Raw genomic sequence first — 144,179 nt, 5'->3', positions numbered from 1 at the left:
TTTGATATGCTAAAACTGACAAGTTAAAATGAAACTGTAAATTTTAATATAGTGAGCAAGTGAACGGAGCGAGTTTCAGTCAGTTTGTGTTTTATATCAATAGAATCCTTTCGGAAGCATTGTTTGTTGGAAACTTCCAGGTATAATGGACTCAATGCCAAAGGTCAGAAGGATTTCTTACAGATAAAAAATGCATGTATTTACCAAAACATGAATGTATTGCTGCATACATTTGATCTTTGCTTCTATTTGGCTTCTGGAGAATTAGGTGAAGATGGATGCAAATGCTTTAATTAGATTATTCTTTTAGTTGGTAAAGGAGAAGAAAAAGTGTATCATACCTCTTCGCTGTGTTGGAGCCATTTTCGTTGGCAGTGTTCTAATGGAGGAGCTTTGGTGAAGTCCATAAGTTGCACAATCTTGTGGGAGCCATTAAATTATTGACAGATATTTTAGAACTTCAAGGATGTTTTCTGGCCATGGGAATGAATAGTTGAAGGATGTATCTTCCTGGTATAATTACGGATATATTTGGCCAAAAAACTTGTAATTAAACTTCGGTTCTTCGGTGCACCTAAGCGCCAATACCCTAAAACCGAGGAACCAAAGTCTAACTGAACTAAAGAATCGAAGAACCGAATCATTTTTGTTTGTTCTTTTTTCGGTATTTATGCTCATCCCTACTCACTAGGCATATGTGCACGCTCAAGCACGTATAATTGACATTCACTTTGAACTTTATGCAAATAACTTAGTGTTCGTGCAAGTAGAATACAAGCTAAAAGAAACAGGAAAATTCAACAAAAGATTATACGACTAGATTTTCACGATCAGGAGACCCTTATACATGCAGCATGTGATTTTGTATGCTGGATACTTAGTAGTCAATCAACATGCCAACAAGTCAAAAGGGGGTCTGGCTGCTTTGAGGGAGGTCGTACTGGCTGCCTGGCTATTCTAAAAAAGGGCAATATCCCAATTGTTGTCAAGTCTGATATTTTAAAGGTAGTTTCTCTAATTTGATTATTTCAAGTACACTAGAGCAGTAGCCAAATACATTGTCCAAGTACTGGTTTTAGCCCCAATTTGCTTGTGATTGAGGTGTAGTAGTAGTGTGGCCTAGTGGTTAATGAAGTGGGGGTGGCGGGGGAAAGGGGAGAGAACCATGAGGTATTCTCATTCGGTGGGCAAAGTTACCCAAAACTTGTGGGGTGGGAGAGATACAGTGAAACCTCTCTATAAGGTGTTTTTTTTCCAGATATATTTAGAGAACATATAATATACCATAACATGAAAGCAGGTTTTAAAGAAAACTCAGCCATTATAGTGAAATGTTATAAAGGATGGTTTTATAGAGAGGTCTGACTGTGAGGGTCGATCGTATTAGTCAGTGCAAGTGAAATTTTGTATGGAAAAGCTATTATTCCGTAGAGTGAATCTTTTATATGTCTTTGACCCGGAAATATTTCACTTTGTGGGAATCCACTGGGTATGTTTTTGTTGACCTGGAAATATTATATTCACTATTTGGAATTGATGTAGCACAATGTTTAGAGGAACTCTCTAATGTGCTAAATAAAGTAAACCACACAATTTGTTGAAGGAACAACTTCAATGTGTTGTAAGATAACGCTTTAAAGACAATCCGAATTCACGGATAACAAGAGCTTAATCCAATACCCTTAAAATACAAGATCTAATCCAAAATCTTAAAAGAAAACACAAAGTTTCATTAATAGAAGAGTGAGTTGAACTAAAAACTACATAGTTAGAGGTCATTGCGTCTATTTATAGGCTTCAAAAGCCTTTGTACAACTCATACACAACTCATTGACAACTAATTTTCTTAATAGCAAAGTATTCTAGAATTACTATATAAAAGATAAACTTGACAACTAGTAGCAAAATTCAAATTGACTTTTTCTTTTTAGCAAAATTGATTTTTGATTCATGAAGGTTCTGGACTAGGTTTAGAATTTTAATGTTCCTCATCAGGAATTGGATCTATGAAGACCCTTGAATCGACTTCATAAGCCAGAGGTTACTAAGCACTCTTTATCACATAACTGGAGGTGCTTGCATTTATAATATAATGGAACGAGTCAGACGACTATGATGCTGCAAACTGTAATTAAACTTGGGTTCTAAATTCATCACAATCTAACAAAGTTCGATTAAAATGAAAGTAAAATGTCCCAAAGCAACTGCAAACGATGCAGAGAAAGGAAAACCGAAAGTATGTTTGATGGTTTCAGTGGTAACGATATGCAATAATACGTCGGGTACAATAGTTTTTCTTTTAATTTCTTTGGCTCAATTTAGCCTGCTGTAGCACCCGCAGAGTGAAGCAATATTTCCACAGGATAAATATATTACATTACTACTTCAACCATTATCACTTGCATCCAGAAAAGAAGAGTAAAAGGATGTGGAGAAAGGAACTGGAAAAGTTCCAATTGAATAAATTGTGTGAAATGGATTTTACTTGAACTGAGGGTCTTTTGGCAACAATCTCTATCTCCCAATCTAGGGGTAAGGTTTGCTTACGCACTGACCTACTCTTCAGGACCCACGCGTGGGATTACACATTTACAATGGGTATGCTGTTGTTGTTGATTTTAGAGAGAGAGAGAGAGAGCCCTTCTTTTCCCTAGAAGGAAAGAAAATCAACAATCAACCATACTAGGAGATTGTTACTTCACCAACACCGAACTTGGATGAAGATGCAGGAGGGTGGGTAGTGGGTATGAACCCAAATTCAGGGTTAGTTGTGAACATGTGAATAGAAGGAAAGAATTCCTAATGATATCTTGGTTGGGAGGTTCAAGACGAGGGTGTATTTACCGAAGCCAATAGCATCTTGGGTTGCGGAGACAGGGGTGTGATATCTGGCTTGAAAGTTTTAGTGATGGGGGGTTCCATGTTTCTATTTCGCTTTGGGTGTGAACTGGAATGAGTATTGTTATCTGTTGCTTCATTTGATTTGAATTTTGCTTCAATGACTTTTCTCTTCAGCTGAGGGTTTAGCAGAGATATCTTGCTATCATATTTTGCTTCAATGACTTTTCCTTGCTTCATAAAGGTAGGGGTAAGGTCTCCGTACATTTCTACCCTCCCAAATTCCACTGTCAAATTACATTGGGTTTGTTGTTGTTGGTCAAGGAAGATTGACTACTCCATCCATTAAGGTATTAGGTTGTATGATCAGATTCTTTCACAAACTGCTTCTCACCAAAAGTGCTTTTTTGAAAAGCATTTTTCAAAATTAGCTGATTTTAGAAGTTTGACTAAACGTGCAAATAGTTAAGGTATCCAGAAATTGACGAGCCAAATATTGCTATCGTTATAAAATATATTGAAATTAGGTAGGGGGTTAGCATGGCAAGTAAAAAAAAACTTAGGTCAGAATCCGTTATATAATTGATACATATATTGACCATGCACATATAATAAACTTTTAACTTCAGAATCCATAAATTTCACATCTTAAATTCTCTTCTAAATTAGCTTAGCCTCTATTGGTGGGAATCTTCTTTTGGTTCCTAGACGACTAGCCCATTTCTATGACCGGCGCTTCAAATAAGATTTATTTTACTAAAAATTACAAAAATACACAATTTATATTTTTAATATTATAAAAAATCCCAGCTCCCTAAATATTACAAAAATCTCAACATATACACAGAATGCTATGTATATGTCAGTTATGTTATGTATATTAATAGGGAGAGAGAGTAAAGTAATTAAAAAAGTGGAAAAAAGTGTAATTACTTTCAAAAGGGTTGGTATTTATGTTATTTATACTTTTTTTAATCTCAAAACCTCAAACTCTAAGACTTCTATTAAAGAGTTAAGGAATCTCGACCATCCTATTATAATTTATGTTGATACAACAACAATGAAAACATACCCAGTGAAATCTCACAAAGCGAGATTTGGAGATGGTAGAGTATACACAGACATTACCTCTACATCGTGGAGATAGAAAGACTGTTTTCGAAAAGCCTTCGACTCTAGTGAAGCATGATAATTCACATTGTGTTATGAAATGGATGGCCAAGTGATATCCTTTGTCCATAAGGAAGGGTTAATGTTTGGAAAAATTTCATAAAAGAACAACTTAAGTTACAAACCTACTAAAAATCCCTTCACTTTAAAAATATTATAAATATCCCAATATTTACTACTTTTACCTTGTGTTAGGGGTGTACATCGATCGGTTCAGTTCGGTTTATCGGTTTTCGATTTTTAAATATGTAAAACTAATAACCAACCAATAAGATATTTTCTTATCGGTTTTGGTTTATCGGTTTTTGGTCCTTAACGGTTCGGTTTTCGGTTTAACTAATAAGAAAATACTTATAAAATAGAAATAGTAACAACTAACATAAAAAAATGAAATCTTAATTACCGCCAAAACCTACGCAATGCATTTTATTTTACAAGAATCTTCAAACTTGAACTGAATGCTAGTTAGGAAAAAAATTGAATCCTAATTGTTGGAAGCTATAAATGCTTCAAGCTTTTTCTTACGATAATAGCCGAATTTTATATTGTGCCTTTGTTGCCCTGAATAGGTTAATATTTTGTGAATCACTGAATTATGAATTAGTAGTGCATATAATCTATATACATACACATATCTATATCTATATCTATATATATATAGAGAGAGAGATAAAGGGAGAGAGAGATTTAAATATATAACATAAATAGGGATAAAACAATAACTTAGTGTATCCTTATTGGGTTATCGGTCTAACCGATAACCCATTAAGCTAAAATCGATACCGAACCGTTTACCCAATAAATTTTTTTATAAAATCAATAAAAAACCGTTAACCCGATAACCCAATACCAATAACCTAATAACAATTTTATCGGTTCGGTTTATCGGTCGGTTCGATTTTTGCACAGCCCTACCTTGTGTAGTTAAAAGTTAAGATACATGTTAAAAACTCCCTTTACCAGTTACTACCTTGTGTAGTTAAAAGTTGAGATACATGTTAAAAACTCCCTTTACCAGTTACAATTTTACCAAATCAAGCAACGGTTTCCTCCTCATTCAACGCCTTCTTTTGTGTTGTGGTTTCAATCCCTTTTTTGCTCGAATTCAACTTTTGAATTAAGGTAAAATTTTTCCCTAAAATCATATTCAATATCTTATTATCATATCATACGATTTTTTTTCAAAAAGCAATAATTTGATACCTTTTTCTACAAAGTGCTATTTCGGTGACATTGTTTAATTAAGTTTTTGATTGTCAATTTTTTCAGTCTATATTGTTTGAATTAAAATAATGAATAGTGATTCGGGACCATCTTTTAGTCTTGGAATCTCTCAATTAGACAATATCAAACATGCGAAAAAGTCTAAGAAAAGAGAAGTGCATGTTTCTACAACTGGTGAGAAGGTTTCTTTGTAGTCAATCCCTTCTCTTTGTCCATAACCCTTTTCTACAAGTCTGGCTTTAAATCTTTCCACTTCACCTGAATCCTTATACTTCACCTTATATATCCACCTGCAACCAATGGATTTTTTACCTTTAGGCAAGGGAACAACCTCCCAAGTGTGGTTGGAATTTAAAGCCTCTATTCCAGTCTTTATTGCATCTATCCATCTAGGATCTTTGCAGGCCTCAGAGTTGCTTGTAGGGTTAGTAACAGATGAGGTTTTCACCACAAAACTCTTATAGGACTGAGATAGTTTATCATATGATACATGATTACCAAGAGCATGACATACCTTCTTTGTACTCTTAGAGACAATTATTCATCCATATTGGTGACTTCCTTTCTCTAGTTGATTTCCTTTGATTTTAAGCTGCAGATGGTTGAGTTGCAGGCTGTGTAGTATTAGGAACCCTTTGTAGTTGATGTTCTTGCTGAGTAACCTCTTGATCTTTGCTTGATCTTCTTTGATATACCTTGGTTATGGTCTGTCTAGTAGTAGGTATATAGGACTGTAGGTGTTCTTGCTGGTTCACAATGTTCAGAACCTCTTGAGATGAGACATTTATAGGAGCCTGCAAGGGTGCCATAACATCACTTGCTGCTGAATATTGATCTTCTAATGGAAACACATGATAGGGAATCTGATCATCAGCTGCTTCAAGCTTGAAAGGAAACACATCTTCCCTGAAAGACACATCCCTGCTAACAAAGAAAACATTAGTAGATATGTCATATAAGACATATACCTTCTTAGTACTAGAATATCCCATCAGCATAGCTGCTCTTGATCTTGGCATGAGCTTGTCAGACTCATTTAGAACCTTAGCATAATAGAGACAACCTATTATTCTTAGGTTCTCACAAGATGGTTTAGTACCATATAATTTCTCATATGGAGTATAATAATCAATACTTGAACTAGGTAACCTGTTTATGAGATACACAGCAGCTAAAACACAATATCCCCAAAACTTAACAGGTATTGTTGCTTGAAACCTCAATGCTCTTGTGACTTCTAGGATGTGTCTGTGCTTTCTTTCAGCCACACCAGTCTGTTAAGGTGAATAAGAACATAAGGTATGATGTACAATACCTTTGGTTGCAAATAAACTACTGCATAATGAGTTCACAAACTCAGTTCCATTGTCAGTTCTAATTACTTTCACAGTTTTGCCAAACTGTGTCTTAACATATTCAAGAAATTATTGTATCTGCAGATACACATCTGACTTGTGTTTCAATAAGAACAACCAAGTTAACCTTGAATAATCATCAACCACTGTTAATAAGAATTTATTACCATTCATAGTAGGAATTCTATAAGGTCCCCATAGATCCATATGTATTAGATCAAAACAACATGCAGACTGAGTATTACTTGTAGGAAAAGGAAGTCTGGTTTGCTTGGCACAAGGACAGATAGTACATTTCTTTACTCTATTTTCTACTACATGAAATTTAGTATGTAGCAACTTTAGAAGTATATTAGAGGAGGCATGTCCTAATCTTCTATGCCACAGATCAACCTCATCTTGGGCTTTACTTTCATCAGCTTTAGTAGAGGCTTTTGTTGCTACTGTAACCTTCCTTTCTTGAGTATTCACTAAGAGATACAGACCTCCATCAATCTTAACAATCCTCCTCACCTTTCCAGTACAAAGATCCTGGAAAACACAAAAATCAGGAAAGAAGTTCACTGAACATTTCCATTCCTTGGTCAGTTGTGATACTGAAAGCAAGCTGCATGTAAACTGAGGAATATGATACACATTTGTTATACTATTTTCAGAAGACACATAACTAGATCCCACATATGTAAATTCAGTCAGATCACCATTAGGTAAATGCACCCTTCTTGGCTTATCTAGTTTTATTATGGACTCATTCACTAGTAGGTTTAACTTTCCAACCATGTGATTTGTGGCACCAGTGTCAATTATCCAATTTCTTGACTCATATGAAGCTAGAAGTACACTAATAGCTGCATTTGCAACATTTGTTGTCTCAGTAGAAGTGCTAGCACCACTATTTTTGTTGATCATCTTCAGGATTTGATCATATTGTTCCTTAGTAAAGGCTGCTGTTCCCATCTGACCTAGTTGATCCAACTGCATTTCAGACTCTTCTTGATGGCATCCATCATTGAACCAGTTACTTTGGACAGACCTTGAATGTGAACCTTGCCTTGTAGTCATTTCTGTAGTATCTTGAGAATCACTAGTCACATTGTATGCCGCATTAGCTCCTTCGAACCTGAACCTCTTTTTGAACTTGTGATCTTGAGGATATCCAACTAACTTCTAACAATTTTCCTTAGTATGACCTTTTAGCTTACAGAAGTCACATTGTAAATTGTAGTTCTTCTTGAATTTCTGTGTCCCATTTATTGTAAACATGGCTAAGTCAAGACTTCTATCAATGCCTGCAGGACCAGATCCTAGCACACCTGTATTAGTAGCTATAGATTTTTGGCTTTCATCACTCATTATCATGGCATATGCCTGATTGACAGTAGGCAGAGGAGCCATAAGTAGTATCTGACTTCTAGCCTGTGTATATCTTTCATTTAGTCCCATGAGGAACTGAAACAACTTCAGTTTTTGTAGATGTAGAACAAACTCCTTGGACTTTTCACAATCACAACCAGGAGCAGGCACAAGTGCCTCAAATTCTTCCCATAGATCCTTCAGTTTTAAGAAATAGTAGGACACAAAAGCTGTTCCTTAAGATAGTGTTGCAATTTCCTTGTGCCGATTGAAAGTTCTAGCACCATCTACTTTGTTGAATCTTACAAGCAACTCATTCCGCACAACACTTGCAACTGATGCATACATGATTCCACCTAATAACTCTTTAGACATAGAGTTCATAATCCATGATAATACAATAGCATTTACTCTTTCCCAGTGGTTTCCCAGATCATAAGAAAACTTTTCTTTTGTGCAAGAACCATCAACAAGTCCTAATTTATTCCTTCATAACAGAGCTACACGCATAGACCTAAACCAGATAGAGAAATTTTCCACACCTGTCAATTGGAAGGAGATGATCTGTGTTCCACTAACATCTGAGGGACTGAGAAAGAGAGGATGATTGTAATCCATTGCAGTAACTGCTCTTGCACTGTTGGTTGATCCACCACCCATTTCGACACCATTTTTTATTACTTGTACCTTCAAATCTTAACTCAAGAAATCCTTCAGGAACTTGAAAAAAATCTGAATCTGTGATGGAGCACTTTCTTCAATCTTCAGAATTGACTAAGGTAGCTAGTTTTGATCTAGCCAATCTGGCTCTGATACCATGTAATTATACAAGATAGCAATAAGCTTCTTGTTAATTTATCAAAGAAGGAAGTATAGAGTTTGATAGTGTTTGTAGAAGAAAGGAAGGAAGAAACTGAGATAGGAAGAAGATGAGAGAGAAGAGTAACTGCCTGTATTCATTGTACTTCAATGTGTATAGTCATATACATTTATAGGCTAGAGATTAGGCTAACTAACTAACTAACTAACTAACTAACTAGCCGTTAGCACTAGTGTAACTAACTAAAAACAGTTATAACAGAAAAATAACTAGTCTATTATTGCTTCTTCTAGAATCTTCCACACTTGAGACCTCTTTCTTTTGTATTCAAAATAATCAATGAAATTAATAGGAAAATACTAGGCATAATACATAATATGACCCTAAACTTGACACCAAATTATAACTTTGACCTTAAACTTTGATAGTGCATAAATAGGACCTTTAACTATTCAAAACCTAAACAAATATGACCTCCGAGTTTGCAACCTCCATGCGTGAGTTTCACTCGCGCCTATGTGGAAAGCTCATCCAATCACACGGTGCCACGTCGTTAAAAGGGCTGACTTGGAGGGAGGTCATATTTGTGCAGTTTTGAATAGTTAAAGGTCATATTTGTGCACTATCAAAGTTTTGCTTTTTGTGTTAAAACGGTGTCGTTTTTATTATTATTATTATTAGTACTAAAAATTACACAAATATACAACTTATGTTTCCAATATTACAAAAAATCTCAACTCCCAAAACATATTACAAAAATCACAACATATATACAGAATGCTATGTATATGTCCTCCGTATCAATCAATCAACTTTTCATCAAAATTACTGATTTTGGGAGTTGGCTGTATAATCCTCTGTATCCATTCTTCTATATCCAAACATCATTCAAATGTTGATCAATTTGATTTTTTGGGGCATTTACAACAACGACAAAAAAATCTTGTTTAAAGGGGCCGAAGCACAAGGATATATAGTACCCTTCCTGCAAGAGACTATTTATTTCCATGGCTTACAAAAATGAAATAAACATACTTGCATATCTAGAGGTTGTCGCAACTCAATAGTAGATGATGCAATCATCAAAGATTTGTCCTTTTGAAACTTCGTCTCTATAACTCACTAGATTGGGATCAAGGGGTATTAGTTGTAATTACCAGAAAGTATCCAGTTCAAATACAGGATATCGAACTAGAAGTTTTCGCAACTCAATCATAGATGACGGAATCATCAAAAGATTTGATTTTTTCGAACTCTATCTCTAACTCACTAGATTGGGATCAAGGGGTATTAGTTGTTATTAGAAAAATGATGATAAATGTATTCGCATATCAAATTTGAGAACATCAAGAGCGTTGATAGCAAGATAAGTAGTCACATGCTATTCCCCCAATTAAGTTACCTCAACTCATGTTTAACGAATCACTCTCTTTTGGGTTCTAGAAAAACCCCACTTTGTTGTTTTTCTTCTGGAGAATCTCCTAACAGTTCCAAAGTAACTAAAAAGTGCTTCTTTAACTAGAAAGAATCCGGTTCAGATATAGAATACCTATCCAAATATTTCCCCAACGCAATCATAAATGTCAGAATCATCGAAGATTTGAGCTTTTTGAACTCTATCTGTTATTGGGTTCAAGAGGTATTAGTTGTTATTAGAGAAATGATGATAAATGTACCTGCATATTAACTTTGATTACCAAATGCAGCTGCCCCAGCATATGAAGCCTAAGCTTGTGCAGGAGGATTGGTTGAAGTTCTGTCTCGATATGAAGTTCTGTTCTGCCCCAGATTCTCGGCTGCAGAAACAGAATCAGCCATGATTTTTTTTACATTTCAAATTGTATTGACACCATTTCTAAATAATGAATGAACATAAACATCAATTCAAGTGACTTTCATGATCATTTCTTTGAGAATTTCCATGTGCCCCCTCCAAGCTTTTCTTGTCAAACAACAAATGGAGGCTAAAAGCAATAAAATGGTGTAAAGTACACATCTCCAAACAATGCAAAATTTAAGTCCTAACTTCATTTTTAATTTCTACTAAATATCTATAAATGATTTGTTTTTTCTCCCACTAATCTCATAAGTTATATTTTTTTTTCTCTTGTGTTTGTCTTAGCTCCTGGTTCGTAATGAATTTCCAAATTTTTATTGGTAGAGTATCAATTTGTTTTAATGCTAAAACTATGGATTTTTTTGGACTTATTCACAACATCTTGAAACTTAGTGTATCCAATCACTCAAATTGAATTTTACAGTTTCAGGATACATAGAATTAAAGAGTTGCAAACATTAGGGTACTTTCTCTGACAAAAAAAAAAAAAAGAATACATTAGGATACTTCCCGTAATATTGCACATAATCTATAAATAGTATATCTTATACTGTTGTCCGAAACATAACAAGTGCAGTTCAATTAATTATAAACACCTTTAATTGTCCATACAATACACACATCTATAAATATAACATGAAATATATAGCACACTCACTTGACATTAAAATTAAGCATATGCTATTTAAAGGAAAAAGTGCATAAATTACCTCTTACTCTTAGAATCAAAGTCATGCTCCTTTTTTCCATGATGAGCAATCCTCACTTTTAAAAACATGGGAAATAAAAAAACTGTAACCATTACATTCTAATTGAATGAATCACAAATATTCGATACGTCATGTATTACAGAATTAAAATTCATTAAAAACGTCACGGTGAAAAAATTTTAAAAAAATAGAAAAATTAGGACAGAGACCACAATCAAAATACATATATTCAATTTTATAATCGGATTGTAATGTAGGAAAACTATTAGAATTCTCTTAGTTTATTTGAAACTATCACAACCAGCAAAGAGGACTTTCATTACACCCAAATCTACACCCAATAATGTGTTAAATTAAAAATATTGACATTGTATCACAAGAATATGTGATAATGTAACAAAACCTACAAGAAATGCCGAGAACACCTGATAGTTCATAGCATAAAAGAATAGAAAACAGGGAAAAAACCACCATCAAGATCCACGAGAAAATTGAAGGAAAGGTGCCATTTAAGTCTTTAATGAAGGATTGGTGGCATTTACCAATTTAAAAGTTCAAACATAATTAAGAAACTTGATTAGGTTAATTGTGGACTTGATTAATATTTTCAAAACTTTCTAATTTTTTCAAAAATACAAATCAACCTGCACACCTCTTCTCTCCAAATCAACAGTCTCTCCCCCCTCTCTCAACAGTTTCTCCCAACCAATAGTTCTGCAAATTTCTCCCTTCAATCCCCGGCAACTTCAACCTCCAACGACAAATAGTTGGGCTTCGAGTTACTTTTTGACTTTCAACCGTCAATCGACGTGACAGCCTTGCTCTCCGGGCACAACAACTTTGCGTTCTTCATTGTCCCTTTTCTTTTTCACAGGTAAAAAATTATGGTCTTTTAGTTTTTTTTTTTAAAAAAACAGAACATCAGTCAACTTCTCTTCTAGTATTAGTTAACAATTTCAATATTTGTTGCTTTAATTTTAAATGTGGTCTGAATAAAACCCTAATTTCTGATATTTCTTCTCTTCTCTTTTCCGAGTGAAATATGGTTTTTTCTTGTTTGTTGCATTTTTTGAAGTTATGTTTGTACAAACAAAACAATGATGTTGGTATTTTTGGTATTGCGTCCGTTGCTGGGTTGATTTGTTCTTGTTCTTGGTAAAAATAGTAATATTGCTATTGTTCTGTTGAACAAAATCATGCTATTATTTTTTTTGCAACAGATTTAGCATATGATGCAATAAATTAACCATTTGATGCAATAGATTAACCATCCGATATAACAAATTAACTTTTTGATGCAACAGATTAACCATCTGATGCAACAGATTAACTATATGATGTAACAAATTAACCTTTTGATATAATAGATTAACCATCTGAAGCAAGAGATTAACCTTTTGATGCAATAGATTAACCATCTGACGCAAGAGATTAACTTTCTAATGCCATACATTAACTATCTGATGCAACAGATTTACCATCTGACGCAACAGATTTACCATCTGATGCAATGGATTAACCATCTAATGCAATTAATTTACTATCTGATGCAATCAATTAACCATCTGATGCAACAAATTTACCATCAAACGCAACAGAGAAACCAATTGATTAAAAATTTGGTGCAATAGATTTACCATCGAATGCAACAGAGGAATTAACCAATTAAAAATTTGATGGAACAGATTAACTATTTGATGAAACAGATTAACCATCTGATGCAACAGATTTACCATCAAATGCAAAAAGTAGAAACAACCTTTTAAAAATATGATGGAACAGATTATAAATCTGATGCATTAGATTTACTATCGAATGCAATAGCAAAACCAACCAATTAAAAATTTGATGCAACAGATTATAAATCTGATGTATCAGATTAAAAATCTGATGCAACAAATTAATCTTCTGATGCAATAGATTAATCAATCATCTGATGCAATGAAGGAACCATCAAATTAAAAATCTAATGCAACTGATTAATCATCTGATGCATCAGATGAATCTTTTGATGGTTAAAATCCTATCAACTATTCTAACAAGACATGTCCAAGACTTGATTTTTCTAACTGATCATTCATCTATTATAATAGACGATCCTTCTATTAGAAGAAATCTAAACAATATTAATCATTGATTACAGTTCCAATAGATCACTTATATGTTGCAATAGATATGTGATCTGTTACACAAACCAGTCATCTATTTCAACAGATAAGTGATCTATTTTCATTGTTGCAGTAGATTACTCATTCATTGCAATATGTTTAGTTATATGTTGCAACAAATAACCTACCTAGTGCAACATATGTGTGATCTGTTTGAACTGTTATTTTACTATTGTACATGTTAGATATACTGTTATCCCTTTTTAACGACATATTAATTAATTATAATCTATTTTATGTTCTTGTTATTTTTAGATTATATGGCTCCCAAAAGAAAAGAAATTGAATCAAGTCTAAGTAAAGGAACAAGTGAAGAAGCTAGGCTACATCCACCACTCTATGAGCTTGCTTTACAAGTGTTATCTCAATCAAGAGAAGAAGATGATGAACATGGGGAGGAGGAACGTTTCAAAAGAAATGATTCAAATGCTAATAATCTTTCCACTAAAGAGTTGGTCAAAACCTTCAGCATTGATAATTATCTCGTGAGAATGCAATGCGATGGTGCCACATATTTAATAGGTGATTTCATGGTTAAGTAAGCCATGAGAAAATCTTTCCATGCCTTCAGAAAAATACTTTGAGAACAAAAATTAGATGCTTATTTCAGAGATAACTGCTTTGGGTAATGTCTTGATTCGTCGGAAGACAATAGTGCTCATTTCCAAATAAAAATGTATATGATCTTCTCAAGCGTAGGTTTATGTATTAAACAAAAGATAAGATGGATGAGGTATAGATAAATTACTGTAGCATGCCTGTTTGTTTTGGTTGGAAGGAGTTTGCCATAGTTACTGGACTATAATGTTATCCTCCTTCTTCTTCTCAAGTTATGCTTATTTTAACACAAAAAAAGCACCCCACAATGACCCGTTGTCCCTTGTTGTTCCAAGCTTCAAAAATAAAAAATTGATAGAAGCGTTGAAAGGTAAAAAAACTTTCAAAGAAGCACAAGAAATCATTGTGCTTGGTTTGGTTTGTACATAATATTCTATGGGCGAGAGACGTTAACAACAACATACCACTTGGTTTAATAAAGCTCTCCAAGGATCTTGAGACATTTAACAGCTATCCTTGGATTTATAAAAGTTTCAAAATGACTGTCAAATATTTGTTGACTCTATTAACGCCAAAGACAGTCAACTTATATGGCTTTCCATGGGCTTTCATAGTAAATATTTCTTTTATTATGATATGATTTATTTTTTTATTCAATAATACTTTTGATTTATTGGCGTTATTTTATAGGCTTGGTTGTATGAAGTCATTCCTTATTTGAGACAACAAGTGTACTACTAGGAAGAAGTTTCCTGTCCAAGAATCTTGAGATGGTTGTCGGCCAAAATTGATAAAAATGTAAAATTTCTTGATCTCTTCAACCCCTGAAGGATGCAGTAAGTCTAATTATAATTAAGTTTTATTTTAATTAATGATATTTTTAATGACCTAATCATCATTCTAATATATGTATTGATTTATGTTAGATTGTGCATCCGCCGCTTGTTTCGACTAATCGAGAGTTGAAGATGCCATTTTTCTTACTTTATAGTCTCTGCAAACTTTATCGGACCCTAAGGTCATCGACAGAATAAAAATGAAATTTTTTAGAGCAACAACCATCACAAGAAAAATAATTTTGGAGAGTGGGCTTGTTGTTATTGATGACGTTAGTGGTGATAGAGCTGTTGGTGGTGGTAGTGGTGCTGCCGTTAGGGCTAATGGTGCTCCTCTTATAGTTTTTAAAACAACCTATTATGAGTATGATCATACTGGTAATATAGATTTTGCCTCTCCTCGCGAATTTTCTAGATGCAAAAGTCAAGTATGCATGACGAAACATGATGTAGTGATTAATGCTATTAATGCATTAACTATTTTTGTAAAGGAATTGACATCTAAGAGGGGTGTAATTCCATCGAAGAGGATTTCATATTCATCCACTCTATTAGAGATTAAGGATAAGTGGAGAAGGAAAGTAGTTTCTAAGGCAATATCAATCATCTAAAAAAGAAAAATTACAACTTCTCTATCTGTGTGTTGCACTATTGATCAATGTACAAGGGCCACAGGAGAGCAAAATGAGTTGAAGAAGGTGAATATATATCATTTATTCCAACTAACAAACAGACACATATCTGTTTCAACAGATGATACATCTGTTAAAAATTATCAAACAAATATATACATCTGTTGCAACAGTTGACTAACATATTGCATCAGATACAGTATCTGTTGCAACATATGTCTCATCTATTTTAGAAAATCAAATATCTCTACATACCATTTTTATTTGTACCAACAAATGACCTATCTGCTGCAACAGATGGATCATCTGTTGGGACAAATTAAATCAAGAATTCTTACTGTTTTAGTTTTTTCAAACAGATGAGTCATATGTTGCAACGGATGGTTAATCAATTGGAGATTATCATACAGGTCTTCCTCATGTTATAATTTGTCCCAACAGATGATCCATTTGTTGCAATAAAAATATAATCTATTTGGGATAATATAAAATAGAAGGAAGACCTGTTTGATTTGCTAAAACAGATGAGTTATCCTTTTTTATTTTTTTGTATCTTTGTGATTAGCATTGACCAATTCTTTCTTTCCAGGTGGATGTAACAGTAGAAGCTATTGTTGAATAAAATTGTCAATACGCTACTCATTTTATGGAAATACGAAGAAGCAAAAGTGCAAAAACTGTCGGCAAGCGACATTAAAGATCCACGATGACCAAAGCCAAATTCCATAGAACCGGATGTAGAACAATTTGTCCATATTGACTAGATATTATAGCTTGAGTCTGTCAAAGTAGTAACCTCACTCCTCCTTAGGAATTGTTAGCATCAAAACTTAAATTGTTGATTTATTTGTTGAGATCTGTGACTATAACAATTTTTTTACATTTAATTTATTTATTGATTTATTTCATGTAATTTCTGAAGGCTTCGATTTATTTTATATTGTCTATGAATTTTATTTTATCCTTAGATTTGAAATTATTAATTGAAATGAAATACTAGATTCAAATATTATAATAGATAAGGTATATGTTGCAAAAGACGACATATATGATGGAAATTATTAAATAGATTTAGACATATGTTGCAACATATAGGTCATCTATTGAAAATTATCAAACAGGTCTTCCCACTGTTGCAAAAGATAGACTTAGAAAGAAACATTGACACAATGCAATAGATGACCAACCTATTGCAACAGATAAACTATCTGTTAGAACAAGTAGAATATCTGTTACAACAGATAGATAATCTGTTGCATTTTAAGAAATTCAGTTTTCATTAGACATAAAAAATTGTCACTATATGTAAAGTGAAGTGACTTGAAATAAAAAAAGGCGAAACCCATCGACAAGCACCTAAAGTTGTAGCGATCTTTCACTTTGGAACCCCAAGTAGATACTGTTCATTTTAAACACCTAAAATAGGCATCAAATTTGTTAGTTTGACACTTTTTGCTCTGTTGGCAGCTTGCGTATAATTCACGCAGCCCAGGCTCGTTGAACCCCTATTTTTGCTGACTTGTCCCCCATTGTCTTATATATTCATCTTCTTTCTAAAAATTAACCCTAAATTCTCAAATCTTCTTCTTCATCATTTTTTACTCCATCCAAATTCTTCAAATTATTTGTATTTTGATTTTTTTCATCTTTTTCTCATTTTTTCCAATTGAGCTTGACAATGTCGAGCTCATCTTCCACTTTTTTTGTGATAAAATTTTTTGATATTGTAAGTGTGGACATGAAGCTCTATTGAAGACTTCTTGAACTCACCAAATTTTAGGTCGTAGATTTTTTACTTGTAAGATTTCAAAGGTATTATTTTTTTATTTAATTAGTTGATTAAATATTGACTTGTAATTATTTTGTAATTGTGGTCTTGTTTTTATAGAAATTAGGTGGATGTGATTACTTTAATTGGTATGAAGAATGACACCCTTCACAAACAAATCGTGTAATCTGGGGTTTGTTGAAGAAAGTTAAGGCTTTTGAAGAAAAACAAAATCATGCAAGAAGATACTATATTGTTGGGTTATTGCTACTGGTTTGGTATTGTTGGGCACATAGATATTCAAGCCTAATTGCTGAAATTTTCATGGTGGTGTATTTGCTACTGGTTTGATTGAAAAATACCAAACAGATTTAGGCATATGTTGCAACATGTAGGTCATCTGTTGGAAATATCAAACAGGTCTTCCCACTGCTGCAACAGATAATACTTAGATAGAAACATCGACATAACCCAATAGATGACCAACCTATTGCAATAGATAAAATACCTGTCAGAACAGATATATCTTTTATAACAGATAGACAATCTATTGCATTATAAAAAATTTAACTTTTATCAGATAAAAAAGTATTGCCACTATATGTAAAGTGAAGTGACTTGAAATAAAAAATATTATTTCACAGGCTCTTTTTTATACACAGGCTCAAGCGTCCAGTTAGTACCCCATAAAAACAGACCTCTTGCATATTTGCCACAATGTTGTCGTATAGAAAGGTCGTTGTCTCGACCATTTTTGTGTCGGTCAGCAAACGTTTGATGTATGCAAGTGCGTATGACCCGCATACGACAACAGTTTTATATTTTGGAAGGTCGATGTCCTTGTTTTGACCTTTAAAATCCCACGTTTACTTTATCAATACTTCAGTTGGCAAATGATCCATCATTTTACTCTGCCTCAACAAGTTGGGGAACAACTCCAATAGTGGCTTCATGTGGGTAAAAAAATTGGCCTTGTCGAAGGAAGGTAAGTTACAGTTATAAACCTTGATCTTTCCCTCCCCGAGCAGTATCTCAACAACCAGATAATGTATGAAGTCCACGTTCATAACTTTAAAAATCCTCTTCTCCTTGGTCTATCTCTTGCTGTGTGGATATGGCCTCTCATCTCTAATATATTTAATCATTTCTTTATCTCATTGGAACCTAAAAACTAACAAATCAAATCCTGGGCCATTGAAAGTTGACGCATGCTTACTGAGATCTTTGTATCTATCCTTGAAATTCTTGTAGAAGTTGAGGTCCATTATCCTATCGACAACATCATAAGCTTTCGGGTACGCTAATTGCCTGCCTCTCATGAGGTAAGAAGTCAATTTTTAAATAAGATAGTAATGGTAAAGAAGCAAAACACATAGTGGAAAGATGCAACAGATGGTCCACTATTGTAGAGGGTTCTTTGAATCTGTTAACAGATTACCCATCTAACGTAAATTACGCAATAGATGGGTAATATATAACAACATAAACACCACTAGTTGCACTAGAAAATCCAGTTGTTGCAATAGATAACACATCTGCTGTGTAGCTTCTTCTTTATGGTGTAGATTAGAAGGCTTGGTTAGATAAAGTAAACTTACCTTGTCCATGTACCGCGTATGCATATTTGTCATACTCATACTTGGGTGAAAAAGGTATGAATGGGGTAATCTTGTGCGCCGTTCTTGGCATTCTTGGCCCATCACAGATCCCTCTTCTCTTTGGCACCAAGTTCTGCGTATATGTCCACCTTCATCAATAGCCCCTAAACTTCAACAATTTTTGGAGAGGGAGGAGTTGCAATTTTTTTCAATTTTTGATTGGAGTGTACTTGGCTAATTGCTCTTTTCTTCCTCCTAACCACCACTGTAGGAGTGTATGGCTCCCTCACCTTCTTGGATGGTATAAAATCCCTCTTGGATTTCAATTCCTCGATAGCTTTAGCGATAACCTATACTTTTTCAAAGATTTTATCCTGGCTATCCTTTCACTCTTCACATTTGCAATGAGAAGATGAGGGTGAAAAGGGGTGAGAGAGACCACTGTAAGGGTGAAAGGGACCTGTGTAAAGGTGAGAGAGATATGTGAAAGCGGTGTTTTCAAATATATTTATTTTTTCTTAATCATCAACATGCTCATCATCACGACTGGCAGCAGCATCAATATGCCTGCCACCAATATCAATAACTCCACCAGCAACTTCCCCATAAGAAGCACCCGAGATCTGTTACAATAGGTTGGTCATGAAGAGCCTCATATTAGGCTGACCTGGCCTAATTGCTCTTCTTATGGATATTGCTCTAGCCAATTCCTTATTTATTAACTCTATCGTTGGGTCTACTATTGTATCAACAAGACCTAGAGTAATAAAAGAAGTCATCCCCAACTCCTCCTCAGTAGACACGATCCATGGATGCACAACCTATAAAAAAATAGATATATTTAAATCATATAATAATTTGCAGTCAGTTAGGTTATATGTTAACATAGACAACTTATGCGATAGATGATCTTTCTATCATAATAGCTAATCTATCTATCGTAACAGATTAACAATATGTTGCATCAGATAGCCATTTTTGCATAATTTACAGTAGATGGGTAATCTGTTGAGTTGGGTTCAGATAATCAAAGCAACAAATGGGTAATTTTTTTATAAAATATGAATCATCTGTCACAACAGATTACTCATCTACTGCACCAGTTACAACAGACGGGTAATCTGTTGCAACAGATGACTCTCATGTTGCAAAAGATGGCACATCTATTTCAATATCTTTCTTTGATTCAAATTATTTTACTTGAAAGAAGACGTACTGCATTATCCAGAGGGTTAAAGAGATCAGCCTCCTTAATTCTTGTGTTGCTCTTTGCAGCTAACCACCTAAGGATCCTTAGATGAGAAACCTCATCCGAATAATCCTTGACCTGCTTTCGAAGGGGAGGAATGACTTCAAATACCCAAGCCTAAAATATGTAAACAGGAAGTAAGAAAAAAAGTTATAATATTTATTCAATATAATTTAATGGATGAATAAACAAATAGTGGTTAAATTTACCATGAAAGCCCAAGGAAAGCCATATAATGTGATCATCTTTGGGGATACCTTTTTCAAGTAAATATTTGACAGTCATATTATAGCTGTCATATCCAAGGAATAATTTTCGAATTTCTTGAAATCCTCAGCAAGCACCAACAAATTATCTTCTATGACTTTGTTGACGTCACTTGCCAATATAATGGAATAGGCAAACCAAACTAAGCATAATCGTTCTATGTACTGCTTTGGTATGGTTTTATCCTTGATATCTTCTATCAAATCTTTTGCTTTGTAGCTATGTCCCTTAATATCGAACAACCCATCTATTTTTTCCTTACGTTTGTTGGTTTTGGTGGGTGGTCGCTTGGAAAATTCCTCCACTCTACTTGATGGTGGTGGTTTGGTTATCTTGCTTACCTTGAACCTTTTGCAGGGTGTTTCCTTGATGAGAGGTTCTTCTGGACGATCGCAACTCAAGCCTATCCCTATGGCAAACTCTTTCAAGCCAAAATAAATCGGCATGCCATAGTAGTTGATCCAGATTTCATCCATCTTTTTACCCCCGCTCCCCCTTCAAATCTTTATTATCCCCCAAGTACTTAATCTTGCGCTTGAGAAGACCATATACCATGCTCATTTTAAAATGAGCAGTGTGGTCCTCAGGCATCTCAAGAAAGCATCCAAAGTAGCTCTTCTTAAAAAGTCCGTCTATATTTTCATTCTTCATGATATTCCTAAAATCACAAATAGTTTCTGCAACTAAAATTTGAGTACAAAATCACCAGTTAGTTCTGCAGGATCATCTATCGACATCAGAACTTGAAACCTATCAATGCTAATAATTTTGACATCCTCATGCTGGGATTTCGATATTAACTCATGCCTCATTGGTGATGTATTATCATCATGTTCATCATCATCCTCTTTCTCACTTTCTTCTTCTTCTTCTTCCTTTTTTTGTTTATATACTTATTCCTCCTCCTCACTTCCATTTTCCTCATCACCATCTACTGACCCTTGTCCACCTCCCTCAATATCATTTTCATATCTTTCCTCATCTTCACTTTTTTCTAACTGAGATTGTTCAGGAAGCTCTCTTGAATCCCTCTGTACTTTAGCCTTTTTTGTTAGGTGGTCAGAAGTTGATCCACTTTTACTTTAACTTCTTTGGGAAACATGTTTTACCTACAAATAATAGAAAAAAATACATTACAATTGATGTATGCATAAATTTTAAAAAATATATTACAGACACTACCACCAACCACCACAAATACCACCAATACTGATACCACCAAAACCACCAACCAATGTCACCACCACCACCACCAATAGCCACTACAAACACCACTAGTGTCACCATGATGACCACCAATACCACCACCAACAACCACAAATGCCAACAATGCCACCAGCAATGCCACCACCACCACCACGAAACCACTAATACCATGACCACCACCAATGCCACCTATACCAACACCACCACAAAAAACCACCAATAATACCACAAAACCATCCAATAATACCACAAAAATCAATGGAATACTGCGATAAAAATTAGGATTTTCTCGGGTTCTTCCTATGATTTTACCATCAAAACTCAAAATTGTTAACCCATTTTTTGAAGATAATACAACTAAAAGTCCTCTTTTTCATCAGTAACTAAAAAGCCCTAATTTTTAGAAAAGAAATGTAGAACTCTTTTCGAACTATGTTACCTACGAAGACAGAGAAAATGATAGATACAAGAAAGAATAAATTCAAAAATAACAACTATATGGTTGGAAATGGGAAGAAAATCAATATGTTGTAAAGGGTAGAGCAATATGTTGAGTAGTATTGCCTATATTATTAAGAGAGAAAGAAAAAAGCGAGAACTCGAGATTTGAAATGATGAAATATTTTTTCCACAAATGGATGATTTGTATTTTGGTAAAGAATGACAAGTTTTGAAAATGTTAATTTGGTCCGAATTGATCTTAATTATTTTTAAAATTTTTATAACATATAATTTTTAACCATCTCATCATAATAATGTGTATTTAGTTCAATTGGAACACTGATGAATTTCAGGTATTAGCTTAATAATAAGTTACTAAGAATCATTTCAACTCAAAGTGGTCAATCAACGAGTCAGGTTGGGAGGAACGCAATACCAACATCATGCAATTGCAAAGACTCAACTGAAGTTGTAGTTGACCCTATGAACTCATCTTGAGTTCTAGCTAAATAAATTTAGGTATTATCTTAATAATAAGTTACTAAGGATCATTTCAACTCAGAGTGATCGATCAATGACTCAGGTTGGGAGGAACGCAATACCAATATCATGTAATCTTGAAGATTCAATTGAAGTTGTAGTTGACCCTATAAACTCATTCCTAGTTCTAAATAAATCAATTTAGGAATTAACTTAATAATAAGTTAATAAGAATCATTTCAACTCAGAGTGATTGATTGACGACTCAGGTCAAGAGGAATGCAATACCAACATCATGCAATTAAAAAGACTCAATTGAAGTTGTAGTTGACCCTATGAACTCATCCCTAGTTCTATATAAATCAATTTAAGTATTAGATTGATAATAAGTTACTAAGAATCATTTCAACTCAGAGTGATCGATCGACGACTCAGGTTGGGATGAATGCAATACCAACATCATGCAATCGCAAAGACTCAATTGAAGTTGTAGTTAATGTAGTTAACCCTATGAGCTTATCCCTAGTTATATATAAATAAATTTAGGTATTAGATAAATAATAAGTTACTAAGAATCGTTTCAACTCAGAGTGATCGATCGACGATCCAGTTCGAAAGAAACTCAATACCAACATCATGCAATTCTAGAGACTCAATTGAAGTTGTAGTTGACCATATGAACTCATCCCTAGTTCTATCTAAATTAATTTAGGTATTAGATTAAAAATAAGTTACTAAGAATCATTTCAACTCAGAGTGATCGATCGACGACTCAGGTCAGGAGGAACGCAATACCAGTATCATGCAATTACAAAGACTCAATTGAAGTTATAATTGACCCTATAAACTCATCCCTAGTAATAACTAAATCAATTTAGGTATTAGATTAATAATAAGTTACTAAGAATTATTTCAACTCAGAGTGATCGATCAATGACTCAGGTCGGGTGGAAATCACTACCAACATCATGCAATATAGTAGACCCTATCAACTCATCCCTAGTTATAGCTAAATCAATTGAAGTTGTAGTTAAACATATGAACTCAATTGAAATTGTATAAAAATAAATGTTCAACCTGTGCAACAGATGACTTATTTGTTATAATTTATCAAACATATTATTGAATATGTTGCAAAAGATTGCCTATCTATTGTAAATTATCTAATGGACATTGACATCTATTGCGACAGATGACTGAACCATTGGAAATTTTCAAACAAAAATTGTCATATGTTTCAACAAGAAATCTCCTGCCCAAGATAAACATATAAAATACTAAGGCGGTAAAAAATATTACTTGTATAACTCAAAAATATCCTTCTTGAATAGTCTTATCTTATCTTTTCAATGTCACCATCTCCTCGTACCCCTTAAAGTTATTAATGGATATTTAAAACCCATCTCTAGAATTCTCTCTCCTTCAGCCATAAATTAACTTAGCTTATCTCTCATCTTTCTTTCAGAATTCTCTTTCTTTCCTCTTTAGGGTAATCACGATCGTCTTCTTTTTTCCTCATTTTTCTACCCTCTTTCGCATGAGGATCCTTTTAAATCTCAACTGATCAATATCTTTTCTCGACTGAAATGGGTGTTCTGATCCCTTTGGATTTTTGACATTGTAGGTATGGTCTATTTCTCTTTCCTTATCATCTTCTTGTTTGTATGTTATTTAAATTAGATATTTACATTTGTTGTTTTTATTGATTTATCCATTGCCGGTATCTTATTTATTGAGAAAATTAAAGAAAAGTTGACTTTTAAGTCTTGAATGAATGAACCGTTATTTTTGTTAAAATATGTAAAAAAAAGTTATCTGTTGGGAGAACTTAAAAAGCCTTGTTGTCAGTATCATTGTTTTATGTCTTTTGTTTGTTACTTTGTTGGTGGTGCTGTTGTTGGGGGTATTGGTGTTGTTGGGACATGTGGTGTTTGTGTTGTTGATGGTGTTGGGACATATGGTGCTTTTTATTTTTTGTTGATGTTGTTAGTGGTGTTGCAATAGTTTCCTCAACTGTTGCAACTGATGAATTAGTTTTTGGAACAAACGAAACAATTGTTGAAAGAAATCAAACTAGTAGTAAGGTTGGTTTGATATATTCCAACAGATGACATATCTGTGGCAATATTTCAGACATCTATTGCCATAGATGCATCTTCTGTTACAACAGATGACCCATTTATTGAACAAATGGGAAATCTATTGCACCAGATAGGTCATCTATTGCAACACATTGTAATGTGTTATATTCATTTAATTTTATGTTACCCTTTTGTAATGTTCTTTTTCCTATTCTCTTATTTGACATCAAATGTTTTTCTCTTATTTGTAGATAAAAGAAAGTGAAAGTGGATCAACCTTTGTCCGACCATCATTAAAGGCTAGAGTAAAGATAGGTTTGGAGAAATAAGTTGCTTGCAGATGGAACCACTTCATGTGTGGGAGGTATGTATTACTGATCAACCTATCGTGAAATCACATATCTAGTATAGTGATTTTATAAATATTGGCTCTTTACCTATTAGGCGTTAATACATTCAAAAAAGATATGGCATTTTACAATTAAAATTATTAGGTTTGAACTGGTAAGGCTGAGGGACCAAATAGGTGGTGTTGATACCCTGTTATGTTTTAATGAAGATTTTGCTAATGTTTATGTGTCAAGTTTGGAGAATAGTTCAAGTTTTTGGTAGTAGTGTAAAAATTCAAATAGTGATTGGACTAATTTCATGGGTTTAATGGACTTTTGAAAGACCTCTGAAGCCTCACACTGGTGCAAACAAGAATGAAAAACCAATAGAATATTTTCTAGTCCAAATTTATATGAATGGGTTGCTCGAGGAGACTATTATACAATAGAAGGTGCTTGAGAGAATGCCTGTATGGGAAGAGGAAGGTAGAGAAAACCATATATCAACTCAGACCTTATTAAAGAAGAGAAACACAGGGTAGGAAGAAACGTGTAGCGAATTTGGCTGATGAAATTGACATGAAAAATAAAAAAATTGAATGAGTTGCAAATGTGAAAGTGTATCCAAAAATGAAAACCCATCAGTCTATTTTCAAAATAAAATGCTGAAGTGGATTGGAGTTGTGCACTTTGTTAGGGGACTGGAACTAGCTAGTGTGGCCTTAATAAAGACCCACAAAATGCAGGACTAGAACTCTAAGGTTCCAGCTTTTCGAGCACCGAGGGTGGTAAGATTATCGGCCAGGAACATAATCTGAACCAACAACTTCTGAAGTAAAAATAAGGGATCAAGCTAAGGTAGCGATTTCTGAAGTTAAAGTTGCATCCCATGCCTCCTGTTTATGGTTCTGGTCTGGTCAAAGGCTGTGGAAACAACAAGGCATGAGATTTCTGCCTAACTTCAGACCTTTTTGTTTCTACTGCCATTGACCAGATGAAAATCACAAACAGAAGGCATGGGATGCAAGTTAGACTTCAAAAATTGACATCTTAGCTTCCCTTATTTTTGCTTCTAGAGTTGTTGGTTTAGGTTTCATTCTTGACTGAAAATCTTACCAATCCTATGTGCTCGCCAAGATGCTTCCTTAGAGTTCTGGTCCTGCATTTTATGGGTCTTCATTGAGGCCACACTCGTTAGTCATATTCCCTAGCAAAGTGTCCAACTCCAGTCCTCTTTAACATTTTTCTTTTTCAAGAACGACTGAAGGATTTTAATATTTGGATACACTTCCACATTTGAAGCTTATTCAGTTTTTTCATCTTTTAAGCCAATTTCATTGGCCAGATTGGCCAGAAGTTCCTTACTTGCTACCCTGTGTTTCCTCTTAAACAAGGTCTGAGATGATATATGGCCTTCTCCACCTCCCCTTTCCCACACAAGTATTCTCCTAAGCACTTATGTTATATAATAATCTCCTCGAGCAACCCATCCATATAAATTTGGACTAGGGGAGTTTCTATTAGTTTTCCATTTTTCTTTGCTGCAGTGCAAGGCTTTGGAGGCCTTTCAAAAGTCTATTGCTCCTTTAAAATTGGTCCAATCACTATTTTAATGTCTACAATGCCATCAAATATTGATCTCTTATCAGAACTTGATGCATAAACATGAGTAAACCCGTCATTAAATTGTAATAAGGTATCAACACCACTTTCTTGGAACTCTTCGGCCTTATCAGTTCGCACATATCAAACTAAACTGTAAAATATAGGAATCTTATCTGAAGGATCAATATCTAATCGTTAAAAAACTGCATTCACAAAATCATTGTACTTAATGTATGTCTGTCACAAAAGCCTGATCAGTAATACATAACTCTCACGCGCATGAAAGTGGATCCATTCATCTGCATGCACCTTATTCTTCCTACCCCATCAATGTCGAATATTGTTTATTCTTCATTTTCCATCATTAACTAGTGTACAAGACTATTGAGGCTCAGAGGGTAACCATCTTTAATGTAAGAGGACTATATGCCCATCTTCGCTCTATTGCAGCTTGTAGGCATATTACTCATTATTTTTCTGTTGCTGAAATAATTATGCTTCTATCCGTATGCCTATGAAAGAATGAATATTTCATAGGCTGTATCTACATATTAAGCGAAATTTTCCTAGACATGACACAAACTATGTTTTTCCTCCCATAATATAACATAATGATGGAAAAAGCAATTGTAATTGCAAATATTATATCTACTGTATCAACAATGTAATTACATTAATTATTGAGAGTTAAAGTAATGTGAATAATGATCGGAAGATAGAAACTAAAAAGAAAAAACTAATGCCCTGGACGACTTCACTACAAGCTTCTGTGGTCATCAATTTGACCTCCTGAATCGTGATATGTAAAGGTTGAAGCAGCCTTCTTCATGATAATTGATATTATAATAGATTTCAAATAGAGGTAGGATACAACATGTTAAAGTTAAAAATAATATATATATTTTTAATATATACCATATAGTTTCTCCTAGGGTATATCCACTTTAAAAACTTTCATTAGTAGAATATTAATTTTAAAACATCTAAAACATTGAAAGTTAATAAATTTTTCTTATTCTAATACTTTTATATTTATTTCTATATTTTTTAAATTTTCTTAAAATCAAACATAGTTGATTTAGAATTCTTAAACTAATTAAAAAAACATTTAGTTGTTAAGAAATATTTTATCATAAATATATTTAATTGATTTTTAAGTCTTAAATATTAGAAAAATAGAAAAAAGATGATTTTATCCAAAGTAAAGACTTTTAATGAAGATTTTAATTTTCATGAGTATTACGTAAATAATATGTTGGACTTATGAAGAATTAATTGATCAAAAAGTAATTTGTAATATAAAAAAAATGTTAAATCTACTGCAGAATAAAATTAGAAAAATGATAGAGAAGTATATAAGGGTAGACAATGAAATTATTTGAATGACTGTGAAATTAAAAACGAAATTTTACCTAAAAAAAGAGAAATTAAAAACGAAATTATCAATATAATCTTGACTCAAAACTACCAACCATTATAAACATCAAATATTAAAGCGAATTCACAATGAAATGCCAATATAAATTAGAGACTATATTAATACAATCACTGATAATTAGAAAGCAAAACAAGAATTTGACTCCATTATTAGTGATCATACCTCAATGTGTAGCCGTTCCTATTCTCGAAATCTCAATACAACAACCAACATCGGCACTTACAAGTATCATCGAACTTGTTTTTATTTTAAAATTGAATAATGATTCAACTATAATATTAATGAATAATATTCGACAATATTGTTAAAACAATTTAAGTAAAGAAAAAGGAAAAAACGGGCTAAATTTTTTATTTTTCTTACCACTTTATTAGATCACAACATGTTTATTTTCTTCAATTTTTCGATCATAAATTTCCAACTAAAAGAAAAACACCAAAAGAAAAATACAAGAAATTATCAAAAGGGAAGAATTAATTGTCAATTATTAATTATACATAATTCATATATAATCATAATCATTAAAGCCATTAACTAAAAGAAATAAAGAAAGACAGAGAAATATTACAATAATTAATAGGAAAAAAGACAACTTGAATCAATACCAAACAAAGAACAAAAAGTAGAAGTAAAGGTATGTTTGTCGTAAATTTTGATCTAAAATGTTATTTAAATAAAATTCAATTTTTTTTTTTTTTAATATAAGTAAAATTCTAATTGATTTTAAAATATTAAATATATATTTTATTTTTTTTACCTAGATCAAATAGCTAAACATAAGAAAATTATAAATAAAATTAATTGTGGACAAAACTGTACCCAAAGTGGATACGTATGTAAAGGAAAACAAAATAACAATAAAACTTTGACTTTAAAAATTTAATAACATATGTAGGTAATTAAAATATAAATAAAATTGTTCGTCAAAAAGTACACATTTTTTTAAGAGAATACGTATGTTGTCTATTAAACGATTGATTTTTTCCATTCAAACAGTAATCCAAAAGAACCCTAAATTTAGTTACATAATTTAAATAAGGAAAGGTATAATAATTATATTTTAATAAATTTTTTAGTTTTAAAAATTATTAGAAAAAAATTAAAAAGAAAATTTTGTCTATTGCCAAATGTTTTAATGGAGGGCAAAAAGTTCCAATAACTTTTTGAAGGGTCTTTACACTTTTAATATATTATAAATATAAATTATATATTATATATTATAGATTATAGATATAGATATAGATTATAGATATAAGAGAGAATGTGATATTTTGGTAGTCCTCACCTGAAACATTTTTGTCAATTTTATCCCTAATTTAAGATTTAATTACTCTATAATTTTTCATCCATTTTGGTAAATTTGAACAATTATATGGGTTTTCAAATGTTACAAAGGTGATGAGTCATGGAAAATGATAGTGTCACCATAAAAAAAAATATACAATCATATTCAAAATTGATATAACAATTCATTGTCTTTTTATTTTGTGGAAATATTTATTAATTTTATTTCAAATTATCATTTTTCCTAACAAATTATCATTTACAAGTAAAAAAAGTATCTTGATATTTTCTTTCTAAGCACAAGTTTAATTATTAAACCAAAAATTGTATTTTATATATGCTAAAAATGTTTGAAAAGTTAATTTTAAGAAAATACAACTTAGCTCTCCAAATATTAATGATATTGAGTAATGAAAAATAAGAGTAATTTTTTTCAAATTTGGTTTTCTTTAACAAGAAATGGGATAATCAATACTTCATATAATTTATGACAAAATAATTAATTTACCATGAAATATTAAAGTTTCATACACGTTTAAGAAATATTAATATAAATTTCTTAACATGTATTTTAGGAAAAAGAAGCTATTAAAGTTAAAAAAAAATAGTAACTTTTCAATTTCTTTCATATGATTTAATACAAAAGAACATCTACAAAAGTATTTTTTGAATCAAATCTTTTAATTATTTAAATTAAATTCTATCTTTATTTATAAGTCAATTTTATTGATGTTATCATATAATAATTTGCAGTATTAAATATTTATCATATTATTTCGAATGCTAGAATTTATTTATTTTTTATAGTAAATACGTTAATTAATAGAAGTTTAGTTGAGAAAAAATTAATAAAAATTAGGTTAGGCAATATGATTTGAATTGAAAAAAAATATATGAAATTAATCCAATATAAGGTAAAACTCGATTTGAATCATTAAAGACTTTAATATCCAAAACTACAAGTAAAATAAACAGTATTAGTGCATGCATGTGTTTGAAACTTGAAAAGGATTGATACTATAGCACGCGATCTAGAGAGAGAACGACCCATCTCTCTCAAAAAAAAATACCCAATGACTAAACTGAGCATGACATCATCCTCCACTAACGAAATTACCCAATCCCCACCAGCACCATCGAAACCACCGGATATAGCGACTTTCCAAATGGCAATTGACCAGTCGGAGAAACTATCCTACTGTGACATAGTCAAGGAAAAACTTCTCACAAACTCCCTCTTACACTACTACTACTCTTCCTGAGGAATCCCAAATCACTCCAGATCTAGGCGATGAGTCGATTCCCCTAACTAGTGAAGACAAGCAACGATTATACGCTCCTTGCCATTTCTCGATTATTATTAAAGCTTTTGGCAAAAAATTTAACCACCAATATCTTAGAACAAAACTATCGGAGCTCTGGAAAATGCAAGCTAATCTCGTCCTCGATGTAGATTTCTTCACCATCAAATTTGACTCAGAGAAACACAAAAAAATAGCCCTCCATGGAAGGCCATGGTTCATAGGCGGAGCTTTCATTTCTGTCCAAATCTGGGAGCCCAACTTTGCTCCCTCTAAGTCCAAAATGCTGTCCACTACCATTTGGATAAGACTTCTACAACTCCCAAAAAAAATTCTACAACGGTCAAATACTAGAGAAAATAGGCAAGAAGATTGGAAAACTTCTCAATGTAGATTCATGCACATCGGCCACCTTTAGGGGCCGATATGCTAGAATCTGCATACAAATACCATTAGAAACTCTAGTTAAATCCTTTGTCGCCATTGGGACTCTACGAAGGTAAGGAAATTTTATGCAAAGCTTGTGAGAGACTAGGGCATATAGCTTCCAAATGTCACTACAGTTTACACAAAGCCTCGAATGCTGATTCAATGCCTAAAGAAGACACACCGAAAGAAGATTTTGGTGACTGGAAAACCGTCTCATTCGCTAGAAGGAAGAAGAATGGGACGCGTAATCAACAGGTACACCACATAGATATTGATGAAAATTCATAGCCTATCAAGTTAAAACTCTTTGATGCTGCGATTGGTAAGTACCTCAAAACCAAAAAATTCCATTAATTTTTTGCTGGAGCCTCCACTAGTGTCGCTATAAATGAAAAAGGTAAAGAAATGAAAGAAACCCTATTGGGAAAATCTCCTACTGGGTTGGAACATAAAGCCCCCTATTCGGGTAACCGTCACACAATGGCCCCAAGGGGCCTAACTCGAGGAAAAAACTATCCTCTGATGGGCCAACTTCACAGGTGCCCAATTATAATGCCTGGAAACCCCTCACTAACATAGGTATTGCTTCTAAACCCCTAAAAAATAAGGCCCAATCCCAAAAAATAACTCTAAATCCCAAACCTTAATGAGCTCTAATTCTGAAGGTCCAAAACAAACCTTATCTGGACCCCAAAGACCAAACCCCTAAAGTCAAAGGGTGTGGACTTGTATTCTGGTGATGCCAATTACGTCAGTTATCCTCGAGCCTCTCAACTAGACTTTTCCTATGAGAATAGTCAAGTGCATTTGCTAGCTCCCTCTGATATACATTGTATGTCTCTCTAGAATGAAATGACTTCCACTCTTCCATCTGCTTCCTTCATTGAGCCAAATAAGGGAGAAAATGAAACATCAACCTACAAAATCCATCATAATCTCCTCAGAACCACTCCCATCAGATCACATCCCAACATCCATCCTATAAATGGGTCTTTAAAACCTGAAAGTTTCCTTAAACTTAGAGATAGAGGTCTTGAAAACTACTATCTTGATTTAAAACCCTCACTATCTAGCTCAGGTGGTGAGGGAGTGCCTATATCTAGGTCTCCTAAACTTTGGTCAGAACATATGGAAACTAACCATAATGAGGATCATCCACCAGAATCCCCTAGAGATCCTAACGCTGGAGAAAGTTACACAGGAAGTGAACCAATCATCCTTGACTCTACCTTTCTTCCCAGAGTGGAACCGTAATCTCCTAGAAATGGGACCTTAACAATAATTCCCCCCCAATTCCATGTTCAAGAAAATGGTAGAAAAATCCTGAACAATGCACCTCTGAAGGAATCCAACTGGGAAATAGAGGAAATTCTAGCATCCCTAAGGATTCTAATCATAAAGGCGGTCACCCTAGAAAAACCCATATCTCTAAAGTTTAAAAAACTAGTAAGCGAAATGGTTATAACATACTTTTAAATGACCTTACCAGAGCCAAGGGAAGAGAATCTATTCTCTTGCTCAATGAAACCCCTCAACAAGAAGAGGAAAGAACTATATACTCCAAGATCTTCCAAAACTCCAACAAAAGGAAAGAACTTTGGAAGGAAACACCAAACCAGACATACCATCCAATGATGAACTTCATCATATGGATTACCATGGGAGAAAATAATTTTGAGTTTAGGAGGCACTGTATCTCCATGATAAGTCTTCCAGCCTTCTAGCCCTTCTTGAAACTAGAATGATGGACCATAAACATCTTGTTGATAATCTTTAATTCGACCACTATCTGCACTTCCCAACCACTGGAAACTCTAGAGGCATGGTTATGATATGGAAGCAGGACAATCTAGACATCACTGAAATCTATATCATGACTCAAGAAATCCATGTCACAATTAAGGTACTATCCTTTCCCCCCAACTGGTTCTTAAGAACTATTTATGCTAGTAATAATTTATAAGATTGGAAGAACCTCTGGTCAAATATCATAGACTTTATTGACTTTATCAGTAACTCTAATCAGGAATACTGGTATCGGTGGAGATTTTAATGAAATCTTAAGGGGTTATGAAAAATATAGGGGAAACGACATTAATAATCACAAAGCCTCCATTTCTGGAATTGCATCAATAAATGCAATCTAATTTACCGTGGGTTTAAGGGTAGAAAATATAACTAGACCAACAAAAGGTACAGGAATAGGAATGCTCTTATCCTAGAGAGATTAGACAGATTCTTGGCCTCAGACTCTTGGATCAAACTTTTCCCCGAGGCTATTGTTTTTCATTTTCCTAGAGAGATTAGACTTTGGGAATGCATACCTTGGGAGGTGTGTGTGTGTAGTTAGGAATTAGAGTTTATAATTACTAGTTGTTGAGTCAAAGGAATTAGATTTTATAATTCCTAGTTGTTGAGTTAGAGGGATTAGAGTTTATAATTCCTATTTGTTGGTTACATGAGTTTTGTAATCAGTCGTTGTTGAGGCTTAGAGTTATTTAGTGAAGTTGGGCTTAAATCCTGTAGAGGTACAGGTCATGGTTTTTTACACGTTTTTGAGCTGGGTGTTTTCCACGTAAGAATCATTGTGTTCTTTACTTTATGATTACTTCTTCCTTGGAACGCGTCAGTGGAACATGTCAGGCAACCCGTTCCATCGATAAGCAACAGTTAGGCAAAAATATGATAGACAGTAGGGCACAAATTCTTAACAAGTGGTATCTGAGATAGGTTGTCTTAAAAAGGGCTAGCACCTAAGACAAAGATCAATATGATGAATTCCGCACCACCTACTGGTCACAGTGAAGGTCAATCCACTATTAGACCTCCACTCTTTAATGGTTCTCACTGCATTTGGTAGAAAGCTAGGATGGAAATATTCATTCAAGAGGAAGACTACGATTTATGGGACAGGATCACTGATGGTCCTATTATTCCAATGAATTTAGAAGATGGTGAACAGGTCAAGAAGGTAAGAAGTAAGTTTATCGCTGATGCCTTAGTGACATTAAAGAAAAATACTAAGGCTAAGAACATCTTAGTCTGTGGACTAGGACCTGCTGAATACAATAGAGTGTCAACTTGTACCACTTCTAAGAAAATTTGGGATGCACTGGTCAATGCACATGAGGGTACCTCTTAGGTAAGAAAATTGAAGATTGCTCTTCTTTTTAATGAATACGAAGCTTTTAAGATGAAGGAGAATGAAACCTTGCATGAAATAATGACAAGGCTTACTGCCTTAACAAATGAGTTGACTTCTTTGGGAAAAGTTATCACTATTGAAGAACAAGTTGAAAAGGTATTGAGAGTGCTACCAAAATCAAAATGGAATGTTAAAGTGACTGCTATTAGGGAGGCAAATAAGGATCTCACAGGCATGACACTAGATAAACTAGTAGGGAATCTGAGAACTTATGAATGGAAATTAGTGGAACTAAAGAGCCAGCATCCCTTAAGGATACCTTAGCTCTGAAGGCATCTGAACGTGATGAAGAAATTGAACTTAATGAAAAACAAGTTGCCTTTATAGCTAAGAACTTTAAGAAATGCTTCAAAAAAAAAAGAAGGGAACAGGTAGCAAGAAATGGTCTAATGACAATCCAAATGGATGCTACAAGTATGGTAAGACTGATCATCAGATCATGGTTTGTCCTATCTGGGAAATAAAATGGAGAAAGGAAAATGCTGAAAAGGAATTGAAAGAAAAAATAGAAAAGAGGAAAGAATATACAATGGTAGCAGCATAGGGATCTGACTCAGATAATGATGATGTTGATGAAACAACACTCATGGCTCTTAGAGATTCATACTTGGAGGAAGAAGATGGTGCTTCTGAGGTAAGTATACTTGAACTTAAAGAAAAGTTGCATTTGTTTTCTAAACCAAAACTTATTTCCTTAATGAGTGTTCGAATTGATGATTTCCAAGAATTAACTTCTGATAGGGATGAGTTATTCAACAATCTTGCAAGTCTCAAGTTTGATTTTATTGATCTAGAAACTTATAAGAACATTATTGAAAAGGAAAACTGCACTCTTAAGGAACAGGTTAGTAGACTTGATTCATCAAACCCGACCCTCAAATCTAAAATCTTAAAACTGACTCTTTTTGAAAATGGGAAAAAAGAAAAATGGTCAAAAGTGAGGAACAAGAAAAAATTGAGTCAGAATTGACTAAGATTAAACATGAATACTTTTATGAAAAAGAAAGTTTAGTCAATTGAGTCAAGAAGTTTCTAAATTGAAACTTGATCTTGAAAGAGCTAATAGATGGACATATTATTCAAGAATTGTTCATAAGTTAGGTTAAAGAACTCATAATGAAAAGGCTGGATTGGGATTTTATAAAAGTTCTAATGCTATTAAAGATCTGTGTTATATTTGGTGTAACCAGGGGCATCTAACCACTGAATGTCCAGTTGTAGCAAAAAGCATATTAAGAAGTATAAGCCTAGCAAAAAAATCTAATTCCATGTTTGCACAAGCTAACAAAAAGGTCAAATCTGGTCTGAGAAACAGGTTACATAACCTATTGCCTCGATGGGCTAGAAGAAACCTCATACATCCCTTTTCTCATAAGAAAGAACTCAAGCTTGTCTGGGTGCCTAAAGTTAACCCCTAATTTGTTTTGCAGGTGAGAGTTAAAGGAGGCAAGCAAAAGTTTTACATGGATAAAGCTTGCTCAAGGCATAAGACTAGAAGAAAATAAAGTTTCTTTCTCTCACCATATTTAATGGGGGTATGGATCATTTGAAAGATGGCCAGATTTTTAGTGCTCGTGTAAGAGGGAAGAAAAGGAGATTTTGTAAAAAAATGAAAAAAGAGTATGACTGTGAAACTGATGAGCATGCACGGGAACATGTTGTACCACCTGGTTCAACTGTTGTACAAACTAAGAGCATATTGACAGGGGGAACAACAAATCAAGAAATTGATGCATCAATAACACCAACATATGCTGATGATAATTTTGTTGGTAATATAAAAGAATTGGTGTTGTCACAAGAATATTCAGATATCTCATTGCAATCAATGGCTTGAGACTATGGTACTCAAATGAAAGTAATTTCACTCTTGAGGGCTAAAAAAATGATGACTATGTAGGTTTCTTAATTGACTGGAGAAGTACCAAAGGTACTAAGTAGAGAGAATTTTGAAAGAAATAGGTTAGACTTGGGGATGATTAAAATTGCATGAACTCCTTTCAATGATTGACTAGAATAATTATTTTTCTTCTTTATCTTATTAGCTAAAAAAGTTATTCTATTCAGTCTTGCATATTTAGTTGTGTGTCCCAATTCTAGATTTTTTACTTTTCTAACCTAATTTTGTATTAGATTGTGCAAAAAAATAGGTACAAGCAAACAATTGTGATCACAAAGTTCTTCTTCTCAAGTATGTTCTACACTGACATAAGCATAGGCTGTCTAAGTTAAAATAGTTGAGCACACCTGTTTAATTCCATACACTTCATCCTCTCATTGTCTAATAAAGCTAATGAATTGGTTGACCAAACTTTCTTTGATTCTCTCCAAATGGGTGTGCACAAATGTGTTAATCCTACACCAGAAAATACTTCTTCTTTCTCAACAAAAATATCAGTTGTGTACCATGGATTTGCCAAGATTGATCATCAATCACATGCAGCATATGTTTTTGAAGAATGAAATGGGACATGCTTTCCCTTTTTGTTCCTAATTAGTTACTTTTTAGGACTTCTCAGTCCTAGTTCAGGTTTGACTAGATGTTCTTGAACAGATGAATCATGTTGCTCTACCTATTTCAATAAAAAGGGCTAACACTCATATGAAAAAAATAAAAATAAAAATCTGAACTAGAAGCTGCACAAGACAGTTATGAAGTGGAATAAGAGGTCCTTAAGCCTAGGATCATGATTCTGAAACTAGACCTTGATTGATAGAGGGATGAAAATATTGAATTCATTCGTCAATTGACACAATTAATATCACCTGTTCCACCTTCCTCACCAGTTCCTAACTATTTGTATGTTTAGCCATGTCCCACTTTTATACCATATTTTTTAATGCTCAATTATTTTGCTTTCTTAAGTACTAGCTTAGGTTTAATATGGAAAATGCTCTGGCAGTTTAATGGAATGGTTATATTTTCTTAATTGACTCATAGTTTTTCTCTCTTTAATACATTACTATGTTGGCTAAAGTCTTTGTCTGATTGTTTTGGTGATAGCCCCAGTGGCCATGAATAACATAACAAATTACTTTGGCTGGAATATTATTGTATTAAAATGGTTTTTTGATGATGCCAAAATGGGGAAGATAAGAGGGTTGTGCAATTTTTATAACCCATTGACTAACTTGTTTCATTCTAGTGTTTTATTCTTTAGTGCCTACAGGTGAAGATGTTTGAATGCACAAAGACAAGAGGTTTGTCATTATCAAAAAGGGAGAATTTGTTAGGTATGATGTAGTTTTAATGATTGACAATCTGACAACGTGATATGAAAGATGCCAGTCAACCTGTTTCACAGACACACTGTCTCATGTAGCTAAAACTTGTAGAAAAATCATCGATGATTAAAGACAAGGGTGGAAGAAATCAAGAACTAGATGAGTGGTTAATTCTGATAAACTCAAGGAAATAAATATGCGCAAATTTAAAGAATTTAAATTTGATTCAAACACTTGATGATAAGGGAAAATAAGTTGAGTTGAAAAAGGAGTCTTATGGAAAGAAGGAGTTTCACTTCTGAGCATATCCTGAAGAGTCCTATGTGTAGAAAGAGAAAGATTCTGCAGATTGAAGACGTCTACGCAAGATAGAAAATATATAAATTGAAGGACTCTTTGTCAGAACAATGAAGTTTTTTATGACTGACACATGAATGGACATTGTTACTTGACCTGTTCCAAGCATAGGAAGACAGGTTTCATGTTTTACTGATAGATGTAGACAAAGATTGTTGAAAGTCAAGAATGAATGAGCAAGCCTAATTATGATATACTCAAGCTACTGATCATGTGAGAAATTGAAGATGTTGTGGTTGAGTAAAATACTTGAAGATAAGTTGATTAAAGAGTTGAAGTTTGACTACAACACTAAGGAGAAAAAAGTTGGAATTGAAGAAGGAGTCTCACTTGAAGTAGAACTCTATGTAATGAGAGTTTTGATTAAAGGAGGAGTTTGAAATAAAGAATAAATCTTTGGAGAGTTGTGTTTAAATAGAACGTGCATCATTCAGAATAACACACACACTTACAAAGTAGAAAAACATAATCAACAGATTGACTTCACGAAGTGCTACTCAATCACTAAAGAAACACATTGAAGAACCTGGTCCTAAGTATAAAATCTAGATAAGAGTGTTAGCATTGATTTTTAGGGTCGTTCATTATGTTTGAACTATTGATGTAATATTAGTTTCAGTGTATTATAAACTGAATTAGGAGCTAGTCTTTGAGTTGTGGAAAACTCAGAGACTTTAAACGCAGACCTTTGGAGGTGTGTGTATAGTTAAGAATTAGAGTTTATAATTCCTAGTTTTTGAGTCAAAGGAATTAGAGTTTATAATTCCTAGTTGTTGAGTTATAGGGATTAGAGTTTATAATTCCTATTTGTTGGTTACAAGAGTTTTGTAATCAGTCGTTGTTGAGGTTCAAAGTTATTTAGTGAAGTTGGGGTTAAATCCAGTAGAGGTATAGGTTGTGGTTTATTACACCTTTTTGAGCTGGGTGTTTTCCATATAAAAATCATTATGTTCTTTACTTTTTGTTTTACTTCTTCATTGGAACACGTCAGGCAATCCGTTCCATCGATAAGCAACAGTTAGGCAAAAATAAGATAAGCAGTAGGGCATGAATTCTTAACAAATGGTATCTGAGAGAGGTTGTCTTAAAAAGGGCAAGCACTGAAGACAAAGATCGTTATGATGAATTCCACACCACCTATTGGTCACAGCGAAGGTCAATCCACTATTAGACCTCTACTCTTTGATGGTTCTCACTTTATTTGGTGGAAAGCTAGGATGGAAACATTCATTCAAGGGGAAGACTATGAGTTATGGGATAGGATCACTGATGGTCCTACTATTACAATGAAGTTAGAAGATGGTGAAAAGGTCAAGAAGGTAAGAAGTGAGTTTACTGCTGATTACTTAGTGGAATTAAAGAAAAATGCTAAGGCTAAGAACATCTTAGTCTGTGGACTAGGACCGGCTGAATACGACAGAGTGTCAACTTGTACCACCGCTAAACAAATATGGGATGCACTGGTCAATGCACATGAGGGTACCTCTCAGGTAAGAAAATTCAATATTGCTCTTCTCTTTACTGAATACGAAGCTTTTAAGATGAAGGATAATGAAACCTAGCATGAAATAATGAAAAGGCTTACTGGCTTGACAAATGAGTTGGCTTCTTGGGGAAAAGTCGTCACTGTTGAAGAACAAGTTGAAAAGGTGTTGAGGGTGCTACCAAAATCAAAATGGAATGTTAAAGTGACTGCTATTAGGGAGGCAAATACGGATCTCACAGCCATGACACTAGATGAACTAGTGGGGAATCTGAGAACTTATGAAATGGAAATTGACGGATCTAAAGAGCTAGCAGCCCTTGAGGATACCTTAGCTCTGAAGGTATCTGCTAGTGATGAAGAAATTGAACTTGATTAAATACAAGTTGCCTTTATAGCTAAGAACTTCAGCAAATTCTTCAAAAAGAAGAAGGGAACAAGTAGCAAGAAATGGTCCAATGACAATCCAAATGAATGCTACAAGTATCGTAAGACTGATCATCAGATAAGGGATTGTCCTATCTGGGAAATAGAATAGAGAAAGGAAAAGGCTGAAAAAGAATTAAAAGAAAAACCATAAAGAGGGAAGAATATGCAATGGTAGCAGCTTGGAGATCTGACTCAGATGATAATGAATTTGATGAAGCAACACTCATGGCTCTTGTAGATTCAGACTTGGAGGAAGAAGATGATACTTCTGAGGTAAGTATACTTGAACTTAAAGAAAAGTTGCGTTTGTTTTCCAAAACAAAACTTTTTTCCTTAATGAGTGCTCTAATTGATGATTTCCAAGAATTAACTTTTGATAGGGATGAGTTATTCAACAATCTTGCAAGTCTCAAGTTTGATTTTATTGATCTAGAAACTTGTAAGAAAATTGTTGAAAAGGAAAACTGCACTCTTAAGGAACATGTTAGCAGACTTGATTCATTAAACCTGGCCCTCAAATCTAAAATCTTGAAACTGACTCCTTTTCAATAAAAGGAAAAAGAAAAAATGGTCAAAAGTGAGGAACAAGATAAAATTGAGTCAGAATTGACTAATATTAAACATAAATACTTTTGTGAAAAAGAAAAGGTTAGTCAATTGAGTCAAGAAGTTTCTAAATTGAAACTTGATATTGAAAGAGCTAACAGATGGAAACATTCTTCAAGAATTGTTCATAAGTTAGGTCAAAGAACTCACAATGAAAAGGCTGGGTTGAGCTTTTATAAAAGTTCTAATGCTATTAAAGATATGTGTTATGTTTGTGGTAACCAGGTGCATCCAACCACTAAATGTCTAGTTGCAGCAAAATGCAAATCAAGAAGCATAAGCCTAGCAAAAAAATCTGATTCCATGTTAGCACAAGCTAACAAGAAGGTCAAATCTGGGCAGAGAAATAGGTCACATAACCTATTGCATCAATGGTCTAGAAGGAACATCATACATCCTTTTTATCATAAGAAAAGACCCAAGCTTGTCTGGGTTCCTAAAGTTAACCCCTAATTTATTTTGCAGGTGAGAGTGAAAGGAGGCAAGAAAAATTTGTATATGGATAAAGTTTTCTCAAGGAATAAGACTAAAAGAAAATAAAGTTTCTTTCACTCACCACATTTAATGGCGTAATGGATCATTTAAAAGATGGCCAGATTTGTAGTGCTCGTGTAAGGGGAAAGCAAGGGAGATTTAAAAAAATTAAAAAAGAGGATGACTGTGAAGCTGATGAGCATGCACAGGAACATGTTGTACCGCCTGGTTTCATTATTGTACAGACTGAGGGCATATTGACAGGGGGAACAACAAATCAAAAAATTGATGCATCAATAACATCAACACAAACTGATGATAATTTTGTTGGTAATTCATAAGAATTGGTGCTGTCACTAGAATCTTGAGATATCTCATGGGAATCAATAGCTTGAGACTATGGTATTCAAATAAAAGTAATTTCACTCTTGAGGGCTATAAAAATGTTGACTATATGGGTTACTTAATTGACTGGAGAAGCACCAAAGGCACTAAGTAGAGAACATTTTGAAAGGAATAGGTTAGACTTGGGGATGATTAAAATTGCATGAACTCCCATCAATGATTGACTAGAATAATCATTTTTCTTCTTTATCTTATTAGCTAAGAAGTTATTCTATTCAGTCTTGCATATTTAGTTGTGCATTCCAATTCCAGATTTTTGACCTTTTTAACCTAATATTGTATTAGATTGTGCAAAAAAATAGGTACAAGAAAGCAATTGTGACCACAAAGTTCTTCTTATTAGGCATGTTCTACACTGACATAAGCATAGGCTGTCTAAGTTGAAACAACTGAGCATACCTATTCAATTCCACCAGTGTCAATAAGGAGGGCTAACACTCATATGAAAAAAATTGAAAAAAAAAATCTGAACTAGAAGCTGCATAAGACAGTCATGGAGTGGAATAAGAGGTCCTTAAGGCTAGGATCATGATTTTTAAACTTGACCTTGATTAATAGAGGGATGAAACTATTGAAGTCATTCGCCAATTGACACAGTTGATATCACCTGTTCCACCTTCCTCATCATCTCCTCACTATTTGTATCCTTAGCCATGTCCCACTTTTATACCATATTTTTTTAATGCTCAATTGTTTTGCTTTGTTAAGTACTAGCTTAGGTTTAATGTGGAACATGCTCTGGCAGTTTAATAGAATGGTTATTTTTTCTTATTTGACTCATATTTTTGCTCTCATTAATACATTACTATGTTGGCAAAAGTGTTTGTCTGATTATTTTGGTGATAGCCCCAGTGGCCATGAATAACATAACAAATCACTTTGGCTGGAATATTATTGCATTGAAATAGTTTTTCGATGATGCCAAAACGGGAAAAATAAGAGGGTTGTGCAATATTTATAAACCATTGACTAACTTGTTTCATTTTAGTGTTTTATACTTTAGTGCCTACAGGTGAAGATATTTGAATGCATAAAGACAAGAGATTTGTCATCATTAAAAAGGGGGAATTTGTTGGGTACGATGTAGTTTTGATGATTGACAATCTAAGAACTTGATATGAAACATGTCAATCAACCTGGTTCACAGACACACTATCTCATGTAGCTAAACTTGTAGCAAAATCATTGATGATTAAAGACAAGGGTGGAAGAAATCAAGAATCAGATAAGTGGTTAATTCTGAAAAACTCTAGGAAATAAATATATGAAAATTTCAAGAAGTTGAATTTGATTCAAAAACTTGATGATAAGGGAAAACAAGTTTAGTTGAAAAAGGAGTCCTATGAAAAGAAGGAGTTTCACTTCTGAGCATATCGTGAAGAGTTCTATGTGTAGAAAGAGAAAGATTCTGCAGATTGAAGACGTCTACGCAAGATAGGATACATATAAATTAAAGGACTCTTTGTTAGATCAATGAAGTTTTTGATGACTGACACATGAATGGACATTGTTACTTAACCTGTTCCAATCATAGGAAGACAGGTTTCAGGTTTTACAGATAGATGCAGACAAAGATTGCTGAAAGTCAAGAACGAATGAGCAAGCCTAATTCTGATATACTCATGCTACTGATCACATGAGAAATTGAAGAAGTTGTGGCTGAGTAAAATACTTGAAGATAAATTGATTTATAGAGTTGAAGTTTGACTACAACACTAAGGAGACAAGATTTGAATTGAAGAAGGAGTCTTACTTTAAGTAGAACTCTATGTAATGAGAGTTTTGATTAAAGAAGGAGTTTGAAATAAAGAATAACTCTTTGGAGAGCTGTGTTTAAATAGAAGATGCATTATTCAGAGCAACTCATGCACTTACAAAGCATAAAAGCACAATCGACAGATTGACTTCACGAAGTGCTACTCAATCACTGAAGAAACACATTGAAGAACCTGGTCCTAAGTATTGAATCCAGCTAAGAGTTTTAGCATTGATTTTTAGAGTTGTTCATTGTGATTGAACTATTGATGTAATATTAGTTTCAGTGTGTTATAAACTGAATTAGGAGCTAGTCTTCAAGTTGGGGAAAACTCAGAGACTTTGGGAACACATACCTTGGGAGGTGTGTGTGTAGTTACGAATTAGAGTTTATAATTCCTAGTTGTTGAGTCAAAGGAATTAGAGTTTATAATTCCTAGTTGTTGAGTTATAGGGATTAGAGTTTATAATTCCTATTTGTTGGTTACAAGAGTTTTGTAATTAGTCATTGTTAAGGCTCAAAGTTATTTAGTAAGGTTGCGGTTAAATCCTGTGGAGGTACAGGTCATGGTTTTTTACACCTTTTTGAGTCAGGTTTTTTCCACGTAAAAATCATTGTTTTCTTTACTTTCTATTTTAGTGCTTCCTTGGAACACGTCAGTGAAATACGTTAGGCAACCCGTTCCATCGATAAGCAACAGTTATGCGAAAATAAGATAATCAGTAGGGCACAAATTCTTAACTGGAAGTCCTGTGATGAAGTCCATATTGATCATCTCCAATTTCCATAAAGGCAAAGCCATCTCTTGAGAAGTACCACCTGGTCTCAAATGCTCCACTTTAACTTGTTGGCAATTCAAACACTTGGAAACAAAATTAGCTACATCACGCTTCATATTATTCCACCAATATATAGTTTTAAGATCATGGTATATTTTAGTAGAGCCTGGGTGAACAACATACCTTGAAGTGTAAGGCTCATCAAGGATTCTTTTCCACAATCCATCCACATTTGGTACACATAACCTACCCTGATATCTCAAAATCCCACCACATCCAAATTCAAAAGACATCACTTTATGTTGACACACATCTTTCTTAATTTGCATCAAAATGGGGTCCTCGGTCTGCTTCTCCTTCACTTCAGTACATAAGGAGGATTTTGCTATCTCATGCACAACTACTCCTCCATCTTCAGAATCCAGAAGTCGCACCCCTAGATTTGGAAGCCGTGAATATCTTTCACCATCTCTCTTGTTTCTTCCTCAATGTGAGAAAGACTGGCTATAGATAATCTGCTGAGGGCATCGGCCACCATATTCCCCTTGTTGAATGATAATGCAGTCTCATGTCATAATTTCTCAAAAGTTCAAACTGGTGCCTCCGCCTGATATTTAATTCTTTCTGCGAGAAAACATACTGCAATCTTTTGTGGTCAGTAAATATATTAACGTGTAACCCATATAGATAATGCCGTCATATTTTTAGTGCAAACATAATAGCCGCTAACTCCAAGTCACGGGTGGGGTAGTTTTGCTCGTGCACCTTCAACTGCTTAGATGCATAAGCTACCACCTTACCATGCTGCATAAGTACACACCCGAGTCCCACTCGGGACGCATCATAGTATATAACAAACCATCTGTACCCTCAGGTATGGTCAAAATAAGTGTTGTAGTCAACTTATCTTTCAACTTCTCAAAACTATTCTCACAACAGTAGGACCACACAAATTTTACCTTTTTCTCAGTCAACCTGGTAAGTAGAACAGCTGCCATGACCCGAACTAGGGCCCTGGCCGTGATAGGCATCCTGAACCATGAAGGCTCGAGTGACTCATTTCTATCTGGCAATCACGAACACCATTCACATACAGTAACGAGAAATGCAAAAATAAACAGATGGAATTATAGTCATACTCTGAGTTTAATTTTTACAATACGGAATGAAATCAATAGACATCTAGACAATATCCATCTCTAATACATCAAAATATAATAGATTTTCAATAACTTGGACAAGCCCCCAGTAGGACCCAAAACTAAAATGCAAAACAATACTCTAGCAACAGGCCTTCCAAAATAAAGAAGGCTCACTAACTGCACACTTCGATCTAAATATTCTACAATTTGGCGGGACCCTTGGACTAAGCCTCAGACCCTGAAATATAAGGGGTCAATACAAATGTACTGGTATGTGAAACAACTCAAAATAACATGCTTTTAATACAAAATAAATGAGAGCATTTCATAAAAATAATGACTATAATACGTAAGTAAAAATATATGGACATACTTTAGTGATCTCCAAAATATTTCTTTGAAATCATGACTCATTCTTTGTTATTCTTCTGAGCTAATCGATACACCCTACAAATCTGAAATTCCATGGGCTATGTGGAACCCTCCCTTGACTCGGCGGCCAAGTCTCCAATCCAAGTAGCCGCTAGAATTGGAGTGGTGATACCCCCCATGTGAGCACACGGCAGGAAATTCCCCTATGTGAGATGTCCTAAAAATGTCATATTATGTAGGATCATATATCATAAGTCGCGTATCGGCTACTACGGTTTCCAGCGATGAGCCCTTGCGCTCAAACGCCTTATTCGGGCAACCTACTATCTCTCTTAAGCCCAAATTTTAGTTCTTTAACGAAAACACATTCATACTTTTCAAACATTCAACACTATTTTGTTAAGGTCATGGAATCATAGGGTATCATCATTCCCTGACTTGCAAGTCAATCAAATCACTTCACATCATGTCAACGACCTTTTTCACTTATTATCATATTCATGACCAACCTATCTTTTAAACATCAGATGAGAGAGAGTTATGCAATATACTTTTCATTCAAATATTTACCATGAAATCCTCCTCCCAATTGTAAAATCAATAGGTGGTCACCTCATATTGTATTTACTTAAAATACAAGAAAGATTGTTTATTTGATACAACGAGCATTTATCATGTGAAAATACATTCCCAACAATTCATAAACAGTACCATTCCATGATCATTAAACAAACACTCACCCATTAGTTTTTCGTTTAGAAAGTTCATGCCTTTAAACAACCCATAACAATATAAATCGAAAATATCATGATAAAAGAGGGGTTTTTGATCCTTCATTCTCTTATTCAAACTTTCATTGCACCCCAAAACGTAAATATATTGTTATATTCAAAATTCACGATAAACGGTTCAAGAAAACATATAATTTCTTCAAAACAACTTCATGACATATACTTTTCAAACAATTTCAACCCTTTCTTTATAAATATGATTGAGGATCTTTAATGTAATAAAAATAATAGAAAAATTATGCCCATGATGTTTAGAGAAGTTCCACATACCTTAGATTATAAGAATTGAAAAATGAAACTCAAATCTTAATCCGTTTCTGGAAATCTTGAACTTAAGGATTGATTCTTGATTTCTTGTTCTTGGAGGAAACCCTAGTTTGATCTTTTTTCTTAGAGTGAAAAGAGGATCTTGATGTTGTAAAACTGATAATAGTTGAATAAATAAAGTTTAGGGTCTTATTTAATTTGTGTGAGAGGTTTCTGGGAAGGGAAAGTACCAAAATACCCCTCTAAAAATGTATTTATTGCGCGATTCGGCCTCGATTGACACCTTTCTGGATAACAGGCATAATATTTTACCCCGATATCAGATTAAGGCGAAACTAGTGGCATTAGAAAGAGGACTCAAAGTCATTTCATTTTATATATAGTAGGCCCTCTAATTCATTATATAAAAAATGCTATGGTCAATGGAATTTGACCCAAGTTTAGACGCTCACCAAATCATAATCGATAGGAAAGCTTTCAACTCGTCCTTGAGTTAGGGGATTTTGTGACCTCAGTTCATAGTCAAAGTCATTAAAACACTATGGATTGATCATCACACATATATTAACAAAGAATCATTGGGTTTGGGTCTATATGTATAGAAAAGACGGTTCACACTTTAGCCCAATAGGGCGGGGTGTTACATTATCTCCCCCTTTGGATTATTCATCCCCGAATGATGAAAAGGAACTTTTTGAACATCTAAAGGTATGGAATAAGGAATGTAACCTCACATTGAATGTTTTTACTGAACAAAACATGCAAAAACATTAAAAGAGCTTCATGATAACCCCAAGTGAAACGCATAAGCACGAAGCATGAAGTAATGAAACTTTACATAGGGATGACCTTGCATATGAGTTCTATGAATCATTATCATCACAACATAAGGCATAAGTTTATTTGGTGATAATAGGCCTGATTTACCTTGGTAGAATCAGGATATGGGATTTTGCAGAAGATAAGATTTAAAAGCATTCTCTACCTCACAAGATACAGCAAATAGATCTTAAACTTAGAGACACTATTCATCTATGCCCCAACATTAATTAACATACTACATACCTTCCAACTTTTGAATTCACCCATCACATATCTAAATACAAGAGTTTATGTCCCGTTGTATAATACTTCTATGTTGAAGCCCAACTCGAAGGAAAGAGGTGCTAGCATAAACTACGGGAATCTGCACTCTACATCACATTAAGAAATCACCTCACCCTATCACTATAATACAACAACCTCAAGTCTTAATTCAAGAAATACTAACCACACGGCACATTGGTTTGTGTTTTCATTAATCACAAAATTTAAGCCTATGGTTACTACACCCACTTCATGGATCTCCCAACTAAGACCAGCCAATTCAATCATTCTCACTAAGATTTTCACCACATAACTCCTTCTTAACTATCTCACATAACGAAAGCTCATCTCTTTCTTCCCCCTTATACTATAACCTTAGATTTAGAAGTCACATCAAAATATCCTTATTTAAAAAATCTACTCCCCCACTCAACGCACTACCATACTTTTACAACCACCGTCATACTGACATACAGAGGGTCATTGAGAGACCCGAGCCTAAACATCATGAATGGATGTAACACTCGTCAATTCATAACTTATTGAACTACTCAAGGAGGGACATGGAGTGAAGATACGATTGAATAGACACGGAGTGCTTCAGATATCAAGTATCTGGATCATAAGTAAAGGGTCGTTTGGCATAACCACAACAAAACATGATTTCTTAGGACATACTACAGTAAGAAACATGGGTACACATATCTCATGATTTATATAACATAAGGTCGTATATCATAAAGTCAATGATTGAGACAAAGATAGATACTTGAAGCTATTGCTTCTCATTTTCAGATCTTAGATAGTCATAAGTTCGCACAACTTTATCACTTTGGCCAATTTTGGCATAAAATGATTCAGTGACATACAAAAATATATTTTCTTAGGACAAAGCATGGTGTGAGACATAGGTTTGGATCATGAGCAACATAACATATGGCTTGGATACTTGAAATATTGGATCACTGAGGGTCATTATGCTTGTTTGGATATTGTAACATGATACAATGATAAGTGTGTATCAAGAGATTCCAACCAACACAAGAACAAGAAGATGAACAACAAAGTGCTAGTGAATCGAAAATGGCCACACACGGCTTCACTAGGCTTGCAACACTTGTTTGAACTAGAAAAGTGAGTTTAACAACAACAACAACAAAGACAATATTGCTAGTGAGTTGAAAGATCCCCACACGGCTTCACTAGACTTTTATATTCAACAACACAATGTTAATAAGATTTACAAAGAAAGAGATAGAAACTTGACATACAATATTCATTAATCTAAGAACCCTAACAAGAGAAAGGACCCTAAGACTAATAAATATCAATACCAAGTTCCTACTTGGACCAAGAGGAACTCAAAGAACCTCAAGAACCTAGTTTCTAGCCAAGATACAACACTAGTATCACTCTACTAGTGAGAATTTGGTTTTGGCCTTTCCAAATGATGAGAAAGAGAAGTCAAAATTTTTACAAGTCTTTGTTTCTTGAATAATAGGAAAGAACTAACTCAAGACTAGCCTTATTACATGGCTTATATAGTCACTTAGAAAGGAGAGAAAAAGACCAAATTACCCTTGGCATTTAAGTGGGTGGGTTTGGAGTGTCTTGGTAGGCCTCTTTATATTTTATTAAATATAGGCCCTTAGATGGGCTCACAAGGGCCTCACACATGGCCAAGAATGTGAACAAGGCTTGGAGTCGTTGTAACTCACGTGCTTGGCTTCGTGTGAAAGGTCTCGAGCTAGAAATTCCCGTATCATCCTCTCCATCTTGAAGGGAATTTGTCCTCAAATTAGGATCATTGCCATCCTCCACTGTTTCCACCCCAGAGAGATCACACACGTTGAAAGTGTTGTGCACTTGATATTTCGGGGGTAGATCAATCTTGTAGGCATTGTCGTTGATCCTTTCTAATACTTGGAATAGGACATCACCCCGTGGAATCAACTTATCTTTCCTTTGAGACGAAAATCTATCCTTCCTTAGGTGAACCCACACCCAATCTCTTGGTTTAAGAATGAGCTTTCTTCTTCCTTTGTTGGCTCACCTCGGAACTTCTTAGTTTTTCTTCTCCAACCATAACCTCACCTTCTCATGCAGCTTTTTCATTGCCTCGGCCCATTTGCTTCTATCTAAGCTTATCACAAAATCACTTGGCAAAGGGGTTAAATCCAAAGGGGTGAGGGGGTTGATGCGGTATACACACTCAAAGGGTGTCATCCCCGTACTCAAGTGTATAACACGATTATAAGCAAACTCAATCAACGGTAAGTGCTCCTCCCAAGAAGTCATTTTTCCTTTAACCATGGACCGTAGCATAGACCCTAAGGTCCTATTTACTGCTTTCGTTTGGCCATCGGTTTATGGGTGGCATGAAGTCAAAAATAACAACTTAGTACCGAGTCTACCCCACATGGACTTCCAAAAGTGGCTTAGGAATTTAGAATCCCTATCACTCACTATGGTCCTCAGAACACCATGAAGTTTTGCAACATTATCAACAAACAAAAACGCTACGCTAGGCGCATCATCACATTTAGAACAAGGAATAAAGTGAGCCATCTTGGAAAATTGATCCACCACGACAAAAATACTATCCTGCCCCCTTCTAGTCCTTGGCAATCCCAACACGAAGTCCATTGATATGTCAAGCCAAGGACGCAAAGGGGTGGACAATAGGGTGTACAACCCGTGGGGTTGGAGCCATGACTTGGCTCCTTTGCATTCAACACATTGACCGCAAATCCGGGCCACATCCTTGTGCATTCTAGGCCAATAAAATTGTACTTCCAAAATTCCGAGGGTCTTCTCGACCCCAAAATGGCCCATTAGACCGCCATTGTGTGCTTCCCTCACAAATAATTCTCTCCACGAACTTGAGGGAACACACAATCGTCTACCTTTAAAAAAGTATCCATCAAATTTAGTATAGGGATGGGAACCCCTATCCGTAACCCACCTATCCCTTTCCAACTCTTCACTTTCCCTATAGATAGGAGCGAAGTGAGGGTCCTTGGGATATAAAGACTTGAGGCTTTCAAACCCCATCAACTTAGACGACAAGTAGACACAAGCAAATATTTTCAAAACAAAGCATCGGCAACCACATTGTCTTTACCCTTCTTGTATTGAATAACATAAGGGAAAGTTTTAAGAAATTCAATCCATTTGGCATACCACCGGTTAAGCTTGTCTTGTGCCCGTAGATGCTTTAAGGATTCATGATCCGTTCGGATCATAAATTCTTTAGGCCACAAATAATGTTGCCAAGTGTCCAAGGCTCTAATCAAGGCATACAACTCTAAATCATACGTAGAGTAGTTTAGAGTTGCTCCTTTGAGATTTTCGCTAAAGTAGGTAATAGGTTTCAATTTTGCATTAAAACTGCGCCTATGCTGACTTTGCTTGCATCATATTCGACCTTAAAAGTGTTGTCAAAATTCGGCAATTGTAGCAAAGGAGCCGAGATGAGCATAACTTTCAAGTCCTCGAAGGCCTTAGATTGTTTATCTCCCTACTTAAAAGGCCGATCCTTTTTAATCACTTCGGTCAAGAGGGCGACAATGGTGCTAAATCCTTTGACAAAACGTCTATAAAAACTAGCCAACCCATGGAAGCTTCTCACTTCACCTACGGTTTTGGGAGTTGGCCAATTTTTAATGGTGTCAATCTTAGATTCATCCACTTCGACACCTCTTGAGCTCACCATAAACCCAAGAAATACAACCTCATGGACACCAAAAGAATACTTTTCTAGATTAACATATAACTTCTCCTTTTGGAGGACATCAAACACACATTGTAAATGCTTTACATGCTCATCTAAGGACTTACTATACACCAGTACATCATCAAAATAAACAACAACAAACTTTCTGATAAATGGCTTCATCACATGATTCACTAACCTCATGAAAGTACTTAGAGCATTTGTTAGGCCGAATGGCATAACCATCCATTCATATAGACCAAATTTGATCTTGAAGGCGGTTTTCCATTCATCACCCGGTTGCATACGAATTTGGTGATATCCACTCCTCAAATCAATTTTAGAAAACAAACATGAACCACTCAATTCATCAAGCATATCACCTAACCTAGGAATAGGGTGATGATATTTTACCGTTATCTTGTTGATGGCTTGGCAATCAATGCACATACACCAAGTTCCATCTTTCTTGGGAACTAGTAGCACCAGAACCGTACAATGGCTTATACTCTCTTTGATATATCCTTTGTTAAGGAGTTCCTCAATTTAGTGTTGCAATTCTTTGGTATCCTTCGGGTTGCTCCTATAAGCCGGATTGTTGGCCAATTGTGAACCTGGCACAAAATCTATTTGGTGCTCAATTCCCCAAAGTGGGGGCAATCCTTGAGGTAATTCCTTTGGGAAGACATCCTCGTAATCCTACAAAACATGATAAATAGAAGGAGAAATGGAAATGTTAGTGGCGTTAGTGTTAAAACAATGAGCCAAGAAACGCATCAGAGTGTCCTCGTCATGATCCACAAATAATTTTTTCCTCCTAGCCATCATCACCGCACTTCCTTTCCCCTTAGAAATTAGGAGCCCCTCAGTTTCCCCTACTCCCTCACTCTCGGGTTCCCCTCTTTTTCCCTTACTCTTGGCCTTCTTTCCCTTTTCCCTCAATTCCTGCATCTTTTGGTATAATTCATTCACATGGGAAGGCAATAATGGATGAAGAGTGACCTTTCGGCCATCCTTCTCAAGTGTATACCGATTGGACCTTCCATCATGTTTGGTCGACCTATCGTATTGCCAAGGCCTTCCTAACAACAAGTGAAAAACTTGCATTGGTATCACATCACAAAGCGCCTCGTTATGGTAGTTGGATACCTTAAAACGTATCACGCATTACCTTGTGACCTTTAACTCGCCGCATTCATTCAACCATTGCAACTTGTAAGGACTAGTGTGAGATGTAGTCGACAATTTCAAGAAGTTCATCATTGCAACACTAACCACATTCACATAACTTCCACTATCTATCACCACAGTACACACACTTCCCTTCACAAGGCATTTAGTATGGAATAAATTCTCCTGTTGGCTAGGGTCATCTATCGCCTTTCTAATCATGGCATGCCTCACTACAAAGTTTAGAACCACACACTCCCCTTCTTGGGGATAAGCATCCTCACAATCATGATCATCGTGTGGTTTATTTTTGGGTTTCTCTCCATCTTGAGGCTCAGCCTCATTCTTTTCTTTTTCAAGACCCACTTCCTTACCAAGGTAATACAATCTCCCTTCCCTTAGGATCACATTGCGCCAGTTTGGACATTCATTGGATTTATGTCCCCAACCTTGGCACTTGAAACATTGGAACCCTTTAGGATTAGGATACTTGTGAGCTTCTTGCCGGGGAGGAAATTTATGGACTATTTTAGGCTCGGACAGCTTTGTAGTAGCTGGTTGGTCCTTGTTTTTGGGCCAACCCGAAGATGGTTGAACCATATCTTTTCTCCTCGACCAACTCGAGGTTGATGGTACCTTTGCCTTGAACGACGACCTCTCTTTAATCTCCTTTTTAATCTCAAGAACCGCTTGAAAAATACCTTCAACGGTATCAAACTTGTGAAGCATCAAATGAGTGGAGACTCTTTGTTCAACCCACACTTGAACCAAATGATGTCATGGCCAATTTGTTCTTCCCAATGATCAAGCTTCAACATGAGTTGTTGGATTCCCTTGTTGCAAATTGTACAACCTAGCAAGAAACTCATGACGATAACTTTCGGAAAGATACCGTTGCCTCATGAGGTACCTGAACCAAAACCATGGTGGTGGTTGTCCCTCTACCAACTCGTTGCCGAACCGCTTAACGTATTCCCACCAATTGTTAGCATAGCCTTCAAAATGAGCTATGGCATAATAACTCTTCTTCTCCTCCAAGATATCATTCACTTGAAACACTTTATCACACACCGACTCCTAGGAAAGATACACCTCGGGGTCACTTTCACCCTTAAAGATAGGTAGGCTCAATTTGATGGTATTGATTCCTACGTCTCTTTGTAGGTGTCGGTTTCCCCTTTCTCCATACCCTCGGTATCTCCTTGGATTCACACGACCTCCTCTCATCTCTTCCTCCCTCATGTAGGCATCGTCAAAGGCTCCATACCCTTCATAATCCTCTGTACCATATTACTCAAGGTGGACGGGATGATTTTGGACATTTGGAACTTGATTTGGAGGAATTGGATTTTGTGGAGGTGGGGGCATTTGGTTTAGTAGAGCTTGGAAGAGGGGGTTCGGATTTTGTGGAGGCATTTGACATCCGAGTACCTCTTGTGAAACTTGAGACATTTGGGAATGGGTTGGTCTATTGGAGTCTTGATTTAGAGGGTTATAAGTGGTTTGGCTTGCGGCATTTAGTGGAGCTAGTGAAGGATTTGTTAATTGTGGCCATGTTTCAGGAGTAACGGTGGGGGAGGAGTTTCTATCATGTCCACTTGATGAAACATGTTGAGGAGTAGAAGGACTAGAGTTCCTTTGACTCTCCACTTGTTCTAACCTCCCACTAATAGTTGTCACTTCTCCCCTTATGGCTCCCACTTCCGTACTCAACCTTTCAAGAGCTCAGGTCATAACCTCAAGAGTGACCCTCATATTCTCCATTTCATTAGAATCCACGATTTGAGATGTGGTTCCCTCCATTATCAAGGTATCACCTACACAAGCAACAAACAAGTTAGTTTAAAATCCCTTTCCTCACTCACAGTCTCTTGATCCACTCACACTCAAGTTCCACAAGAGTTGTAGATTGGCTAGGAACCCGTGAATCCTTAAGGTATGAGTATGCTCTTGCCGAGAATAGATTCTTGTTTGAAACTCAAAGAATTCTCGTCGGACTAGAGCCAAGAGTTAGAACGTATTCAAATGACAAAAGCACACAAACAAACGTTGACACGAACACAAGGCTTCAAGTGACTAATTGACAAGCTAGTAGGAATGTACTAGTTTGTTAATTAGTTCTCAAGTCAATTACATGAAACTAGGAATCAATAATTAGAAACTAGAACATCCAAATTTGAGCTTAATTATCATGTGAACAGTAACTAGGGTGATGTGGCAGCATGTCAATGGCCGCGGGTTCACATAAATAGTCATCAACTTGAAGTCTTAGTCCCCTTAGATCTTTTGTAATGGATGACTTGTTATTGGGATGGAAAACATAAAGTGTTGTAACATTTTTCAAACCCCCTTTTTTTTTTCTTTTTTTTTTCAAACTCAAAAGGTGATGTTTGACCTCACTAGTCCCACAAGACAAGGTTCCTTGTTTTAAGGAAAAGTGGTTGTCAAGTCTTGAAAAGGTGATGTTCGCAAGTCTTCTCACAAACAATTTTCAATTTTGTCTTACAACCTTTTTGGATCTATTTATCTTTATAGAAGTTAAGACTTAAGATGAGGAGAAGTTTAGGATGAAGACAACATCAACACCTTCAAGAACATAACAACAATACACCACAATGGTCACTTCCAAGGTTTTTTTTTTCACAACACAATTCTCTTTTTCATTAAGCTCAACTTTAGATTTAGACACCCTTTGTGTTGATGAGAAAGAAACCAACACAAGAAACAACTAAACAAGTTAAACTTTTTTAGATCTACAACCAATTTTTTTTTACCAAAATGTTCAAGAACACACTTTTTGGTAAGAGCTTTCCAAGATTGTTTTTGTAAGAAAAAAACCTAGCCTTGAGATTAGATACCAAATGATACAATGCTAAGTATGTATCAAGAGATTCCAACCAACACAAGAACAAAAAGATGAAGAACAAAGTGCTAGTGAATCGAAAATGGCCACACACGGCTTCACTAGGCTTGCAACACTAGTTTGAACTAGAAAAGTGAGTTTAACAACAAGAACAACAAAGATAATATTGCTAGTGAATCGAAAGATCCCCACACGGCTTCACTAGACTTTTATATTCAACAACACAATGTTAACAAGATTTACAAAGAAAGAGATAGAAACTTGACACACAATATTCATTAATCTAAGAACTCTAACAAGAGAAAGGACCCTAAGACTAATAAATATCAATACCAAGTTCTTAATTGGACCAAGAGGAACTCAAAGAACCTCAAGAACCTAGTTTCTAGCCAAGATACAACACTAATATCACTCGACTAGTGAGAATTTGGTTTTGGCCTTTCCAAATGATGAGAAAGAGAAGTCAAAAATTTACAAGTCTTTGTTTCTTGAATAATAGGAATGAACTAAAGCAAGACTAGCCCTATTACATGGCTTATATAGTCACTTAGAAAGGAGGGACAAAGACCAAATTACCCTTGGCATTTAAGTGGGTGGGTTTGGAGTGTCTTGGTAGGCCTCTTTACATTTTATTAATTATAGGCCCTTAGATGGGCTCACAAGGGCTTCACACATGGCTAAGAACGTGAACAAGGCTTGGAGTCGTTGCAATTCACGTGCTTGGCTTCGTGTGAAAGGTCTCGAGCTAGGAATTCCCGTATCATAACATGACATGAGTCACATAGAGAGCTCAAACCTTAGGCATAGGTAAGACATGAATACATAAAACATTGGTAGAAGTTCATTCAAATCGGAGTAGGAGGATCTTGATTGAATAGGAATTGATTTAACATGATTCTTACTTGAAACTTGACGCCAAAAAAAATATTTGGGAACTACTTTAATACATCATCTCCTCCTTAGATCAAAGTCACCCGCTTAAACTTGAGAATATAACCTTTCATTAATCTATTATAACATTTCTCAATACAATAAGGGATATCGGTATACACATGAACACAAACTTTCTTCAAGAATACAATAAGGGATATCGGTATACACACGAACACAAACTTCCTTCAAGAATTTTACATAAAGACACTAAATTCTTTTTGGGTCAACCCCCTTCAGGGATACTAATCATAACTCCTCTAACCCCAAATTCACCAACTTATAACTAACATTATTATGGGCATGGACATCCACTCTTCTAAACACTTAACACCCTATCTTCAAATCCTTAGAATACTCGCAATACACCTCTAATCACATAACTTACAACTTAAGAAAATTTGTAAAACCATACCCATGGCTCATATTGCCTACCTATATTTCCTCAATTCAACTCTAATGAACACCGTACAACAACTCACCATACTTCTCCATACTACAATATCAAGAACAAAAGAATGGTATGCAAAACACTTATACACATAAATGCTAAACTTTTCCTTCTTAAGTATACTCTAATAGCATTGCTTTCCAAGAATGCTACATGTAATTTTCACTATCCTCTATCGACATCAACCTACAACTCGTAGAGAATACATATCCTCACTCTTTATCACATAAAAATCCACTCATCACTACTTAACATTTTAATAGTAGACTGTTAATCACATAACTTATATCATAAAATCTTACCTAACGCCATAATACAAGGGGAGGGGGACTTATTCTTATATACTTACGCTTTTGTCAACTTAATAACTTATCCACAACTCGTCATTTTAACACTATTTCTCATGTACACATATATCTTATCATTACCACTTAAACTTTTCATAAATTATCAATCTAGACTCTTTCACAAACACATCAAGACTACTAATTCATTCCCACAAAACATACATCATTAATCTTAAGCTACTATTATTATCATCACAATCTACATCTAATGTTCAAGCCTATAGTCTAGCAACAATTACGTACCACCGATGAAACATGCAACATCTTATACTAGTCCATCAAACTGGGAAATTCAACCCAAACACCTCATTTCTCCTAGATACTACCTAAAATCAAATCCCCTACATGGAATTAGGACTGCACCTCAAAATCTACTACATACCTTCTCACTAGCAATACTAGTTTACAACTACCAGTGAAAAGAAATCATGGGGTAAAGTCACATAAGAAGGGTAGTCGACCTCAATCTTATAATACAAACCATTTCAATCTTATCAACACATTCTAATTTCTCACATCATATTAACTTATCCATTCGTACATCAAAATGACCTTCGAAATTCAATAAACAATAATTAGTCTTTACCTACAACTTATTGACTAATCTATTCCTTCTCCATTTACAACCTATAACTGATTTCTATACCCACCACAACTATCCATTCTGAGATCCTTCCTTATTTTTGAATAGGTAATAATCACAGCTAAACACTTCCTCTATCAAATATCTTACAATCCATCAATATTACTACCACATTAGTCTATCACTATAAAATGACAAATCATCCCTCAATCAATGATTATACAACTAAAAATATTTATTTACACAAAAGTCACCCTTACTCTTACTTCTAACCTTATGACTTTATATCACCAAATTCTTGGATAAATTTCACTACCAATAGGTCATGACACTTTAACAGATACTACTACTTGGGTAGAAATGCAGTTCCAACATTCTGATACACATCATTCCCCTTATTCATGACATCTGAATAAGAATTTTGAAAGGGACTTAATACACTTAGTACCTCAGGCTGAAAAGCACGATTTCATCATGATCAAAGTTTAAACTAAAATCAATACCCCTTGAAGTACCAACTGACTCCTCTCAAGTCCTTGCATAATTTTATAATATTTTATGACTCAATCATAAAAGGATGACATCATTTGGATTCTAAGCTTTTATACTTGAATACCTCAGAAATGAGACATGTCTAAGAAGATCAAAGTAAGAAAAGAATTACGATAGATTTACTTTTCGTATGGACGATGCCATAGCACAAACTAGAGTGTGAAAGAGGAAAATTCTGACTCCATAGTATGAACTAGAACATGAAGAAAGAGAAACATTCCTAAACACATTGTAGCCTCCTACTTATAAGTGTGGAACGCGGCACACCCATAAATAGGATTCTACCTGACATAATTTTGCAGACACCCTGGGACCATGAACCATGTTATGATACCAAGTTTGTCACGACCCGAATTGGGGCACTGGCCATGATGGGCATCCTAAACCGTGGAGACCCGAGCGCCTCTTTTCTATCTGACATTCACGATCACCATTCACATACTATAAAGAGAAATAAAGAAATAAATAGAAGGAATCATGGTCATACTCTGAGTTCAATTGTTACAATACAGAATGAAATCAATAGACATCTAGACAATATCCATCTCAGTCTGTGAAATCTCTAATATATCAGAATATAATAACTTTTCTATAACTGGGACAAGGTCCCAGTCGGACCCAAAACTAAAATGCAAAATAATACTCTAGCAACAACAGGCCTTCCGAAATAAAGAAGGCTCACCAACTGCACACTTCGATTGAAAGATCCTACGGTTTGGTGGGAACCCTTGACTGAGCCTTAGACCCTAAAGTATAAGGGGTCAATAAAAATGTACTAGTATGTGAAACAACTCAAAATAGCATGCTTTTAACACAAGATAGATGAGAACATTTAATAAAAATAATGACCATATACGTAAGTAAAAATACATGGACATAATTTAGTGATCTCCAAAACAGTTCTTTGAAATCATGACTCACTCTTTGTTATTCTTCTGAGCTAGTCGGTATACTCTACAAATCTAAAATCCACGGGCAATGTGGAACCCTCCTTTGACTCGGCGGCCAAGCCTCTAATACAAGTAGCCACCAGGATTGGAGTGGTGATACCCCCCCATGTGAGCACACCACAGGAAATCCCCATAGGTGAGATGTCCTAAAAATGTTATATCATGTAGGATCATATATCATAAGTCCCGTATCGACAACTACGGTTTTCGCGATGAGCCCTTGCGCTTAAATGCCTTCTTCGGATAACCTACTAGCTCTCTTAAGCCTAACTTTTAGTTCTTTAATGAAAACACATTCATACTTTTCAAACATTCAACACTATCTTGATAAGGGCATGGAATCATCGAGTATCGTCATACCCGGATTTGCAAGTCAATCAAAATCATGTCACATCATGTCTGTGGCCTTTTTCACTTATTATCATATTCATAACCACCCTAGCTTTTAAACATCAGATGAGAGAGAGTTATCCAATATAGTTTTCATTCAAATATTTACCCAAACATCCTCCTCCCAATAGTAAAATCAATAGGTGGTCACCTTACATTTGTAATTACTTAAAATTCAAGAAAGATTGTTAATTTGACACAACGAGCATTTATCATATGAAAACACCCTTCCCAACATGTCATAAATAGTACCACTCCATGATCATTAAACAAGCACTCACCTAATAGTTTTTAGTTTAGAAAGTTCATGCCTATAAATAACCCATTACAATATAAATAAAAAATATCACGATATAAGTGGGGGTTTTGATCATTCATGCTCTCATTCAAACTTTCATTGCACCCCAAAACATAAATATATTGTTATATTCAAAATTCACGATAGATGGTTCAAGACAACATATAATTTCTTCAAAACAACTTCATGACATATATTTTTCAAACAATTTTAAACCCTTTCTTTATAAATATGATTGGGGATCCTTAATGAAATAAAAACAACAGAAAAATTATGCCCATGATGTTTAGAGAAGTCCCACATACCTTGGATTATAAGATTTGAAAAATGGAACACAAATCTTGATCCGTTTCTTGAAATCTTGAACTTAAGCATTGATTCTTGATTTTTTGTTCTTGGAGGAACCCTAGTTTGGTCTTACTTTTGTGAGTGAAAAGAGGGTCTTGTGTTGTAAAACTGATAATATCAAATATATTTGCATCAGTTGTCCCGTCTTTCTATTCACTAATTGAAGACATAATGAAGTAAATAATGTGTTTTGTATTTAACAATAAAGCCCTAAGCAGAAATGGTCGCAAAATCTCTGAAGCAAGACTCATTTAGTTACAAACAATCGGAGTGGTTAGAACATGAGACCTGTTCTGTTCTATGAGTTATCTGGTAGGAGAAGATGATTAAATGTGGAACAACAAAACCATTACAGCTTGAAATACTCTTGTTTGCAGTTGGTACATGGCCCTAATTTGGAAGACAAGTCTCTTGCAGAAACTGTGATAGATCAGGAAGAGCGAAGTTACTTAAAGGAGAAGTAGCGTTTGAGTGTGAAAAGATGGAGGACTCAGAAGAAGAGACGATATTTGAATATGAGATAACTAATGATGAAAATGAGGTATCTCTTCGAAAATAACTCTCACAAACTATGGAAGAATTCTCAACTTTTTTTAGGAGGATTTACGTTAAGTCAGTCTAGTTATTTATTCCCAAATTAGTTATTCTGTATGTGCACTTTTCGGTGGCAAGCCAATAATTTGTTATTACTCTGCTTATGAATTTTGTTTTCTTATCTGCGCCATAGTAATAAGTAATAATGTGAGTACCTTTTTAGGACACATGTTTCAACAGAAACTCAAGATCCCACTCGTTCTGAGATGCCAGAACAGGCTAACATGTTGTTTCTTTATACGGGAAAATTTGTGCGTAGGACAGATTCATGAAGGAAAACAGACACAAGCTTTCATTGTTGATACAAATGTGGAAATTCAGAATAGTACTAAGAAAGATAACGTTGACAGATTTAGCTTTTGAAATTACCTCGAAGTAACATCCAGGATTCGTATGATCCTTGGATGTGTCAATATGAATCTACAAGGTCTACTAATCTAGAAATCAAATTGACTCAAATTCTTCAAAAAAACAAAAACAAAATCAATTCTCTATGGGAATAAGGAGGAATAAATTTCATCCATGTCATTCAACTTTGTGTCTGTTACACAAAAGTGACTTTTCTTTTATTTATTACACAAAAGTCACTTTATTTTCCTTCGGCCATCACAAAGTCACTATAGCCGAATTTTACAAAAATCTCATCGGAAAAATGATGTGGCAAAATGCTCTAAATTTTAATTTAAGAGAATATAATATATTACCCATATCTTGAACTTTTTTATATGTGCCCGACCCGATTTTTCTTATGAATTATATAACAAAAGAAAATCAATTTATCAATAGATTAGGCTACCTAGTGAAGACTATTTTCATAAAAAAAATTGATTGATTTTTTTATGAAATAAAATTATACTTATATATTCTTAAAATCCTCTAAAGTTGAGACGTGTTGGTAATTATTTTATTCCTCTAATATTATGGCATGTAGTAGATAAAATTATTTTTCCCCTTCTAAAATTGTGACATGTAGTTGATCAAATTATTTTTTTCATACATTTTTTAATTTCCACTTGGGCCTTTTCATTCGGTATATCATAATAATATGCTAAACTACTCTATTTATTGAGTTTGTCTTTATATTTTTAATTATTTTACTAGTCGATTGATTCTTTTAAAAGTTTTTATTATAATATTCAATTTCTGATAAATTACATACTGTTTAATTAATTTAATTGATAAATACAAAAATTAAATATCCTATAATTTCTTTATCTATTAAAGTACTTATATTTTATAAATTTTATTAACACAACTGTTATTATAACATTAATTGTACAAATTTTGACAATACTTATTCAATGACACAATTTAAAACATTTTCTTTTAAAACTATCTTTAGTATGTTGATTTATTTTCAAACAATTAAAATATTTTTTTTTAAATAATATCATATATGTATTTCAATTTTATGTGTTTTGAAGAATTTATCTTGTTTGTCACTCTTTGTAACGCCCCGTAGTTTTTCTAGACTCGATATCACTTAGGAGCATGCTTAATGATGCTGACAACTTGAATGATGTTTTTTTTCTAAGTGTAAAAAGAAAAGGATTTAAGTCACATTTTGAGCTCCTAATCTTTGATGATTTTATTTTCGACCTTCTCGGTCTTAGAATGTCGATTTGTAAGTTGATTCATGATCGAGGGTGTCAAAGGTACATCTCGGGTAAGTTTCAAAAATTTTGGACAAGCGAAAGAGCATGTTTGAAAGTCCAAAACAGTAGTTGGGCACAATTAGCGCGCGACACACGCTCCAAACCCATGCCTGGGTAGCATGCGATAGAGCATGTAGCGCACGCTCCATTTCGGGTTTCCAGAGCGCGCGATGAACGCTCCCCAAAAACTTTCAGCTTTCAGGTACATTTTCCAGGGGCGTTTGGGTCAATTCCACCCACTTTAATTCAGCCTAAGCACCATCTTTCAATACCAAAATAGCACTTTATCCTCCTAAATTCATATTCTCCCCAAATTGAAATCATCCTCCCTTTCCCAAGAACAAAAACCCTAGCTCTTAAGCCAAGATTTCGAGAAAACAAATCAACATTCGAGTTTCATCTTTCAAATCCATCAACATCTATAAACATCTTTTTCTGTCTATCAAATCTCTAATACATACGAAATTAGCGAATTGTCTGAAACTGGGACAACGCCACCAGTGGACCTAAACAAAAGTAAATAATAAGTGATCGAAAATAAATAGTCCTTCTAGAATAAATAAGCCTCACCAACTGCACACTTCATTTCTGTCTAAATAACTCTATGGCTTAGCAGAACCTCTAGACTGAGTCTCAGACGCCGAAATATAGGGGGTCAATACAATTGTTCTAGTACACAGAGCTATCCAAAATAATGTGTATATATATAACATAGATGAGAGAAAGTCTAAAATATCATGCATGAAATATATTTACTTATTGGTAAAGGTTTAGAAACCTAGCTCATGATCGAAATCGTGTTTTGCCAATACGGGTTATTATGTTACCCGAAAAGGGAAATTATATGCTGGCGACGGCTCTGTGGCATAGTAAATAAGCAGATACTCAAGCCCTTGTGACAATACGCTGAGTCAAGGGAAGATTCCATATAGCCTGTGGCATTGTACAATTGTAGAGCGTACGACCTAACTCAGAAGTAATACAAAGATTAGAACTACATTGTCAAAATTATTTTAAGATCATTGAAATTGCCCATGTGTTTTAACTATTTCATGCATGATATTTTAGACTTTCTCTCATCTATGTTATATATATACACATTATTTTGGATAGCTTTATGTACTAGTACAATTGTATTGACCCCCTATATTTCAGCGTCTGAGGCTCAGTCTAGAGGTTCTGCTAAGCCATTGAGTTATTTAGACAGAAATAAAGTGTGCAGTTGGTGAGGCTTATTTATTCCAAAAGGCCTATTTTATTTCGGTCACTTATTATTTACTTTTGTTTAGGTCCACTGGTGGCCTTGTCCCAGTTTCAGACAGTTCGCTAATTTCGTATGTATTAGAGATTTCACAGACAGAAAAAGATGTTTATAGATGTTGATGGATTTTCTTTCGTATTGATATACTTAACTAAGGACATGACCATGATTCCATAATGATTTATATTTTTGCATCTTTTCTTTATTATATGAGTATTGTGCATGAGTACAAGATGTAAAAGAGCGCTCGGGCCTCCATGGTCCGGGATGCTCGTACGACCAAGTCCTCCATTTGGGTCATGAAAAACTTGGTATCAGATCCACTTCTGTGTCAGTCCTATCGATGTGGGCCAGATATCAAACTGAGTGTAAGTAAATCCTGGTAAGGAGGGGTAAACCTCAGTCCTGAGTGTAGGAAAATCCCATTTGTTAGAGTAAACCTCAACGAGGATGTTGATTCCATAAGGGAGGTGTATGTAACACCTCAACTTAGGAAGGAGTCTCTTATCAACAAAACATAAGAGGGATGCTGGGTATATAAGTAAGAAAGCCTTACTCTCTAGTGATACACTTTAAAGTTGTGCGGGCCTGGGCCTAGAGCGGACAACATCACTAGTGGGTTAGGGAGTTACAGGGGCCTCTCGGGCCTTCATGGTTTGGGATGCCCCTCGTGGCCAGGGCCTCTAGTCCGGTCATTAAAGAATGGTATCAGAGCACAATTCATCGTCCCAAAGTGTCTGCAAAATTGTGTCGGGTAGAGTCTTGTTTATGGGTGTGTAGCGCGCCTTACTTATAAGCAAGAGGCTACTAGGATTTTAGGAATGTCTCCCTTCTTTGTAGTTGATTTTGTGCTGTAGCGTCTGAATGTCCTCTAATCAATAGTCTCTTGTATTTCAAAAAAAAGCTATCATTCCTCCATGCCATTCTAATGAATAGAATGCCCAAACTGAAGATGTCTGTCCTACCCATGGGATGAGGACACATAATAGGCTCATACTTCTGAATTTGTTGCTGCCCTGGGAATCCCTCCTATTCCGACCAGCCCACCAAGGGCACATAGGGCTCTCCGGTCTGGGACTAACCACACCCAACCTCCTCAGAGAGAGATATCAAATACTAATTTTAGATAGTCGATACATATAATTGCATAATTTATGGCTTCACAGACCCGATGGTTGGAGGATGTTGGGTCTACGTTGGGTGCATTTGAGAGTACACGGGTGGGTCAGTTTATGAGGTTGAACCCGCCTAAGTTTATGGGTACAAAGGTGGAGGAGGAACCATAAGAGTTTGTCGATGACATAAAGAAAATATGTGATATATATTGATAAAGTGGAAGGGGTTGAGATAGCGGCATATCATCTAAAAGAGGTAGAAAATCAATGGTACAATGAGTGGAAAGATTTAAGGGGAGATAATGCTGAGCCTTCTTTATGAGGCTAATTTATGAAAGCCTTCCTGGATCGGTTCTTTCCCCAGGAGTTGAGAGAGTCCAAAGATAAAGAGTTCATGAACTTGAAATAGGGGAAGATGAGCATTAAGGAGTACAACCTGAAATTCTATCAGCTATACCTTTATGCTACGGAACCGGCGGGCAACATAAGGGCCTGTTTGCAGAAGTTTGCATCTGATATCTCAAATGACATGGTGTTGGAGTGCAAATGGTAAATTTTGAACAGAGAGATGGATTTATCCATATTATCCATTCACATGCAACAGGTTGAAGAGCAGAAGAAGAGAGCTGCTGAAGCAAGGAAGAAGAATAGATAGGCCAAGAGGGACAAACCGGCAGACCAGAACTATAGTCAGCACCAAGATGGTAATTGGGGTAACAGGTGGCTGAATAAAAAGTTTTGGAGTCATGCCCAGTCATTAGCCAGCATCCCGGTGCTCCGACCTCTAGTTGATCGGCGGTTTCAGAATTTTCAGCCTAACTATGGATCGAGAATGTAAAGAACTCAGTCTCAGGGGAGTGTAGCTCATACTCCTTGGTCATACCCACACTGTGGAAAATGTGGGAAGGATCATCCGTGGCCATGTAAGTTTGGTAATCTTAGTTGCTATTCTTGCAGCCAACCAGGCCATATCAAAAGAGATTGCCCAACAACGAGAGAAAATATTGGGGTACTAGAGAAAATATTGGGGTACTAAGTCTCAAGCTAATTCGTCACCACCACTACCACCTCCCAAAGGTAATACTTCAGCTAGCGGGAGAGATCACAATTGGTTGTATGCTTTATCAAATCGCCAGGAGGCAGAGGCCTTGCCAAATATAGTCACGGGTACGTTACAAATTTTCTCCCATGATGTGCATGTGTTACTTAATCCCAAGTCTACTTTGTGTTATGTGATCCCATATATGGCAGTCGGTTTTGGGTTTGAGCTCAAAGTTATTGCGGAACTTTTCTCTGTTTCCACTTCTGTAGGTAATTTTGTTGTGTCTATGAGGCTATATAATAATTGTGTTGTGTCCATTTATACCCGTGATACCATGGCATACCTCATAGATCTTGATATGGTTAATTTTGATGCTATTTTAGAAATGTACTGGCTCCATTCGTATTATTCCACACTAGACTGTAGAACCCGAAAGGTTACTTTCTCTTTTCCCAATGAACCAGTGATAGAATATGAGGGGTATTCTTTAGCACCTAGGGGTAAATTCATATCTTATCTCAGACCCCATAAGCTTATTTCCAAAGGTTGTTTGTATCATCTTATTCGGATCAAAGATTCAAATGCTGAAAGTCCTTCTCCTCAGTTTGTCCCTGTGGTTAATGAATTTCCAGAAATCTTTCCCGATGATCTCCTAGGAATACCACCTGATAGGGAGATAGATTTTGGTATTGATTTATTGCCAAACAACTGTCCTATTTTTATTTTGCCATATAGAATGGCTCCTGCAGAATTGAAGGAGTTAAAAGAATAGCTAACAGATCTTCTTGACAAAGGCTTTATCCATCCTAGTGTTTCTCCTTGGGTTGCACCTGTACTCTTTGTGTGTAAGAAAGATGGTTCCCTCTATATGTGTATAGACTATCGTCAGTTAAATAAGGTCACTGTTAAAAAAATATCCCCTTCCTTGAATTAATGATCTCTTTGACCAACATCAGGGTGCTAAGTATTTTTCAAATATAGACCTTCGTTTGGGGTATCATCAGTTAAAGGTTAGGGAGGCTGATATTCCCAAAACAACTTTCTGAACCCAATATGTCCATTATGAATTCTTAGTCATGCCCTTTGGATTGACTAACGCCCCCGCAACCTTCATGGACCTAATGAATAAGGTGCTCTACTAGTTTCTAGATCTATTTGCCATAGTCTTCATTGATGAGATTTTAATTTATTCTAATATTAAGGAGGATCATGCTAGTGACCTTTAAATCATCTTTCAAACCCTCAAATATCATAGATTATATTCAATATTTTCCAATTGTGAATTCTGGCTTGGTGTTATTGCTTTCTTGGGGCATACTATGTCTAGTGAGGGGATTATGAATAATCCCAAAAAGATTAAGGCAGTGAGAAAATGGCCCAGGCCCACGACTACAATCGATATCCGGAGCCTTTTGGGTTTGGCGGGGTATTACCGACGGTTTATAGAAAGTTTTTCTTCCATAGCTTCTCCACTTACCAGGTTGACATAGAAAAAGGTGAATTTTTTGCGGTCTGATTCTTATGAGAATAGTTTCTGGAAGTTGAAGGACAAGTTGACTACTGCACCTATTCTGACCCTTCCCAAGGGTACAAAGGGTTAAATAGTGTACTGCGATGAGTCTTGGGTTGGACTTGGGTGTGTATGTATGCATCATGGAAAGGTGGTAGCTTATGCATCTAGGCTGTTGAAGGTGCACGAGCGAAATTAACCTAAACATGAATTAGAGTTAGCGGTTATGGTGTTCGCACTTAAAATGTGGCAGCATTATCTTTATGGGGTTCATGCTGATATATTTACTGACCACAAAATTTTATAGTATGTTTTCTCGCAAAATGAATTAAATCTCAGGTACAGGCGTGGGTTGTATTTGTTGAAGGATTATGACATGAGCCTGCACTATCATCCAGACAAGGCAAATGTGGTGGTCGACGCCCTCAGTATATTATCTATGGGCAGTTTTTCTCATGTTGAGGAAAAAAAGAGGCAGATGGTGAAAGATATTCATCGGCTTGCAAATATAGGGGTGCGACTTCTATATTCCGAAGATGGAGGAGTAGTTGTGCATGAAATAGCTAAAATCCTCCCTATGTGCGGAAGTTAAGGAGAAGCAGGTCGAGGATCCCATCATGAAGCAGATTAGTGATGGCATTTTAAGTTTGAGGTGATGGGATTTTAAGATATCAGGGTAGGCTATGCATACTGAACGTAGATGGTTTGTGAGAGAGGATCCTCGATGAAGCTCACACTTCGAGGTATGTTGTTCATCCAGACTCTACTAAAATGTATCATGACCTTAAGGCAATATATTGGTGGAATAATATGAAGCGTGATGTTGCTGATTTTGTTTCCAAATATTTGAATTGCCAAAAAGTTAAAGTGGAGGATCTGAGGTAAGGTGGTACTTCTCAAGAGATAACCTTGCCTATGTGGAAGAGGGAGATGATCAATATGAATTTTATCACGGGGCTTCCAAGGTCCTGAAAACAATATGATTCCATTTTGGTGATCGTAGACTGGATGACCAAGTCAGCTCACTTTCTGCCTGTGAGGACTAACTATTCGGGAGACGATTATGCCAAGTTGTAAATTGGGGAAATAGTTTGTTTGCATGGGGAGCCAGTATCCTTTATATCCTATCGAGGTATATAGTTCTCTTCACAGTTTAGGCGGTCTTTCCAGAGGGGTTTAGGTACCCAAGTTAACCTGAGAACTGCATTCCACCCCCAGATGGATGGGCAAACTGAACGCACTATTCAAACCTTTGAGGATTTGTTGAGGACCTTTGTAATTGATATCAACAGTAGTTGGGTTGATCATTTGTCATTGATAGAGTTCTCCTACAATAATAACTATAATTCCAGCATTAAGATGGCTCCTTTTTAAGCACTTTATGGAAGGAGATGTAGATCACCGATTGGGTGGTATGAAAAAGGTGAAATGCGGTTATTTTGGCCTGGTCTTGTTCATAAAGCAATGAAGAAGGTGAAAATCATTAGAGAATGACTTAAGATAGCTCAGAATTAATAGAAGTCCTAGACCGATGTTAGGAGAAGAGGATTGGAGTTTTACGTTGGTGATTGGGTATTTCTAAAAGTCTCCCCTATGAAGGGAGACATGCAATTCGAGAAGAAGGGGAAGCTAATTCCTTACTATATAGGACCATATCAGATTGTGAGAAGGATAGGTAAGGTTGCTTATAAGTTAGAGTTGCCTGCAAATCTGGCTTATGTTCTTCCTGTATTTCATGTTTCCACGTTAAAGAAGTGTATTGGAGATCAATCACTAGTGTTGCCTCTAGAGGAGATCAATGTGAAAGACTCCTTGTCATACGAGGAAGAACCCGTTGCAATCTTGGATCGCTAAGTTCAAAAGTTGAGGAGTAAGGAAATAGCTTCAGTCAAGGTGATGTGGAAGAATCAAAAAGAGGAGGAAGCTACTTGGGAGTCAAAATATGACATGCGAACTAGATACCCAAAACTCGTTGAGATAGTGGGTAATGACATAGAAGGTTCCACTCATTTACACTCACTATATTCTTTTTTTCTTACATTTTTTTCCTTGGTATGTTTGAAATCATCCCTATTTGTGTCCTAAACCATAATTTAGGGGGGATAATGTAACGCCCCGTAGTTTTTCTTCACTCGATATTACTTAGTAGTATGCTTAAAGATACTGACAACTTGAATGATATTATTTTTTAAGTGTTAAAGAAAAGGACTTAGTCATATTTTGAGCTCCTAATCTTTGATGATTTTATTTTTGACCTCTCGGCCTTAGAATGTCGATTTGTAAGTTGATTCATGATCGGGGGTGTCAAAGGTACATCTCGGGTAGGTTTAGAAAATTTCGGACAAGCGAAAGGGCATGTTTGGAAGTCCAAAACAATAGCTAAGTGAAATTAGTGCGTGGCACACTCCAGATCCACGCCTGGGAAGCATGAGGCGTACGCTCCATTTCGGGGTTCCAGAGCGCGCGACCCACGCTCCTAAAAAACTTTCAGCTTTCAGTTACGTTTTCCAGGGGAGTTTGGGTCAATTCCACCCACTTTAATTCATCCTAAACACTGGATTTTAGTCCCAAAACAACACTTTAGCCCCCCAAATTCATATTCTACCCAAATTGAAATCATCCTACCTTTCCCAAGAACAGTAACCCTAGCACTTAAGCTAAGATTTTAAGAAAACATATAAACATTCGGGTTCCATCTTTTAAATATCATAATCTAAGGTACGTGAGTGTCATACCCCTTTTTCTAACCCCCAAAAAAAGATTTGGTTTTAAGGGTCGAAAGGGTTTTCATTATTAAAGTGACAAAATGAAGATTTGTTCTGAAAAAGGATTATTTTTACATTTAAAAAAAAAAAAACTCAGAGTCGCCACTCGGCATAATATGATGTGCCAAGTCACCATTGGAAAATCCTCTTCAAAACGATTTTTGACTCTTAAACTGATCCACGAACAGAGATTCTGGCTAAGAAATTCTGTTGACCAAGGGGAAGGTGTTAGGTACCCCTCGATCCCAGGGTTTGACTACGGTCGCTTGGTGGAGTGTATTGGCTATTTTGGCATTACGAATGTATAAACCACACAAAACACATAAAACAACTAATCAAAACAAACAAACAAAACAAATCAAGATTTAGTATTCAGTCCAATTATACAGTCCAAAAATAGAAAATACAAAAATATAAATCCTACGCTAACCAACACTAATCCTAAACTACGCTCCAATGTTTTACCCGACGCCTCGGGCCTTCATCACGAACGTCCTTCCGAATACAAGATCTTGCGGGGCATTCCCCGATGACAAATACAAATTTCCTCGGGGCATTCCCAACCCTTGGGATTTTTGATGCAAGCACATGTCGATGGGACAGACTACATTCATGACTCCAATTTGCCGAACAGAAGTACTGAGCGAAATCAGTCTACTTGGAGAACAACTCTAGATTATGGGCGAGAGACCTAGGCTAATAATAAGACAAAGGCCAACACAAAGAATACCGGACCCACCGAGGGTTGCCTACGTATCCCATCCCGAGGGAAGGGAATCAGGTATGCGTAGTTCATCCAGATTGGATAATTAACGATTAATAAATAAATTGACCCTAACTTAAGAGACACAACCAAAAACAAACGAATAAAAACTTTTTTGGATTTTCAACTAGACATTTCAACTAAGATTGACACCACCAATTATGAAAAAAAAATCTTTTTGGTATTTTGTTTTTGACCAATAAGTAGAAAAAGCAAACAAAACCCTTTTTTTTTGTTGAACTTACGGTACCTTGAGAAGATAAATGCAAAACATAAAAAAAAAATCTTTTTGAGTTTTTGGATCGTGAAGAACAAAAGCCCTAAAGAACTCTAAAATAAACTATGACACTCCTTTTGATTCATTCTTTTCAACTCACTCTTTTTCTTTTTTTTTCTATATTTTCTTCTTTTCTTTTTTCTTTTTTGTTTTTGCCTACGCACCTTACTCCTAACAATTTTTTTTTCAAATCAGTCCGTCAAATGACCACGTTACCCTTAAAGATGCAACAATTAGCACGTAGAGATGCTTTAGAGATGAGTCTCCTATAAAGGGCCATGTGAGTCCCGCTAGGTCTCAGTATGATGCACATAAGCATGACCTAAAGGCTGACCTACGTTGTGGTTCACTAACAAGGCTGTTCGGGGGGGGGCGTATGGTCGATAGTGGCTGCTTTGCTTTCCATCTACTCCATAACACCGACAGCTCCCCCCACCGAAATAAGGGTGACTCAACTAGAGGTCGTGTACAGCACGTGTACTGTGGACTTGTTGCAGAAAGAAGGCCGGGGGGTGGACACATGATGACAGATATAAAGCGGTAACACATAGGATAAATACTACAAACAAAGAGCACGAAAACGCACAAAAGTGAACACAATAACACGAACAATAATCCCAAACAATGCTTATACACTCATAAGGCCAAACAAAGCCGATAAGACTCCAAAATATAGCTCGAATTCTGAAAACTTATCACTGTCCCCAGCAGAGTTGCCAGAGCTGTCACGCCCCTTTTTCTAACCCCCAAAAAAAGATTTGGTTTTAAGGGTCGAAAGGGTTTTCATTATTAAAGTGACAAAATGAAGATTTGTTCTGAAAAAAGATTTTTTTTACATTTAAAAAAAAAAATCAAAGTCGCCACTTGGCATAATCTGATGTGTCAAGTCACCATTGGAAAATCCTCTTCAAAACAATTTTTCACTCTCAAACTGATCCGCGAACAGGGATTCAAGCTAAGGAATTCTGTTGACCAAGGGGAAGGTGTTAGGCACCCCTCGATCCTGTGGTTTGACCACGGTCGCTTGGTGGAGTGTATCGGCTATTTTGGCATTACGAATGTATAAACCACACAAAACACATAAAACAATCAATCAAAACAAACAAACAAAACAAATCAAGATTTAGTATTCAGTCTAATTATACAGTCCAAAAATAGAAAATACGAAAATATAAATCCTACGCTAACCTACACTAATCCTAAACTACGCTCCAATATTTTACCCGACGCCTCAGGCCTTTATCACGAACGTCCTTCCGAATACAAGATCTTGCGGGGCATTCCCCGATGACAAATACAAATTTCTTCGGGGCATTCCCCGCCAAATGAATACAATTGATCCAAAAGTGGTAAAACAAAACCATTCAACATACATTTCAGGCATTCACCAATCCAAAATTTTTAAATTTTCCTACCCCTATCGTTTGCCTAACAATTATCAACCTAAAACGTGACACTATCGAATTTAACAAAAGTCGATGCTTATCCCGAATCAAGCGACTATCAATGAATCAACATAAAGTAATATTCACTTTTATCAATGTTTTAATTCCCACCTCCAAATTCAACTCAAGATTCCAGCATAACATTCACGTCTACTATTTTTAACAATCCACAACCACTATCAATAAAATCAAACGATAAATCAAAATCACCAAATATTCACATCATATCACGCTTCACACCCATCAATCACATATAATGAAATAAAAATGAGAAGGGACAGAGTTGGACCTTAATTGACGATTTTATTTTGATCAAATTGAATTACTCAGGTGTGAGCACCACAGAACCTAAACGGCAAACCCATCAACTTGAATGCAATCTACTTCGACCAAAACCAAGATTCCAGAATAAAGAAAGACCAAAATTTAAGTTGACTGTAGTTATTGAACTCCGGCGTAGAAACCAACGAGTTGGGTCGATAGAAACCAACGAGTTGGGTCGATTTGATATATTTATGGTGGTTTACGGAGGAAGGAGATGGTGATATGGGTTTTTCAATGGATTTTGGATACGGTGTTCTGGAAAGATTTTGCCAGAACGAACAGAAACAGAGAGGTTTTAGGGATTTTTCAATGTGGGTTTGACCGGAGCAGTCAAAGAGACGATTGTGGTTGCCTAGCCGGAGCTCCAGCGAGATCTGGTCACCGAAACGGAGCTCTCCGTGCAGTTTCTCTCAATCGCCGACCCCTTTCCCCTCTCAAACTTCTCTTAATTTCGCTCAACTTCACTGCGTGTGTGCGTGATGTAACTTCACTGCGTGTGTACGTGATGTATGTTCTTCAGTTATGATGAGTGATGATGGAGGATTCTGTGAGAGTTTGTTTCATGTATTTATCCTGGAGAAAGAGATAAATTTTGTGTAGTGTGTGTATTGTTGATGATGAATTTTTTTTTTTGGTCTCTCGGTCCTTTTTGTGAGGAAGAAGAAGAGAAAAAAATAATCTCCCCTGTGCGTGGATATTGTGTGTGTGTATATGCTGTGAGGTTAGGATGGGGTAGTGAGGTAGGGTAGGTGTTGTTTTTTAATTGGAGGGATAAGGGTTAGGTGTCTATTTTTGTTTGAGTAGGTTGATAGGATGAGATGTAAAGGGGTTAGGATTGGATAGAATTTGTTAGGGAGTTTGTTATTATTATTTTTTATTATTTTGTGAGGGTATAATAACATGGATGAGGGTACATGGTAGGATAAGGTAAAATTGGGTAAATTAATCTTTCGGAGGGAAAAAATTACGCGTCTACATCATGCCCCCTTTGAATGTAAACACACAGTGTTTTCAGGCAAAGAAGTAAACAACGAGACCGAATTTTGTCCTGATCATTATTCAAAGAGAGAAGTAAAAGAAAGAAGGACAATCGGCTCCTGTCGGACACCCTATCTACCCAAGTCATGAGGAAATCACAAGTATCTCAAAGGGTTGGAAGAGAAGTGGATTATACCGAGTTGGAGAATCGAGTGAGGTTCCATCGAGGTTCCGGTCTGCGGCTCTAACATTACATCAAAAATGAAAATTACAAGTTAAAACATAATTGTAATTACAAAATCCTATATATATAACTTCTTTTGGCTCTTGACTCGACTTTTATCACCCTATTCTTCAGGCGGGCTCCTAACTTGCAATTTCTTTCAACTTGTTGCTTGGCTTTCAATTACTTCGCTTTTGTTGCACTACTTTTCATTTCTTCACCCTATTCTCCAGTAGGGTCCTGAATTGAAAGTAAATTCTCATTTTTCAGGAGGGTCTTGAACATAAAGTAAAATCCCATTTTTCAGGAGGGTCCTGAACAACAAGTAAAATCCCATTTTTCAGGAGGGTCCTGAACAAAAGTAAAATCCCATTTTTCAGGAGGGTCCAGAACATAAGTAAAATCCCATTTTTCAGGAAGGTCCTGAACATAAAGTAAAATTCCATTTTTAAGGCGGGTCATGAACAAAAGTAAAATCCCATTTTTAGGAGGGTCCTGAACATAAAGTAAAATTCCATTTTTCAGGAGGGTCTTGAACAGAAAGTAAAATGCCATTTTTCAGGAGGGTCCTGAACATAAAGTAGATTCCCATTTTTCAGGAAGGTCCTGAACATAAAGTAAAATCCCATTTTTCAGGAGGGTCCTAAACATAAAGTAGATTGCCATTTTTCAGGAGGGTCCTGAACATAAAGTAAAATCCCATTTTTCAGGAGGGTCCTGAACATAAAGTAGATTCCCATTTTTTAGGAGGGTCCTGAACATAAAGTAGAATCCCATTTTTCAGGAGGGTCCTGAACGAAAAGTAAAATCCCATTTTTTAGGAGGGTCCTGAACATAAAGTAAAGTCTCACGGATGTGCATTTCTAATGTTAGCTGAATTAAGTGAAGCGAATTTGCCCCTATTTCAACAAAGAAAATTTGTTAGTTAAAAACTTAGTGGTGGTTTGCAGATCTTGGCTTCTCAGGTATCTGCCCAGCACTCATTATTTTCATCTTTGTTCTAAATCGCTAACACTTGCCCTGTCTTGCCGCATCATCGACCCAGATCCAGATTGAGGGAAGTGAGTTCTGACTCGAACAATGGGCTTCCATTTTACCATGCCTCTGAGGTGCACCCTTTTCCCAAATCTGAATGCTTCCACGAATCCAACAGCCTGTCGGTTGATAGAATTCCTTTGTTTCGTGTTGAATTATGATCATATTTCTTTCCTGTGCTGTTCCTTGGCTTTTCCTTATATAATCGAAAAGACTGGTAGTAAATTTTGAAATCCTTTCTCGCTTGTTTTGACACAGACTTGACTTAAAATGTAAAGAAATGATGGTGACTTTTATTTTGATAAATGACATAAAAAGATAAAAAGCATGAATATGTAAATGAAATAAAAAGGCAATGTCCCATAGTCTAAAAGAAAACTTATCTGAATATGACAACCAACTCCAATGAGTATGACATTCATTTTGGATTGAGCTGCCTGATCTTCCTATCCAAACTCCCTATTTGTTGTTGAGTTCGTGCCTTTACCGCTGAGCCGCTTCTTCAAATCCATTGGACTCATACATCACATTTGATTGACGACATCTTAAAAGACTTTCGCCAACAAATCTCTTTCTTTTCACTTTTCACTTTTCTCTTGAACTCTCCATCGCCTTACGGTGCCCGTGAGGGTTTTCACCAATAAGACTCCCTCATTTTTATTTCTCTCTACTCACCATCACCTTATGGTGCCTGCAAGGGTTTTTACCAATAAAACTCTCTCATTTTCATTTCTCTCAACTCACCATCGCCTTATGATGCCCACGGGGGTTTTCACCAATAAGACTCTCTCATTTTTGTATTTCTTTCCTGATTTCTTATGCTGAGGGAAACAAGTGGTACCTCACAATGTATCATCACATCCACTGCATACTTAGCCTTATCATTATCAAAAATTGATCTGAAGGACTTTCTTTGGTTGTAACTTGGCTTTTGGTTAAGGTTAGAAAAGATGGTAAGGGGCTAATGATACTTGAAGTGGGGGTGGGACTTACAACTTTTGGAATCGAGTCAAACAACACATTAACTCATGCCCCAGCTTTGTCGACTAGGTGAATCTTAGATATTTATTTGGTTGGACCAAGCCCAAAATAGGGAAGCCTACGTATCTCACTCCCGAGAGAGGAGAATCAGGTCGCACGTAGTTCCATCAGCTTGTTCTTTGTTTTGATTTGATTTTGATTGATTTTTTTTTAATTTTCAAACTCTTTCTTTTATTCTCATTTCCTCTACATTTATCTTTGACTCTATTTTGATTCCAAAAGAGGGATATGCAAGAAAATTAAAACGAAGCTCAAACGGGTAAACAAAGGATGACACAATGTTTGGATAGAAGAATAAAATGCCTTCATCATATCAATCTTTAAAAATGCAAGTACTAAACATGCAATAAAATCAACAAAGGATCAAGTATCATACATAATATCTTTTGACCGCATCAGCATTGATAGCCATTTCTGCTATTTTCCCTTCAGTATCTGTCAAATATAAGGCTCCATTGGGTAAAACTTTCTTCGCAACGAAGGGAACTTGCCAGTTAGGGGAGAACTTACCTTTTGCTTCAACTTGGTGAGGAAGGATACGTCTCAATACCAACTGGCCAACTTCAAAATTCCTGGGACGGACCTTTTTGTTATACGCTCGAGCCATCCTCCTCTGATACAACTGGCCATGACACACAGACGCTAGCCTTTTTTCCTCAATCAAACTCAAATGTTCCAGTTGGGTTTTTACCCATTTGTCATCATCAATCTCTGCTTTTACAATGACTCAAAGAGAGGGAATTTCAACTTCTGTAGGGATGACTGCTTCTGTCCCATACACTAATAAATATGGAGTTGCCCCTGTTGAAGTGCGAACAGTGGTGCGATAACCTAGCAATGCAAATGACAACTTTTCATGTCACTGTCTAGACCCTTGTACTATTTTTTGTAGTATCTTTTTTATATTCTTATTGGCGGCTTCTACAGCACCATTGGCCTCTGGGCGATATGGAGTATAATTTTGATGTACGATCTTAAACTGTTGACATACTTTTTGCATTAAATGACTATTGAGATTGGCAGCATTGTCTGTAATGATCATCTTAGGAATTTCAAATCTACAAATGATATTGGCATGAACAAAGTCCACCACAACCTTCTTTGTCACTGACTTGAAAGTTACTGCTTTTACCCACTTTGTGAAGTAGTCAATGGCTACCAAAATGAATCTATGTCCATTTGATGCCTTCGGCTCAATCTGTCCAATCACATCTATTCCCCAAGCCAAGAACGGCCACGGAGCGGCCATTGCATGCAACTTAACAGGAGGAGAACTTATCAGATCACCGTGTACCTGACATTGATGACACTTTTGAACAAATTGAATAGAATCCCTTTCCATAGTAAGCCAGTAATAACCTGCTCGAAGAATCTTCTTTGACAAGACATGACCGTTCATGTGTGACCCGCATACCCCAGAGTGTATTTCAACCATGATTGCCGAGGCTTCTCTTGCATCTACACACCTTAAAAGTCCCAGATATGGGGTCCTCTTATATAAGATCCCCCCACTTAAGAAAAATCCACTAGCCAAATGGCTAATAGTCCTCTTTTGATCATTGGTGGCATATGATGGGTATTCTCCTAACTGAATGTACTGCTTGATATCCAAGAACCAAGGTTCTCTATCGAGCTCTTCTTCAACCGCATTACAGTAAGCATGCTAATCATGACTCTGTATATGCACTGGATCGATATAGGCTTTGTCAGGATGTTGGAACATTGAAGACAGAGTGGCTAAAGCATCAGCAATTTCATTACGAATCCTTGGAATATGCCTAAATTTTAATAACACAAACCGTTGACATAGCTCCTGCAAGCATTGTCGATACGGGATGAGCTTTAAATCTCGCGTCTCCCAATCACCTTGAATTTGATGGACGAGCAAATCCGAATCCCCCAACACCAATAATTCTTGGACTCCCATATCAACAGCTAACCTCAAACCAAGAATGCATGCTTCATACTCTGCTATATTGTTAGTACAGTAGAATCGAAGTTGTGCTGTTATCGGGAAATATTGTCCCGATTCAGAGATAAGAACCGCAACTATTCCGACTCCTTTCTTATTGACAGCTCCATCGAAGAATAACCTCCAACCTGGATCAGCATCTATAATGACTTCATCGACACACGATATTTTTTCGTCAGGAAAATATGTCTTTAATGGATCGTACTCCTCATCGATGGGATTCTCAGCAAGATGATCTGCCAAGGCTTGGGCTTTCATGGCAGTTCGAGTCACATATACAATGTCGAACTCAGTAAGCAATATTTGCCACTTTGCCAATCGACCCGTCGGCATAGGCTTCTGAAAGATATACTTTAAAGGATCCATGCGGGAGATGAGATAAGTAGTATAGGATGAGAGATAATTCTTCAACTTCTGTGCTACCTAAGTTAGGGCACAATATGTCCTTTCAAGAAGAGTATACTTGGCCTCATATGTGGTGAACTTCTTGCTAAGATAATAAATAGCCTTCTCCTTTTTGCCCGTGACATCATGTTGACCCAGGACACAACCGAAAGAATTGTCCATGACTGATAAATATAAGATCAAAGGCCTACCAGGCTCCGGGGGTACCAGCATGGGCGGATTTGACAAATATCTTTTGAATCAATTGAATGCTTCCTGACATTCTTCAGTCCATTTTACCGCAGCACTCTTTTTCAGCAACTTGAATATGGGATCACAAGTGGTTGTGAGTTGAGAAATAAACCTGCTAATATAGTTTAGTCTACCAAGCAAACTCATCACCTCTGTCCTATTCTTAGGCGGGGGCAAATCCTGAATGGCTTTGATTTTCGAGGGATCCAATTCAATTCCCCGACGGCTACTACAAACCCCAACAGCTTTCTAGACGGAACTCCAAATACATATTTTGCCTGGTTGAGCTTGAGATTATACCTGCAAAGCCTTTCAAAGAACTTTCTTAAATCTTTAACATGGTCGGCCAGACTTTTTGACTTAATAATCACATCATCCACGTATACCTCAATCTCTTTATGCATCATATCATGAAACATAGTGGTCATGGCTCTCATGTATATTGCTCCAGAATTCTTCAAACCGAATGGCAATACTCGATAACAATAGGTCCCTCATGGTGTGATAAAAGACGTCTTCTCCGCGTCTTCATCATCTATAATGATCTGGTGACATCCGGTATAGCAATCCACAAAAGAGGCAACCTCGTGTTTAGCACAGTTGTCTAACAAAATATGGATGTTGGGCAGTGGAAAATCATCTTTCGGACTTGCTCTGTTCAAATCACGGTAATCAACACACACTTAAATTTTGCCATCTTTCTTTGGTACGAGAACAACATTGGATAACCACATGGGATAACGAGCCACTCGAATTACTTTGGCTTCAAGTTGTTTCATGATTTCCTCTTTGATTTTAATACTTACATCAGTTTTAAACTTCCTTAACTGCTGTTTGAAAGGAGGGAACGCGGGATCAGTTGGCAATTTGTGAGCCACTAATTCAGTGCTCAAACCAGGCATATCATCATAAAACCATGCAAAAACATTCTTATAATCAATTAATGCTTGAATCATTCCATGTTTTAGCTGTGGAAAAGCATATACACTGATTTTAGTTTCCCTAACATCTTCTTGATCCCCTAGATTTATTGGCTCAGTCTTATTCAAATTAGGATTCGGTTTGTCTTTAAGCTGTTCCAACTCTTTGCTTATTTCTTCCAGTGCTTCTTCTTTATCGTATTCCCCATCAAGCTTCATTGCATCTTGATTAGTTTGGATTTTAAGGTCAGGCTAAAAATTCCGCATGCATGTCATGTCATTAGGATCAGCATAAAGAGAACTATATATATAAAAAAAATAAAAAAAAAAAATTTTAGACACGAATCAAAAGGGACATTGCATTTCATTAAATAAAAAGATAGAAGGGTTTAAATGTAGATGCCATCATAACATAAACAAACTAAAATCCGAATTACAGCCCTGAAATAACTCGGATAAACAGAAAGAAAAATAAACTACCAAAACTCCCTCCTGACGGGAAGAGGAGTAACTTCCCAATTATTGAGCCGGACAGCTCGACCTATGAATTGCACGTCTGCCATACTGGTACCTTCTCCTGATTCGACCATATCAATATCAATAAAAGGGTTCTGGCGGTCATCAACCAATTCAACTTCAAATTCCACATGCTTCGTTACACCGCTCTTAACAAATGATTCACTGAGTAGTGGTATTGGGCGAGGGAGTGACCATGTTTCCTTTTTCTTTCCCTTGGATTTCTTCAGATCTTCAGCCGTAGGCTCAAATACCAGACCAAACGTGCCCACGTTCTCACTTGGACATATGGGATGGACTATACCGTGCAGAGACGCTCCCAAACCCTTTCCTGGCTTAAATTCGTATTTCCAAAGTTCACTCACCATCATGATGGAAGCGAAAGACAATTGCGGTCCTGGTATAACCTGTCATTCAAGGATACGATTCACTGGCACTATATCAAAAATTTGATAGACGAATGTCTCCTCTACGTTATTTGCTTCAATAAGAGACAAGGAGAATCTTTGTAGGCGGACAAATCTCCTTCATCGTGAATAACTACTTCTTGCCTGTCATGCTCAAACTTAATCATTTGGTGCAGTGTAGATGCAACCTCCTTGGCCTTATGGATCTACGGCCTTCCCAACAACAGATTGTAAGAGGAGCCTATATTCAATACTTGAAACTCTATGGCGAATTCAACAGGCCCTATGATCAACATTAGTTCTATTTTGCCAATGGAGTTTGATTTTACACCATCGAAAGCCCTGACACATACATGTTGGGCCTGATCCTGTCAGCACCAATATTCAACTTTTGAAAAGTAGAAATAGGGCAAATATTTGCACCTGAACCTCCATCAATCATTACATGAGTGACATAGAAATCTTCATACTTCACTGTAATGTAAAGGCCCCGGTTATGCCCTGTACCTTCAACAGGCAATTCATCATCAGAAAAGCTGATCCGATTGACCTCAAAGATTTTTTTGACCATTGTCTCAAGCTGGTTGATTGTAATCTCCCTAGGAACATATGCTTCATTTAATACCTTTAGTAAAACATCACGATGCTCCTTGGAGTGCAATAGCAAAGTTAAAAGGGAAATTTGAGCAGGGGTTTTCTTCAACTGGTCTATTATTGAATACTCTGGCAATTTTATCTTTTTCAAAAATTCTTTGGCTTCTTCTTCGATGATAGGCTATTTGATAGATGACGATCCACTCACTATTGGCATGGACTTTCTTAAGCTTTCAGGCACGAAGCATCTTCCTGACCTAGTCAAACCCCTTACCTCATCTATATCTTCCACTACTTCTTTCCCATGATAAGTCATCATGGTCCGCCCATAATTCCAGGGAACCCTTTTTGTATCAACTATCGGAGGTTGGGTCACTGCTTTGGGGACAATAGGTGCTGCCAGTACTCCTTTCACCGTCAAGATGGGCTGACTCAGAGCTCCCATCACTGGAAACTTAGGTTTATCCTGTCTTAAATCAATAGACCTTCTGGCGCCTTATACTGTGATTAGGGGTTTTTTTGTGCTTTTTTTGGGCTTTATCTTCTCTCATTCCTTCCCAGTTCAATGACATTGCTTTCAAAGACTCTGCTACATTCACCGATTTCTCCTCAATGGTCTGTATCTTGACAATAGGCTTATAACCCCTCGAAGATTCTTTCCCATCATATATCAATTCTAACATATTGGTTTTAGCATGGGTTGGCAGCAGATTCTGGTTAATGTTTGGACCCTCCGGGGCCTGGACCAGCATCTGATTTGTGTCAATTAAATCTTGGATAACTCTCTTTAAATGCCAACATTTCTCGATATCATGGCCTGGCATGTCAGAACAGGATGCACACCTTAAAGAATAATCGAGATTCCTCAATGGTGGATTTGAAAGCCTTCCTTGAATTGGGCTTAAAACCTTCAACTTTCTTAACCTATCAAACAAGCTAGCATATGACTCCCCAAGAGGTGTGAATTGATTTTTGACCGCCTTCTCTTTCTTATACTCGGGTCTAGGCTAAAAACTAGTTTTGAAGGGGTTTTGGTAATTTGGTGGAGCGAATGGATGATTTCGCGGAGCTTGCGCGCGTCACTGTGGTTAAGAAGGGGTTTGGGCATATGGTTGCACGCTATATACTGGGTATGGGGGTGGTGGAATGAAATATAAAGGGTTTTGTGGAGGGTAGTAATAGTGGGGAGGAATATATGGAGCTTGGGTGTAGACTTGGGCTTGGGCTTGGGGATAGGGGCGAGGTGGTCTTTTGGGATAGGAATGGGTTCCAGCTACGATAGTCGCCGCATCCTCTTTCTTTTTTTTTACCTACAAATGTGCCAGATCCACCTTGAATCACTTGTGTGGTGGCTTTTAATGCGGCAAAACTCACTATTCGGCCGGTCTTAATTCTGTCCTCTATCATCTCCCCCATTTTGAGGACTTCAATAAAAGATTTTCCCATTGCCAGAAGTAAATGTTGAAAATAGGTCTCATCCTGTGCCTGAATGAAAACTTCTACCAACTTACTTTCTTTCATTGCAGGCTTTACCCTGGCGGCCTGTTCACGCCACCTTATCGTGTATTCCCTAAAACCTTCAGTGCTCTTTTTCTTCATGTTGACCAAGGATTGTTCGTCCGGAATCAGGTCGATGTTATATTGAAAATGTTGAACAAATTCAGAAGCTAAGTCATCCCAGTTGTTCCATTTATCTATATCTCGATCTATAAACCATTCTGAGTCCAGATCAGAAAGACTCTCGCCAAAGAAAGCCATGAGCAGCTCTTCCCTTCCTCCTGCAGCCCTTAACTGGTAGCAATAACGTCTCAAGTATACCACGAGATCACCGTGTCCTGCGTACTTATCAAACTTAGGCATTTTAAAACCGAGGGGAAGGTTGATGTCTGGGAACATGCAAAGATCTTTATAGGAAACACTCCTATAATCTCCGATTCCTTGCAAATTCCTCATAGGTTGTTCTAAGCTTTTCAATTTCCGGCTATGATATCCTGTTCCTCTGTTGCGACAGGTTTCTCCGTATTAAATGGAAATGCAGGCGGCTGAGTGTACCCATACGGTTTATTCATTTGCAAAGTAGGCTCCGGGGCATAATACTGACTATCTGAAACCTTCAGTACTGGTTCACTGGCAGACCTAGGAAGCCTCATTATGGGACGCACATCATATATGGGAGTTTCATGTGGTGGTGGAGCCACGAATACTGGTGTGATCGGTGGCGCTAGCTGAGCAGCTGGTCTTGATTGGGGAGCTGCCAAGGGCACACCAGAACTACCAGGATAATAATGTCGCGGAGTGAATCCTGGTGCGTGCTCAGGTGACTCAGGAGGAGCAGAGAATTACGCCTGAGAGAGCGGTGGGTAGTTAGAGATATTCCCAAGACCTTTAGGGAGCGGAGGAGGAGGCATTCCGCTGGCCTATGCCCGGTCTAAATCTATCAATTGTTGCCTGAGCCTTACTACCTCATCATTGTGTTCAGAACTTTCTTCCCTGTGATCCTGATCTAGATCAATGAGAGAATTTTCAATCTCCCTTCTAGCCATGGCATGCTTCTCTTTGGATCTAGTGAAGTATGGGTGACTAGCCAGAGTGCTGAAAACCAACCACTGTTATCTGAAAGAATATGCTCATCAAAGACGACATCCGTTAGGACTGAGGCACACAACAAGCATGGGAATCACATTGGTAAAATTGTCTTAAATTCATGTTCATTTCTACCAGCTTTTGAGGGTAGCGAGGTCATTTTAACATCATCCTGATTTTTGTCTACACTTATTTTTTATCTACACTTATTATTATTATTATTATATTATATTATTATATATTTTTTTCGTATCCATCTCTATTCTTTTTTTTTCTTTCGCTATCTACCTTTATTTTATCATTCTTTATGACCTTTGTTTTTCTTTAAAAAAGAAAAAATAATGAAAAACAACGAAACAAAATGATTAAATCAAACCCAAAAGTAGGTTGCCTACGTATTATGTTGTACATGAATCAGATCTAGCATAGTTCGGGCAGCATGTGCATAAACATCACCCACTTTTTTTTTTTTTTTTTTGCGAAAATGAAAATAAACAAACAAAGGAAAAACGTAACATCATAACATTTTGAAGAAAGAAAACAACAAAAACATACAAAAAGTTTGGGACCACTTTAAAACTAAACAACAAATACGAAACAACATTTTAGACCCCTAAGACGACATAGGTGAAATTACTAATAAAGACCCTAATACCAAAAACAACTTGACTTCGACTTAAAACAGACACCACCCTACAATGACAGACAAATAAAAGACTCAAATTGAATAAAGATAAGAAATGCTCTTTCCGACTGGTGCTTTGCGTGATGACCCTGGCTGAGATGGACCTGCCTGTGAAGTTCTCTTTCTCCCATTTAAACTTTGTAGCATATCCTGTAAAGACACCCTGATATTGGGGAAGAAGCTTCGGGCCCGTATTCCTGCCTCATGAGGAGTGCACTTGGAAAGATTATTCTGACACCTTTCTACAGTCTTGAACAAATCTGCTAACTGAACTCTCACTATTTCCACTTTGGACCCTACACTTTTATCCTGATGGTCGTCTACTATGCATTCTTCCTGTATTCTCCCTCTAAGGTGCACTGGTAAGGGTTGACTGATACCCCGAGGGATAGATTGAAGTCAGACCCCATATCCCTGAGTGTACCCTAGATTATCCAAACTTTCTTTGAGTGTGTCCACACCTAGCTTTGTTGCATGCTTCCAAAACTGCTCGTACTTGCTCTCACCTAAGGCTTGGTCCTTGAAGTACTCAATATCCTTCAGAAGATCCACTGCTGGTGGCACGTCCTGTAGCCTACCCAACTGGCGCAGTACCTTAGAAGGACTGTATGGTCTAGTGCAATTGAGCCCTAACATAACTAAAAGGAGCTGCATCTGACAACCCAACAAGATTATCTTCGGTCGAAGCCACAGATAAGTCCACAAAATGTTATCCCCGGTTCTTGATTCAAGAAATTCAATCCATGCCTCGACTCCCACAGGTAGCGAGAATTTATCCAAACGCAACCTGGAGTTCATGGCTTTCACTCAATTGGGAATATAATGATCTACCACGTCTGGTCTAACTAAAGAAGGCGCATGCAAATGCTCCATCATCCATAACTGCAATATCAAGTTACTGCCCTCAAAAAATCTTATCCCCCCTTCACTTCGGTTAAAGCCTTATATATTTCTGTTAAGATCATGGGTATGAGAGTGAACCTACCCTTTTGATTAATGCCCTTGTCGTTTTGATCCTTATGAAATAGAGCCATCACTACAGATTGCAAACATGTATTAATACGTCTTTCTTCTAGTGGAAACACTAAAATGCCTAATAAAGCGAGGGTGAAGACTTCAAGACGTTTTCTCTCCCACTTCTCCTTAGTTATATGAAATTCATCCCAAAAACAATCAAACCCTTCCGAGGTCAAATGGATACCCTTACTTTTTAAACCACAAGACTGCAAAAATCTCACGCTAGTATGATTTTGTGCTCGGATCATATCCTTCTCGATATAGGGCAAATGCAACAAACCGGATATTTCTGCCAAAGTAGGAGTCATTTCACATTCTCCAAACCTGAACACCAAACTACTTGGATCCCAAAAGGTCGATAAAGCCTCTATTAAATCTGGACGAGGGGTAATATGCAGAAGTTCTATAAGATCACGTAATATTTTAATCAGTTTCTACTGATCAACATAGTTAAACATTTCCCACAACTTGATTAACTTTTTGGGCACCTTGACAACCATCAGAACTCTAAACTCGGTGGACAAATCAATCCTGTAATAACACATAAGACGTTATCTCAAAAATTCGACAGGAGTAGAAGATTCCCAACCCTTGGGATTTTTGATGCAAGCACATGTCGATGGGACAGACTACATTCATGACTCCAATTTGGCGAACAGAAGTACTGAGCGAAATCAGTCTACTTGGCAAACAACTCTAGATTATGGGGCGAGAGACCTAGGCTAATAATAAGACAAAGGCCAACACAAAGAATACCGAACCCACCGAGGGTTGCCTACGTATCCCAGCCCGAGGAAAGGGAATCAGGTATGCGTAGTTCATCCAAATTGGATAATTAACGATTAACAAATAAATTGACCCTAACTTAAGAGACACAACCAAAAACAAATGAATAAAAACTTTTTTGGATTTTCAACTAGACATTTCAACTAAGATTGACACCACCAATTATGAAAAAAAAATCTTTTTGGTATTTTGTTTTTGACCAATAAGTAGAAAAAGCAAACAAAACCCTTTTTTTTTGTTGAACTTACGGTACCTTGAGAAGTTAAATGCAAAACATAAAAAAAAATCTTTTTGAGTTTTTGGATCGTGAAGAACAAAAGCCCTAAAGAACTCTAAAATAAACTATGACACTCCTTTTGATTCATTCTTTTCGACTCACTCTTTTTCTTTTTTTTTCTATATTTTCTTCTTTTCTTTTTTCTTTTTTGTTTTTGCCTACGCACCTTATTCCTAACAATTTTTTTTTCAAATCAGTCCGTCAAATGACCACGTTACCCTTAAAGATGCAACAATTAGCACGTAGAGATGCTTTAGAGATGAGTCTCCTACAAAGGGCCATGTAGGTCCCGCTAGGTCTCAGTATGATGCACATAAGCATGACCTAAAGGCTGACCTACGTTGTGGTTCACTAACAAGGCTGTTCGGGGGGGCGTATGGTCGATAGTGACTGCTTTGCTTTCCACCTACTCCATAACACCGACAGCTCCCCCCACCGAAATAAGGGTGACTCAACTAGAGGTCGTGTACAACACGTGTACTACGGACTTGTTGCAGAAAGAAGGCCGGGGGGTGGACACATGATGACAGATATAAAGCGGTAACACATAGGATAAATACTATAAACAAAGAGAACGAAAACGCACAAAAGTGAACACAATAACACGAACAATAATCCCAAACAATGCTTATACACTCGTAATGCCAAACAAAGCCGATACGACTCCAAAATATAGCTCGAATTCTGAAAACTTATCATTGTCCCCAGCAGAGTTGCCAGAGCTGTCACGCCCCTTTTTCTAACCCCAAAAAAAAGATTTGGTTTTAAGGGTCGAAAGGGTTTTCATTATTAAAGTGAAAAAATAAAGATTTATTCTGAAAAGGGATTATTTTTACATTTAAAAAAAAATCAGAGTCGCCACTTGGCATAATCTGATGTGTCAAGTCACCATTGGAAAATCCTCTTCAAAACAATTTTTGACTCTCAAACTGATCTGTGAACAGAGATTCCAGCTAAGGAATTCTGTTGACCAAGGGGAAGGTGTTAGGAACCCCTTGATTCCGTGGTTTGACCACGGTCGCTTGGTGGAGTGTATCGGCTATTTTGGCATTACGAATGTATAAACCACACAAAACACATAAAACAATCAATCAAAACAAACAAACAAAACAAATCAAGATTTAGTATTCAGTCTAATTATACAGTCCAAAAATAGAAAATACGAAAATATAAATCCTACGCTAACCTACACTAATCCTAAATTACACTCCAATGTTTTACCCGACACCTCGGGCCTTTATCACGAACGTCCTTCTAAATACAAGATCTTGCGGGGCATTCCCCGATGACAAAGACAAATTTCCTCGGGGCATTCCCCGCCAAATGAATACAATTGATCCAAAAGTGGTAAAACAAAACCATTCAACATACATTTCAGGCATTCACCAATCCAAAATTTTTAAATTTGCCTACCCCTATCGTTTGCCTAACAATTATCGACCTAAAACATGAGACTATTGAATTTAACAAAGTTGATGCTCATCCCGAATCAAGCGACTATCAATGAATCAACATAAACTAATATTCACTTTTATCAATGTTTTAATTCCCACCTCCAAATTCAACTCAAGATTCCAGCATAACATTCACGTCTACTATTTTTAACAATCCACAACCACTATCAATAAAATCAAACGACAAATCAAAATCACCAAATATTCACATCATATCATGCTTCACACCCATCAATCACATATAATGAAATAAAAATGAGAAGGGACGGATTTGGACCTTAATTGACGATTTTATTTTGATCAAATTGAATTACTCAGGTGTGAGCACCACAGAACCTCAACGGCAAACCCATCAACTCAAATGCAATCCACTTCGACCAAAACCAAGATTCCAGAATAAAGAAAGACCAAAATTCAAGTTGACTGTTGTTATTGAACTCCGACAGTGGTAGAAACCAAAGAGTTGGGTCGATTTGATATATTTATGGTGGTTTATGGAGGAAGGAGATAGTGATATGGGTTTTCCAATGGGTTTTGGATACGGTGTTCCGACAATATTTTGTCGGAACGAACAGAAACAGAGAGGTTTTGGAGATTTTCTAATGTGGGTTTGACCGGAGCAGTCAAAGAGACGGTTGTGGTTGCCTAGACGGAGCTGCAGCGAGATCTGGTCACCGGAACGGAGCTCTCCGCGCCGTTTCTCTCAATTGCCGACCCCTCTCCCCTCTCAAACTTCTCAATTTCTCTCAACTTCACTGCGTGTGTGCATGATGTATATTCTTCGGTTATGATGAGTGGCGATGGAGGATTCTGTGAGAGTGTGTGTCATGTATTTATCCCGGAGAAAGAGATAAATTTTGTGTAGTGTGTGTATTGTTGATGATGAATTTTTTTTTTGGTCTCTCGATCCTTTTTATGAGGAAGAAGAAGAGAAAAAAATAATCCCCCCTGTGCGTGGATATTGTGTGTATATATATGCTGTGAGGTGAGGATGTGGTAGTGAGGTAGGGTAGGTGGATAGGTGTTATTTTTTAATTGGAGGGATAAGGGTTAGATGTCTATTTTTATTTGGGTAGGTTGTTAGGATGAGATGTAAAGGGGTTGGTATTGGATAGAATTTGTTAGGGAGTTTGTTAGTATTATTTTTTATTATTTTGTGAGGGTATAATAACATGGATGAGGGTACATGGTAGGATAAGGTAAAATTGGGTAAATTAATCTTTCGGAGGGACAAACTTACGCGTCTACAGTGGGGTTTTCCTAAAACTGCATGGGCATAAGGAAATTGTTTCAACAATATTTAAAAATTATGAAATCATGAATTCTTGAAGGGGTTTTGGAATTTACGTTACAATCTTGCTTTTTGAGTTCTTTAATGATACTACTGGTTTGGTCTTGAGGCCTTTCACCTAAATTTGATCGTGTATATATACATATATATATATATATATATAGTTATATATACATATATATAGTTATATAAATATGTATGCGTTTGATAAGCTTGAATGATGAACTGAGAGCATGAACTACTAGAAATCCCTTCTATTGTTTAAAAAGAGTCTCATTTCCGCAAGTTATGATTTACTTGAAATGCATTGTTGAAAACATGATACAAATTTCTTGAGAGTATTGTTTATGACTTAATTGTGATTTTAAATTGAAGAGCGGGTGTTTTACTTGGTGCTAAAGGTTAAAGATGTTTAATGAGAAGATTTCATGGTTTGTTGCAAGTTTCATTACCAACACATGTTTGTTGAAATGCTGAAAGGAATGATCTTTACATAATTTAATAAATATTTTGAAGTACCAATCTTCTTGGAATCACTTGAAGCATGGTGGTGCAAACTTTATATTTTGAAAGAAGAGACTGTCATATGATATCTTTTTATTGCTCAGAAACATGTCTTGCAAGTATTGGTATGACGATACCAATTCAGACAATGTCATAGCAGATGTAGAACAGACTAAAAATATAGATTTTACTTAGATTTTCAGAATTTAATTTCAGAAAGATGCATGTTTAGAACAGACTAAAAATTGGCTTAATAGATGTTTGATGGTTACCCGAATAAGGCATGAGCCGTAAAACTCATTGTCCGAAATCGTATTTTGCTGATCGGATTATTATGTTACCTAAAAAGAGAAATTGTACGCTGGCGATGGCCCTGTGGAGTAGTAGATAAGCAGATACTCCAACCCTTGTGGAAAACATGGGTTGAGGGCTTGGCCGCTGATTCAAGGGAGGACTCCATATAGCCCATGGGGTCATAGAATTGTAGGGCGTACGACCTAACTCAGAAGTAATACAAAGATTAGAACCGCATTGTCAAAATATTTTTAAGATCATTGAAATTGCCTATGTATTTTAACTATTTCATGCATGATGTTTCAGACTTTCTCTCATCTATGTTATATATATACACATTATTTTGGATTGCTCTGCGTACCAGTACAATTGTATTGACCCCCTATATTTCAGGGTCTAAGGCTCAGTCTAGAGGTCCTGCTAAGCCGTAGAGTTATTCAGACAGAAGTGAAGTGTGCAGTTGGTGAGCCTTCTTTATTTCGGAAGGCCTATTTCTTTTCGGTCACTTGTTATTTACTTTGGTTTAGGTCCACTGGGGGCATTGTCCAAGTTTCAGACAGTTTGCTAATTTCGTATGTATTTGAGATTTCGCAGACAGAAACAAATGTTGTTTAGATGTTGATGTATTTTCTTTCGTATTGATGTACTTAACTCAAGACATGACCATGATTTCGTAATAATTTATATTTCCGCATATTTTCTTTATTATATGAGTATAGTGTATGATTACCAGATGTAAAAGGGCGCCCGGGCCTCCATGGTCTGGGATGCTTGTTACGACCAGGGCCTCGGTTCGGGTCGTAACACTCTTTTTCGATGCACCTTTTTGTTAGATTAATGCACTATTATGAAATATTTTATAAAAATATCAACCATTTTTTTTTATGAAAATAGTTTTGATTATGTAGTCTAATCTATTTAAAAATTGGTATTCTTTCATTAAATAATCTATAAGGAAAATGGAGTTGTGCACATATAAAAAGGGTCAAAATATGAGTAATATATTATATATTCACTTCATTAAAATTAATAAATAATTAATGTTGCCACTTCATTTTTCCGATGGGATTATTGTAAAATCCGGTAATAGTGACCTTTGTGATGCTCGGAGCAAAGTTAAATGACTTTTGTGTAATGAAAGAATGAAAAGTAACTTTTGTGTAATAAATATAAAGTTAAGTGACCATTGATTTACTCAAATAAGGAGTTATAGCGTGTCGTTTGTATCTGAAAACTAAAGGTGAATACGAAATAAAAAAATAGCTACTTGTTAGCTACTTGTTATATATATTGTAATTGTTACATTAACCAGCTTAACATGTCATTATCTTAAAGGAAACAACTTAATTGTATCTATCGATCCCCACAACAATTGGCAACTTAAGAGACCTTCAGGACTTGCACATGAGTAATAACAAACTTGGCCAGGGGGCTTACTCCGAGAAATCCTTTAAATCACAGGTTCAACTTCTATGATTTTCAATATTGAATTCATTGTAATATAAAAATTATGGGTTCAAGCCTAATAGTTGTTGATATTTTTAGTAACTTTTTCCATATATATCTATACTCCGTATCAAAAGATATAGATCACAATGAACCATATCTGACACTAGTTAAATTTTGCTTTGCCAAAACTAAATCCCTATTCATTATGAATGCTATTATAGTCAATACTGTTTAAGTAGTTAACTCAATATCTATTGGAGTTAAACAAAGATAATAAAAAGGAAAATCTATCCAATTTATTCTTGCTCCTCCAATTAGCATCTTACATTTGGTTATAAAACTTAGTGGACGACTCCTTTTTGAGTCTTCTTTCTAGGTCTGCCACTTAAACAAATTAAAGTTACTTTATTGTTTCTTTAGATTACTTAATTAATGAATTAAAGGAATGCTATTCCTTTTTTCCTTAAAATATAACGGAATGGAAAATTCTCATAAAAAAGATTTTTATAAATTTTAAAATCAGAAAGAGAAAAAGACCTCTTTGCTATTTAAAGTCCCAAAACAATATCATTACTATCCATATCCATATTCTTACCAATATATGCAATTATGGAGATACTTGTTGCCTTCACCTCTTTTCTCTTGTTGCTTCAGTACTATGTTATAAGTAGTTCAGCCATGACCCAACTTAACATCTCCACTGATCAATTAGCTCTTCTTTCTCTGAAATCTCAAATCGTTTCAGACCCCTTTCACTTCTTGGATGAAAGTTGGTCTCCAGCTACGTCTGTTTGCCATTAGCTTGGAGTCACTTGTAGCTCTCGTCACAAGAGAGTGAGATTCTTGAATCTTTCAAACATGGCTCTTATGGGCGTAATACCCCGTGAACTCGGGAACCTCACATTTCTTGTTTCTCTTGACTTGGGAAGCAACAAATTCCATGGAAATTTGCCTCAAGAAATGGCACACTTGCATCGACTTAAGTTTCTTGATTTAAGTTTCAACAGCTTTAGCGGGGAGGTTCCCTCTTATTTTGGGTTTTTACACCAACTTCAAGTACTAAAGCTTGGAAATAATAGTTTCACTGGTTCCATCCCTTCTTCATTTTCTAATATTTCAAAACTTGAGACTTTGAATCTGAAATTCAATTCCATAGAGGGTCAAATCCCAAAAGAGATTAGAAGACTTATAAACCTTAGAGTATTAAACTTGAGGGGTAACAAACTCGTAGGCTTTATTCCTATGTCTCAAGGTTGGAGACTTTGGAGATATCTTATAATTCACTTCAAGGAAACATTCCAGAAGGTATCGGAAATCTTCACAACATGAAAGTGCTATCTATACAAGGTAATCAACTTAAAGGTTCTATACCTTTCACAATTTCCAATATTTCAAGAATCGAAGTCATTGCACTTGCAACCAATAACTTATCAGGAGATCTTCCCAATGGTTTATGCAATGGTATCCCAATAATCAAAGGGATTTTTTTATCCACAAACGAGCTTCGAGATCATATGCCTACAAGCTTATCAAGTTGTTCTCAACTTCAAATTTTGTCTTTATCATATAATGAGTTTGATGGTCCAATAAATAGTGAAATTGGAAGATTGAGTAACTTGCAGATATTAGAACTCGGAACCAACCATTTCTCTGGTACGTTCCATTTATGAATACTAGCACTATTGTATCTTATTACTTCAGAATTTTATTTTATAACACATTCATTTCAGGGATAATTCCACAAGAAATTGGAAATCTTGTTAATTTGGTACAGTTAGCCATGGAGGATAATCAGATTACTGGTTCTGTCCCAAGCTCCATATTCAATATCTCATCACAGCAAATTTTGTCACTGGCGCTGAACAATCTTAAGAGGATTCTTACCACGGGAGATTGGCAACTTAACCATCATGCAGACTCTACAGATTAGTGGAAATAAGCTTATAGGTACATATATATTCTAATGGTGTCTCATGTTAGTTTTTATAGATCCATTAGAACTTTTACAACTAGATGAATTTATGTATCTAATGAGTAATAAAATGTAACAATTATAAATAAATCTTCAAGCGTATGACAAGAAACACCATATAAGGAGCGTCTTTTAATGTTTAAAATTAATCTGTTTTAAGAAATAACAAGTAAATTTGAACTTCTATTGGCAGTTGCCTAACTTCTAATAAAGTATCGGTCTATATATTTGAGTCCATATAAAAATACAAACCTGCACAATCAGAAATTCTTAGAAATTTAAATTAAGAACTTTAATGGAGTAAAAAAAAATATAATATGTACATCCTTCTAAACACTTTGATCAATAACAATAGGAAAAAGAAGTATATAGTTATGAGTTCTTGTTGACACCTTCTCCCATAACCAATTAAAATTCAAGAGTCATCTATCAAGTCAAACTAAAGCATGAATCACATAGATAAGCATTGAGCTAAATACCCAATTAAAATTCAAGAGTTCATCTCATGTGTTGACAGGTGAAATACCCAATGAGATAAGCAATCTCGTTGAGTTAGAGGAATTAGTTCTTGGGGATAATGGATTTAGTGGTTCACTTGATGTGGAAATCTTCAACATATCCGGGCTGAGAGTGATTTCTCTTTCGGTCAACAATCTATCAGGAAGCCTCCCACCAAACATGGGTTCTATCTTACCCAACATTGAAGAGCTTTATCTGAGGAACTTAACCAATCTTGTTGGGACTATTCCTCATTCCATCTCCAATTGTTCCAAACTTACTATTCTTGAGCTTTCAAACAACAAAGTCACCGGCTTGATTCCCAACTCACTTGGATATTTGACTCGTCTACAGTTTCTAAATTTAGGGGGAAACAATTTAACCAGCGACTCATCATTAAGCTTCCTGACTTCCTTAACCAATAGCAGAAATTTAATAGTTCTTGATATGTTTTTCAACCCTCTAAATGGCATGCTTCCTGCCTCCGTGGGGAACCTTTCCACATCTCTTTTAAAGTTTCACGCCAACAGTTGTAAAATCAAAGGGCGAATTCCAAATGAATTTGGGAACTTAAGCAGCTTATTGTTCCTTGATATTTCTGAAAACAATTTCGTTGGATTGATTCCCACAACAATTGGAAACTTGAGAAACCTTCAGCGCTTCATCTAGAGTAACAACAAACTTACAGGATTTGTTGGTGATCATATATGTAAATTGCAGCATCTGGGTGATATTTACTTGGATCAAAATCAACTTTCAGGATCTCTTCCTAATTGTTTAGGGAATATTACTTCCCTTAGGGAGCTACATCTTGGTTCCAACAAATTGAGTTCCAATATACCACCAAGCTTAGGGAACCTTCAAGATCTAGTGGTTCTTGACTTATCGTCAAACAACATGGTAGGTTTTTTACCTCCAGAAATTGGAAATCTAAAGGCTGCGACACTAATAGATCTTTCAATGAATCAATTTTCAAATAGAATTCCAAGAGAAATTGGAGGATTGCAGAATCTGGCACACCTTTCTTTGACACACAACAAGTTCCAAGGAGCTATACCAGACTCAATGAGCAACATGGTAGGTTTGGAATTCCTAGACATTTCTGATAATAATATATCGGGAACTATTCCCATGTCTTTGGAGAAACTCCAGAACCATAAGTATTTCAATGTTTCTGTCAACAAGTTGTACGGTGAAATACCCTCGGCGTGTCCTTTCAAGAACCTCTCGAGTGAGTTTTTCGTCGACAATGAAGCATTGTGTGGTTCTTCAAGATTTAATGTCCTGCCATGCCCCACTTCATCAAAACACAAATCCAATAGGAAAAAGTTGCTACTTCCATTTCTTTTGCTGGGAATCACATTGTTATTTGGTCCTACAACTGTTGTGTTTTTATGGATAAGGTATCGAAGAGGTAATAGAGCCCCTCAACAAGCTGATTCATTGTCTGCCATAACACAAGAAAGAATTTCATACTATGAACTACTCCAAGCAACTGATGCGCTTTGCGAGAGTAATCTGATTGGTTCTGGAAGTTTTGGCTCTGTCTACAAAGGCATTCTCAGAAGTGGAACTGCCATTGCTGTTAAAGTGTTCAATTTTCAACTGGATGCAGCATTCAGGAGTTTTGAAACAGAATGTGACGTTTTGCATAGCCTTCGCCATAGTAATCTCGTAAAAGTTATTACCAGTTGTTCCAACATTGATTTTAAGGCTTTAGTGCTTGACTACATGCCTAATGAGAGTCTTGATAAGTATTTGTATTCACACAATTACTTCCTCGATATCAAGCAGAGATTAAGCGTAATGATAGATGTGGCATGTGCTTTGGAATATCTTCACCATGGGTGCGCATTGACAGTGATTCACTGTGATGTGAAGCCTAGTAACGTCTTGTTGGATGAGGATATGGTTGCCCACCTAAGTGACTTTGGCATCTCCAAACTTCTTGGTGAAGATGAGTCTGATTTATACACCAAAACCTTAGCAACACTGGGTTATATTGCTCCAGGTACGTCTCTTGATTTTTCTCTAAACAGTTATTTTCCCATTCTTTTTATTTTCCAATTCCACCAAGAATTATGTTACATCTTAAAATTACTTGTTTGATTGTAGAGTATGGACAAGATGGATTGGTGTCTACTAAATGTGATGTCTATAGTTATGGAATCATGTTGCTGGAAACGTTTAGTAGGAGAAAGCCTAGTGAGTTTGAGGGAGATCTTAGCTTGAAGCACTGGGTGAGTTATTCACTTCCCGATGCAGTAATAGATGTTGCAGATGCCAACTTGGTTCTACCAACAGATAATCACGTCATGAAGAAGTTGGATTGTGTGGCATCAATCATGAAAGTAGCATTAGATTGCTGTGATGAATATCCAACAAGACGGAAAAACATGAAAGATGTTGTAGGGATGCTACAAAAGATCAGAATTCAACTTCTCGCTTGTTGAACATGCTCTTGGAAACTCTTGTTCCAAATAACTTGTTTTGTTGCAAGTGTTTGCTAAATAATTGTATTGATGAGAAGAATGTATTTTTTTTGTCTATAAAAGGAATTTTATGAATTACCAAGGAATAGTACTCCTACACTTCATTGTTCTTATGAACTAGCTTGCTGATATCCCCCAGTGCATTCCAGTGTTTATATTCTGCCTCTTTATAACGTGTCAACACAAGCAATCCATATTTTCTCTCTGTGCAGACTTAAAGCCCAAAGCAACTTACAGATTGCAGCTTGGTTCCATTGTCTATAGGCAGCTTTTCTCCCATGCCACCATAGAATTCCTTGTTATTGTAGTTTCCCCAGACCACAAATAGCTTCTACGAGTAGCGTCCATTAACTTGATTGCTTTCTTCGGCATTATAAACATTTGACCATCCATGTAGTGATCTTGGCAGTAATCTTTACCAGTAGGGGTTTGCATTGCAGAACGGTGAGTCTTTTAATGATAATGGAACACCTATATACTTGAAAGGAAGCTCACCACTCTCATAGCCAAGCAGAGCTAGGATACTGCTTTTGGTATGGTCATTTACTCCTCCAGAACTGACTTGATTCTTATCTGGTAGGATAAGTGTAATTCTGGTTCTGTTATATTAGTTATCTGGTGGGAGCAGACCATCAAATGATTTGAACGGAGAAAAAACGTTGCAGTTTTCAATTGTTCTCTCTCTGGTGCAATTTTATTTATGTATTGTGCTGACTCACTATGCTTATTATCTGACTTAAGGTCACCAGAAATCGAGACCTCTTCCCGTCCATAACAAGCCTGTATATTTAATATACAGTTAGTTAAATTAGGTCCAAGGGTCTGCCTCCTGTTAATCTTTCACCTTCTGTTCGGGTAATGTCTCACAGTCTGCTTTGGAAAGCTATCATGTTGGAACATATCCGAGCGCTCTTGGTACAGTTTATGGTGGGAGCGACAATACATGCAGTCCCAATAGTGCTAAGAAATATACCAATTATGTTGTGAAAGATGGACCACTTAGAACTAGTGCTGAGAGGAACATTTTAAGTAATCAGAGTCTACGCGAAATTATTTTAGTGCAATAAAAAGTAAAAATCATCATTTTTCAAATTCAGTTCAAGATTCATTCATAATTGATCATCAAGAATTTTCTCCTTTCTCCTTTCCAACTGCATCGTTTTGTTCTTAAAGCGTCAAACTCCATTAGCAACAAATTAATACTTTAGCACAATTTGGCATATTGACCTTAGCATATACTATAACTATATAAGTAATCAGTATCTACAGGATAATAATAAAATTGTTATACATTGGGAAAAAGGCAAGTCAAGTCTAAAAATGCATCCTTTGCCCATTTTATGAGAATATCACCAACTAGTTCTTCAGATTCTGGAGATAAAAATTGTTAGAAAACTGAAGTTTTTATGATGGACATATGAATGAAACATGTTGTGCAAGCTAGTCCACACAAGTGTTGAAAGAACAGTCATTGGCAAGGCTACTGATAAGATAACAATGCGTAAAGTCAGGATTGGATAAGCAAAGAAGATTCAGATATGCTCTCAATACTTGTCACATGCAGCAAAGAGGTTGAAAAGGAGAAAAACACAAACTCTTGGCGAGTGAGATGAAGAGTCCTGCTAAGCTAGGGGATAAATTTAAGAGTTCTATTCAGCCAAGGAGATAGACGCATGAGTTAAACCACCTGGGAGTACTATTGAAGATAAAAGAGTACATTAATCAGGAGTTGGCTTAAATACAACAAACGACATTCAAGTGATTCACTCATGCACTGATAAGAAAGTCATCACTCAGCAAATCAGTTCACTTACTTGAAGAAGAACCTAGTCCTTTACTTAGAAAGTCATAGACTTTATGTAATAGGTTGGTTCTTTGAGTTGTAATGAGTTTTTCCTAGTCTCATTGAAATCTAAACTGATTTAGGAGTTGTGACTTAAAGTTAGGGAACTCGAAGACTTGGGAACACTTATCTTGGGAAGATTTTTGCTATTGTAGCAATAGGAGTTAGAAGTTTTAATTCCTAGTTTACAAGAAGTTTTGTAATTTGTTGGTTGTTGAGTCTCAAGAGAAATAGTGAAGTTAGGGTTAAATCCTATGGATGTACAAGTCGTGATTTTTTACACCTTTCTTGAGCCGAGTATTTTCCACATAAAAATACTGTGTTCATCTTTTACTTCAGAAAACCATGTTAGCTTACTTGTTCACCCGATAGGCAACTAGTAGAGTATAATATTAAAATCAGTAGGGTATGCACTATAACAAGTGGAATCAAAGCAAAGGTTCCCAAATCCTCATCTTCTCGTAAACCCTTATCTCACTCTAAAACCATACCTACTTTGAAGTATTCTTCTTCTTCCAAGCCCACTGCTAAGAGATTCGCTTCCCAGTCAAAGAAACAAGTTGAGGCACCTGTTCCCTCTGACTCTGAGTCTCTCTCTGATACCCCCATGCTCCCTCTACTGAGCTAGATCCCAATTTTGATTTTGATTTTGTTGAAGATACTCCCACCGATCATGCCTCTCAGTCAGCTTATATTGACAACTTTCAAAAACATAAGTTATCTAGAGGGCACGTTGTTACTGTGTTTGGGGGTCCTAATATAGTTATATTGGTCTCTAAATTAGAGGCTCAGGGGTGGTGTCAATTGTTTCTTCAAGGTGATCTCCAATGCAAGTTTGGAAAGGCTGAAGTTTATGAATTCTATACAAACAGGGTGGCCATTGGGGAAATGTTTTCAACCACTGTTCATGGCGTAACTCTTAATCTCTATGCTACTGACTTTGCTCGATTCCTATATATTCCTACTGGGGTGGGATCATTATGTCAAGGTCACATGGCCTCCTCTTGATAATCTAGCATCTGCTCTCAACATCTCTCGCAAATTTTCTGGCAACCCTTATCTTGTCACTCATCATAGGGTTCTTAAGCATGAGATGTCCCCACTCCATCAGCTTTACATTGATGTTGTTCATGAAATACTTCTTCCTCATCAAGAACGTCAAAATGTAGTGAATTTTCTCGATCTCACTCAGATGGAGCTGTTAGATACTAAAGTAGGGGTTGGCTCGCCTCGACTTATGATTCAGCTTATGCAAAGGGTCCTCCTACAAGATGTGAATGGTCATGCCCTGCCATATGCTTTCTGGCTTACTCCTGTGTTTGAGGATTTTAACATCCCAGTCAAAGAGTGGTCCTTGTAAACCATTAATGATGTTATTGGATCTGTGGATCATATGGCACTACCTGTTTCCATGAAGAATGCTGATAACCCTATGCAAAGGTTAAGGAATGCACTTGCAGCCAAAACTGTTGAGTTGGAAGTTGCTCAGTCTACACTGATTGCTGCTCAAGCTACCCATGATGATGAGAAATAAGTCCTTCTTGCTCAGATTGCCTCACTGATAGCTTCCTTGAAGCATGAACGATCTAAGAATGATGATATTGTTTGGAAATTGACCTCTCTTATCCCCTTTGTAACACCCCGTACTTTCGGGCTAGAATCTAGACTATTGTTCCTAAGCGTATAGACCCAAACTAGATGATTCTTTGTTAATATATGTGTGGTGATCAATCCTATAGGGTGGGAATAACTTTGAATAGGAATTGAGGTCACAAAAATCCCCTAACTCTAAGATAAGTTGAAAAAATTTCTAGAGATTAAGTTTTAGTGGATGTTTAAACTTGGGTCAACTTCCATTGACCATAACTTCTTGTATATATCAAATTAAAGGGCCTACTATATATCAAATGAAAGGTCTTTGAAATAGATTTTCAACGATACCAATTTTGCATTAATCCAACACCCTAGCAAAAAGTTATACTCATTTTCGTGAGAGTCAGTAAGGGTGTGTGATTGGTTAGACGCCGCAAACTTAAATGTTTGCCATAAGTTGTGCGACGCAAACTTTAAGGTTTCCCATGGGGTTTGTGCCACAAAATCTATGTTTTACGGTCTAGGAACTCCGTTTTGACGAATTATATCACCCAAAAGGGCAATATTTGCCCATCTTCATCAGCATCAACTCACAAAAGATACTCCCTTCCCCAAGACGAAATCCAAAACCCTTTTCTCCAAGAATCCCAGGAATTCAAGTCTTTTATTCCAAGATCATAAGAAACAAAGTCAGATCTAGATTCCATACTTCAACCTAAGTAATCTAAGGTCAAAACCTCATCCCCAAGGTCAAGAATCCCAAGAAACGAATCAAGATCCAGGTTCCATCTATCAAGATTCGGGTTCCACTTTCCAAATTAAACAACCTAAGGTACGTGGGGTTCATCATAAAACTGCATGGGCTTGTTGAATCTCTTGAATATGATTTAAAGTTATCAAGCATGAATTTATAAAGGGGTTTTGGATCCTATGTTTTAAGTTATGCATTAGAACCTTTTAATGGTAGAACTATTTTGGCCTTGTGGTCTTTTCCCTTAAATTGATTTATACCTGTCTGCATATGTATGAAATTGAAGATTTGGTTGAGAGACTTATTATTGAAATCCCTCTCTTATAATGAATTAGAGTTTATGAACTTATTGGGTATGATTTGAAATACATATTTTATGATTTGAAAGTAGTCTTTTCAATATCCAAGTATTTGATATAATTTAGAGATGATGAGAGGGAGTTTTTTTTTTATACCTATACGTTTGTTTAAAAGTGAGAATTGCATGTTATTGAGTAAATTGACATAACCACCTTAAGTTATTGAAATGTTGACAAAGAGAAAGTTCCTTGCATGTGTTTACATGAATTTAAAGAAAGGGTTCTTTGAACTGATTTATTGATATGGTGGTCCCAAACTTATGTTTTGAAAACAGAGATTTTAATATGATAATAATGGCTCAGAGATGTGACTTGCAAGTCAATGGTATGACGATACCATATGAGTTTATGCCATAACAGAGTAAGACTTTTTAGAGTTTGATTTCAGAGAATGCATGTTTTAAAGAGTTAAAAATAGGCTTAAAGAGGGTTAGGTAGTTGCCCGAAGAAGGCTTAAGTTCAAGTAACTCTTATTCCAAAACCGTGTTTTGCCGATACGGGTATATTATTATTGTACGCTGGTGACGGCCCTTTGGTGTAGTATAGATAGATACTTCGACCCTTGTGGAAAACTTGGGTTGGGGGCTTGGCTGTCGAGTTAATGACATATTTTATATAGCCCATGGAATTTTAGAGTTGTAGGGTATACACCTAGCACAGAAATTAAATAAAGAGTTAGTCACAGAGTTTTTAGATGATTGTTCAGAGTCTTTTAGATATGCCCATGTATTTTCTCATCATAAGTTATCTTTATGAACTTTTTTTGAATTTCTCTCACTTATTTTTAATTAAAATTGCTATTTTGGATTGCTCTGCTGGTTACCAGTACAATTGTATTGACCCCCTACCTTTTAGATTCTGAGGCTCAGTCTAGAGGTCCTACTAAGCCGTAGAGTTTCCATATTGAAGTGAAGTGTACAATTGGTGAGCCTTCTTTATTCCGGAAGGCCTATGTCTTTTAGACTTTTTTATTTATATTGGTTTTGGTCCACTGGGGGCCTTGTCCCGGTTTTTAGATAGATTTGTTTCGTATGTAGTAGAGATTTCGCAGACTGAGTCTGATATTATCTAGATATTGTTGAATTGCAGCCTTTATTATTATTTTGAAACTCAGAGTATGACCATGGTTTCATATTTATTTATGTTTTATGCATGTTCTATTATTGTATGAATATTGTGCATGATTACCAGATAAAGAAGGGCATCCAGGCCTTCATGGTTCGGGATGCTCGTCACGGCTAGGGTCTTGACTCAGGTCATGAAAAACTTGGTATTAGAGCACGGTTCATGGTTCCAGGGTATCTGCAATATCGCATCAGGTAGAGTCCTGTTTATGGGTGTGTAGCGCACCACACTTATAAGTAGGAGGCTACAAGGCGTTTAGGCATGTTTCTCTTTCATCATGTTCTAGTTAGTGGCATAGAGTCAGAATGATCCTTTGTCATACTCTATTTTGTGCTATGGTGTTTTCCATACGAAAGTGAAGTTATCCTGATTCTTTCCTTACTCTGATGTTCTTAGATAGGTATCATTGTTGAGGTGATTCAAGTGCATAAGCTTACAATCTAAATGATGTGTTCTTTTCGGATTTACTCATATACTATTATGAATTTTTGCAAGGACTTGAGAAGAGTCCATGAGTGCTATAAAGTGTATTGATTCAAGCTTATACCTTTATCTACATCAATCGTGCATTTGAGCCTGAGGTATGAAGTGTATTATGTCCCTTTCAAATTTCTTATTGCAGATGTCCTGCATAAAGGGAATGATGTGTAGTAGAATATTGGAACTGTATTTCCACCCGAGTTGTAGTGTATGTTAAAGTGTCATGACCTATTGGTTGTGAAATGATCCAAAAATTGGTGATATGAATTCACAAACTTAAGAGTCTGAAAGGGAGGGACTTTTGCGTACAAAAGTTAGTTTAGTTGCATAATTATGGATTGAGGAGTGGTTTGCCATTTTATAGTGATAGACTAATGGTGTACTAATAATTGTAGATTGTATGGTAGTCCGCGGGGGAAAGTGTTTGGCTTTGATTATTATTTATTCAAAAAATAAGAAAGGAGCCTAGAGTAGATACTTATGGTGGTTATAGAAATCTCTTATAGGTTATGAATGAAAATGGTTAGATTTTCCAATAAGTTATAAGTTTAAACTCATTTTTGTATATGGAATATTGAAGGTATTTGTGATGTATGCATGGATAGGTAACTATGATGTAAGAAAGTAGAATATGTTGATAAGACCGTATTGGGTTCTGTTATAAGATTAGGATCAACTATCCCGATTATTACTTTAACCCCCCCCTTTTGATTGTCTTTATTTTAGTAGTTGTAATCTAGAACTACATGTGACAAGGTATGTAGTAGATTTTGAGGTATAGTAGTAGTGTCGTGGAGGGGACGTGATGGTAGGTAGTAGTTAAATAAAATGAAGTATGTTGGGTTGACTTCCCAATTTGATGGACTAGTATAATTTATTGCATACTTCATCAGTGGTACGTGATTGTTTTTGGACTATAGGCTTGAACTTTAGATGTAGAATGTGGTGGTAAGAATAATAGCTTAAGCTTAATGATGTATGTTTTATGGGAATGAATTAGTAGGCTTGATGTGATTTGTGAAAGATCCTTGGTTGAAAATTTATGAAAAGTTTAAGTAGTAATTGTGAGGTATATGTTTATATGAGGACTAGTGTTAAAATGATGAATGGTGGGTGAGTCATTAAGTGGATAAGGGCATAAGTATATAATAATGAGTTGCTCCCTTGGTAGTATGGTGTTAGGTAAGATTTTATGATATAAGTTATGTGATTAATGGTCTAATGTTAGAAGGCTAAGTAGTGGAGAGTGGGTTTTTATGTGATAAGGAGTGAGGTTGTGTATGCTCATAGGATTGAGAGTTGAAAGTTAATGACGATAGAGGATAGCAAAAAATTAGGAGTAGAGTTCTTGGACAGCAATGCATTTAGAGTATACTTAAAAAGGGAAAGTTTAGCATTTAGGTGTATAAGTGTTTTGCGTACCTAGTTTGTGTTCTTGAAATTGTGGTATGGAGAAGTTTGGGGAGTTCTTGTATAGTGTTATTTAGAGTTGAATTGATAAAATATGAGTGGGCAATGTGCGCCTTTGGTATAGTTTTACAATTTTTGTTAAGATGCAAGTTATGTGATTAGAGGTGTAATGCGAAGTATTCTAAGGAGTTGAAGATGAAGTGTTGTGTGCCTACAAGCATGATTGTCTATGCCCATGATAACGTTAGCCATAAATAGATGACCTTGGGGATTGGAGGATGTTAGGATCAGTATACCCAAAGGGGATGTTCTAGAATGAATTTAGTATATCTATGGAGGGGAGTTTGTGTTCATGTGTATGTTGGTACCCCTTTGTGATTAGCTGTGTGGATATCGGGAGGCTCGGTACTTCAACTAGACTCCATGTTCATTGAATGGTTGGTGCATCTCGTTTACGTGAGTATGGGTTGTAGGGTGATGGTTATAGAGGCTAGTGAAAGTAAGAGTAGTATTTCTAGAAAACAACACCTACAGAGTATAGTTTATCCAGGAGAGATTAGCAGTAATATGTGTAGTGGTATATCTCTTGTGTTGAGAGTTGTGGATATATATCTGATGAGAGGTTATGTATACAAGTCTAGGGTTATGACTTTGATCTAAAGGGGAGATGATGAGTTAAAGTAGTTCTCAAATCTTCTTATGGTGTCAAGTCTCAAGTAAGATTCATGATAAACCTATTACAATTCAAGAAAACTCCTCCTACTCAGTCTACGAGGTTACTATGCTAATACCTTATTTTATGTATCCAAGTCCTACCTATGTATAAGGTTTGAGCACTCTATGTAACTCATGACATGTCTCGACTTCTAAACTAGAAGAAATAATGTCTATCGATGATCCAGTATTCTAAGTATGTAAGCTCTATTTTATGTTGGTCATGAACAATAAATCTGTGTCCCAAATCATAATTGGTTCTAAGAAACTATGTTTTCGTATGTTAACGATTCATTTTATGTCGGGATTAGCCTAAATGATAAAGTTATGCGAACTCATGATTATTTCAGTTTTGAAAAATGAGAAGCGCTAGGTTTTAGTAGAAGTCCTTGACTAAATCGTCGACTTCATGAACTCTACACTCATGTTATAAGACTCATGATGTAAGCTCTCATGTTTCTCACTGTGATTGTCCTAAGAACTCGTGCTATGTTGAGTTTATGCCAAAATGACTCTCCACTTGTGATCTAAACACTTGATATATGAAACACTCTGTGATTGTACAGTAACTTCAACTCATGTCCCACCTTGAGTATGGCAATAAGTATATGTTATATTCAAATTGTGCTACTCTCTTTCATGATGCTCTTTCTCAGATCCTTTAATGACCCTCTGTATGCTAGTATGACGGTGGTTGTGGAAGCGTAGAAGTGTGTTAGATGGGTGAGTAGATGTCATTGTAGGTGAAAATTTTGATGTGATTTCTTGAGCTAAGGTTAGAAAATCAGGGGAGGGAAGGAGATGAATATTCTTTACATGAAATAGTTAGGAGGAAGGTATATGGCGACAATCTTGGTGAATATGATTGAATTTGCAGGTCTTAGTGGAGATGTCCATAAAGTGGGGTGTGGTAGCGCTAGGCTGAAATGTTATGATTTGTGAAAACATAAGCTAATGTACCATGCAGTTAGTATTCTTTGAATTAAGACTTCGGGGTTGTTGGATTATAGTGATGAGGTGAGATGATTTCTTAATGTGATATAGGATACGGGGTCTAATAGTTTAAATTAGCACATCTTTCCTCCAAGTTAGGCTTCAACATAGAAGTATTATATGATAGGACACAAATTCTTGTGGTTAGATATGTTACAGGAGAATTGAAAGTTGATAATTATGAAATATGTTGATTAATGTTGGGGTATAGATATGTAGTGTTGCTAAGTTTAAGTCTTTTCGTTGTATCTTGTAAGATGGAGAATGCTAATATTTATATGTTTCGCAAGAAGCTTATCTCATCTCTTGTACCAATCTTAATCGGGCCGAGGACTCTTAGAAAAATTTATGTTTTACAAAGTTTTGATTATGTGCAATAAAACACATGCCAAGGTTCATGTCGATGTAAATTTTTGCTATCTCGAGTTTCATGCATACCCATTTCCCTAGTTTTATCATGAAGATCGTGTGATGCCTTTGCATATTTTTGTTGAGGAAAGATGTTCGAGTCAATATTACATTCTTTATTCTACACTTTTAGAGTTTCAAGAAGTCCTAACATATCATTCGGGGACAAATGACCCCAAGGCGGAGATAATGTAACACCCCGTACTTTCAAGCTAGAATCCATACTGTTGTTCCTACACGTATAGACCCGAACTAGATGATTCCTTGTTAATATATGTGTGGTGATCAATCCTATAGGGTGGGAATACCTTTGAATAGGAATTGATCTCACAAAAATCCCCTAACTCTGAGACGAGTTGAAAACATTTTTTAGCGATTAAGTTTTAGTGGACGTTTAAACTTGGGTCAACTTCTATCGATCATAACTTCTTGAATTTATCCAATTAGAGGGCCTACTATATATCAAATTAAAGGTCTTCGAAATACCTTTCCAACGATACCAATTTCTCAATAATCCAACACTCGAGAAAAATGTTATGCTCATTTTCGTGAGAGGTAGTAAGGGTGTGCGATTGGTTAGGCGCCACAAACTTAAATGTTTGCCATAAGTTGTGCGATGTAAACTTTAAGGTTTTCCATGGGGTTTGCACCGCAAAGTCTGTGTTTTACATGTAGGAGATCCGTTTTGACGATTAATATTACCCAAAAGGTCAATATTTGCCATCTTCTTCAGCATCAACTCACCAAAAATACTCCCTTCCCCAAGAATGATATCTAAAATCCTTTTCTCCAAGAATCCAAGGAATTTAAGTCTTTCATTCCAAGATCACAAGAAACGAAGTCAAATGTGGATTCCATACTTCAACTTAAGTAATCTAAGGTCAAGACCTCATCCCCAAGGTCAAGAATCCCAAGAAACAGATCAAGATCCGGGGTCCATCTATCAAGATTCAGGTTCCACTTTTCAAATTAAACAACCTAAGGTATGTGGGGTTCATCCTAAAACTATATGGGCTTGTTGAATTTCTTGAATATCATTTAAAGTTATCAAGCATGAATTTATAAAGGGGTTTTGGATCCTATGTTTTAAGTTATGCATTAGAACCTTTTAATGGTCGAATTGTTTTGGCCTTGTGGTCTTTACCCTTAAATTGATTTATACCTATATGCATATGTATGAAATTGAAGATTTGATTGAGAGCATTATTATTGAAATCCCTCTCTTATGATGAATTAGAGTTTATGAACTTATTGGAAATGATTTGAAATACATGTTTTATGATTTGAAAGTGGTCTTTTCAATATTCAAGTACTTGATATAATTTAGAGATGTGTTGTGTTCGAATTTGAGAGGGCGTCATGCGGAAGCTATTAGTTTCAAACTATTGAGATGATAAATCAGACGAAAAGAAAAACATACTAAAAACATGATTATTATATAGTTTGGTCAATTGGCCTACATATAAAAATCTAATATAAAAGAAACATAAAACTACTAGAGAGAAAATCTTCCTCTAAACAAAGACTCTTTAAAGACTACATTTTGGATGCTATTATGTTATGGTATGAGAAGGGGGTCTTCCATTTATAGATGTCCAAAACCTTTCCTCGAAGAAAGAGGTTAGCTAAATATGAAAAAAAATTATATTTTTTTTCTTTCAGGAAAAGTAAAAGTAATTATGGTAACTTTTATTTTCCTTCTAAGAAAAACTAAAACTTAAATATTGTAAGAAAATCAGGGTAAAAACCCTAACAAATCTCCCCTTTTTGGCTGATTTTCTTCAAAATATTCTTGATCCTCCTTCTTCTCATGCTTTATATTCGTTCTTCATTTATCACTGTTGTTTGGCATGTTTAAAAATAGAGCTTTTGGGTTAAAAGTATATGAGCCCTTTTCGGGTTAAAAATATTGAAGCCTTTTTGCAGAGTTAAAAGTAAACTTTATTTTCAAATATGTGACAGCAGGATTGTTGAAAATATGATTGACAATTATCTCCACATGTAGCTTTTGGACATATATCTTCATTATCATCAAATTGGTTGCACCTTGATTTTGAAACCACTTTGAACCTGTTTAATCTTGTCTCACCACACCATTGGACCATTGATCCGTAAGCTCTGATACCACTTATTGGGTTTGAAATCAAGAGGGCGTTATACGGAAGTTATTAGTTGCAAACTATTGAGACGATAAATCAGACGAAAAGAAAAACATACTAAAAATATAATTATTATATAGTTTGGCCAATTGACCAACATATAAAAATCAAATATAAAAGAAAACATAAAACTACTAGAGAGAAAATCTCCCCCTAAACAAAGACACTTTAAAAACTACATTGTGGATGCTATTGTGTTATGGTATGAGAAGGGTGTCTTCTATTTATAGATGTCCAAAACCTTTCCTCCAAGAAAGAGGTTAGCCAAATATGGAAAAAAATTATTTTTTCTTTTAGGAAAAGTAAAAGTAATTATGGTAACTTTTATTTTCCTTCTAAGAAAAAGTAAAACTTAAATATATTAAGAAAATTAGGGAAAAAACCCTAACAAGATGATGAGAGGGAGTTTCTTGTTATACCTATAGGCTTGTTTAAAAGAGAGAATTGTATGTTATTGAGTAAATTGACATGACCACCTTATGTTATTGAAATGCTGACAAAGAGAAAGTTCCTTGTACGTGTTTACATAAATTTAAAGAAAGAGTTTTTTGAACTGATTTCTTGATATGGTGGTCCCAAACTTATGTTTTGAAAATAGAGATTTTAATATGCTAATAATGGCTTAGAGATGTGAATTGCAAGTCAATGGTATGACGATACCATATGAGTGTACGCCATAATAGAGTAAGAGTTTTTAGAGTTTGATTTTAGAGAATACATGTTTTAAAGAGTTAAAAATGGGTTTAAAGAGGGTTAGGTGGTTTCCCAAAGAAGGCTTGAGTTCAAGTAACTCTTAGCCTAAAACTGTGTTTTGTCGATACGGGTATATTATTATTGTACACTGGTGACGGCCCTGTGGCATAGTAGAGAAAGAGTCTCCGACCTTTGCAGCAAACTCGGGTTGAGGGCTTGACTACCGAGTTAATGGAAGATTCCATAGTTGTAGGGTATACCACCTAGCATAGAAGTAAAATAAAGAGTTAGTCAAAGAATTTTTAGATGATTGTTTAGAGTCTTTTAGATATGCCCATGTATTTTCTCATCATATGTTATGTTTATGAACTATTTTCGAATTGCTCTCACTTATGTTAAATAAATATTGCTATTTTGGATTTGCTCTGCGTACCAACATAATTGTATTGACCCCCTGCCTTTCAGGGTCTGAGGCTCAGTCTAGAGGTTCTAGTAAGCCGTAGAGTTTCCAGATTGAAGTGAAGTTTGCAGTTGGTGAGCCTTATTTATTTCGAAAGGCCTATGTATTTTAGACTTTTGTTCTTTATGTTGGTTTTGGTCTATTGGGGACCTTTTCCCAGTTTTTAGACAGCTTTGTTTTGTATGTAGTAGAGATTTCGCAGACTGAGTCAGATATTATCTAGATGTTGTTGAATTGCAGTCTTTATTATTATTTTGAAACTCAGAGTATGACCATGGTTCTATATTGATTTATGTTTTCCGCATATTTTATTATTGTATGAATATTATGCATGATTACCAGATAAAGAAGGGCATCCGGGCGTTCATGGTTCGGGATGCTCATCACAGCTAGGGTCCCGGCTCGAGTCATGACACCCTTCTCTTCATCTACTTAGCTCCCCTCATAGTGCCTTAGGACTGTACTATTTCTTTTGGTTCTTTCACTGGCCAGCCTGTTCTCTTCTTTGCTATTTTTGTGTGATTTTTTTGTACTTTGTTTAGGAATGAAATGGACTTTGTTGCTTACTTTTGTTCTGCTCCTGTTTTTTCATATTGCATTAATGTGCTAATACTTTGAGTCTTGATTGTTTTAGTGATAGCCCCAGTGGTCATGGATTATTAAACATCTTTCACTTTTTGTGTCCAGCTTTTCGATGATGTCAAAAGGGGGAAGAATAGATTATGCAATGCTTATAACTCAATTGACTAACCTTTTTCATTTGTGTTCTTTTGACTAATGTATTTGTTGAGAATGTTAGGATTTAGTGATAGATGTTGTGCTGCTTAAAGTTTGTCATCATCAAAAAGGGGGAGTTTTTTAGGAAACTAAAGTTTTGATGATGGGCATATGAATGAAACATGTAATGCAAGCTGGTCCACACAAGTGTTGAAAGAATAGTTACAGGAAAGGCTACTCATAAGATAACAATGCGTAAAGTCAGGACTTGATAAGCAAAGAAGATTCAGATATTCTCTCAATACTTGTCACATGCAACAAAGAGGTTGAAAAGGAGAAAAACACAAACTCTTGGATATTGAGTTGAAGAGTCCTGTCAAGCTAGGGGATAAAGTTTAAGAGTTCTATTCAGCCAAGGAGATAGACGCAGGATTGAAACCACCTGTGAGTCCTATTGAAGATAGAAGAGTACATGAACTAAACGACTCAATCAGGAGTTGGCCTAAATACAATAAACGACATTCAAGTGATTCACTCATGCACTGATAAGTCATCAATCAGCGAATCAGTTCACTTACTTGAAGAAGAACCTGGTCCTTTACTTAGCAAGTCGTAGACTTTATGTAATAGGTTGGTTCTTTGAGTTGTAATGAGTCTTTGTTCTAGTCTCAGTGAAATATAAACGGAATTAGGAGTTGTGTCTTCAAGTTAGGGAACTCGAAGACTTGGGAACACTTATCTTGGGAAGATTTGTGTTATTGTATAAATAGGTGTTAGAAGTCTTAATTCCTAGTTTAAAAGAAGTCTTGAAATTTGTTGATTGTTTAGGCTGAAAAGGAATAGTGAAGTTGGGGTTAAATCCTGTAGAGGTACACATAGTGGTTATTTACACCTTTCTTGAGCCGGGAGTTTTTCACGTAAAAATACTGTGTTCATCTTTTACTTCATTGAACCATGTTAGCTTACTTATTCTACCGATAGGCAATTAGTAGAGTATAATATTAAAATCAGTAGGGTACACACTCTAACAAAAATCCTCGAAACAATGGAACCCGTGCATCAACTCTAAAGTATAATGTTATGATGCATAGTATGTTTTTCATCAGTGGCTAAGTAATAAGTAGTAATGTTGTGATGCATAGTATGTTGTTAGCACTATAGGACACGTTGTGCACTTAGAAACTACTGCATCAACAATAAAGTATAATGAGCTTCATTCTCTATCTTCACGTCAAAAAAAAAAAAAAAAACGAGTAGAGGATTATTATGGTTGCATCAACACAAACTAAGTTATATACTAGTCTCCAACATGGCTCTTGCGGTGCGAGGAGTATTTTGCTCGCCTAGACCATATAAGTTAGGGAACCAAGTAACTGAAGAGTCAAATGACATTAGTCGTTACAAAGAAATGTTGTGTACTATTAAATAATAAAATTTTTAAGAAATATCTCTAAAAGAAAGTAAAATTTAGCATTAAGGGTCGTGGTGAATGAACATGATTCCTCCCCCTATATCTACCATAGATCCCTAATTATAGTAAAGTACAATCTCCTTTTGTTAAAGTTACTTTTTTTTTTTATCTTTTTTTCTAATAGCGAGAAATTCCAAAGGGCCAGCTCGTGCACGGTTTGACACTCTATGGATATGGGCCCATGGTTCAATCCTTCTCCTCTAAAAATACTAGGCTTTTCTTCGTGACAGTTGACAGGTTTCTAATTCATGAAGTGCAGCTAATCCACATCTCGTGCTGTTTGTTTACCTTTAGACCAAAACCCAGGTGTCTTTATTAGCATGTTTCTTATACAGCACATAGAATAATTAGCTGCCGTCATCAAAGCTGAAACATTTCCAGCACAACCAATGATCGTTTTCCTTTAATCTATAACATTTTCTTTGTGTATTTGTGGAAGTAGTTTTACTGTTCAAATCCTTTTTGAAGAAGTTGATGGTCGAGTAATTAAATAAGAGTAGTAGATAATGATCAATGAAAGAGAACAGAAAAAGAATCATTGTATTTCAGAATGTAACTGTCCTGAATATTGTAAGGAACCAATTTAAAACCTTTTAGTAGATTAAAGAAAAAGCAACCTAGAGTTGTGGTCTTTGGATGTGTGGAAATTATTAATCTTCCATTTAAGTAGTTTGAAAATATTTGTACTTTAATTAGAGAATTTGATTGAAAATTTTCTCATAGCTTATGTCTATTAAGTTTTAAGCTATTGCTTCTAGCTTGAAGCCGTGTCATTGGTGTTAATACTGATGTGCTGATCTTCATTTCTTGTGGAGAAGTTTAATGCCCTTTCTTCTGTTTATTGCAATGATTTATGATGGTTATAGTGTATCTAAAGTTTGAAATCTGGCAGTTCTTACCTTCAAGAAAAGTTATGGAGAAAACCCAAAAGCTTAGAAGTAATCTGACTAGAGAGATGCTTTCCGGCACGACGTTTACCAATATACTTACCATGACATTTAGACAAGTGACTCTGCAACATCTTTGGAACTTTGATACTTTTATACCAGAAGTAGAAAGAAATATGGATGATCTTGAAACACTGAGAGAGGTGGGGAGCTTTATAAATGTCTTAAATCTTTTTATTTTGTCTTTCCCTTCATTTTTCTCTTTTATAATATCGGATTTATAAAGTTTGCCTTGCAGGTGCTACGTGATAGTGATAGGTTGAGTTCTGTTATTCCTTTCCTATCAGCAGGTACCTCCATCTTTTGCCATCACCTCATCAGATGAACGAGTCATTTCTGTTATTGCAGAAGTTATTTGTATTTCTTCTCTCGAAAGCACTAAAAGACATTTGTTTGATGAAACTCCTGGTGGAGTAGCAAAGAAGTATTTCCTTTGGTTTCACACACATAAAAGCATTATCTCAAAAGATTCCTCTGTTTCTCTATATAACTTAATGGGGTGTGAGATAGTTGCAAATGCCGATATTTTGCTCCAGAAATTTTCTTCAGAAAGGGCCAATTACAGACCAAGGGAGGGAAGATGGATGGTCAATTGGTTAACTTCAAATACATACTCCAAACTGGAACAAACTGGAGGCCCTGAATTTATTTCTTGGCTTAGTGAGTATGTACCTGCTTACAAATTGCTGATTGATGCTGACAAACTTGGCAATGTGAAATTTGAAGGGTGGAAGGAAACAACAACAAACACATTGGAGGTTTTTCTGACTCACTTCCAAATGGTAACTCCATGTTCCCTGAATTTCTGTTTCTTGCATCACATTTAGGGTTAATGAAATGTATATTATGCAATAGATACTTCATCAAAAAGTTCATATAAAGATATCTTTGATATCTCCTTTGCCTTTAGGAACTAGTTAGTCGTGAGTTACTCGATACTTATCATTGGTGTTGTTGATGTTGTTTTCATATTTCTGAAAAATTAAGAGATCCATGATTTGGAAAGTATTTGTTTCACCATCTTGTGCTTTGCTTTGTTGATTTGATAAACTCACAACCATTAAATTCTCCAATAATTATCGGTGGTTTACCTGCACTAAAGGAGAAAGAACCTTGTTACCCTATGGGGTAAGCTAATACATTGGTGGAGAATTTGCTTTATGTCTATGGCTGTGCAATAAATGGTTAAAAAGTTTGATTGCCTTAATCTTTGTAAGATTTAACACTAGGAATGCACATATCATCTTGTATTGTCAGTTTTGCTAAGGCCATTTCTTGTTTCGCATTGGCCAATTGACTGGTCCTGCTATGTAGTTTAAGCTGTTAGGGACATATGTATATAACAATTTTAGTTCCTATGAAATACTCCCTCATTTTCAATTTATGTGTCTTACTTTCCTTTTTAGTCTGTCTAAAAAATGTTTCTTTCCTATTTTAGCAATGCTTTAATTCCAACTTTCCACATGGCATATTTAAGACCACAACATTATCAGGTATCTTGATACATTCTGCTTATCTTTATTTTAAGATCACAAATTCAAAAGGCTTCTTTGTTTCTTAAACTTTGTTCCAAGTCACCGGACAAACAAATTGAAACCGAGGGAGTAATAATTTCATGTGTTTTAGGTGAGGGTGGGGGGCCTAGTTGAAAATTTGGACTCAGTTGCATTTTACATTTTCCTTTCCCCTTGGGAGCTCTAAGATAACTTTCTTAATATCTCTCTAGTTCCTTACTTATGGTTCCCTCTTTTTCATGTCAAGATTGTTTAGACAAAGTCGTAGATGTTAACTATATGACCACTTTAGTCTTACAGCACCTTGGTTTTGATCATTCATACAGGGTTTTTATCCCCAAAGCATAAGGTTCTAAAATTTGTAACCCTTACTTCTAACATTGAGACGTGTATTGCACCCAAGTGTGTGGCCTAGTGGTTCAATGAAGTTGGGTTGAGCACCGTGAGTTCTCAGGTTCAATTTCCAACAGAGACAAACATTAAGTGATTTCTTTCCATCTGTTCTAAACTTGGTAGATAGAGTTATTTGGTACCTGTTGCTGGTGGGAGGTGGTAGGTAACCCGTGAAATTTATCGAGGTACACTCAAGCAAGCTAGGACAAAGTGAGACGTGTATTAGGTCATCCATGTTATTTTAGTTGATGAGCCTTCCTAGTAGGTGTGTGTATCAATAGTGCAAGAAATTTGAGTCTGTGAAATCAATAGATTATTCTCCCAAGAGCTTTCCAAATGCTTTTCCTTTTCGATCTGCTTGTAAGCATCAGATTAAGAGTTGATCGGAAAAAAAAATTATTCGAATTCCTCATGTGATGGCCATTGCAATTATTTCTAATAATTACCTTGTTTTACTTTTTCATGTTGGTCTAATTGACATTCTAGATATGTATTATGAAGATGTCTATACACTTCCCTACAAGGAATTGTCATCAGGTGTTGTTGCAAAATCTTTCAAGGTATGCCATATGAGCTCTTTACATGCCTGCTTTATATGTTATTATACATGACTGAATTTCTTCTTTTTAAATTTCTAAGTGGTAAACAAATACATTTTTAATAAGGCACTCTCATTAGTTTGATATTTGAATTATTTGAACCCCTTTTTGGAGGTGGTTTGTGTTTGACCAACACATGAAGCCCTGAATGGCTAGTTGGTATCTTCTTTGATCTTGCCTTTCTTCACATTCATGCATTCTCTATATTTTTGGGAGTATCGAATATGAATACAACTTTTCTTTATCTAAATGATTAAGTATAAAAGATGTCTTCTGGAACCAAATGGATAGTAATATTTTCTCCTTTCGGATTGTGTGAAGCATTTCTATGTCAAAGGAAATCTCCATGGTCCTTTCAAGTGGAGTTTTTCTTGTTGCTATAAGAATTCTTGGTCAACGTTATCTTCCTCATCGCCCCATTAACCAGTATCCAGTCAACTCATCTGACATAATCTCTATTTATGGAATCTAGCGAGGTATGAATTTTATTAGTTCATCTAGTTTTGTCTCTTTCAAGTTCATTTTCGACTGTACTCTTGTTAAGAATTTGTGTCCTATTGATTATCTTATTTTCGCCTAACTGTTGCTTATCGATGCAACAGGTTTCCTGACGTGTTCCACTGACGTGTTCCAAGAAAGCAGTAAAACAGAAAGTAAAGAACACAATGATTTTTACGTGGAAAACACCCGGCTCAAAAAGGTGGAAAAAATCACGACCTGTACCTCTACAGGATTTAACCCCAACTTCACTAAATAACTCTGAGCCTCAACAATGATTGATTACAAAACTCTTGTAACCAACAAATAGGAATTATAAACTCTAATCCCTATAACTCAACAACTAGGAATTATAAACTCTAATTCCTTTGACTCAACAACTAGAAATTATAAACTCTAATTCCTAACTACACACACCTCCCAAGTTATGCTTTCCCAAAGTCTCTCAGTTTTCCCCAACTCGAAGACTATCTCCTAATTCAGTTTATAACACACTAAAACTAATATTACATCAATAGTTCAAACACAATGAACAACTCTAAAAATCAACGCTAAAACTCTTAGCTGGATTCTATACTTAAGATCAGGGTCTTCAATCTGTTTCTTCAGTGATTGAGTAGCACCTCGTGAAGTTAATTTGTCGATTGCGCTTTTCTATTTTGTAATTGCGTGAGTTACTCTGAATGATGCATCTTCTATTTAAGCACACCTATCCAAAGAGTCATTCTTTATTTTAAACTCCTCCTTTAATCAAAACTCTCATTACATAAAGTTCTACTTTAAGTGAGACTCCTTCTTCAATTCCAACTCTTGTCTCCTTAGTGTGGTAGTGAAACTTCAACTCTTTAAATCAACTTATCTTCAAGTATTTTACTCAACCACAACTTCTTCAATTTCTCACGTGATCAGTAAGTTGAAGTTTCCAGTTGCACTGAATTAACTCATATCAATTTGTTTCATTCATATTGTCATTCATCAAAACTTCAAGGTTCCAACAAATTCCCCCTTTCTGATGATGACAAACTTCTTGTTTTTGTGCATTCAAATATCTTCACCTGTAGGCACTAAAGTATAAAACACTAGAATGAAACAAGTTAGTCAAAGGGTTATAAACATTACACAATCCTCTTATCTTCCCCCTTTTAGCATCATGGGAAAACCATTTTAATGCAATAATAATATACTAGCCAAAGTGATTTTTTATGCTATTAATGGCCACTGGGCTATCACCAAAACAATCAGACAAAGACTTTAGCCAACCTAGTAATGTATTAAAGAGAGCAAAAATATGAGTCAATTTAGCAAAGATAACCATCCCTTTTAACTGACAGAGCATGTTCCACATTAAACCTAAGCTAGTACTGAACAAAGAAAAATAATTGAGCATTAAAAAAATACGGTATAAAAGTGGGACATGGCTAAGGATACAAATAGTGAGGAGCTGATGAGGAAGGTGGAACAGGTGATATCAACTGTGTCAATTGATGAATGACTTCAACATTTTCATCCCTCTATCAATCAAAGTCAAGCTTCAAAGTCATGATCCTAGACTTAAGGACCTCTTATTCCAATTTATGACTGTCTTATGCAGTTTCTAGTTCAGATTTTTTTTCAAATGAGTGTTAGCCCTCCTTATTGAAACAGGTAGAGCAACATGATTCATCTGTTCAAGAACATCTGTTTTTTTATAAGTCAAACCTGATTTAGAACTGAGAAATCCTAAAAAAATAACCAATTAGGAACTAAAAGGGAAAGCATGTCCCTTTTCATTCTTCAGAAACATATGTTGCATGTGATTGATGATCAAACTTGGCAAATTCTTGGTACACAACTGATATTTTGGTTGAGAAAGAATAATGAATTTTTGGTATAGGATTAACACATTTGTGCACACCCATTTGGAGAGAATCAAAGAAAGTTTGGTCAATAATTCATTAGCTTTATTAGAAAAATAGAGGATGAAGTGTGTGGAATTGAACAGGTGTGCTCACCTATTTCAACTTAGACATCCTATACTTATGTCAGTGTAGTACATACCTGATAAGAAGAACTTTGTGGTCATAATTGCTTGCTTGTACCTATTTTTTTGCACAATCTAATACAAAATTAGGTTAGAAAAGTCAAAAACTTGGAATTGAGACACACAACTAAATGTGCAAGACTGAATAGAATAACTTTTTAGCTAATACGATTAAAAAAAAATGATTATTCTAGTCAATCATTGAGGGGAGTTCATGCTATTTTTGTCATCCCCAAGTCTAACCTATTCCTTTCAAAATGCTCTCTACTTAGTGTCTTTTGTGCTTCTTTAGTCAATTAAGTAACCTACAAAGTCAACATGTTTATAGCTCTCAAGTGTGAAATTGCTTTCCTTTGGATATCATAGTCTCAAGCCATTGATTCCCATGAGATATCTCAAGATTCTTTTGACAACACCAATTTTTATGAACTACCAACAAAATTACTAGCAACTTGTGTTGGTTTTATTGATGCATCCATTTCTTTATTTATTGTTTCCCCTGTTAATATGCCCTCAGTCTGTACAACAGTTGAACCAGGTGGTACAACATGTTCCTATGCATGCTCATCAGTTTCACAGTCATCCTCTTTTCTTATTTATTTAAAAAAATTAATCTCCCTTGCTTCCCAATTATACGAGCACTACAAATCTAGCCATCTTTCAAATAATCCATTCCCCCTTTAAATGTGGTGAGTGAAAGAAACTTTATTTTCTTCTAGTCTTATGCCTTGAGCAAGCTTTATTTATGCATAAATTTTTCTTGCCTCCTTTCACTCTCACCTGTAAAATAAATTAGGGGTTAACTTTAGACACTCAGACAAGCTTGGGTCCTTTCTTATGAGTAAATGAATGAATCAAATTTCATTTAGCCCATGCAGGCAATAGGTTACGTGACCTGTTTCTCTGACTAGGTTTAGTTATACTTTTCTTGGTCTGAGATAGTTTATTTGCCAGATTTAGACTACTGGATCTGGTTTTAGAAGCAACTGGACATTCAGTGGTTGGATGTCCAAGGTTTTCACAGATATTGCACAAGTCTTGATAAGCATCAAGACTTTTATGAAAATCCAAACCAGCTTTTTCACTGTGATATCTTTCACTCAACTTATGAACAATTCTTGAGGAATTTGTTTACCTGTTTGCTCTTTCAAGGTCAAGTTTTAGTTTAGAGACTTCTTGACTCAGTTTATTCATCATTTCTATTGCGTTATTGCACTTTTCTTTGTACTTGACCAATTTAAGTTCAACTTTTTCTTGTTGTTTACTCTTGGTGTTTTTTCATTTTTCAGAGAGTGTCAATTTTAGAACTTCAAACTTAAGATCATTATTTAAAGAATCAAGTTGCTCAACCTGTTTCTTGAGAGAGCAGTTTTCCTGTTCAACAATGTTCTTGCAAGCTTCTAAATCAATAAAATCAAATTTGATTCTTGTAAGACTGTAGAACAGCTCATCCCTATTAGAAGTTTATTATTGAAAGTCATCAATTAGTTCACTCATCAAGGAAATAAGTTTTGTTTTAGAAAACAAATGTAACTTTTCTTTAAGTTCAAGTATACTTACCTCAAAAGCATCATCTTCTTCCTCTAACTCTGAATCTCCAAGAGCTATGGGTGCTGCTTCATCAACTTCATCATCATATGAGTCAAATCTTTAAGCTGCTACCATTGTATATTCTTCCCTCTTTTTGTTTTTTTCTTTCAATTCCTTTTCATCCCTTTCCTTTCTCCATTCTATTTCTCAGACAGGACAATCCTTGATATGATGATCAGTCTTACCACACTTGTAGCATCCATTTAGATTCTCATTGGACCATTTCTTGCTACCTATTCCCTTCTTATTTTTGAAGAATTTGCTGAAGTTCTTAGCTATAAAGGCAATTTATTCTTTATCAAGTCTAATTTCTTCATCACTGTAAGATGACTTCAGAGCTAAGGTATCCTTTGTGGCTTCTAGAACTTTAGTTTCATCAATTTCCATTTCATAAGTTTTTAAATTCCCCACTAATTCATCCAGGGTCATGCCTGCAAGATCCTTATTTGCTTCCCTGATTGCAGTCACCTTAACATTCCACTTTGATTTTGGTAATACCCTCAGTACCTTCTCAACTTGTTCTTCTTTAGATATAGCTTTTCCTAAGGAGGTCAGCTCATTTGTTAAGGCAGTAAGCCTTGTCATCATCTCATGCAAGGTTTCATTCCCCTTCATCTTAAATGCCTCATACTTAGTGAAAATAAGAGAAATTCTGAATTTTCTTACTTGAGATGTGCCTTCATGAGCATTGACTAGATCATCCTAAATTTGCTTAGCAGTGGTGCATGTTGATACCCTGTTGTATTCAGTAGGTCCTAATCCACAGACTAAAATATTTTTGGCCTTAGCATTTTTCTTTAATGCCAATAAGTCATCAGGAATAAATTCACTTCTTACTTTCTTGACTTGTTTCCCATCTACTAACTTCATTAGAATAGTAGGACCATCAGTGATCCTATCCCATAACTCGTTGTTTCTCCTTGAATGAATGTTTCCATCCTAGCTTTCCACCAAATGAAGTGAGAACCATCAAAGAGTGGAGGTCTAATTGTGGATTGACCTTCACTGTGACCAGTAGGTAGTACGGAATTCATCATATTGATCTTTGTCTTAAGTTCTAGCCCTTTTTAAGACAACCTCTCTCTGATACCATTTGTCAAAAATTCGTGCCCTACTGATTATCTTATTTTTGGCTAACTATTGCTTATCGATGGAACGAGTTGCCTAACGTGTTCCATTGACGTGTTCCAAAGAAGCAGTAAAACATAAAGTAAAGAACATAATGATTTTTACGTGGAAAACACCCGGATAAAAAATGTGTAAAAAACCACGACCTGTACCTCTACATGATTTAACTCCAACTTCACTAAATAACTCTGAGCCTTAACAACGACTGATTACAAAACTCTTATAACCAAGAAATATGAATTATAAACTCTAATCCCTATAACTCAACAACTAGGAACTATAAACTCTAATTCCTTTGACTCAACAATTAGGAATTATAAACTCTAATTCCTAACTACACATACACCTCCCAAGGTATGCTTTCCCAAAGTCTCTCAGTTTTCCCCAACTCAAAGACTAGCTCCTAATTTAGTTTATAACAAACTAAAACTAATATTACATCAATAGTTCAAACACAATGAACAACTCTAAAAATCAACGCTAAAACTCTTAGCTGGATTCTATACTTAGGACCAGGTTCTTCAATGTGTTTCTTCAGTGATTGAGTAGCACTTCGTGAAGTCAATCTGTCGATTGTTCTTTTTTGTTTTGTAAGTGCGTGAGTTACTCTAAATGATGCATCTTCTATTTAAGCACAACTCTCCAAAGAGTCATTCTTTATTTTAAACTCCTCCTTTAATCAAAACTCTATTACATAGAGTTCTACTTTTAGTGAAACTCCTTCTTCAATTCCAACTCTTGTCTTCTTAGTGTTGTAGTGAAACTTCAACTCTTTATATCAACTTATCTTCAAGTATTTTACTCAACCACAACTTTTTCAATTTCTCACGTGATCAGTAAGTTGAAGTTTCCAGTTGCACTGAATTAACTCATATCAACTTGTTTCATTCATATTAACAATCATCAAAACTTCAAGGTTCAACCAACTCTGCTGTTGTACCTACTTCATTGTCTACTTCATATGAGAGGATATAAGTATCTCGTGTTAAGAAGTTACCACATAGTGGATGACACATGCTTTGCATTATTGACCACTTTTATTGCTTTTTACGCTTTTTTAGTTGATATCATTTTATCCTATGCATTCTGGCTCTTTTTATCAGTAGTTAATGTTGTTAAATCATCACATTTCCAAGTGCTCGTTGTTTCTATAGTTTGAACATTACTGTGTCTCCATCGTTAGGAGTATAAAGGAATTTTATCATCGGCCAGGAGATGTAGTGGTGGGTTCTGGAAGCTCTGCATGGATTGGGGAGCTTCTGATGTACCTGAGGCATGAGATGGTTTCCAATGATTCAGATCTAAATTCCAACTCAACGCCATCAGAAGGAATTGAAGATGAGATGAAAGCAGCTGCACAAGATATTGCCAGTTATCAGGTTTTTTATTACGATGCAGTTTTATTCGGGTTTCTTTTTCTCTTTTTTTTGTCATCATGAACATGAAAGCACAGCATTAATTATACTATTCATGGTTAGAATCAAGGATGTTGGGTACTATGTAGTTTTGATGATTGGCAAACTGACACATAAATGAAACATGTTACTTGAGCTGGTCCACACATAGGAAAGCAGATTTCTAGTTTCACTGATAGATACAGACAAGATTGCTTAAAGACAAGAACAAATAAGCAAGCCTAATTTTGATATAATTAAGCTACTGATCATGTGGGGAATATAACAAGTTGAATTTGATTAAACACTTAATGATAAGGGAAAGCAATTTGAGCTGAAAAAAGGAGTCCTACGTGAAGAAGAATTTTCACTTCTGAGTATATCTTGAAGATTCCTATGTGTGGGAGGAGAAAGATTCTGATAAATATGCATGTGCTGATTTAAAAGAGTTGGAGTTTTACTACAACACTAAGGATACAAGAGTTGGAATTAAAGAAAGAGTCTCACTTGAAGTAGAACTCTATGTAATGAAAGTTTTGATTAAAGGAGGAGTTTAAAATAAAGAATGACTCTTTGGAGAGCTGTGCTTAAATAGAAGATGCATCATTCAGAGTAATTCACGCACTTTAAAAAACAGAAAAGCTCAAACGATAGATTGACTTCATGAAGTGCAACTCAATCACGGAAGAAACACGTTGAAGAACCTGGTCCTCAGTATAGAATGCAGCTAAGAGTTTTAGCATTGATTTTTAGAGTTGTTCATTATGTTTGAGCTATTCATGTAATATTACTTTCAGTGTGTTATAAACTGAATTAGGAGCTAGTCTTCAAGTTGGGGAAAACTCAGAGACTTTGGGAACACATACCTTAGGAGGTGTGTGTAGTTAGGAATTAGAGTTTATAATTCCTATTTATTGAGTTATAGGGATTGGAGTTTATAATTCCTAGTTGTTGAGTTATAGGAATTAGAATTTATAATTCCTATTTATTGGTTACAAGAGTTTTGTAATCAGTCGTTGTTGAGGCTCAGGCTTTTTTAGTGAAGTTGGGGTTAAATCTTGTAGAGGTACAGGTTGTGGTTTTTTACACCTTTTGAGCCGGGTGTTTTCCACGTAAAAATTATTGTGTTCTTTACTTTCTGTTTACTGCTTCCTTGAAACACGCCAGTGGAACACGTCAGGTAACACGTTCCATCGATAAGAAAAAGTTAGGCAAAAATAAGAAAATCAGTAGGGCACAAATTCTTAACAAGTGGTATCAGAGAAAGGCTGTGTTAAAAAGGGCTAGCACCTAAGACTATGATCAATATGATGAATTCTGCACCACCTACTGGCTACTGTGAAGGACAAGATATCAATGGACAGTACTACCCAGGATGGAAAGAAAGGATGAAAGATTTTCTTCAGGCTATTGACTACGAACTCTGGAATAGAATTATTGATGGACCTCAATACCCCATAAAGAAGGATGCTAAAATCAAGGATGTATTAAAAGTCAAGAGTGAGTATGATAGGGCTGACTTTAAGATACTTGGAAAAAATGCAAAAGCTAAGTATATTCTTCTTTGCGGACTTGGACCAAATGAATATAGTAGGATCTCAGGTTGCACCACTGCAAAACAAATTTGGGAGACTCTTGCAAACGCATATGAGAAGAACATGGATACCTTAAATCAAAATAAAGGAATTAAGGATAAGTCAATATCACTGAAAGAGTCTGACAACGTAGAATCAGATCTGGAAAATAGAAAGCTTACCAAGTAATTCAAAAGGTATTTTAAGGAAGGAAAGCGGCAGAACAAGAGAGGAACGAGTAGAAGGTGTTTTCCAACTATAAGTCTGAAATTGGTTATTTCAAGTATGAAGATACAGATCATATGATCAGGGATTGTCCATTGTGGGAAATTGAGTAAAAAAATGTAAGAGCTGAAAAAGAGAAATCTTACTTCAAAAGAAAGGAATCATTTACTACGATGGCTGCATAGGGACCAAGCTCAGAAGAATCGGATGATCATGGAGTTGATGAAAGTGCACTTATGGCTACAGGTTACTCATACATGGAAGAAAAGGAAGTAAAATGTCATGACCCAAGCCGGGGCCCTGGCAGTGACGAGTATTCCAAACCATAAGGTCCGAAACACCCCTATCTGTCTGGTAATCATACACATAATTCATATGATAAAAGAAATGCAGAAGATACATAATATAACGGAAACATGGTCAAGAATCATATACGAACAATAATAGGGAAACAATGTTCCACAATATCAATCAACATCTCTAAAATTGTCAGCGAAATCTCTACTAGATTAACTGAAACAAATATCTATCTGAAAACTGGGACAAGGCCCCCAGTAGACCCAAACTAATAAATGACAAATAAAACTGCTAGATATCAAGCCTTCTGAAATATAGAAGGCTCACCAAGTGACTCTGCGAATCTGTTTGAGGAAATCTACTGATTTTCTGGACCCCTAGACTGTGCCTCCGAACCTGGGAGGGAAGGGGGTCAATACAAAAGTACTGGTACGCAGAGATATCAAAACAAAACATAATATTTTTACAAAATATAGTTGAGAGCCATTATAAAGTAGTTTCATATCAAATCATTTGAAAACACATGGGCATAATGTAATTGTTTTCAATAACAATGCAATGAAGCTGAGCTAGGTGGAATACCCTACATATCACATTTACACCAACTGTCAAACCTCGGTTGCCACCGAGATTAGAGTATAAGTAAGGGGAAGACACACAAGATCACACAACAGGGTGTCTCGACCCAATGGTAGTGCACAAGATCACAAAGCAGGGCTCTTAACCATAGTCCCAATTTGGGAATGACATAAAGTCAGGTATGCAAGATCACAAAGCATGGTACCAAGTTCCCATGTCGGCAAACATGGTTTCGAGCGATGAGCCCTTACACTCCAACGCCTTCTTCAGGCATCCACCTATCTCGTGTAAAATCAATGCATTCAAATTTCATCTGATTCAATCACATATCATATTTTTTAGGGTATCATCATACCCGACTCGCAAGCCATCAATATCACATCATTCTTCTCATTCAACCATTGTATTCAACATGAATAACCTTCTCATTTTCATCTCAAAATCATATCAATTCTCAAAACATTTCATGTGATGCTCTTCAAGATGTTTTCAAACAATTTACATCATATGAACATTTAAAACAAATTTACATCAAGAGAGAAAATTTCATATCATTCATGCTCTCAAGTTAACATCTTTTCGGAATACATGCATATACATATATCATATAGCAAATCACTTTGGGAGTAGTCCTAAGGGTCAAATCAATATCATAAAACTTTTAAAACATAATCATATTCGTAATTTCAAAACCCCTATTTGAAAACATGAATTTTTAAAGCCCATGAGATTTTTGAGATAACCCCACGTACCTCTATATACGAATATGATAGGTGCGAGATTCCAAATCTTTAATTTGTTTTGAAAACCCATGGTTGAATCTTGAACTACTTGGGTTTTTATTTTGAAACTCTAGAGAGAGTTCTTGAACAATTTTGATGAATGAAGGTATATTTTGGGGTCTTTGTGAACTGAATTTCATGTTTAAGGCTAAGTAAGGGTGGAAAAGGACCATTTTTCCCCAAAAACGGAGTGTCCAAGTCACTGGAAACCTTTACATAGGAGCTGCCTATGCTATTGCCTATGTTTACATAGGCGCCGCCTACTACTTTGAAAGGCCATAACTTCTTGCTCGGGTACCGGATTTTAGCAAAATTGGTATCATTGGAAAGCTAACTCAAAGACCTATCATTTGATACATAGTAGGCTCTCTAATTCGACATATACAGAGAGTGATGGTCGATGGAAGCTGACACAAATTACTACGTCCACTAAAACTTAATCGATCGAAATAGTTTCACCTTGTCCTTGAGTTGAAGGACCTATATGATCTAAATTCAAGCTTGAATGGATTCACATACTACACAAATAATTAACATGCCATATTTGCATAGAATTTATTGCTTCGGAATTATCAACTCATCGAAATCATGGTCCATATTATAGCCTGAAAATATGGGATGTTACATTATCTCCCTGTTGGGATCAGTCGTCCTCAAATAATGGGTAGGAACATATTGAAGCTTAGAGGTATGGAATAACGCGGACATGATATGTTTCTCTAAGAAAGAATACACTGATCTAAAACATGACTATAAGACTGGAACTACTAATGTTCCAAATTCTTATACCGGACGTGCATATCTGATGCATGGAATACACAACTGAAGAGACTCATAGGCTGAATTCTCATAATGAATCATGCATATCTGATGTATGGATTTGTTCCTGAGTTGTTCTCATGAACACAAAACTGAATACACTGATAAGCTAAGCTTTTCTATTGAACATGCATTTCTAATGCATGTATATCTGACTGAACTGACGTATGATGTATGACTGAATACACAATGATAACTGGTGCGAAGCTTGTAATAAGAATCTATGCATGCAACTGAATGGGGGTATCTCCCCCTTGGGACACTATGTCCTTCTATGAATGCTCAAATCACTAAGATATTTGGAAAGATTGAGGCGATGCACTAGACACCTACGAAGTGAGTCATAACTGAACATCTGGAGTCTGAATCTAGTACATGACGCATGAAATGGGTTATACTCGCAAATACTAGTATACTCTATCTTGGAATAGTAACATATCTGAGATTTTTGGGTATGTGTCACACAAGACATCTGACTATAGGATCCTAACATTTACATTACTCTGCAGTCTAGAACATAGGCATATAACTCCTGAATTAGGATAGAATTACCAGGCCTTTGGCATTACAACTTCTTACTTTCAAGCTTAGCACATTATCGAATATCACTTAACTATACTATTCTCCTTAAATATCATATTCATTCAACTCAGCGTAAAATTCTCATATGAGCATTGACAAATATTTCTACTAATGTCGGAAATAACTTAATCCCTTTGCCGTGATCAAGCCTAATCCCTTTGTCGTGATCAAGCCTAACTCTAAGTCACAAAAATACAACATGCCAGACCATGCTATTATTCTAAACCATATGATGCAATCCTCTATATCTCCCTTAAAGATCACATCCTAAGTATAACATGCCTTACCACTTCAATGACTACTTTGAACTCTTAATATGAAATCGCTAATGCATATTGCGACCTTCCGCTATAATCCTAAAACGTCATTCAAGCCTAATTTATAACCACATGTTAACTCCAAGGCAATCACCTATAAATACATACTTCACATGGTTTCTAAACTATTATCAATACCACTTCCACGCGCTATCCTAAAAACATACACACACCAACTTTTCCACTAAACATCACATGTATCAAAGACTTGGCCCCAACTCTTACTTCATACTTATGGCCTTATCTAAGAAAGCATACTATGATCTTCCATCAACAAGAACATTTACATCGTCACCACTATTATTGCATAGGGAGGGTCACTAAAAGGTTAAAACATAAGATCCTAAAGCATGAAAAGGTTTTTATACGGGACTGAGCACACTATAAAGAGTGAGTACATGCGTCATGAGTTGCATGACCTCAACTAGAGTTCATAACATAAGGAATGTGATTCTGACTACTTTAATGAACTAGAACTCATTATCTTGAAACTGGAAGAGTAAGTGACTCTCTATCATATACCGGAATCATGAACTATGATCACGGAACTGAATCGTAAGGCATGAGTAAGCATTCAGATAACTAAAAAAAATAAAGAGGTAGGAATGGGTTGAGATCCACCCTCACTTTCTGATGTTCAAAATCATACTGCATTACTACCAGAATCTGAGAGCCTTACTTGGTCATTTGTTCTATCATCTCCCCCTCAGCTTCACATCATCATCTAGAGTTTGGGAGATCCTTTACCAAATTCTAACTGAACTACACTTACTGCACTCTAGGGTCTGAAAAAAAATGACAATGCATGCATATCATAGAACTTAACCCAAATGACTACCTTCTGGGATACATTAGTTTACACACTTATTTCTATCGGTTCAACCTTCAAAACTCAAACCTAGATTCTAACACTTAACATGGCTATTTAGATCACCATATACCATCTAACTAGTCTTTATCCACTTAACAATTCAATGGTACCACTAGCCACACAAATTATGTAATAGTCTTAGAAAAATATGCCATAACCTCATATCACCTTGGCATACTTCTAACCATACCTACAATATTATACTTCATTACGAATCAATTTAAACTTAAGCCATTTCATACACCGTTCAAGCCTATTAGATCACTTTCATATAACTAACATCATTGATTAAGAAATCATCACATCCACCTTTATGAACTTCAACTGTTCAAACTTAATGTCTAGTGCTAAACATGATTTACAACCCAACCTTACACAAAATTTTCACTTGGAAACTATAAATAAACATCACGAAATGCTAGTGCATTAGAACTTCATAACCACAATAATCGATCATGACCTAACAGTTTTCCTTTATCATAATCCATTAGCATGTACTATTTCAGTACCTCAAGCCTACTAACTTAATCCCACAAAACATGCATCATCAAACTCTTGCCACTATTTACCACCACACCATTTAAATTCAAGACTATAGTTTAGTATCAATCATCTACCACCAGTGAAGAATGCAACATAATATAAATATACTAATCCATCAAATTGGGACATTCTACCCAAATATCTCAAAAATCTACTACATACCTTCTCATAAGTAGCACTAGTTTACAACTACCAATGAAAAGAGGGTCAAGGGGGTTAAAGCCTCATAATAGACATGGTCAACCTTATCCTTATATTATAACCCCATACAATATTTTCTACTTATACGGATTTCTCACCTCATACTTACTTACCCAAACATATATTTAGACTACCTTCAAATTCCACAAACAACCATGAGTCTATACTTACAACATACTGGCTAATATAGCCATTTTCACACTTCAAGAGACCGACAAATCACCCTAACTAAGAACTCTTTCTGTACATTCTACTAAACTAACACACAAGGATGAATCATCTCTTTACCGGCCCAATCTCATGCAACCAGATTCAGCTATACATACATTAAACCTACACAAGAACAACAAGTTGCTAGTGAATCAAAATAGGCCTCACACGGCTTCACTGGAGTTTGATTTCGTATTTTGAACAAGAAAATGGGATGAATGACAAGTCAACTATGCTAGTGAATTGAAAGAGCCCCACACGGCTTCACTAGACTTTATTTTTCAACAACACTTTGATGACAATATTTCATGAGATAGAGATTTAATACGCAATATTCAATGAACTAAGAATACACATCTTACTCTGTAGAAATAAAATTGGAGTCAAACACTTCCTTCATGGACTACCATACTGTCCACACATGCTGCTAGCTACTAAATTAGTTTATCACTATAAAGGGGTAAATCATCCTCACTCTGACTTCTAACTTTGTGACTTCACATCACCAACTTCTTGGTCTAATTTCATTACCAATAGGTCATGACAAAAACACTTTAACACACACTACTATTCAGGTGGAAATACAGTTCCAACATTCTGCTACACCTTATTACCTCTGAAGCGTGACATTGGCAACATAAGTTCTGAAAAGAACTAAATACACTTAATACTGTAGGCTGAAAAGCATGATTTCATTAAAATCAAGGTTCACACTAGAACCAACACACTCTGAAGCACTAATGGACTCTTCTCAAGTCCTTGCAAAAATCTTAGATGATTCGATCAGAACGAACCATACCATTTAGACTCTAAACTTCTGTACTTGAATCCACCCAATGATGACACATGTCTGAGAATGTTCGTGTAAGGAAAGAATTAGGATGACTGTTACTTTCGTATAGGTGACACGATAGCACGAATTTGAGTATAAAAGAGGAACATTATGACTCTATTGCATGAACTAGAACATGAAGAAAGAGAGATATTCCTAAACGCCTAGTAGCCTCTTGCTTATAAGTGTGGCGCACTACACACTCATAAATAAGACTCCACCCAATGCGATTTCACAAACACCCTGGGACCATGAACCGTGCTTTGATACTAAGTTTGTCATGACCTAAACCGGGGCCCTGGCCATGACGAGTATTCTAAACCATAAGGTCCAACACACCCTTATCTATCTGGTAATCATGCACATAATTCATATGATAAAAGAAATGTGGAAGATACACAATATAACGGAAACATGGTCAAGAATAATATACGAACAATAATAGGGAAACAATGTCCCACAATATCAATCAACATCTCTAAAATCGTCTGCCAAATCTCTACTAGATGAACTGAAACAAATATTTATCTAAAAATTGGGACAAGGCCCCCAGTAGACCCAAACTAATAAATGATAAATGAAACTGCCAGATATCAGGCCTTCTAAAATATAGAAGGCTCACCAAGTGACTCTGCGAATCTGTTTGAGGAAATCTACTGATTTTTTGGACCCCTAGACTGTGCCTCCGAACCTGGGAGGGAAGGGGGTCAATACAAAAGTACTGGTATGCAGAGATATCAAAACAAAACATAATATTTTTACAAAATATAGTTGAGAGCCATTATAAAGTAGTTTCATATCAAATCATTTGAAAACACATGGGCATAATGTAATTATTTTCAACAACAATGCAATGCAGCTGAGCTAGGTGGAATACCCTACATATCACATTTACACCAACTGTCAAACCTTGGTTGCCGCCGAGATTAGAGTATAAGTAAGGGGAAGACACACAAGATCACACAGCAGGGTGTCTCGACCCAATGGTAGTGCACAAGATCACAAAGCAGGGCTCCTAACCATAGTCCCAATTTGGGAATAACATAAAGTCAGATACGCAAGATCACAAAGCATGGTACCAAGTTCCCATGTCGGCAAACACGATTTCGAGCGATGAGCACTTATACTCAAACGCCTTCTTCGGGCATCCACCTATCTCGTGTAAAATTAATGCATTCAAATTTCATCTGATTCAATCACATATCATATTTTGTAGGGTATCATCATACCCGACTCGCAAGACATCAATATCACATCATTCTTCTCTTTCAACCATTGTATTCAACATGAATAACCTTCTTGTTTTTAACTCAAAATCATATCAATTCTCAAAACAGTTCATGTGATTCTCTTCAAGATATTTTCAAACAATTTACATGATATGAACATTTTAAACAAATTCATATCAAGAGAGGAAATTTCATATCATTTATGCTCTCAAGTTAACATCTTTTCAGAATACATGCATATACATATATCATATAGCAAATCACTTTGGGAGTAGGCCTAAGGGCCAAATCAATATCATAAAACTTTTAAAACATAATCATATTTGTAATTTCAAAACCCCTATTTGAAAACATGAATTTTTAAAGCCCATGAGATTTTTGAGATAACCCCACGTACCTCTATATGTGAATATGATAGGTGCTTCTTGAAGCCTACGTTGCGGAGATTCCAAATCTTCAATTTGTTTTTAAAACCCATGGTTGAATCTTGAACTACTTGGGTTTTTATTTTGAAACCCTAGAGAGAGTTCTTGAACAATTTTGATGAAGGAAGGTGTATTTTGGGGTCTTTGGGAACTGAATTTTGTTTTTAGGTCTAAGTAAGGGTGGAAAAGGACCATTTGCCCCAAAAACGGAGTGTCTAAGTCACTGGAAACCTTTACATAGGAGCTTCTTATGCTATTGCCTATGTTTACATAGGTGCCGCCTATGGTATCGCCTATGTTTACATAGGCGCTGCCTACTACTTTGAAAGGCCATAACTTCTTGCTCGGGTACCGGATTTTAGCAAAATTGGTATCATTGGAAAGCTAACTCAAAGACCTATCATTTTACACATAATAGGCTCTCTAATTTGACATATATAGAGAGTTATGGTCAATGGAAGATGGGACAAATTACTACGTCCACTAAAGCTTAATCAATCGAAATAGTTTCAACTCGTCCTTGAGTTGAAGGACCTCTATGGTCTAAATTCAAGCTTGAATGGATTCACATACTAAGAAAATAATTAACATGCCATATTGGCATAGAATTTATGGCTTCGGAATTATCAACGCATTGAAATCATGGTCCTTATTGTAGCTCGAAAATACGGGGTGTTACATAAAATCTTAGGTAAGTATACTTGATCTTGAAGATAAATTGAATCTTTGTTCTAAGAAAACACTAATTCCCTTGATGAACACATTGATTGATGATTTTCACGAGCTCACATCTGAAAGGGATCAATTATTCAATGCTTTTTCAAGTCTAAAGTTTGATTACATTGATCTTGAGACATGAAAAAATGTCATTGATACAGAAAACTGCACCCTAAAGGAACAGGTTAGTCAACTTGGTTCATCAAACCTAGATCTAAAATAAAAAATCTTAAAGTTGTCAATTACTCAAAAAGAAAAAGGAGACATGAGTGAAAATCATCAAGGAATTAAGTCTGAACTTAAACAAAGAAAAGATGAATTGTTTTATCAAAGAGAAAAGGTTGAAAGCTAACTCAGAAAACTCTAAGATAAAACTTGATCTTGAAAGAGCTAACCGATGGACTAAGTCATCTAGAATTGTTAATCATCTATGTAATAGGACTCAAAATAAGAGGGTTGGCATAGGTTTTCACAAAGAAACTATTTCCTACAAAGATTTATATTATATTTGTGGAAAACTAGGACACCCAACCACTGAATGTCCTGTTCCTGCACTAGATCCAGCAATCTAAATCTGGCAAATAAACTATCTCAGACCAAGAAAAGGATAACTAAATCTGGTCAAACAAACAGGTCATGTAACCTATTGCCTGCATGGACTAGAAGAAATCTGATTCATCCATTTACTCATAAGAAATGACTCAAGCTTGTTTGGGTGCCTAAAGTTAACCCCTAATTTGTTTTGCAGGTGAGAGTGAAAGGAGGAAAGCAAAATTTGTGCATAAATAAAGATTGCTTAAGGCCTAAGACTAGAAGAAAATAAAGTTTCTTTCAGTCACCACATTTAAAGGGGGAATGGATCATTTGAAAGATGGCCAGATTTGTAGTGCTCGTGTAAGGGGGAAGCAAGGGAGATTTTTTAAAAAAAAATGAAAAAAAAGGATGACTGTGTAACTGATGAGCATGCACAGGCACATATTGTACCACCTAGTTCAAATGTTGTACAAACTGAGGGCATATTGACAGGGGAAAAACAAATCAAGAAATTGATGCATCAATAACACCAACACAAGCTGATGATAATTTTGTTCGTAATTCATAAGAATTGGTCTTGTCACAAGAATCTTGAGATATCTCATGGGAATCAATGGCTTGAGACTATGGTATTCAAATGAAAGTAATTTCACTCTTGAGGGCTATAAAAATGTTGACTATGTGGGTTACTTAATTGACTGGAGAAGCACCAAAGGCACTAAGTAGAGAGCATTTTGAAAGGAATAGGTTAGACTTGGGGATGATTAAAATTGCATGAAATCCCCTCAATGATTTACTAGAATAATCATTTTTCTTCTTAATCTTATTATCTAAAAAGTTATTCTATTCAGTCTTGCACATTTAGTTGTGTGTCCCAATTTTAGATTTTTGACTTTTCTAACCTAATTTTGTATTAGATTGTGCAGAAAAATAGGTACAACCAAGCAATTGTGATCACAAAGTTCTTCTTATCAGGTATGTTCTACACTGACATAAGCATAGGCTGTCTAAGTTAAAACAGTTGAGCACACCTGTTCAATTCCACACACTTCACCTCTCATTGTCTAATAAAGCTAATGAATTGGTTGACCAAACTTTCTTTGATTCTCTCCAAATGGGTATGCACAAATGTGTTAATCCTACACCAGAAAATCCTTCTTCTTTCTCAACCAAAAATCAGTTGTGTACCATAAATTTGCCAATAATCAATCACATGCATCATATGTTTCTGAAGAATGAAAAAGGACATGCTTTCCCTTTTAGTTCCTAATTGGTAATTTTTTTGGGGCTTCTCAGTCCTAAATTAGGTTGACACATAAAAAAATAGATGTTCTTGAATAGATGAATCATGTTGATCTACCTGTTTCAATAAGGAGGGCTAAGACTCATTTGAAAAAAAAAATTGAACTAGAAGCTGCATAAGACAGTCATGCAGTGGAATAAGAGGTCTTTAAGGCTAGGATCATGACTTTGAAGCTTGACCTTGATTGATAGAGGGAATAAAATGTTGAAGTCATTCATCAATTGACACAGTTGATATCACCTGTTCCACCTTCCTCATCAGCTCCTCACTATTTGTATCCTTACTCATGTCCTACTTTTATACCATATTTTTTTAATGCTCAATTATTTTTCTTTGTTCAGTACTATCTTAGGTTTAATGTGGAACATGATCTGTCAGGTAAATAGAATGGTTATCTTTAATAAATTGACTCATTTTTGCTCTCTTTAATACAGAACTATGTTGACTAGAGACTTTGCCTGATTGTTTTGGTGATAGCCCCAGTGGCCATGAATAGTATAACAAATCACTTTGGCTAGTATATTATTGAATTGAAATGGTTTTTCAATGATGCCAAAAGGGGGAAGATAATAGGGTTGTGTAATATTTATAACCCATTGACTAACTTGTTTCATTCTAGTGTTCTATACTTTAGTGCCTACAGGTGAAGATGGTTGAATGTACAAGACAAGAGGTTTGTCATCATCAAAAAGGGGGAATTTGTTGGGTACTATGCAGTTTTGATGATTGATAAATTGACACATGAATGAAATATGTTACTTGAGCTGGTCCACGCATAGGAAAGCAGACTTCCAGTTTCACTGAGAGATGCAGACAAGATTGCTTAAAGACAAGAACGAATAAGCAAGCCTAATTCTGATATACTCAATCTACTGATAATGTGGGGAATATAACAAGTTGAATTTGATTCAAACACTTAATGATAAGGGAAAGCAATTTGAGTTGAAAAAGGAGTCCTACGTGAAGAAGGAGTTTCACTTCTGATTATATCTTGAAGAGTCCTATGTGTGGGAGGAGAAAGATTCTGATGAATAAGCATGTGCTGATTTAAAAGAGTTGGAGTTTTATTACAACACTAAGGATACAAGAGTTGGAATTAAAGAAAGAGTCTCACTTGAAGTAGAACTCTATTTAATGAGAGTTTTGATTAAAGGAGGAGTTTAAAATAAAGAATGACTCTTTGGAGAGCTGTGCTTAAATAGAAGATGCATCATTCAGAGTAATTCACGCACTTAAAAAAGCATAAAAGCTCAATCGACAGATTGACTTCACGAAGTGCTACTCAATCATTGAAGAAACACGTTGAAGAACCTGGTCCTCAGTACAGAATGCAGCTAAGAGTTTTAGCGTTGATTTTTAGAGTTGGTCATTGTGTTTGAGCTATTCATGTAATATTAGTTTATGTGTGTTATAAACTGAATTAGGAGCTAGTCTTCGAGTTAGGGAAAACTCAGAGACTTTGGGAACACATACCTTGGGAGGTGTGTGTAGTTAGGAATTAGAGTTTATAATTTCTAGTTATTGAGTTATAGGAATTAGAGTTTATAATTGCTAGTTGTTGAGTCATAGGAATTAGAGTTTATAATTCCTATTTGTTGGTTACAAGAGTTTTGTAATCAGTCGTTGTTGAGGCTCAGAGTTTTTTAGTGAAGTTGGGGTTAAATCCTGTAGAGGTGCAAGTCGTGGTTTTTAACACCTTTTGAGCCGGGTGTTTTCCACGTAAAAATCATTGTGTTCTTTACTTTCTGTTTACTGCTTCCTTGAAACACGTCAATGGAACACGTCAGGCAACACGTCCATCGATAAGAAAAAATTAGACAAAAATAAGAAAATCAGTAGGGCATGACAACAAAAGGCTTTGGTCTTTTGTGATTAAGTCAGAAATATAAAGAGCTAAGCACTGTATTTTATGGACAAGCACACTTAAACAAGCTAGTTAACAAGCTCGGCTACTTGATCTAGCTTACATCACGCCATAATCCTGTTCACAACTGTAGGGCACCTTGGTAAATGGTTTAAAATTCCCTGAAATGCTGATTGGAGTCAGATTTGCATTTTGATTCACGATATTTCTGCATTATAAATTTTAAGCGTTGAAGATTCTATTGTGATTGCTACTATTTTTTTTCCTCAGCTCCTAACACTTTTGATCTTAATTTTTCTTTTCTTTTCAAGGCCTTTCTCTTCCCTTTTTAACTAATTCTTCCCACCTGGACTTCAACTCTACTATAGTTGCCAGTTGAGCATGGCTATAGATTTGTTCTGAACGTTTACTCTATTAACAAGTTATCTGTTTATCATAGTTGATGCGCTTATATTGCCTATCAGGTTGTCAGAAATTGAATTGATGTTTTTAAGGTCAATGCGGAAGTATTAAAAGATGATTGAAAGAATGTTGGAATTGAATTGATATGAATATTATTGAAATATTGAATGATATTGAATATTATTGAATATTATTGAATATTGAATGATTATAAGTGATGAAATAAAACAAACCTAATTAAAACCAAACACTAAACCAACCTCAGAATTCTAAATAAGGTAGAAGTCTAATTAAGGTACAAAATAACAAAGAAATACACTCCTAAATAAGGTTAGTATACACTCCTAAATAGGGTACAAGATATTGATATTGGAGATATATACGAAAGATTTACCTGGGTATACAAAAAAAATAAAATAATAGATAAATATTTCTGAATTTACACCGAAGTAAATCTGTTGAGGCAACTGAAATCAAGGCTACTGCGGCAGAAGTATATACAATGAGATGGAACAGGTGAGTCAACCCGGTCCATTGAGCAGATACAACAATATTCTGATAAAGGTTGTTTTCTCTCGGGATGATAAAATTGTTGAATTTTAGCCTACAAATCGCATTGCTGAAAATCAACGGACAGCAAACCCTTTAATAAAAGAGTTCTATGTAATGAAACAACTTGTTTCTGGTAAATACAAGAGATAATACATAAATATGACCCTAAACTTGACACCAAATTATAACTTTGACCTTAAACTTTGATAGTGCACAAATAGGACCTTTAACTATTCAAAACCTAAACAAATATGACCTCCAATTTTGCAACCCCCATGCGTGAGTTTCACTCGCGCCTATATGGAAAGATAATCCAATCACACGGTGCCATGTCGTTAAAAGGGCTGACTTGGAGAGAGGTCATATTTGTGTAGTTTTGAATAGTTAAAGGTCATATTTGTGCATTGTGAAAGTTTTATTTTTTGTGTTAAAACGGCATCGTTTTTATTATTATTATTATTATTATTATTATTATTATTATTATTATTATTATTATTATTATTATTATTATTATTATTATTATTATTATTATTGATTTATTTAGGGATCGAACCCACGTAGTAGGTTGAAGGAAGTGTCCAAGAAGAGCAAATAACACCACTGGGTTATCTAAGTGTCTTGTTTCATGTGGTTCAACATTAATATACGTACATAAATATAGATTTTCTATCTTATATATACAACGTAATTTTTTTACCGAGGGGGTTCGGATGAACCCCATGGCAACCACGTAGGTCCGCCTCTGCGTTAATTTAATAACGTTTTAATAACGTTAATTTAATAACATTTTAATAATGTTAGCTTGATAACGTTAATTTAATATACTACTACTATTCTTAATAACGTTAATTTAATAATGTTTCATTAAAATTATAATTTTTTTATTATTAGTATAGTTTCATCTTTAATTTAATATTTAAATAAATTATATTTAGATATGTTCTCTGATTTATAATATACATACATACCCGCGTGATATATGGCGATTAATTTCTTCAATATTGCAATTTTTCCGCAATGACAAAAGAAATTAGATGCCATTTTAATCTTTGAGCCAAAAATAATTTTAAAATAATAGTGAAAAGTCATTTAAAGGTCATATTTGTGCAGTTTTGAATAGTTAAATATCATATTTGTGCACTATCAAAGTTTAAGGTCAAATTTATGTATTATGCCCTTAGATTTTAAGCTGGACCTCCCAATTTTGCGTATTGAACACGCCTTTGCCATAGGATCGGAGGTCATATTTGTGCAGTTTCAAATAGTTAAATGTCATATTTGTGCACTGTCAAAGTTTAAGATCAAAGTTATAATTTGGTGCCAAGTTTAGGGTCATGTATATGTATTATCTCTAAATACAAACATTCACACTAGCTGTTTCATTAATTGATTGTCTAAGCTAAGCCTATGAAGATATCAGTTAGCTTGAACGGTTTTTGAATGCAGGCTTAATTCAATGAGGTCTCAAGATGATAACCCGCCCCAGTGATGTTATACTGGAATTATTCTTGTCATCAAATCCACAAAGTTCATTTGCTTTGTTAAGACCGGTTACTGAATGTAGTATATGAACATTTTTTCACTACCACATTCAATGTTTGTACAATAATTACAGTGCTGGGCAAGATTTTCCCAGGTATGAAGGATTAAGGGTAACTAGTATACGTACCCGCGCAATACGCGGTCATATCAGAAGAAATTAATTGTAAAATTATTAACTTATTTATTTAACATAATAAAATTTTTTGTCATATCGCATTGATACATTTTAAATCCATAAATAAACTAACAATATAGTAAATTAAATTTGAAAAACTAACTTACGGTACACGCATACAATTCGAAATTTCGAATGCAATGTTATACATAGTTTTAAATCAAGCACAAATTTTAAAATTAGCTTAATTTTCAAGAACACTATTCTACTTAGTTGCCTTTAAGCCTCTTTTCTTTATTCCTCTATATATTAACGTTCCTTTTTCTTAAAGAACCATCATACTTGCACTAAAAAATATAGTAAGCTTACCTTAATTTAGGTTCTTGAGTGGAATTATGCTTCAACGGTATTTTAACTCAGTGATCCTTTCAAAAGTTGGTTATGCCCTCCTTGGATAGGTAAAGCCATAAGCCACGTTTAGAAAAAACAAAAAATGACTGCTAATTAGATTTCAACACATTTAAAATAAAAGAAATAATAAACATAGGATACATAGAGCTAATTTCTCCAACATCAAGCATTTATAAAATTTTTGGTCATTCACTTGAGGCGGTTTGGCAGGACCACAATATGAGTCAATTTGCAGCCTCTAGATAGGCCAAAGTTCAAGAATTCCCTTAGAAAGCAATTATCCAAGTCAAGAAACATGTCCCTATATTTGGCAACAAGTTTTTGCTTATATCAATACATGTGTCACGCCCCGAGCTGAGGCCCTAGACTAGGAACGCACCCGATACAATTGCTTGTACGAGCGAACGTTTTGGCATATCACATGTGCATACAACTAACATAATGAATAAAGAGGAAACAAAATAGAATAAAAGTTCTTAAAGGATAAAATCTTTCATCAATGTTCATTAATATCACTTAACGTCTGAAGATACAATAGTCATGACAAATAATACTAAAAATTACAAGATCTATCTGGCAACTAAATCAGTCTGTGAAGCCTCTAACTAAAAGAAAAGAAAATATAATGAAGTCATCATATCCCGTCCAACCTCCTAATAGAAAAGAGGCTCACCAATAGCAGAAGATAGAGATCCTAATGAGGCACCTGACCGTGGGCATGAGAGCCAGAACCTACATCATGAAACTATGTAGCACCAAAGGTGGTTAATATGTGGAATATATTGGTATGCAAAATCATTTCAGGAGGGTAGTATATCAAGAGATTAAAAATGACAATAAAATTAAAACGTAAAGGAAGATAACTGGAAAGGAACAAGAATATAAGCAAAATTTATAATTGACCAAATAAAGTAGATTTAATTCCTTTGATTATATGTGGGAGAAAGTAGTGAACCGTCATAAACCACCATGTGAGCGCATGGAGTCTGATCTCGGCCCGATCAGCTAAGTCGTCCTATACTTGCCCGTCATAGGAAGTAACATGACATAATTTGCTAGCAAGTATCCATGGTTAGTCCCTTTTCGGGACACATACAAAAAGAGTCATTTGACTTGCGGAATAATCTCAATCGTATGCCAGCAAACATAGTTTCGGGCATTTGTCATTTCAACCTATGCCTTCACGGTCAGCTAACTAACTCCCTTATGCTCATAATGTTATCTTATTTATCTATTAGTTCTTGACCAAAATATTAGTCTTGTTACGTTCATGTTCATAGCTTAACCTTTTTAGGCTCATGCTCATGGTTTAGCCTCTTTAGGATCATAATTATGTATAACCACTTTAGGCTCATATTGAGAGTTAGCCGTAATAGGTTCATATTCATGAGTTAACACTATCAATATTGGAGAGTCATGATAGGTAATTTCATGGTTCAATATGATATAATTCATGTACATGATTGGAACCATTCTTGTAAAAATATTCATATTAATATCATTATGTATCTATTAACTAGGTCAATGGGAAAATTCCTGAGAAGTTGGTATTATTATACTAGGGCTTACAATTTCATAATGTATATTTCATAGTGCAAAGAGTTTTAGCAATATTGCGAGAAGGTGATTTTCTTATGAATTATGGAATTGGAATCATACTTTAAGAGTTTCATAAAATTTTACCTTATAACTTTAATAGAAACATTCACATGATGGCATGACTGAGATTTTGACATGGAGGATTGGCTAGATATTGTATTACAAATCATCTACAACCACAGATTGTGGAAAACAGATTAACATAAGATCCCAGTAGAAGATGAAGCTGTCCTTCCTACTTGTTAAACTTAAAGAATTTCAGCATGCCAGCATATACTCAAACGGGATCAAACATTAATTTAAGAGATAAAAGGGATGTTCTTTATGTTAATTAGTCCTAACGTCTTTCAAGAAATTTAGAAATAGAAAATACTTGTTTAAGATTATTGAGACCACCATATTATTGAATGGACAAGATTTAGGTTCTAGATTTAGGCAAAGCCAGTCCATACGTTATGAATACATAAGCACTTGTTAAAATGCCAAGAGAAAATAGAACTTGACAGGTTGATTTGTTTTTAATCTAACTGCTGAATACGAACACCTAGACACCATCTGTTTAGAAAGGAGATTACAAAACAGATTTGGAGAACAAGAAAACATAATGAAAATGTGAACAAAAGATGGTTTTACAAACCTTAAAACGTTTGAAGAACTTGAGATCTGGAGAAAGGATTAGACTTGTTTTCTTGAATGAATCTCATCAGATTCTTGATATTTGAGTTTTAGAGGAGGAATAATGATGTTTATTTATGGATATCGTATGAAAAACTGATGGGGAAAAGTGAGGTTTTATCCTGTGAAACTTGAAGAAGGCAGGGAGGTTTGTATTGTAATGTGTAACTGATGGATAGTAAGTCTAGGAGTCTTAACGTATAAAATTAATGGAGAAGTAGGTTTTAATAACTTGGGGTTAATATAAAAAGGAAAGGACGAAATTACCCCTCCATGAATATGAAAAGAATAGAAAAAAAAAAAATTTCGTCTGGTATAAGGCTGACTGTTCTTAGTAAAGCACACATAACATTTTACTCAGGCCTTGGATTATTGAGTTGTTAGTAGCATTATAAAGAAAACTCAAAAATCTTTAATTTGATAGGAATGGGTCACGTAACTCTAAATATTCTAGGATAAATGCTTGTTTAAATTTAGTCCTTGTATGAACCTATACGAAAACTTAATCATTAAAGGACCTTTCACTCAAATTTGTTTTAGAGATTTCTTATGCCTTTAATTCATACACAATACTGCACTTCCTTGTTTTGGTAATTCAGGAAACATTTGTAAGGAGATGCACTTTCTTATTTGGATAATTCAAGAGACATTTGTTAGGAGGCGCACTTTCCTGTTTGGCCAATTCAAGCAGTATTTGTGAGGAGACGTACTTCCTAATTTAGGCAATTCAAGTGATATTTGTGAGGATACGCATTTCCTTGTTTGGGTAATTCAAGCAACATTGGTGAGGAGACACACTTTCTTGTTTGGTAATTCAAGCAACATTTGTAAGGAGATGCGCTTCCTTGTTTGGTAATTCAAATGACATTTATATGGAGACGCACTTCCTTGTTTGGGTAATTTCAGCAACATTTGTAAGGAGACACACTTCCTGGCTTGGTAATTTAGGCGGCATTTGTAAGGAGACACACTTCCTTGTTTGGGTAATTCTAGCAATATTTATGAGGAAACACACTTCCTTATTTGGTAATTCAAGCGGTATTTGTAAAGAGATTCACTTCCTTATTTAGTAATTCAAGCAACATTTGTAAGGAGATACACTTCCTTGTTTGGTAATTCAAACGGCATTTGAAAGGAGACGCACTTACTTGTGTGGATAATTCCAACAACATTTGTAAGGAGACACACTTCCTTGTTTGGGTAATTCAAGAAGCATTGGTAAGGAGGCACACTTCCTTTTTTGGGTAATTCTAGAAACATTTGCAAGGAAATGCACTTCCTTGTTTGGTAATTCAAACGGTATTTGTAAGGAGAGGTAATTCCTTATTTGGTAATTAAAGCAACATTTGTAAGGAGATGCACTTCCTTGTTTGGTAATTCAAGCAGCATTGGTAAGGAGACACACTTCTTTGTTTGGGTAATTCCAGCAACATTTGTAAGGAAACACACTTCCTTATTTGGTAATTCAAGCGGTATTTATAAGGAGAGGCACTTCCTTATTTGGTAATTCAAGAAATATTTGTAAGGAGACGCACTTCCTTGTTTGGTAATTCAAGCGGAATTTGTAAGGAGACGCACTTCCTTGTTTGGGTAATTCCAGCAACATTTGCAATGAGACGCCTTTCTTTATTTGGGTAATTCAAGTAGCATTGGTAAGAAGACGCACTTTCTTTTTTGGGTAATTCAAGAGACATTTGTTAGGAGACACATTTCCTTGGTTTGGTGATTCCAGCGGCATTGGTGAGGAGATGCACTTCCTTGTTTGGTAATTCAAGAAACATTTTTAAGGAGATACACTTCCTTATCTGGGTTATTCAAGCAATATTGGTAAGGAGACGCACTTTCTTATTTGGTAATTCAAGCGGTATTTGTAAGGAGATGCATTTCCTTGGGTAATTCAAGTGACATTTGGTGGGAGACACACTTCCTTGTCACTCTTCACTTGTCAGGAGCCCACCTGAAGAATAGGGTGATGAAACTCAAGTCAGGAGTCTAAAAGCAACTGCATAGATAGGATTTTTTTTGTAATTTCATTTATGTTTTAACTTGTAATTTTCATTTTTGATGTAATAACAAAGACACGGACCAGAACCTCGACGGGACCTCACTCGACTCTCCAACTTGGCATTTTCCATCTCCTTCCAATCCTTTAAGATACCTATGACTTGACACCCTCATAACTTGGGTAGGTAGGATATCCTAATTCGAGACTCGGATGTCCTTCTTCCTTTGAATAATGGTCGGGTCAAAATTTCGTCTCGTTGTCTCCTTCTTTGTACGCAAACACTTTGTGTTTACATGCAAAGAGGGGAATGATGTAGACATATAATTTTGTCTATCCCAAAAACCCAATTCATTCATTTTTACCTTGCATTGTCATACACTCTCATTCATGTGATTATACCCCACAAAAATATAAAAACTAACAAACTTCTAACAACTTTTGACACATCACCACCCCACCGCACACCCTACCTATCCTACCCCACTACCTTACCCCACATCACCTTTTATTTTATTTTTTAACCAACTCACAGAACAACAAAAAATATAAAAGGGGCTCACAGGGAATAATTTTACACAACAAGATATAAAAGGGGGCCCCCCACTAAGAGAAAGGAAATATTCCTTTTGGCTATTTATATATATACACAGAACACGGTAAGGGGGGGCATACACCATTCTTTTCTTCTTATTCTTCTGGGTTCACAAACACACGACACCAAAAGGACACACAAGTACAGAGGCTATTTTTCTTCTTTTCCTTTTTCTGCTATTTGGCGCACACACACACATGGATGGGGTGGACAGACCTTAAATCAAGAGAGTAGGAGAGATAGATAGAGGGTAAAGCAGTGGAGAGAGGGAGAGAGGAAGAGAGAGAGTGAAGCAACGGGTGAGGGATAGAGACCGCCAAACTCGTGTGGGAAACCAGATCTCGCCGGTGATTCGGCACCGACCAAGTCCACTCCTAAAAAATAGCTTCGTTATTCACTGAAAAACACTCAAAAACCCAACCAAAGTTGACCCGTCTTTATCCTTCCCATCGCATATCATCGAAAAATTTCATCAGTGATGCAAATGGGTGCGCAATTTCACAAGTGACTCAAATCTTGGTCAAATTTAGTTGTCATTATTTGGGTTTTCCTTTCGAGTCATTGCGGAGCTCTTTTCGAATTGGATTTCGAGGAATTTTGTGTTAGAATTAGTTTAAAGTTGAGATCTCGGTGTTCGTTGAGGTTCCAATGAGGCCGAATTCATGAGCTCCGGTTAGCTGCACAATTTGAAATCAAAAGTGCAATCAAATAATAATCGTAGTTCGAAACACTCAATTTAAGGTCCATCTCTCAAGTCTTATTCTCAGTTAATTCTTAGTTTTTATGTGATTTATTGA

At 35.7% G+C, this 144,179-nt stretch overlaps 2 protein-coding genes across 4 annotated transcripts; both read left to right on the top strand.

Moving 5' to 3' along the window:
* The first annotated feature begins 72,916 nt into the window (after positions 1 to 72,916).
* Positions 72,917 to 94,503, top strand: LOC124897910 (LRR receptor-like serine/threonine-protein kinase RGI5). The gene is made up of 4 exons (XM_047411523.1): positions 72,917 to 73,209; positions 92,617 to 93,017; positions 93,095 to 93,166; positions 93,854 to 94,503. Exons 1-4 carry the CDS (start codon positions 72,917 to 72,919, stop codon positions 94,501 to 94,503), a joined length of 1,416 nt encoding a protein of 471 aa, XP_047267479.1.
* Positions 91,881 to 96,439, top strand: LOC107868269 (probable LRR receptor-like serine/threonine-protein kinase At3g47570). 3 transcript variants are annotated; one of them, XM_047410738.1, is made up of 4 exons: positions 91,881 to 93,017; positions 93,095 to 93,311; positions 93,854 to 95,845; positions 95,950 to 96,439. In XM_047410738.1, the coding sequence occupies exons 3-4, from the start codon at positions 94,732 to 94,734 to the stop codon at positions 96,285 to 96,287; spliced, it is 1,452 nt and encodes a 483-aa protein (XP_047266694.1). In that variant the 5' UTR covers positions 91,881 to 93,017; positions 93,095 to 93,311; positions 93,854 to 94,731; the 3' UTR covers positions 96,288 to 96,439. The 3 variants fall into 3 exon arrangements, with proteins under 3 accessions (XP_047266694.1, XP_047266695.1, XP_047266696.1); XM_047410739.1 differs by having other exon boundaries at positions 93,095 to 95,845; XM_047410740.1 differs by having other exon boundaries at positions 91,881 to 93,311.
* Positions 96,440 to 144,179: the final 47,740 nt, after the last annotated feature.

This window comes from Capsicum annuum, chromosome 4, assembly GCF_002878395.1.
Source record: "Capsicum annuum cultivar UCD-10X-F1 chromosome 4, UCD10Xv1.1, whole genome shotgun sequence".
Taxonomy (NCBI): domain Eukaryota; kingdom Viridiplantae; phylum Streptophyta; class Magnoliopsida; order Solanales; family Solanaceae; genus Capsicum; species Capsicum annuum.
The sequence above is the reverse complement of the archived record's forward strand: the minus strand, read 5'-3'. Positions and strand labels throughout refer to the sequence as shown.

What these genes read in the sequence shown, in the direction of transcription:
- LOC124897910 (XM_047411523.1), top strand. Translation starts at nt 72,917, where the DNA reads ATGGTGATATGGGTTTTTCAATGGATTTTGGATACGGTGTTCTGGAAA. An exon ending in CGGAACCAACCATTTCTCTG is followed by an intron (nt 93,018 to 93,094) that starts GTACGTTCCATT and finishes CATTCATTTCAG; the next exon opens with GGATAATTCCACAAGAAATT. An exon ending in GGAGGATAATCAGATTACTG is followed by an intron (nt 93,167 to 93,853) that starts GTTCTGTCCCAA and finishes ATGTGTTGACAG; the next exon opens with GTGAAATACCCAATGAGATA.
- LOC107868269 (XM_047410738.1), top strand. Translation starts at nt 94,732, where the DNA reads ATGGTAGGTTTTTTACCTCCAGAAATTGGAAATCTAAAGGCTGCGACA. An exon ending in ACTGGGTTATATTGCTCCAG is followed by an intron (nt 95,846 to 95,949) that starts GTACGTCTCTTG and finishes GTTTGATTGTAG; the next exon opens with AGTATGGACAAGATGGATTG.